The sequence below is a fragment of the Macaca fascicularis genome, chromosome 12 (assembly GCF_037993035.2).
Source record: "Macaca fascicularis isolate 582-1 chromosome 12, T2T-MFA8v1.1".
Taxonomy (NCBI): domain Eukaryota; kingdom Metazoa; phylum Chordata; class Mammalia; order Primates; family Cercopithecidae; genus Macaca; species Macaca fascicularis.
This window is the reverse complement of record NC_088386.1, coordinates 31453350-31597528: the sequence shown is the minus strand read 5'-3', so window position 1 is coordinate 31597528 and position 144179 is coordinate 31453350.

The following is a 144179-nucleotide window of genomic DNA, read 5'->3' as shown; positions in this document are numbered from 1 at the left end:
GAAGCTTCCTGAGAAACTGCTCTGTGATATGTGACTTCCACTCACAGAGTTACATCTGTATTTCGTGGATCTCTTTGCTAGCCTTATTTCTGTGGAATCTGAGAATAGATATTTCGGATCCCTTTGAAGACTATAGGGACAAAGGAAATATCCTCCGATAACAAAGAGAAAGAAGCTGTCCGAGAAACTTCTTTGTGTTCTGTGAAATCATCTCACAGAGTTACAGCTTTCCCCTCAAGAAGCCTTTCGCTAAGACAGTTCTTGTGGAATTGGCAAACTGATATTTGGAAGCCCATATAGGGCTATGGTGAAAAAGAAAATATCCTCAGATGAAATCTGGAAAGAATCTTTCAGAAAAACTGCTCTGTATATGTCACTTCCACTCACAGAGTTACATCTGTATTTCGTGGATCTCTTTGCTAGCCTTATTTCTGTGGAATCTGAGAACAGATATTTCGGATCCTTTTGAAGACTATAGGGCCAAAGGAAATATCCTCCGATAATAAAGAGAAAGAAGCTTTCTGAGAAACCTCTTTGTGTTCTGTGAAATCATCTCACAGAGTTAAATCTTTCCCCTCAAGAAGCCTTTCGCTAAGAGAGTTCTTGTGGAATTGGCAAAGTGATATTTGGAAGCCCATAGAGGGCTATGGTGAAAAAGCAAATATCCTCCGATGAAATCTGGAAAGAAGATTTCGGAGAAACTGCTCTGTGATATGTGACTTCCACTCTCAGAGTTACATCTGTACTTCGTGAATCTCTTTGCTAGCCTTATTTCTGTGGAATCTGAGAACAGATATTTCGGATCCCTTTGAAGACTATAGGGCCAAAGGAAATATCCTCCCATAAAAAAGACAAAGAATCTTTCTGAGAAACTTCATTGTATTCTGTGAAATCATCTCACAGAGTTACAGCTTTCCCCTCAAGAAGCCTTTCGCTAAGACAGTTCTTGTGGAATTGGCAAAGTGATATTTGGAAGCCCATAGAGGGCTACGGTGAAAAAGGAAATATCCTCCGATGAAATCTGGAAAGAAGCTTTCTGAGAAACTGCTCTGTGATATGTGACTTCCACTCACAGAGTTACATCTGTATTTCGTGGATCTCTTTGCTAGCCTTATTTCTGTGGAATCTGAGAACAGATATTTCGGATCCCTTTGAAGACTATAGGGACAAAGGAAATATCCTCCGATAACAAAGAGAAAGAAGCTTTCTGAGAAACTTCTTTGTGTTCTGTGAAATCATCTCACAGAGTTGCAGCTTTCTCCTCAAGAAGCCTTTCGCTAAGACAGTTCTTGTGGAATTGGCAAAGTGATATTTGGAAGCCCATAGAGGGCTAAGGTGAAAAGGAAATATCCTCCGGTGAAATCTGGAAAGAAGCCTTCTGAGAAACTGCTCTGTGATATGAGACTTCCACTCACAGAGTTACATCTGTATTTCGTGGATCTCTTTGCTAGCCTTATTTCTGTGGAATCTGAGAACAGATATTTCGGATCCCTTTGAAGACTATAGGGCCAAACGAAATATCCTCCGATAACAAAGAGAAAGAAGCTTTCTGAGAAACTTCTTTGTGTTCTGTGAAATGATCGCACAGAGTTACAGCTTTCCCCTCAAGAAGCCTTTCGCTAAGACAGTTCTTGTGGAATTGGCAAAGTGATATCTGGAAGCCCGTGGAGGGCTATGGTGAAAAAGCAAATATCCTCCGATGAAATCTGGAAATAAGCTTTCTGAGAAACTGCTCTGTGATATGTGACTTCCACTCACAGAGTTACATCTGTATTTCGTGGATCTCTTTGCTAGCCTTTTTTCTGTGGAATCTGAGAACAGATATTTCGGATCCCTTTGAAGACTATAGGGCCAAAGGAAATATCCTCCGATAACAAAGGGAAAGAAGCTTTCTGAGAAACTTCTTTGTGTTCTGTGAAATCATCTCACAGAGTTACAGCTTTCCCCTCAAGAAACCTTTCGCTAAGACAGTTCTTATGGAATTGGCAAAGTGATATTTGGAAGCCCATAGAGGGCTATGGTGAAAAAGGAAACACCCTCCGATGAAATCTGGAAAGAAGCTTTCTGAGAAACTGCTCTGTGATATGGGACTTCCAGTCACAGAGTTACATCTGTATTTCGTGGATCTCTTTGCTAGCCTTATTTCTGTGGAATCTGAGAACAGATATTTCGGATCCCTTTGAAGACTATAGTGCCAAAGGAAATATCCTCCCATAACAAAGAGAAAGAAGCTTTCTGAGAAACTTCTTTGTGTTCTGTGAAATCATCTCACAGAGTTACAGCTTTCCCCTCAAGAAGCCTTTCGCTAAGACAGTTCTTGTGGATTTGGCAAAGTGATATTTGGAAGCCCATAGAGGGCTATGGTGAAAAAGGAAATACTCTCCGATGAAATCTGGAAAGAAGCTTTCTGAGAAACTGCTCTGTGATATGTGACTTCCACTCACAGATTTACATCTGTATTTCGTGGATCTCTTTGCTAGCCTTATTTCTGTGGAATATGAGAACAGATATTTCGGATCCCTTTGAAGACTATAGGGCCAAAGGAAATATCCTCCGATAACAAAGAGAAAGAAGCTTTCTGAGAAACTTCTTTGTGTTCTGTGAAATCATCTCACAGAGTTACAGCTTTCCCCTCAAGAAGCCTTTCGCTAAGACAGTTCTTGTGGAATTGGCAAACTGATATTTGGAAGCCCTTAGAGGGCTATGGTGAAAAAGGAAATATCCTCCGATGAAATCTGGAAAGAAGATTTCTGAGAAACTGCTCTGTGATATGTGACTTCCACTCACAGAGTTACATCTGTATTTCGTGGATCTCTTTGCTAGCCTTATTTCCTTGGAATCTGAGAACAGATATTTCGGATCCCTTTGAAGACTATAGGACCAAAGGAAATATCCTCCGATAACAAAGGGAAAGAAGCTTTCTGAGAAACTTCTTAGTGTTCTGTGAAATCATCTCACAGAGTTACAGCTTTCCCCTCAAGAAACCTTTCGCTAAGACAGTTCTTATGGAATTGGCAAAGTGATATTTGGAAGCCCATAGAGGACTATGGTGAAAAAGGAAATACCCTCCGATGAAATCTGGAAAGAAGCTTTCTGAGAAACTGCTCTGTGATATGGGACTTCCAGTCACAGAGTTACATCTGTATTTCGTGGATCTCTTTGCTAGCCTTATTTCTGTGGAATCTGAGAACAGATATTTCGGATCCGTTTGAAGACTATAGGGCCAAAGGAAATATCCTCCCATAACAAAGAGAAAGAAGCTTTCTGAGAAACTTCTTTGTGTTCTGTGAAATCATCTCACAGAGTTACAGCTTTCCCCTCAAAAAGCCTTTCGCTAAGACAGTTCTTGTGGAATTTGCAAAGTCATATTTGGAAGCCCACAGAGGGATATGGTGAAAAAGGAAATACTCTCCGATGAAATCTGGAAAGAAGCTTTCTGAGAAACTTCTCTGTGATATGTGACTTCCACTCACAGATTTACATCTGTATTTCGTGGATCTCTTTGCTAGCCTTATTTCTGTGGAATATGAGAACAGATATTTTGGATCCCTTTGAAGACTATAGGGCCAAAGGAAATATCCTCCGATAACAAAGAGAAAGAAGCATTCTGAGAAACTTCTTTGTGTTCTGTGAAATCATCTCACAGAGTTACAGCTTTCCCCTGAAGAAGCCTTTCGCTAAGACAGTTCTTGTGGAATTGGCAAACTGATATTTGGAAGCCCTTAGAGGGCTATGGTGAAAAAGGAAATATCCTCCGATGAAATCTGGAAAGAAGCTTTCTGAGAAACTGCTCTGTGATATGTGACTTCCACTCACAGAGTTACATCTGTATTTCGTGGATCTCTTTGCTAGTCTTATTTCTGTGGAATCTGAGAACAGATATTTCAGATCCATTTGAAGACTATAGGGCCAAAGGAAATATCCTCCGATTATAAAGTGAAAGAAGCTTTCTGATAAACTTCTTTGTGTTCTGTGAAATCATCTCACAGAGTTACAGCTTTCCCCTCAAGAAGCCTTTCGCTAAGACAGTTCTTGTGGAATTGGCAAAGTGATATTTGGAAGCCCATAGAGGGCTATGGTGAAAAAGGAAATATCCTCCGATGAAATCTGGAAAGAAGCTTTCTGAGAAACTGCTCTGTGATATGTGACTTCCACTCACAGAGTTACATCTGTATTTTGTGGATTTCTATGCTAGCCTTATTTCTGTGCAATCTGAGAACAGATATTTCGGATCCCTTTGAAGACTATAGGGCCAAAGGAAATATCCTCCGATAACAAAGAGAAAGAAGCTTTCTGAGAAACTTCTTTGTTTTCTGTGAAATCATCTCACAGAGTTACAGCTTTCCCCTCAAGAAGCCTTTCGCTAAGACAGTTCTTGTGGAATTGGCAAAGTGATATCTGGAAGCCCACAGAGGGCTATGGTGAAAAAGGAAATATCCTCCGATGAAATCTGGAAAGAAGCTTTCTGAGAAACTGCTCTGTGAAATGTGACTTCCACTCACAGAGTTACATCTGTATTTTGTGGATCTCTATGCTAACCTTATTTCTGTGCAATCTGAGAACAGATATTTCGGATCCCTTTGAAGACTATAGGGCCAAAGGAAATATCCTCCGATAACAAAGAGAAAGAAGCTTTCTGAGAAACTTCTTTGTGTTCTGTGAAATCGTCTCACAGAGTTACAGCTTTCCCCTCAAGAAGCCTTTCGCTAAGACGGTTCTTGTGGAATTGGTAAAGTGATATCTGGAAGCCCATAGAGGGCTATGGTGAAAAAGGAAATATCCTCCGATGAAATCTGGAAACAAGCTTTCTGAGAAACTGCTCTGTGATATGTGACTTCCACTCACAGAGTTACATCTGTATTTCGTGGATCTCTTTGCTAGCCTTATTTCTGTGGAATCTGAGAACAGATATTTCGGATCCCTTTGAAGACTATAGGGCCAAACGAAATATCCTCCGATAACAAAGAGAAAGAAGCTTTCTGAGAAACTTCTTTGTGTTCTGTGAAATGATCGCACAGAGTTACAGCTTTGCCCTCAAGAAGCCTTTCACTAAGACACTTCTTGTGGAATTGGCAAAGTGATATTTTGAAGCCCATAGAGGGCTATGGTGAAAAAGGAAATATCCTCCGATGAAATCTGGAAAGAAGCTTTCTGAGAAACTGCTCTGTGATATGTGACTTCCACTCACAGAGTTACATCTGTATTTCGTGGATCTCTTTGCTAGCCTTATTTCTGTGGAATCTGAGAACAGATATTTCGGATCCCTTTGAAGACTATAGGGACAAAGGAAATATCCTCCGATAACAAAGAGGAAGAAGCTTTCTGAGAAACTTCTTTGTGTTCTGTGAAATCATCTCACAGAGTTGCAGCTTTCTCCTCAAGAAGCCTTTCGCTAAGACAGTTCTTGTGGAATTGGCAAAGTGATATTTGGAAGCCCAGAGAGGGCTAAGGTGAAAAGGAAATATCCTCCGGTGAAATCTGGAAAGAAGCTTTCTGAGAAACTGCTCTCTGATATGTGACTTCCACTCACAGAGTTACATCTGTATTTCGTGGATCTCTTTGCTAGCCTTATATCTGTGGAATCTGAGAACAGATGTTTCGGATCCCTTTGAAGACTATTGGGCCAAAGGAAATATCCTCCCATAACAAAGAGAAAGAAGCTTTCTGAGAAACTTCATTGTGTTCTGTGAAATCATCTCACAGAGTTAAAGCTTTCCCCTCAAGAAACCTTTGGCTAAGACAGTTCTTGTGGAATTGGCAAAGTGATATTTGGAAGCCATTAGAGGGCAATGGTGAAAAAGGAAATATCCTCCGATGAAATCTGGAAAGAAGCTTTCTGAGAAACTGCTCTGTGATATGTGACTTCCACTCACAGAGTTACATCTGTATTTCGTGGATCTCTTTGCTAGCCTTATTTCTGTGGTATCTGAGAACAGATATTTCGGATCCCTTTGAAGACTATAGGGCCAAAAGAAATATCCTCCGATAACAAAGAGAAAGAAGCTTTCTGAGAAACTTCTTTGTGTTCTGTGAAATCATCTCACAGAGTTACAGCTTTCCCCTCAAGAAGCCTTTCGCTAAGACAGTTCTTGTGGAATTCCCAAACTCATATTTGGAAACCCTTAGAGGGCTATGGTGAAAAAGAAAATATCCTCAGATGAAATCTGGAAAGAATCTCTCCGAAAAACTGCGCTGTATATGTGACTTCCACTCACAGAGTTACATCTGTATTTCCTGGATCTCTTTGATAGCCTTATTTCTGAGGAATCTGAGAACAGATATTTCGGATCCATTTGAAGACTATAGGGACAAAGGAAATATCCTCCGATAACAAAGAGAAAGAAGCTTTCTGAGAAACTTCTTTGTGTTCTGTGAAATCATCTCACAGAGTTGCAACTTTCTCCTCAAGAAGCCTTTCGCTAAGACAGTTCTTGTGGAATTGGCAAAGTGATATTTGGAAGCCCATAGAGGGCTATGGTTAAAAAGGAAATATCCTCCGATGAAATCTGGAAAGAAGATTTCTGAGAAACTGCTCTGTGAAATGTGACTTCCACTCACAGAGTTACATCTGTATTTCGTGAATCTCTTTGATAGCCTTATTTCTGTGGAATCTGAGAAGAGATATTTCGGATCCCTTTGAAGACTATAGGGCCAAAGGAAATATCCTCCGATAACAAAGAGAAAGAAGCTGTCCGAGAAACTTCTTTGTGTTCTGTGAAATCATCTCACAGAGTTACAGCTTTCCCCTCAAGAAGCCTTTCGCTAAGACAGTTCTTGTGGAATTGGCAAACTGATATTTGGAAGCCCATATAGGGCTATGGTGAAAAAGAAAATATCCTCAGATGAAATCTGGAAAGAATCTTTCAGAAAAACTGCTCTGTATATGTCACTTCCACTCACAGAGTTACATCTGTATTTCGTGGATCTCTTTGCTAGCCTTATTTCTGTGGAATCTGAGAACAGATATTTCGGATCCTTTTGAAGACTATAGGGCCAAAGGAAATATCCTCCGATAATAAAGAGAAAGAAGCTTTCTGAGAAACCTCTTTGTGTTCTGTGAAATCATCTCACAGAGTTAAATCTTTCCCCTCAAGAAGCCTTTCGCTAAGAGAGTTCTTGTGGAATTGGCAGTGATATTTGGAAGCCCATAGAGGGCTATGGTGAAAAAGCAAATATCCTCCGATGAAATCTGGAAAGAAGATTTCGGAGAAACTGCTCTGTGATATGTGACTTCCACTCTCAGAGTTACATCTGTACTTCGTGAATCTCTTTGATAGCCTTATTTCTGTGGAATCTGAGAAGAGATATTTCGGATCCCTTTGAAGACTATAGGGCCAAAGGAAATATCCTCCGATAACAAAGAGAAAGAAGCTTTCTGAGAAACTTCTTTGTGTTCTGTGAAATCATCTCACAGAGTTACAGCTTTCCCCTCAAGAAGCCTTTCGCTAAGACAGTTCTTGTGGAATTGGCAAACTGATATTTGGAAGCCCATATAGGGCTATGGTGAAAAAGAAAATATCCTCAGATGAAATCTGGAAAGAATCTTTCAGAAAAACTGCTCTGTATATGTCACTTCCACTCACAGAGTTACATCTGTATTTCGTGGATCTCTTTGCTAGCCTTATTTCTGTGGAATCTGAGAACAGATATTTCGGATCCTTTTGAAGACTATAGGGCCAAAGGAAATATCCTCCGATAATAAAGAGAAAGAAGCTTTCTGAGAAACCTCTTTGTGTTCTGTGAAATCATCTCACAGAGTTAAATCTTTCCCCTCAAGAAGCCTTTCGCTAAGAGAGTTCTTGTGGAATTGGCAAAGTGATATTTGGAAGCCCATAGAGGGCTATGGTGAAAAAGCAAATATCCTCCGATGAAATCTGGAAAGAAGATTTCGGAGAAACTGCTCTGTGATATGTGACTTCCACTCTCAGAGTTACATCTGTACTTCGTGAATCTCTTTGCTAGCCTTATTTCTGTGGAATCTGAGAACAGATATTTCGGATCCCTTTGAAGACTATAGGGCCAAAGGAAATATCCTCCCATAAAAAAGACAAAGAATCTTTCTGAGAAACTTCATTGTATTCTGTGAAATCATCTCACAGAGTTACAGCTTTCCCCTCAAGAAGCCTTTCGCTAAGACAGTTCTTGTGGAATTGGCAAAGTGATATTTGGAAGCCCATAGAGGGCTACGGTGAAAAAGGAAATATCCTCCGATGAAATCTGGAAAGAAGCTTTCTGAGAAACTGCTCTGTGATATGTGACTTCCACTCACAGAGTTACATCTGTATTTCGTGGATCTCTTTGCTAGCCTTATTTCTGTGGAATCTGAGAACAGATATTTCGGATCCCTTTGAAGACTATAGGGACAAAGGAAATATCCTCCGATAACAAAGAGAAAGAAGCTTTCTGAGAAACTTCTTTGTGTTCTGTGAAATCATCTCACAGAGTTGGAGCTTTCTCCTCAAGAAGCCTTTCGCTAAGACAGTTCTTGTGGAATTGGCAAAGTGATATTTGGAAGCCCATAGAGGGCTAAGGTGAAAAGGAAATATCCTCCGGTGAAATCTGGAAAGAAGCCTTCTGAGAAACTGCTCTGTGATATGAGACTTCCACTCACAGAGTTACATCTGTATTTCGTGGATCTCTTTGCTAGCCTTATTTCTGTGGAATCTGAGAACAGATATTTCGGATCCCTTTGAAGACTATAGGGCCAAACGAAATATCCTCCGATAACAAAGAGAAAGAAGCTTTCTGAGAAACTTCTTTGTGTTCTGTGAAATGATCGCACAGAGTTACAGCTTTCCCCTCAAGAAGCCTTTCGCTAAGACAGTTCTTGTGGAATTGGCAAAGTGATATCTGGAAGCCCGTGGAGGGCTATGGTGAAAAAGCAAATATCCTCCGATGAAATCTGCAAATAAGCTTTCTGAGAAACTGCTCTGTGATATGTGACTTCCACTCACAGAGTTACATCTGTATTTCGTGGATCTCTTTGCTAGCCTTTTTTCTGTGGAATCTGAGAACAGATATTTCGGATCCCTTTGAAGACTATAGGGCCAAAGGAAATATCCTCCGATAACAAAGGGAAAGAAGCTTTCTGAGAAACTTCTTTGTGTTCTGTGAAATCATCTCACAGAGTTACAGCTTTCCCCTCAAGAAACCTTTCGCTAAGACAGTTCTTATGGAATTGGCAAAGTGATATTTGGAAGCCCATAGAGGGCTATGGTGAAAAAGGAAACACCCTCCGATGAAATCTGGAAAGAAGCTTTCTGAGAAACTGCTCTGTGATATGGGACTTCCAGTCACAGAGTTACATCTGTATTTCGTGGATCTCTTTGCTAGCCTTATTTCTGTGGAATCTGAGAACAGATATTTCGGATCCCTTTGAAGACTATAGTGCCAAAGGAAATATCCTCCCATAACAAAGAGAAAGAAGCTTTCTGAGAAACTTCTTTGTGTTCTGTGAAATCATCTCACAGAGTTACAGCTTTCCCCTCAAGAAGCCTTTCGCTAAGACAGTTCTTGTGGATTTGGCAAAGTGATATTTGGAAGCCCATAGAGGGCTATGGTGAAAAAGGAAATACTCTCCGATGAAATCTGGAAAGAAGCTTTCTGAGAAACTGCTCTGTGATATGTGACTTCCACTCACAGATTTACATCTGTATTTCGTGGATCTCTTTGCTAGCCTTATTTCTGTGGAATATGAGAACAGATATTTCGGATCCCTTTGAAGACTATAGGGCCAAAGGAAATATCCTCCGATAACAAAGAGAAAGAAGCTTTCTGAGAAACTTCTTTGTGTTCTGTGAAATCATCTCACAGAGTTACAGCTTTCCCCTCAAGAAGCCTTTCGCTAAGACAGTTCTTGTGGAATTGGCAAACTGATATTTGGAAGCCCTTAGAGGGCTATGGTGAAAAAGGAAATATCCTCCGATGAAATCTGGAAAGAAGATTTCTGAGAAACTGCTCTGTGATATGTGACTTCCACTCACAGAGTTACATCTGTATTTCGTGGATCTCTTTGCTAGCCTTATTTCTGTGGAATCTGAGAACAGATATTTCGGATCCCTTTGAAGACTATAGGACCAAAGGAAATATCCTCCGATAACAAAGGGAAAGAAGCTTTCTGAGAAACTTCTTAGTGTTCTGTGAAATCATCTCACAGAGTTACAGCTTTCCCCTCAAGAAACCTTTCGCTAAGACAGTTCTTATGGAATTGGCAAAGTGATATTTGGAAGCCCATAGAGGACTATGGTGAAAAAGGAAATACCCTCCGATGAAATCTGGAAAGAAGCTTTCTGAGAAACTGCTCTGTGATATGGGACTTCCAGTCACAGAGTTACATCTGTATTTCGTGGATCTCTTTGCTAGCCTTATTTCTGTGGAATCTGAGAACAGATATTTCGGATCCGTTTGAAGACTATAGGGCCAAAGGAAATATCCTCCCATAACAAAGAGAAAGAAGCTTTCTGAGAAACTTCTTTGTGTTCTGTGAAATCATCTCACAGAGTTACAGCTTTCCCCTCAAAAAGCCTTTCGCTAAGACAGTTCTTGTGGAATTTGCAAAGTCATATTTGGAAGCCCACAGAGGGATATGGTGAAAAAGGAAATACTCTCCGATGAAATCTGGAAAGAAGCTTTCTGAGAAACTTCTCTGTGATATGTGACTTCCACTCACAGATTTACATCTGTATTTCGTGGATCTCTTTGCTAGCCTTATTTCTGTGGAATATGAGAACAGATATTTTGGATCCCTTTGAAGACTATAGGGCCAAAGGAAATATCCTCCGATAACAAAGAGAAAGAAGCTTTCTGAGAAACTTCTTTGTGTTCTGTGAAATCATCTCACAGAGTTACAGCTTTCCCCTCAAGAAGCCTTTCGCTAAGACAGTTCTTGTGGAATTGGCAAACTGATATTTGGAAGCCCTTAGAGGGCTATGGTGAAAAAGGAAATATCCTCCGATGAAATCTGGAAAGAAGCTTTCTGAGAAACTGCTCTGTGATATGTGACTTCCACTCACAGAGTTACATCTGTATTTCGTGGATCTCTTTGCTAGTCTTATTTCTGTGGAATCTGAGAACAGATATTTCAGATCCATTTGAAGACTATAGGGCCAAAGGAAATATCCTCCGATTATAAAGTGAAAGAAGCTTTCTGATAAACTTCTTTGTGTTCTGTGAAATCATCTCACAGAGTTACAGCTTTCCCCTCAAGAAGCCTTTCGCTAAGACAGTTCTTGTGGAATTGGCAAAGTGATATTTGGAAGCCCATAGAGGGCTATGGTGAAAAAGGAAATATCCTCCGATGAAATCTGGAAAGAAGCTTTCTGAGAAACTGCTCTGTGATATGTGACTTCCACTCACAGAGTTACATCTGTATTTTGTGGATTTCTATGCTAGCCTTATTTCTGTGCAATCTGAGAACAGATATTTCGGATCCCTTTGAAGACTATAGGGCCAAAGGAAATATCCTCCGATAACAAAGAGAAAGAAGCTTTCTGAGAAACTTCTTTGTTTTCTGTGAAATCATCTCACAGAGTTACAGCTTTCCCCTCAAGAAGCCTTTCGCTAAGACAGTTCTTGTGGAATTGGCAAAGTGATATCTGGAAGCCCATAGAGGGCTATGGTGAAAAAGGAAATATCCTCCGATGAAATCTGGAAAGAAGCTTTCTGAGAAACTGCTCTGTGAAATGTGACTTCCACTCACAGAGTTACATCTGTATTTTGTGGATCTCTATGCTAACCTTATTTCTGTGCAATCTGAGAACAGATATTTCGGATCCCTTTGAAGACTATAGGGCCAAAGGAAATATCCTCTGATAACAAAGAGAAAGAAGCTTTCTGAGAAACTTCTTTGTGTTCTGTGAAATCGTCTCACAGAGTTACAGCTTTCCCCTCAAGAAGCCTTTCGCTAAGACAGTTCTTGTGGAATTGGCAAAGTGATATTTGGAAGCCCATAGAGGGCTACGGTGAAAAAGGAAATATCCTCCGATGAAATCTGGAAAGAAGCTTTCTGAGAAACTGCTCTGTGATATGTGACTTCCACTCACAGAGTTACATCTGTATTTCGTGGATCTCTTTGCTAGCCTTATTTCTGTGGAATCTGAGAACAGATATTTCGGATCCCTTTGAAGACTATAGGGACAAAGGAAATATCCTCCGATAACAAAGAGAAAGAAGCTTTCTGAGAAACTTCTTTGTGTTCTGTGAAATCATCTCACAGAGTTGCAGCTTTCTCCTCAAGAAGCCTTTCGCTAAGACAGTTCTTGTGGAATTGGCAAAGTGATATTTGGAAGCCCATAGAGGGCTAAGGTGAAAAGGAAATATCCTCCGGTGAAATCTGGAAAGAAGCCTTCTGAGAAACTGCTCTGTGATATGAGACTTCCACTCACAGAGTTACATCTGTATTTCGTGGATCTCTTTGCTAGCCTTATTTCTGTGGAATCTGAGAACAGATATTTCGGATCCCTTTGAAGACTATAGGGCCAAACGAAATATCCTCCGATAACAAAGAGAAAGAAGCTTTCTGAGAAACTTCTTTGTGTTCTGTGAAATGATCGCACAGAGTTACAGCTTTCCCCTCAAGAAGCCTTTCGCTAAGACAGTTCTTGTGGAATTGGCAAAGTGATATCTGGAAGCCCGTGGAGGGCTATGGTGAAAAAGCAAATATCCTCCGATGAAATCTGGAAATAAGCTTTCTGAGAAACTGCTCTGTGATATGTGACTTCCACTCACAGAGTTACAACTGTATTTCGTGGATCTCTTTGCTAGCCTTTTTTCTGTGGAATCTGAGAACAGATATTTCGGATCCCTTTGAAGACTATAGGGCCAAAGGAAATATCCTCCGATAACAAAGGGAAAGAAGCTTTCTGAGAAACTTCTTTGTGTTCTGTGAAATCATCTCACAGAGTTACAGCTTTCCCCTCAAGAAACCTTTCGCTAAGACAGTTCTTATGGAATTGGCAAAGTGATATTTGGAAGCCCATAGAGGGCTATGGTGAAAAAGGAAACACCCTCCGATGAAATCTGGAAAGAAGCTTTCTGAGAAACTGCTCTGTGATATGGGACTTCCAGTCACAGAGTTACATCTGTATTTCGTGGATCTCTTTGCTAGCCTTATTTCTGTGGAATCTGAGAACAGATATTTCGGATCCCTTTGAAGACTATAGTGCCAAAGGAAATATCCTCCCATAACAAAGAGAAAGAAGCTTTCTGAGAAACTTCTTTGTGTTCTGTGAAATCATCTCACAGAGTTACAGCTTTCCCCTCAAGAAGCCTTTCGCTAAGACAGTTCTTGTGGATTTGGCAAAGTGATATTTGGAAGCCCATAGAGGGCTATGGTGAAAAAGGAAATACTCTCCGATGAAATCTGGAAAGAAGCTTTCTGAGAAACTACTCTGTGATATGTGACTTCCACTCACAGATTTACATCTGTATTTCGTGGATCTCTTTGCTAGCCTTATTTCTGTGGAATATGAGAACAGATATTTCGGATCCCTTTGAAGACTATAGGGCCAAAGGAAATATCCTCCGATAACAAAGAGAAAGAAGCTTTCTGAGAAACTTCTTTGTGTTCTGTGAAATCATCTCACAGAGTTGCAGCTTTCCCCTCAAGAAGCCTTTCGCTAAGACAGTTCTTGTGGAATTGGCAAACTGATATTTGGAAGCCCTTAGAGGGCTATGGTGAAAAAGGAAATATCCTCCGATGAAATCTGGAAAGAAGATTTCTGAGAAACTGCTCTGTGATATGTGACTTCCACTCACAGAGTTACATCTGTATTTCGTGGATCTCTTTGCTAGCCTTATTTCTGTGGAATCTGAGAACAGATATTTCGGATCCCTTTGAAGACTATAGGACCAAAGGAAATATCCTCCGATAACAAAGGGAAAGAAGCTTTCTGAGAAACTTCTTAGTGTTCTGTGAAATCATCTCACAGAGTTACAGCTTTCCCCTCAAGAAACCTTTCGCTAAGACAGTTCTTATGGAATTGGCAAAGTGATATTTGGAAGCCCATAGAGGACTATGGTGAAAAAGGAAATACCCTCCGATGAAATCTGGAAAGAAGCTTTCTGAGAAACTGCTCTGTGATATGGGACTTCCAGTCACAGAGTTACATCTGTATTTCGTGGATCTCTTTGCTAGCCTTATTTCTGTGGAATCTGAGAACAGATATTTCGGATCCGTTTGAAGACTATAGGGCCAAAGGAAATATCCTCCCATAACAAAGAGAAAGAAGCTTTCTGAGAAACTTCTTTGTGTTCTGTGAAATCATCTCACAGAGTTACAGCTTTCCCCTCAAAAAGCCTTTCGCTAAGACAGTTCTTGTGGAATTTGCAAAGTCATATTTGGAAGCCCACAGAGGGATATGGTGAAAAAGGAAATACTCTCCGATGAAATCTGGAAAGAAGCTTTCTGAGAAACTTCTCTGTGATATGTGACTTCCACTCACAGATTTACATCTGTATTTCGTGGATCTCTTTGCTAGCCTTATTTCTGTGGAATATGAGAACAGATATTTTGGATCCCTTTGAAGACTATAGGGCCAAAGGAAATATCCTCCGATAACAAAGAGAAAGAAGCTTTCTGAGAAACTTCTTTGTGTTCTGTGAAATCATCTCACAGAGTTACAGCTTTCCCCTCAAGAAGCCTTTCGCTAAGACAGTTCTTGTGGAATTGGCAAACTGATATTTGGAAGCCCTTAGAGGGCTATGGTGAAAAAGGAAATATCCTCCGATGAAATCTGGAAAGAAGCTTTCTGAGAAACTGCTCTGTGATATGTGACTTCCACTCACAGAGTTACATCTGTATTTCGTGGATCTCTTTGCTAGCCTTATTTCTGTGGAATCTGAGAACAGATATTTCGGATCCCTTTGAAGACTATAGGGCCAAACGAAATATCCTCCGATAACAAAGAGAAAGAAGCTTTCTGAGAAACTTCTTTGTGTTCTGTGAAATCATCTCACGGAGTTACAGCTTTCCCCTCAAGAAGCCTTTCGCTAAGACAGTTCTTGTGGAATTGGCAAAGTGATATTTGGAAGCCCTTAGAGGGCTATGGTGAAAAAGGAACTATCCTCCGATGAAATCTGGAAAGAAGATTTCTGAGAAACTGCTCTGTGATATGTGACTTCCACTCACAGAGTTACATCTGTATTTCGTGGATCTCTTTGCTAGCCTTATTTCTGTGGAATCTGAGAACAGATATTTCGGATCCCTTTGAAGACATTAGGGCCAAAGGAAATATCCTCCGATAACAAAGAGAAAGAAGCTTTCTGAGAAACTTCTTTGTGTTCTGTGAAATCATCTCACAGAGTTACAGGTTTCCCCTCAAGAAGCCTTTCGCTAAGACAGTTCTTGTGGAATTGGCAAAGTGATATTTGGAAGCCCATAGAGGGCTACGGTGAAAAAGGAAATATCCTCCGATGAAATCTGGAAAGAAGCTTTCTGAGAAACTGCTCTGTGATATGTGACTTCCAGTCACAGAGTTACATCTGTATTTCGTGGATCTCTTTGCTAGTCTTATTTCTGTGGAATCTGAGAACAGATATTTCAGATCCATTTGAAGACTATAGGGCCAAAGGAAATATCCTCCGATTATAAAGTGAAAGAAGCTTTCTGATAAACTTCTTTGTGTTCTGTGAAATCATCTCACAGAGTTACAGCTTTCCCCTCAAGAAGCCTTTCGCTAAGACAGTTCTTGTGGAATTGGCAAAGTGATATTTGGAAGCCCATAGAGGGCTATGGTGAAAAAGGAAATATCCTCCGATGAAATCTGGAAAGAAGCTTTCTGAGAAACTGCTCTGTGATATGTGACTTCCACTCACAGAGTTACATCTGTATTTTGTGGATTTCTATGCTAGCCTTATTTCTGTGCAATCTGAGAACAGATATTTCGGATCCCTTTGAAGACTATAGGGCCAAAGGAAATATCCTCCGATAACAAAGAGAAAGAAGCTTTCTGAGAAACTTCTTTGTTTTCTGTGAAATCATCTCACTGAGTTACAGCTTTCCCCTCAAGAAGCCTTTCGCTAAGACAGTTCTTGTGGAATTGCCAAAGTGATATCTGGAAGCCCATAGAGGGCTATGGTGAAAAAGGAAATATCCTCCGATGAAATCTGGAAACAAGCTTTCTGAGAAACTGCTCTGTGATATGTGACTTCCACTCACAGGGTTACATCTGTATTTCGTGGATCTCTTTGCTAGCCTTATTTCTGTGGAATCTGAGAACAGATATTTCGGATCCCTTTGAAGACTATAGGGACAAAGGAAATATCCTCCGATAACAAAGAGAAAGAAGCTTTCTGAGAAACTTCTTTGTGTTCTGTGAAATCATCTCACAGAGTTGCAGCTTTCTCCTCAAGAAGCCTTTCGCTAAGACAGTTCTTGTGGAATTGGCAAAGTGATATTTATAAGCCCATAGAGGGCTATGGTGAAAAAGGAAATATCCTCCGATGAAATCTGAAAAGAAGATTTATGAGAAACTGCTCTGTGATATGTGACTTCCACTCACAGAGTTACATCTGTATTTCGTGGATCTCTTTGCTAGCCTTTTTTCTGTGGAATCTGAGAACAGATATTTCGGATCCCTTTGAAGACTATAGGGCCAATGGAAATATCCTCCGATAACAAAGGGAAAGAAGCTTTCTGAGAAACTTCTTAGTGTTCTGTGAAATCATCTCACAGAGTTACAGCTTTCCCCTCAAGAAACCTTTCGCTAAGACAGTTCTTATGGAATTGGCAAAGTGATATCTGGAAGCCCATAGAGGGCTATGGTGAAAAAGGAAATACCCTCCGATGAAATCTGGAAAGAAGCTTTCTGAGAAACTGCTCTGTGATATGGGACTTCCAGTCACAGAGTTACATCTGTATTTCGTGGATCTCTTTGCTAGCCTTATTTCTGTGGAATCTGAGAACAGATATTTCGGATCCCTTTGAAGACTATAGGGCCAAAGGAAATATCCTCCCATAACAAAGAGAAAGAAGCTTTCTGAGAAACTTCTTAGTGTTCTGTGAAATCATCTCACAGAGTTACAGCTTTCCCCTCAAAAAGCCTTTCGCTAAGAGAGTTCTTGTGGAATTGGCAAAGTCATATTTGGAAGCCCACAGAGGGCTATGGTGAAAAAGGAAATACTCTCCGATGAAATCTGGAAAGAAGCTTTCTGAGAAACTGTTCTGTGATATGTGACTTCCACTCACAGATTTACATCTGTATTTCGTGAATCTCTTTGCTAGCCTTATTACTGTGGAATCTGAGAACAGATATTTCGGATCCCTTTGAAGATTCTAGGGCCAAAGGAAATATCCTCCGATAATAAAGAGAAAGAAGCTTTCTGAGAAACTTCTTTGTGTTCTGTGAAATCATCTCACAGAGTTACAGCTTTCCCCTCAAGAAGCCTTTCGCTAAGACAGATCTTGTGGAATTGCCAAACTGATATTTGGAAGCCCATAGAGAGCTGTGGTGAAAAAGGAAATATCCTCCGATGAAATCTGGAAAGAAGCTTTCTGAGAAACTGCTCTGTGATATGTGACTTCCACTCACAGCGTTACATCTGTATTTCGTGGATCTCTTTGCTAGCCTTATTTCTGTGGAATCTGAGAACAGACATTTCGGATCCCTTTGAAGACTATAGGGCCAAAGGAAATATCCTCCGATAACAAAGAGAAAGAAGCTTTCTGAGAAACTTCTTTGTGTTCTGTGAAATCATCTCACAGAGTTACAGCTTTCTCCTCAAGAAGCCTTTCGGTAATACAGTTCTTGTGGAACTGGCAAAGTGATATTTGGAAGGCCATAGAGGGCTATGGTGAAAAAGGAAATATCCTCCGATGAAATCTGGAAAGATGCTTTCTGAGAAACTGCTCTGTGATATGTGACTTCCCCTCACAGAGTTACGTCTGTATTTCGTGAATCTCTTTGCTATCCTTATTTCTGTGGAATCTGAGAACAGATATTTCGGATCCCTTTGAAGACAATAGGGCCAAAGGAAATATCCTCCGATAAGAAAGAGAAAGAAGCTTTCTGAGAAACTTCTTTGTGTTCTGTGAAATCATCTCACAGAGTTACAGCTTTCCCCTCAAGAAGCCTTTCGCTAAGACAGTTCTTGTGGAATTGGCAAAGTGATATTTGGAAGCCCATAGAGGGCTATGGTGAAAAAGGAGATACCCTCCGATGAAATCTGGAAAGAAGCTTTCTGAGAAACTGCTCTGTGATATGTGACTTCCACTCACAGAGTTACATCTGTATTTCGTGGATCTCTTTGCTAGCCTTATTTCTGTGGAATCTGAGAACAGATATTTCGGATCCCTTTGAAGACTATAGGGCCAAACGAAATATCCTCCGATAACAAAGAGAAAGAAGCTTTCTGAGAAACTTCTTTGTGTTCTGTGAAATGATCTCACAGAGTTACAGCTTTCCCCTCAAGAAGCCTTTCGCTAAGACACTTCCTGTGGAATTGGAAAAGTGATATTTGGAAGCCCATAGAGGGCTATGGTGAAAAAGGAAATATCCTCCGATGAAATCTGGAAAGAAGCTTTCTGAGAAACTGCTCTGTGATATGTGACTTCCACTCACAGGGTTACATCTGTATTTCGTGGATCTCTTTGCTAGCCTTATTTCTGTGGAATCTGAGAACAGATATTTCGGATCCCTTTGAAGACTATAGGGACAAAGGAAATATCCTCCGATAACAAAGAGAAAGAAGCTTTCTGAGAAACTTCTTTGTGTTCTGAGAAATCATCTCACAGAGTTGCAGCGTTCTCCTCAAGAAGCCTTTCGCTAAGACAGTTCTTGTGGAATTGGCAAAGTGATATTTATAAGCCCATAGAGGGCTATGGTTAAAAAGGAAATATCCTCCGATGAAATCTGAAAAGAAGATTTCTGAGAAACTGCTCTGTGATACGTGACTTCCACTCACCGAGTTACATCTGTATTTCGTGGATCTCTTTGCTAGCCTTTTTTCTGTGGAATCTGAGAACAGATATTTCGGATCCCTTTGAAGACTATAGGGCCAATGGAAATATCCTCCGATAACAAAGGGAAAGAAGCTTTCTGAGAAACTTCTTAGTGTTCTGTGAAATCATCTCACAGAGTTACAGCTTTCCCCTCAAGAAACCTTTCGCTAAGACAGTTCTTATGGAATTGGCAAAGTGATATCTGGAAGCCCATAGAGGGCTATGGTGAAAAAGGAAATACCCTCCGATGAAATCTGGAAAGAAGCTTTCTGAGAAACTGCTCTGTGATATGGGACTTCCAGTCACAGAGTTACATCTGTATTTCGTGGATCTCTTTGCTAGCCTTATTTCTGTGGAATCTGAGAACAGATATTTCGGATCCCTTTGAAGACTATAGGGCCAAAGGAAATATCCTCCCATAACAAAGAGAAAGAAGCTTTCTGAGAAACTTCTTTGTGTTCTGTGAAATCATCTCACAGAGTTACAGCTTTCCCCTCAAAAAGCCTTTCGCTAAGACAGTTCTTGTGGAATTTGCAAAGTCATATTTGGAAGCCCACAGAGGGCTATGGTGAAAAAGGAAATACTCTCCGATGAAATCTGGAAAGAAGCTTTCTGAGAAACTGCTCTGTGATATGTGACTTCCACTCACAGATTTACATCTGTATTTCGTGAATCTCTTTGCTAGCCTTATTACTGTGGAATCTGAGAACAGATATTTCGGATCCCTTTGAAGACTATAGGGCCAAAGGAAATATCCTCCGATAATAAAGAGAAAGAAGCTTTCTGAGAAACTTCTTTGTGTTCTGTGAAATCATCTCACAGAGTTACAGCTTTCCCCTCAAGAAGCCTTTCGCTAAGACAGATCTTGTGGAATTGCCAAACTGATATTTGGAAGCCCATAGAGAGCTGTGGTGAAAAAGGAAATATCCTCCGATGAAATCTGGAAAGATGCTTTCTGAGAAACTGCTCTGTGATATGTGACTTCCCCTCACAGAGTTACGTCTGTATTTCGTGAATCTCTTTGCTATCCTTATTTCTGTGGAATCTGAGAACAGATATTTCGGATCCCTTTGAAGACAATAGGGCCAAAGGAAATATCCTCCGATAACAAAGAGAAAGAAGCTTTCTGAGAAACTTCTTTGTGTTCTGTGAAATCATCTCACAGAGTTACAGCTTTCCCCTCAAGAAGCCTTTCACTAAGACAGTTCTTGTGGAATTGGCAAAGTGATATTTGGAAGCCCATAGAGGGCTATGGTGAAAAAGGAATTACCCTCCGATGAAATCTGGAAAGAAGCTTTCTGAGAAACTGCTCTGTGATATGTGACTTCCACTCACAGAGTTACATCTGTATTTCGTGGATCTCTTTGCTAGCCTTATTTCTGTGGAATCTGAGAACAGATATTTCGGATCCTTTTGAAGACTATAGGGCCAAAGGAAATAATCTCCGATAACAAAGAGAAAGAAGCTTTCTGAGAAACTTCTTTGTGTTCTGTGAAATCATCTCACAGAGTTAAAGCGTTCGCCTCAAGAAGTCTTTCGCTAAGACAGTTTTTGTGGAATTGGCAAAGTGATATCTGGAAGCCCATAGAGGGCTATGGTGAAAAAGGAAATATCCTCCGATGAAATCTGGAAAGAAGCTTTCTGAGAAACTGCTCTGTGATATGTGACTTCCACTCTCAGAGTTACATCTGTATTTCGTGAATCTCTTTGCTAGCCTTATTTCTGTGGAATCTGAGAACAGATATTTCGGATCCCTTTGAAGACTATAGGGCCAAAGGAAATATCCTCCGATAACAAAGAGAAAGAAGCTTTCCGAGAAACTTCTTTGTGTTCTGTGAAATCATCTCACAGAGTTACAGCTTTCACCTCAAGAAGCCTTTCGCTAAGACAGTTCTTGTGGAATTGGCAAACTGATATTTGGAAGCCCATAAAGGGCTATGGTGAAAAAGAAAATATCCTCAGATGAAATCTGGAACGAATCTTACAGAAAAACTGCTCTGTATATGTGACTTCCACTCACAGAGTTACATCTGTATTTCGTGGATCTCTTTGCTAGCCTTATTTCTGTGGAATCTGAGAACAGATATTTCGGATCCCTTTGAAGACTATAGGGCCATAGGAAATATCCTCCGATAATAAAGAGAAAGAAGCTTTCTGAGAAACCTCTTTGTGTTCTGTGAAATCATCTCACAGAGTTAAATCTTTCCCCTCAAGAAGCCTTTCGCTAAGAGAGTTCTTGTGGAATTGGCAAAGTGATATTTGGAAGCCCATAGAGGGCTATGGTGAAAAAGGAAATATCCTCCGATGAAATCTGGAAAGAAGATTTCGGAGAAACTGCTCTGTGATATGTGACTTCCACTCTCAGAGTTACATCTGTACTTCGTGAATCTCTTTGCTAGCCTTATTTCTGTGGAATCTGAGAACAGATATTTCCGATCCCTTTGAAGACTATAGGGCCAAAGGAAATATCCTCCGATAACAAAGAGAAGGAAGCTTTCTGAGAAACTTCTTTGTGTTCTGTGAAATCATCTCACAGAGTTACAGCTTTCCCCTCAAGAACCCTTTCGCTAAGAGAGTTCTTGTGGAATTGGCAAAGTGATATTTGGAAGCCCATAGAGGGCTATGGTGAAAAAGGAAATATCCTCCGATGAAATCTGGAAAGAAGATTTCGGAGAAACTGCTCTGTGATATGTGACTTCCACTCTCAGAGTTACATCTGTACTTCGTGAATCTCTTTGCTAGCCTTATTTCTGTGGAATCTGAGAACAGATATTTCCGATCCCTTTGAAGACTATAGGGCCAAAGGAAATATCCTCCGATAACAAAGAGAAATAAGCTTTCTGAGAAACTTCTTTGTGTTCTGTGAAATCATCTCACAGAGTTACAGCTTTCCCCTCAAGAACCCTTTCGCTAAGACAGTTCTTGTGGAATTGGCAAAGTGATATTTGGAAGCCCATACAGGGCTATGGTGAAAAAGGAAATATCCTCCGATGAAATCAGGAAAGAAGCTTTCTGAGAAACTGCTCTGTGATATGTGACTTCCACTCACAGAGTTACATCTGTATTTCGTGGATCTCTTTGCCAGCCTTATTTCTGTGGAATCTGAGAACAGATATTTCGGATCTCTTTGAAGACTATAGGGCCAAAGGAAATATCCTCCGATAACAAAGGGAAAGAAGGTTTCCGAGAAACTTCTTTGTGTTCTGTGAAATCATCTCACAGAGATACAGCTTTCCCCTCAAGAAGCCTTTCGCTAAGACAGTTCTTGTGGAATTGGCAAACTGATATTTGGAAGCCCATATAGGGCTATGGTGAAAAAGAAAATATCCTCAGATGAAATCTGGAAAGAATCTTACAGAAAAACTGCTCTGTATATGTGACTTCCACTCACAGAGTTACATCTGTATTTCGTGGATCTCTTTGCTAGCCTTATTTCTGTGGAATCTGAGAACAGATATTTCGGATCCTTTTGAAGACTATAGGGCCAAAGGAAATATCCTCCGATAATAAAGAGAAAGAAGCTTTCTGAGAAACCTCTTTGTGTTCTGTGAAATCATCTCACAGAGTTAAATCTTTCCCCTCAAGAAGCCTTTCGCTAAGAGAGTTCTTGTGGAATTGGCAAAGTGATATTTGGAAGCCCATAGAGGGCTATGGTGAAAAAGGAAATATCCTCCGATGAAATCTGGAAAGAAGATTTCGGAGAAACTGCTCTGTGATATGTGACTTCCACTCTCAGAGTTACATCTGTACTTCGTGAATCTCTTTGCTAGCCTTATTTCTGTGGAATCTGAGAACAGATATTTCCGATCCCTTTGAAGACTATAGGGCCAAAGGAAATATCCTTCGATAACAAAGAGAAAGAAGCTTTCTGAGAAACTTCTTTGTGTTCTGTGAAATCATCTCACAGAGTTACAGCTTTCCCCTCAAGAAGCCTTTCGCTAAGACAGTTCTTGTGGAATTGGCAAAGTAATATTTGGAAGCCCATACAGGGCTATGGTGAAAAAGGAAATATCCTCCGATGAAATCAGGAAAGAAGCTTTCTGAGAAACTGCTCTGTGATATGTGACTTCCACTCACAGAGTTACATCTGTATTTCGTGGATCTCTTTGCCAGCCTTATTTCTGTGGAATCTGAGAACAGATATTTCGGATCCCTTTGAAGACTATAGGGCCAAAGGAAATATCCTCCCATAACAAAGACAAAGAATATTTCTGAGAAACTTCATTGTATTCTGTGAAATCATCTCACAGAGTTACAGCTTTCCCCTCAAGAAGCCTTTCGCTAAGACAGTTCTTGTGGAATTGGCAAAGTGATATTTGGAAGCCCATAGAGGGCTACGGTGAAAAAGGAAATATCCTCCGATGAAATCTGGAAAGAAGCTTTCTGAGAAACTGCTCTGTGATATGTGACTTCCAGTCACAGAGTTACATCTGTATTTCGTGGATCTCTTTGCTAGCCTTATTTCTGTGGAATCTGAGAACAGATATTTCAGATCCATTTGAAGACTATAGGGCCAAAGGAAATATCCTCCGATAACAAAGAGAAAGAAGCTTTCTGAGAAACTTCTTTGTGTTCTGTGAAATCATCTCACAGAGTTACAGCTTTCCCCTCAAGAAGCCTTTCGCTAAGACAGTTCTTGTGGAATTGGCAAAGTGATATTTGGAAGCCCATAGAGGGCTATGGTGAAAAAGGAAATATCCTCCGATGAAATCTGGAAAGAAGCTTTCTGAGAAACTGCTCTGTGATATGTGACTTCCACTCACAGAGTTACATCTGTATTTTGTGGATCTCTATGCTAGCCTTATTTCTGTGCAATCTGAGAACAGATATTTCGGATCCCTTTGAAGACTATAGGGCCAAAGGAAATATCCTCCCATAACAAAGAGAAAGAAGCTTTCTGAGAAACTTCTTTGTGTTCTGTGATATCATCTCACAGAGTTACAGCTTTCCCCTCAAGAAGCCTTTCGCTAAGACAGTTCTTGTGGAATTGGCAAAGTGATATCTGGAAGCCCATGGAGGGCTATGGTGAAAAAGCAAATATCCTCCGATGAAATCTGGAAATAAGCTTTCTGAGAAACTGCTCTGTGATATGTGACTTCCACTCACAGAGTTACATCTGTATTTCGTGGATCTCTTTGCTAGCCTTATTTCTGTGGAATCTGAGAACAGATATTTCGGATCCCTTTGAAGACTATAGGGCCAAAGGAAATATCCTCCGATAACAAAGAGAAAGAAGCTTTCTGAGAAACTTCTTTCTGTTCTGTGAAATCATCTCACAGAGTTACAGCTTTCCCCTCAAGAAGCCTTTCGCTAAGACAGTTCTTTTGGAATTGGCAAAGTGATATTTGGAAGCCCATAGAGGGCTATGGTGAAAAAGGAAATATCCTCCGATGAAATCTGGAAAGAAGCTTTCTGAGAAACTGCTCTGTGATATGTGACTTCCACCCACAGAGTTACATCTGTATTTCGTGGATCTCTTTGCCAACCTTATTTCTGTGGAATCTGAGAACAGATATTTCGGATCCCTTTGAAGACTATAGGGCCAAAGGAAATATCCTCCGATAACAAAGAGAAAGAAATTTCTGAGAAACTTCATTTTATTCTGTGAAATCATCTCACAGAGTTACAGCTTTCCCCTCAAGAAGCCTTTCGCTAAGACAGTTCTTGTGGAATTGGCAAAGTGATATTTGGAAGCCCATAGAGGGCTATGGTGAAAAAGGAAATACTCTCCGATGAAATCTGGAAAGAAGCTTTCTGAGAAACTGCTCTGTGATATGTGACTTCCACTCACAGATTTACATCTGTATTTCGTGGATCTCTTTGCTAGCCTTATTTCTGTGGAATATGAGAACAGATATTTTGGATCCCTTTGAAGACTATAGGGCCAAAGGAAATATCCTCCGATAACAAAGAGAAAGAAGCTTTCTGAGAAACTTCTTTGTGTTCTGTGAAATCATCTCACAGAGTTACAGCTTTCCCCTCAAGAAGCCTTTCGCTAAGACAGTTCTTGTGGAATTGGCAAAGTGATATTTGGAAGCCCTTAGAGGGCTATGGTGAAAAAGGAAATATCCTCCGATGAAATCTGGAAAGAAGATTTCTGAGAAACTGCTCTGTGATATGTGACTTCCACTCACAGAGTTACATCTGTATTTCGTGGATCTCTTTGCTAGCCTTATTTCTGTGGAATCTGAGAACAGATATTTCGGATCCCTTTGAAGACTATAGGGCCAAAGGAAATATCCTCCGATAACAAAGAGAAAGAAGCTTTCTGAGAAACTTCTTTGTGTTCTGTGAAATCATCTCACAGAGTTACAGCTTTCCCCTCAAGAAGCCTTTCGCTAAGACAGTTCTTGTGGAATTGGCAAAGTGATATTTGGAAGCCCATAGAGGGCTATGGTGAAAAAGGAAATATCCTCCGATGAAATCTGGAAAAAAGCTTTCTGAGAAACTGCTCTGTGATATGTGACTTCCACTCACAGAGTTACATCTGTATTTCGTGGATCTCTTTGCTAGCCTTATTTCTGTGGAATCTGAGACCAGATATTTCGGATCCCTTTGAAGACTATAGTGCCAAAGGAAATATCCTCCGATAACAAAGAGAAAGAAGCTTTCTGAGAAACTTCATTTTATTCTGTGAAATCATCTCACAGAGTTACAGCTTTCCCCTCAAGAAGCCTTTCGCTAAGACAGTTCTTGTGGAATTGGCAAAGTGATATTTGGAAGCCTATAGAGGGCTAAGGTGAAAAAGGAAATATCCTCCGATGAAATCTGGAAAGAAGATTTCGGAGAAACTGCTCTGTGATATGTGACTTCCACTCACAGAGTTACATCTGTATTTCGTGAATCTCTTTGCTAGCCTTATTACTGTGGAATCTGAGAACAGATATTTCGGATCCCTTTGAAGACTATAGGGCCAAAGGAAATATCCTCCGATAATAAAGAGAAAGAAGCTTTCTGAGAAACTTCTTTGTGTTCTGTGAAATCATCTCACAGAGTTACAGCTTTCCCCTCAAGAAGCCTTTCGCTAAGACAGATCTTGTGGAATTGCCAAACTGATATTTGGAAGCCCATAGAGAGCTGTGGTGAAAAAGGAAATATCCTCCGATGAAATCTGGAAAGAAGCTTTCTGAGAAACTGCTCTGTGATATGTGACTTCCACTCACAGCGTTACATCTGTATTTCGTGGATCTCTTTGCTAGCCTTATTTCTGTGGAATCTGAGAACAGATATTTCGGATCCCTTTGAAGACTATAGGTCCAAAGGAAATATCCTCCGATAACAAAGAAAAAGAAGCTTTCTGAGAAACTTCTTTGTGTTCTGTGAAATCATCTCACAGAGTTACAGCTTTCTCCTCAAGAAGCCTTTCGGTAATACAGTTCTTGTGGAATTGGCAAAGTGATATTTGGAAGGCCATAGAGGGCTATGGTGAAAAAGGAAATATCCTCCGATGAAATCTGGAAAGATGCTTTCTGAGAAACTGCTCTGTGATATGTGTCTTCCACTCACAGAGTTACGTCTGTATTTCGTGAATCTCTTTGCTATCCTTATTTCTGTGGAGTCTGAGAACAGATATTTCGGATGCCTTTGAAGACTATAGGGACAAAGGAAATATCCTCCCATAACAAAGAGAAAGAAGCTTTCTGAGAATCTTCTTTGTGTTCTGTGAAATCATCTCACAGAGTTAAAGCTTTCCCCTCAAGAAGCCTTTCGCTAAGACAGTTCTTGTGGAATTGGCAAAGTGATATTTGGAAGCCCATAGAGGGCTATGGTGAAAAAGGAAATACCCTCCGATGAAATCTGGAAAGAAGCTTTCTGAGAAACTGCTCTGTGATATGTGACTTCCACTCTCAGAGTTACATCTGTATTTCGTGAATCTCTTTGCTAGCCTTATTTCTGTGGAATCTGAGAACAGATATTTCGGATCCCTTTGAAGACTATAGGGCCAAAGGAAATATCCTCCGATAACAAAGAGAAAGAAGCTTTCCGAGAAACTTCTTTGTGTTCTGTGAAATCATCTCACAGAGTTACAGCTTTCCCCTCAAGAAGCCTTTCGCTAAGACAGTTCTTGTGGAATTGGCAAACTGATATTTGGAAGCCCATATAGGGCTATGGTGAAAAAGAAAATATCCTCAGATGAAATCTGGAAAGAATCTTACAGAAAAACTGCTCTGTATATGTGACTTCCACTCACAGAGTTACATCTGTATTTCGTGGATCTCTTTGCTAGCCTTATTTCTGTGGAATCTGAGAACAGATATTTCGGATCCTTTTGAAGACTATAGGGCCAAAGGAAATATCCTCCGATAATAAAGAGAAAGAAGCTTTCTGAGAAACCTCTTTGTGTTCTGTGAAATCATCTCACAGAGTTAAATCTTTCCCCTCAAGTAGCCTTTCGCTAAGAGAGTTCTTGTGGAATTGGCAAAGTGATATTTGGAAGCCCATAGAGGGCTATGTTGAAAAAGGAAATATCCTCCGATGAAATCTGGAAAGAAGATTTCGGAGAAACTGCTCTGTGATATGTGACTTCCACTCTCAGAGTTATATCTGTACTTCGTGAATCTCTTTGCTAGCCTTATTTCTGTGGAATCTGAGAACAGATATTTCCGATCCCTTTGAATACTATAGGGCCAAAGGAAATATCCTCCGATAACAAAGAGAAAGAAGCTTTCTGAGAAACTTCTTTGTGTTCTGTGAAATCATCTCACAGAGTTACAGCTTTCCCCTCAAGAACCCTTTCGCTAAGACAGTTCTCGTGGAATTGGCAAAGTGATATTTGGAAGCCCATACAGGGCTACGGTGAAAAAGGAAATATCCTCCGATGAAATCAGGAAAGAAGCTTTCTGAGAAACTGCTCTGTGATATGTGACTTCCACTCACAGAGTTACATCTGTATTTCGTGGATCTCTTTGCCAGCCTTATTTCTGTGGAATCTGAGAACAGATATTTCGGATCCCTTTGAAGACTATAGGGCCAAAGGAAATATCCTCCGATAATAAAGAGAAAGAAGCTTTCTGAGAAACCTCTTTGTGTTCTGTGAAATCATCTCACAGAGTTACAGCTTTCCCCTCAAGAAGCCTTTCGCTAAGACAGTTCTTGTGGAATTGGCAAAGTGATATCTGGAAGCCCATGGAGGGCTATGGTGAAAAAGCAAATATCCTCCGATGAAATCTGGAAATAAGCTTTCTGAGAAACTGCTCTGTGATATGTGACTTCCACTCACAGAGTTACATCTGTATTTCGTGGATCTCTTTGCTAGCCTTATTTCTGTGGAATCTGAGAAGAGATATTTCGGATCCCTTTGAAGACTATAGGGCCAAAGGAAATATCCTCCGATAACAAAGAGAAAGAAGCTTTCTGAGAAACTTCTTTCTGTTCTGTGAAATCATCTCACAGAGTTACAGCTTTCCCCTCAAGAAGCCTTTCGCTAAGACAGTTCTTTTGGAATTGGCAAAGTGATATTTGGAAGCCCATAGAGGGCTATGGTGAAAAAGGAAATATCCTCCGATGAAATCTGGAAAGAAGCTTTCTGAGAAACTGCTCTGTGATATGTGACTTCCACCCACAGAGTTACATCTGTATTTCGTGGATCTCTTTGCCAACCTTATTTCTGTGGAATCTGAGAACAGATATTTCGGATCCGTTTGAAGACTATAGGGCCAAAGGAAATATCCTCCGATAACAAAGAGAAAGAAATTTCTGAGAAACTTCATTTTATTCTGTGAAATCATCTCACAGAGTTACAGCTTTCCCCTCAAGAAGCCTTTCGCTAAGACAGTTCTTGTGGAATTGGCAAAGTGATATTTGGAAGCCCATAGAGGGCTATGGTGAAAAAGGAAATACTCTCCGATGAAATCTGGAAAGAAGCTTTCTGAGAAACTGCTCTGTGATATGTGACTTCCACTCACAGATTTACATCTGTATTTCGTGGATCTCTTTGCTAGCCTTATTTTTGTGGAATATGAGAACAGATATTTTGGATCCCTTTGAAGACTATAGGGCCAAAGGAAATATCCTCCGATAACAAAGAGAAAGAAGCTTTCTGAGAAACTTCTTTGTGTTCTGTGAAATCATCTCACAGAGTTACAGCTTTCCCCTCAAGAAGCCTTTCGCTAAGACAGTTCTTGTGGAATTGGCAAACTGATATTTGGAAGCCCATAGAGGGCTATGGTGAAAAAGGAAATATCCTCCGATGAAATCTGGAAAGAAGATTTCTGAGAAACTGCTCTGTGATATGTGACTTCCACTCTCAGAGTTACATCTGTACTTCGTGAATCTCTTTGCTAGCCTTATTTCTGTGGAATCTGAGAACAGATATTTCCGATCCCTTTGAAGACTATAGGGCCAAAGGAAATATCCTCCGATAACAAAGAGAAAGAAGCTTTCTGAGAAATTTCTTTGTGTTCTGTGAAATCATCTCACAGAGTTACAGCTTTCCCCTCAAGAAGCCTTTCGCTAAGACAGTTCTTGTGGAATTGGCAAAGTGATATTTGGAAGCCCATACAGGGCTATGGTGAAAAAGGAAATATCCTCCGATGAAATCAGGAAAGAAGCTTTCTGAGAAACTGCTCTGTGATATGTGACTTCCACTCACAGAGTTACATCTGTATTTCGTGGATCTCTTTGCCAGCCTTATTTCTGTGGAATCTGAGAACAGATATTTCGGATCCCTTTGAAGACTATAGGGCCAAAGGAAATATCCTCCGATAACAAAGGGAAAGAAGCTTTCCGAGAAACTTCTTTGTGTTCTGTGAAATCATCTCACAGAGATACAGCTTTCCCCTCAAGAAGCCTTTCGCTAAGACAGTTCTTGTGGAATTGGCAAACTGATATTTGGAAGCCCATATAGGGCTATGGTGAAAAAGGAAATATCCTCAGATGAAATCTGGAAAGAATCTTACAGAAAAACTGCTCTGTATATGTGACTTCCACTCACAGAGTTACAACTGTATTTCGTGGATCTCTTTGCTAGCCTTATTTCTGTGGAATCTGAGAACAGATATTTCGGATCCTTTTGAAGACTATAGGGCCAAAGGAAATATCCTCCGATAATAAAGAGAAAGAAGCTTTCTGAGAAACCTCTTTGTGTTCTGTGAAATCATCTCACAGAGTTAAATCTTTCCCCTCAAGAAGCCTTTCGCTAAGAGAGTTCTTGTGGAATTGGCAAAGTGATATTTGGAAGCCCATAGAGGGCTATGGTGAAAAAGGAAATATCCTCCGATGAAATCTGGAAAGAAGATTTCGGAGAAACTGCTCTGTGATATGTGACTTCCACTCTCAGAGTTACATCTGTACTTCGTGAATCTCTTTGCTAGCCTTATTTCTGTGGAATCTGAGAACAGATATTTCCGATCCCTTTGAAGACTATAGGGCCAAAGGAAATATCCTTCGATAACAAAGAGAAAGAAGCTTTCTGAGAAACTTCTTTGTGTTCTGTGAAATCATCTCACAGAGTTACAGCTTTCCCCTCAAGAAGCCTTTCGCTAAGACAGTTCTTGTGGAATTGGCAAAGTAATATTTGGAAGCCCATACAGGGCTATGGTGAAAAAGGAAATATCCTCCGATGAAATCAGGAAAGAAGCTTTCTGAGAAACTGCTCTGTGATATGTGACTTCCACTCACAGAGTTACATCTGTATTTCGTGGATCTCTTTGCCAGCCTTATTTCTGTGGAATCTGAGAACAGATATTTCGGATCCCTTTGAAGACTATAGGGCCAAAGGAAATATCCTCCCATAACAAAGACAAAGAATCTTTCTGAGAAACTTCATTGTATTCTGTGAAATCATCTCACAGAGTTACAGCTTTCCCCTCAAGAAGCCTTTCGCTAAGACAGTTCTTGTGGAATTGGCAAAGTGATATTTGGAAGCCCATAGAGGGCTACGGTGAAAAAGGAAATATCCTCCGATGATATCTGGAAAGAAGCTTTCTAAGAAACTGCTCTGTGATATGTGACTTCCAGTCACAGAGTTACATCTGTATTTCGTGGATCTCTTTGCTAGCCTTATTTCTGTGGAATCTGAGAACAGGTATTTCAGATCCATTTGAAGACTATAGGGCCAAAGGAAATATCCTCCCATAACAAAGAGAAAGAAGCTTTCTGAGAAACTTCTTTGTGTTCTGTGAAATCATCTCACAGAGTTACAGCTTTCCCCTCAAGAAGCCTTTCGCTAAGACAGTTCTTGTGGAATTGGCAAAGTGATATTTGGAAGCCCATAGAGGGCTATGGTGAAAAAGGAAATATCCTCCGATGAAATCTGGAAAGAAGCTTTCTGAGAAACTGCTCTGTGATATGTGACTTCCACTCACAGAGTTACATCTGTATTTTGTGGATCTCTATGCTAGCCTTATTTCTGTGCAATCTGAGAACAGATATTTCGGATCCCTTTGAAGACTATAGGGCCAAAGGAAATATCCTCCCATAACAAAGAGAAAGAAGCTTTCTGAGAAACTTCTTTGTGTTCTGTGATATCATCTCACAGAGTTACAGCTTTCCCCTCAAGAAGCCTTTCGCTAAGACAGTTCTTGTGGAATTGGCAAACTGATATTTGGAAGCCCTTAGAGGGCTATGGTGAAAAAGGAAATATCCTCCGATGAAATCTGGAAAGAAGATTTCTGAGAAACTGCTCTGTGATATGTGACTTCCACTCACAGAGTTACATCTGTATTTCGTGGATCTCTTTGCTAGCCTTATTTCTGTGGAATCTGAGAACAGATATTTCGGATCCCTTTGAAGACTATAGGGCCAAAGGAAATATCCTCCGATAACAAAGAGAAAGAAGCTTTCTGAGAAACTTTTTTTGTGTTCTGTGAAATCATCTCACAGAGTTACAGCTTTCCCCTCAAGAAGCCTTTCGCTAAGACAGTTCTTGTGGAATTGGCAAAGTGATATTTGGAAGCCCATAGAGGGCTATGGTGAAAAAGGAAATATCCTCCGATGAAATCTGGAAAAAAGCTTTCTGAGAAACTGCTCTGTGATATGTGACTTCCACTCACAGAGTTACATCTGTATTTCGTGGATCTCTTTGCTAGCCTTATTTCTGTGGAATCTGAGACCAGATATTTCGGATCCCTTTGAAGACTATAGTGCCAAAGGAAATATCCTCCGATAACAAAGAGAAAGAAGCTTTCTGAGAAACTTCATTTTATTCTGTGAAATCATCTCACAGAGTTACAGCTTTCCCCTCAAGAAGCCTTTCGCTAAGACAGTTCTTGTGGAATTGGCAAAGTGATATTTGGAAGCCTATAGAGGGCTAAGGTGAAAAAGGAAATATCCTCCGATGAAATCTGGAAAGAAGATTTCGGAGAAACTGCTCTGTGATATGTGACTTCAACTCACAGAGTTACATCTGTATTTCGTGAATCTCTTTGCTAGCCTTATTACTGTGGAATCTGAGAACAGATATTTCCGATCCCTTTGAAGACTATAGGGCCAAAGGAAATATCCTCCGATAATAAAGAGAAAGAAGCTTTCTGAGAAACTTCTTTGTGTTCTGTGAAATCATCTCACAGAGTTACAGCTTTCCCCTCAAGAAGCCTTTCGCTAAGACAGATCTTGTGGAATTGCCAAACTGATATTTGGAAGCCCATAGAGAGCTGTGGTGAAAAAGGAAATATCCTCCGATGAAATCTGGAAAGAAGCTTTCTGACAAACTGCTCTGTGATATGTGACTTCCACTCACAGCGTTACATCTGTATTTCGTGGATCTCTTTGCTAGCCTTATTTCTGTGGAATCTGAGAACAGATATTTCGGATCCCTTTGAAGACTATAGGGCCAAAGGAAATATCCTCCGATAACAAAGAGAAAGAAGCTTTCTGAGAAACTTCTTTGTGTTCTGTGAAATCATCTCACAGAGTTACAGCTTTCTCCTCAAGAAGCCTTTCGGTAATACAGTTCTTGTGGAATTGGCAAAGTGATATTTGGAAGGCCATAGAGGGCTATGGTGAAAAAGGAAATATCCTCCGATGAAATCTGGAAAGATGCTTTCTGAGAAACTGCTCTGTGATATGTGTCTTCCACTCACAGAGTTACGTCTGTATTTCGTGAATCTCTTTGCTATCCTTATTTCTGTGGAGTCTGAGAACAGATATTTCGGATGCCTTTGAAGACTATAGGGACAAAGGAAATATCCTCCGATAAGAAAGAGAAAGAAGCTTTCTGAGAAACTTCTTTGTGTTCTGTGAAATCATCTCACAGAGTTACAGCTTTCCCCTCAAGAAGCCTTTCGCTAAGACAGTTCTTGTGGAATTGGCAAAGTGATATTTGGAAGCCCATAGAGGGCTATGGTGAAAAAGGAAATACCCTCCGATGAAATCTGGAAAGAAGGTTTCTGAGAAACTGCTCTGTGATATGTGACTTCCACTCTCAGAGTTACATCTGTATTTCGTGAATCTCTTTGCTATCCTTATTTCTGTGGAATCTGAGAACAGATATTTCGGATCCCTTTGAAGACTATAGGGCCAAAGGAAATATCCTCCGATAACAAAGAGAAAGAAGCTTTCCGAGAAACTTCTTTGTGTTCTGTGAAATCATCTCACAGAGTTACAGCTTTCCCCTCAAGAAGCCTTTCTCTAAGACAGTTCTTGTGGAATTGGCAAACTGATATTTGGAAGCCCATATAGGGCTATGGTGAAAAAGAAAATATCCTCAGATGAAATCTGGAAAGAATCTTACAGAAAAACTGCTCTGTATATGTGACTTCCACTCACAGAGTTACATCTGTATTTCGTGGATCTCTTTGCTAGCCTTATTTCTGTGGAATCTGAGAACAGATATTTCGGATCCTTTTGAAGACTATAGGGCCAAAGGAAATATCCTCCGATAATAAAGAAAAAGAAGCTTTCTGAGAAACCTCTTTGTGTTCTGTGAAATCATCTCACAGAGTTAAATCTTTCCCCTCAAGAAGCCTTTCGCTAAGAGAGTTCTTGTGGAATTGGCAAAGTGATATTTGGAAGCCCATAGAGGGCTATGGTGAAAAAGGAAATATCCTCCGATGAAATCTGGAAAGAAGATTTCGGAGAAACTGCTCTGTGATATGTGACTTCCACTCTCAGAGTTACATCTGTACTTCGTGAATCTCTTTGCTAGCCTTATTTCTGTGGAATCTGAGAACAGATATTTCCGATCCCTTTGAATACTATAGGCCAAAGGAAATATCCTCCGATAACAAAGAGAAAGAAGCTTTCTGAGAAACTTCTTTGTGTTCTGTGAAATCATCTCACAGAGTTACAGCTTTCCCCTCAAGAACCCTTTCGCTAAGACAGTTCTTGTGGAATTGGCAAAGTGATATTTGGAAGCCCATACAGGGCTACGGTGAAAAAGGAAATATCCTCCGATGAAATCAGGAAAGAAGCTTTCTGAGAAACTGCTCTGTGATATGTGACTTCCACTCTCAGAGTTACATCTGTATTTCGTGAATCTCTTTGCTAGCCTTATTTCTGTGGAATCTGAGAACAGATATTTCGGATCCCTTTGAAGACTATAGGGCCAAAGGAAATATCCTCCGATAACAAAGAGAAAGAAGCTTTCCGAGAAACTTCTTTGTGTTCTGTGAAATCATCTCACAGAGTTACAGCTTTCCCCTCAAGAAGCCTTTCGCTAAGACAGTTCTTGTGGAATTGGCAAACTGATATTTGGAAGCCCATATAGGGCTATGGTGAAAAAGAAAATATCCTCAGATGAAATCTGGAAAGAATCTTACAGAAAAACTGCTCTGTATATGTGACTTCCACTCACAGAGTTACATCTGTATTTCGTGGATCTCTTTGCTAGCCTTATTTCTGTGGAATCTGAGAACAGATATTTCGGATCCTTTTGAAGACTATAGGGCCAAAGGAAATATCCTCCGATAATAAAGAGAAAGAAGCTTTCTGAGAAACCTCTTTGTGTTCTGTGAAATCATCTCACAGAGTTAAATCTTTCCCCTCAAGAAGCCTTTCGCTAAGAGAGTTCTTGTGGAATTGGCAAAGTGATATTTGGAAGCCCATAGAGGGCTATGGTGAAAAAGGAAATATCCTCCGATGAAATCTGGAAAGAAGATTTCGGAGAAACTGCTCTGTGATATGTGACTTCCACTCTCAGAGTTACATCTGTACTTCGTGAATCTCTTTGCTAGCCTTATTTCTGTGGAATCTGAGAACAGATATTTCCGATCCCTTTGAATACTATAGGCCAAAGGAAATATCCTCCGATAACAAAGAGAAAGAAGCTTTCTGAGAAACTTCTTTGTGTTCTGTGAAATCATCTCACAGAGTTACAGCTTTCCCCTCAAGAACCCTTTCGCTAAGACAGTTCTTGTGGAATTGGCAAAGTGATATTTGGAAGCCCATACAGGGCTACGGTGAAAAAGGAAATATCCTCCGATGAAATCAGGAAAGAAGCTTTCTGAGAAACTGCTCTGTGATATGTGACTTCCACTCACAGAATTACATCTGTATTTCGTGGATCTCTTTGCCAGCCTTATTTCTGTGGAATCTGAGAACAGATATTTCGGATCCCTTTGAAGACTATAGGGCCAAAGGAAATATCCTTCGATAACAAAGAGAAAGAAGCTTTCCGAGAAACTTCTTTGTGTTTTGTGAAATCATCTCACAGAGTTACAGCTTTCCCCTCAAGAAGCCTTTCGCTAAGACAGTTCTTGTGGAATTGGCAAACTGATATTTGGAAGCCCTTATAGGGCTATGGTGAAAAAGAAAATATCCTCAGATGAAATCTGGAAAGAATCTTACAGAAAAACTGCTCTGTATATGTGACTTCCACTCACAGAGTTACATCTGTATTTCGTGGATCTCTTTGCTAGCCTTATTTCTGTGGAATCTGAGAACAGATATTTCGGATCCCTTTGAAGACTATAGGGCCAAAGGAAATATCCTCCGATAATAAAGAGAAAGAAGCTTTCTGAGAAACCTCTTTGTGTTCTGTGAAATCATCTCACAGAGTTAAATCTTTCCCCTCAAGAAGCCTTTTGCTAAGAGAGTTCTTGTGGAATTGGCAAAGTGATATTTGGAAGCCCATAGAGGGCTATGGTGAAAAAGGAAATATCCTCCGATGAAATCTGGAAAGAAGATTTCGGAGAAACTGCTCTGTGATATGTGACTTCCACTCTCAGAGTTACATCTGTACTTCGTGAATCTCTTTGCTAGCCTTATTTCTGTGGAATCTGAGAACAGATATTTCCGATCCCTTTGAAGACTATAGGGCCAAAGGAAATATCCTCCGATAACAAAGAGAAAGAAGCTTTCTGAGAAACTTCTTTGTGTTCTGTGAAATCATCTCACAGAGTTACAGCTTTCCCCTCAAGAAGCCTTTCGCTAAGACAGTTCTTGTGGAATTGGCAAAGTGATATTTGGAAGCCCATACAGGGCTATGGTGAAAAAGGAAATATCCTCCGATGAAATCAGGAAAGAAGCTTTCTGAGAAACTGCTCTGTGATATGTGACTTCCACTCACAGAGTTACATCTGTATTTCGTGGATCTCTTTGCCAGCCTTATTTCTGTGGAATCTGAGAACAGATATTTCGGATCCCTTTGAAGACTATAGGGCCAAAGGAAATATCCTCCCATAAAAAAGACAAAGAATCTTTCTGAGAAACTTCATTGTATTCTGTGAAATCATCTCACAGAGTTACAGCTTTCCCCTCAAGAAGACTTTCGCTAAGACAGTTCTTGTGGAATTGGAAAAGTGATATTTGGAAGCCCATAGAGGGCTACGGTGAAAAAGGAAATATCCTCCGATGAAATCTGGAAAGAAGCTTTCTGAGAAACTGCTCTGTGATATGTGACTTCCAGTCACAGAGTTACATCTGTATTTCGTGGATCACTTTGCTAGCCTTATTTCTGTGGAATCTGAGAACAGATATTTCAGATCCATTTGAAGACTATAGGGCCAAAGGAAATATCCTCCGATAACAAAGAGAAAGAAGCTTTCTGAGAAACTTCTTTGTGTTCTGTGAAATCATCTCACAGAGTTGCAGCTTTCTCCTCAAGAAGCCTATCGCTAAGACAGTTCTTGTGGAATTGGCAAAGTGATTTTTGGAAGCCCATAGAGGGCTATGGTTAAAAAGGAAATATCCTCCGATGAAATCTGGAAAGAAGATTTCTGAGAAACTGCTCTGTGATATGTGACTTCCACTCACAGAGTTACATCTGTATTTCGTGAATCTCTTTGATAGCCTTATTTCTGTGGAATCTGAGAACAGATATTTCGGATCCCTTTGAAGACTATAGAGCCAAAGGAAATATCCACCGATAACAAAGAGAAAGAAGCTTTCTGAGAAACTTCTTTGTGTTCTGTGAAATCATCTCACAGAGTTACAGCTTTCCCCTCAAGAAGCCTTTCGCTAAGACAGTTCTTGTGGAATTGGCAAAGTGATATCTGGAAGCCCATGGAGGGCTATGGTGAAAAAGCAAATATCCTCCGATGAAATCTGGAAATAAGCTTTCTGCGAAACTGCTCTGTGATATGTGACTTCCACTCACAGAGTTACATCTGTATTTCGTGGATCTTTTTGCTAGCCTTATTTCTGTGGAATCTGAGAACAGATATTTCGGATCCCTTTGAAGACTATAGGGCCAAAGGAAATATCCTCCGATAACAAAGGGAAAGAAGCTTTCTGAGAAACTTCTTTGTGTTCTGTGAAATCATCTCACAGAGTTACAGCTTTCCCCTCAAGAAACCTTTCGCTAAGACAGTTCTTATGGAATTGGCAAAGTGATATTTGGAAGCCCATAGAGGGCTATGGTGAAAAAGAAAATACCCTCCGATGAAATCAGGAAAGAAGCTTTCTGAGAAACTGCTCTGTGATATGGGACTTCCAGTCACAGAGTTACATCTGTATTTCGTGAATCTCTTTGCTAGCCTTATTTCTGTGGAATCTGAGAACAGATATTTCGGATCCCTTTGAAGACTGTAGGGCCAAAGGAAATATCCTCCCATAACAACGAGAAAGAAGCTTTCTGAGAAACTTCTTTGTGTTCTGTGAAATCATCTCACAGAGTTACAGCTTTCCCCTCAAGAAGCCTTTCGCTAAGACAGATCTTGTGGAATTGCCAAACTGATATTTGGAAGCCCATAGAGAGCTGTGGTGAAAAAGGAAATATCCTCCGATGAAATCTGGAAAGAAGCTTTCTGAGAAACTGCTCTGTGATATGTGACTTCCACTCACAGCGTTACATCTGTATTTCGTGGATCTCTTTGCTAGCCTTATTTCTGTGGAATCTGAGAACAGATATTTCGGATCCCTTTGAAGACTATAGGGCCAAAGGAAATATCCTCCGATAACAAAGAGAAAGAAGCTTTCTGAGAAACTTCTTTGTGTTCTGTGAAATCATCTCACAGAGTTACAGCTTTCTCCTCAAGAAGCCTTTCGGTAATACAGTTCTTGTGGAATTGGCAAAGTGATATTTGGAAGGCCATAGAGGGCTATGGTGAAAAAGGAAATATCCTCCGATGAAATCGGGAAAGATGCTTTCTGAGAAACTGCTCTGTGATATGTGTCTTCCACTCACAGAGTTACGTCTGTATTTCGTGAATCTCTTTGCTATCCTTATTTCTGTGGAGTCTGAGAACAGATATTTCGGATGCCTTTGAAGACTATAGGGACAAAGGAAATATCCTCCGATAAGAAAGAGAAAGAAGCTTTCTGAGAAACTTCTTTGTGTTCTGTGAAATCATCTCACAGAGTTACAGCTTTCCCCTCAAGAAGCCTTTCGCTAAGACAGTTCTTGTGGAATTGGCAAAGTGATATTTGGAAGCCCATAGAGGGCTATGGTGAAAAAGGAAATACCCTCCGATGAAATCTGGAAAGAAGGTTTCTGAGAAACTGCTCTGTGATATGTGACTTCCACTCTCAGAGTTACATCTGTATTTCGTGAATCTCTTTGCTAGCCTTATTTCTGTGGAATCTGAGAACAGATATTTCGGATCCCTTTGAAGACTATAGGGCCAAAGGAAATATCCTCCGATAACAAAGAGAAAGAAGCTTTCCGAGAAACTTCTTTGTGTTCTGTGAAATCATCTCACAGAGTTACAGCTTTCCCCTCAAGAAGCCTTTCGCTAAGACAGTTCTTGTGGAATTGGCAAACTGATATTTGGAAGCCCATATAGGGCTATGGTGAAAAAGAAAATATCCTCAGATGAAATCTGGAAAGAATCTTACAGAAAAACTGCTCTGTATATGTGACTTCCACTCACAGAGTTACATCTGTATTTCGTGGATCTCTTTGCTAGCCTTATTTCTGTGGAATCTGAGAACAGATATTTCGGATCCTTTTGAAGACTATAGGGCCAAAGGAAATATCCTCCGATAATAAAGAGAAAGAAGCTTTCTGAGAAACCTCTTTGTGTTCTGTGAAATCATCTCACAGAGTTAAATCTTTCCCCTCAAGAAGCCTTTCGCTAAGAGAGTTCTTGTGGAATTGGCAAAGTGATATTTGGAAGCCCATAGAGGGCTATGGTGAAAAAGGAAATATCCTCCGATGAAATCTGGAAAGAAGATTTCGGAGAAACTGCTCTGTGATATGTGACTTCCACTCTCAGAGTTACATCTGTACTTCGTGAATCTCTTTGCTAGCCTTATTTCTGTGGAATCTGAGAACAGATATTTCCGATCCCTTTGAATACTATAGGCCAAAGGAAATATCCTCCGATAACAAAGAGAAAGAAGCTTTCTGAGAAACTTCTTTGTGTTCTGTGAAATCATCTCACAGAGTTACAGCTTTCCCCTCAAGAACCCTTTCGCTAAGACAGTTCTTGTGGAATTGGCAAAGTGATATTTGGAAGCCCATACAGGGCTACGGTGAAAAAGGAAATATCCTCCGATGAAATCAGGAAAGAAGCTTTCTGAGAAACTGCTCTGTGATATGTGACTTCCACTCTCAGAGTTACATCTGTATTTCGTGAATCTCTTTGCTAGCCTTATTTCTGTGGAATCTGAGAACAGATATTTCGGATCCCTTTGAAGACTATAGGGCCAAAGGAAATATCCTCCGATAACAAAGAGAAAGAAGCTTTCCGAGAAACTTCTTTGTGTTCTGTGAAATCATCTCACAGAGTTACAGCTTTCCCCTCAAGAAGCCTTTCGCTAAGACAGTTCTTGTGGAATTGGCAAACTGATATTTGGAAGCCCATATAGGGCTATGGTGAAAAAGAAAATATCCTCAGATGAAATCTGGAAAGAATCTTACAGAAAAACTGCTCTGTATATGTGACTTCCACTCACAGAGTTACATCTGTATTTCGTGGATCTCTTTGCTAGCCTTATTTCTGTGGAATCTGAGAACAGATATTTCGGATCCTTTTGAAGACTATAGGGCCAAAGGAAATATCCTCCGATAATAAAGAGAAAGAAGCTTTCTGAGAAACCTCTTTGTGTTCTGTGAAATCATCTCACAGAGTTAAATCTTTCCCCTCAAGAAGCCTTTCGCTAAGAGAGTTCTTGTGGAATTGGCAAAGTGATATTTGGAAGCCCATAGAGGGCTATGGTGAAAAAGGAAATATCCTCCGATGAAATCTGGAAAGAAGATTTCGGAGAAACTGCTCTGTGATATGTGACTTCCACTCTCAGAGTTACATCTGTACTTCGTGAATCTCTTTGCTAGCCTTATTTCTGTGGAATCTGAGAACAGATATTTCCGATCCCTTTGAATACTATAGGCCAAAGGAAATATCCTCCGATAACAAAGAGAAAGAAGCTTTCTGAGAAACTTCTTTGTGTTCTGTGAAATCATCTCACAGAGTTACAGCTTTCCCCTCAAGAACCCTTTCGCTAAGACAGTTCTTGTGGAATTGGCAAAGTGATATTTGGAAGCCCATACAGGGCTACGGTGAAAAAGGAAATATCCTCCGATGAAATCAGGAAAGAAGCTTTCTGAGAAACTGCTCTGTGATATGTGACTTCCACTCACAGAGTTACATCTGTATTTCGTGGATCTCTTTGCCAGCCTTATTTCTGTGGAATCTGAGAACAGATATTTCGGATCCCTTTGAAGACTATAGGGCCAAAGGAAATATCCTTCGATAACAAAGAGAAAGAAGCTTTCCGAGAAACTTCTTTGTGTTTTGTGAAATCATCTCACAGAGTTACAGCTTTCCCCTCAAGAAGCCTTTCGCTAAGACAGTTCTTGTGGAATTGGCAAACTGATATTTGGAAGCCCTTATAGGGCTATGGTGAAAAAGAAAATATCCTCAGATGAAATCTGGAAAGAATCTTACAGAAAAACTGCTCTGTATATGTGACTTCCACTCACAGAGTTACATCTGTATTTCGTGGATCTCTTTGCTAGCCTTATTTCTGTGGAATCTGAGAACAGATATTTCGGATCCCTTTGAAGACTATAGGGCCAAAGGAAATATCCTCCGATAATAAAGAGAAAGAAGCTTTCTGAGAAACCTCTTTGTGTTCTGTGAAATCATCTCACAGAGTTAAATCTTTCCCCTCAAGAAGCCTTTTGCTAAGAGAGTTCTTGTGGAATTGGCAAAGTGATATTTGGAAGCCCATAGAGGGCTATGGTGAAAAAGGAAATATCCTCCGATGAAATCTGGAAAGAAGATTTCGGAGAAACTGCTCTGTGATATGTGACTTCCACTCTCAGAGTTACATCTGTACTTCGTGAATCTCTTTGCTAGCCTTATTTCTGTGGAATCTGAGAACAGATATTTCCGATCCCTTTGAAGACTATAGGGCCAAAGGAAATATCCTCCGATAACAAAGAGAAAGAAGCTTTCTGAGAAACTTCTTTGTGTTCTGTGAAATCATCTCACAGAGTTACAGCTTTCCCCTCAAGAAGCCTTTCGCTAAGACAGTTCTTGTGGAATTGGCAAAGTGATATTTGGAAGCCCATACAGGGCTATGGTGAAAAAGGAAATATCCTCCGATGAAATCAGGAAAGAAGCTTTCTGAGAAACTGCTCTGTGATATGTGACTTCCACTCACAGAGTTACATCTGTATTTCGTGGATCTCTTTGCCAGCCTTATTTCTGTGGAATCTGAGAACAGATATTTCGGATCCCTTTGAAGACTATAGGGCCAAAGGAAATATCCTCCCATAAAAAAGACAAAGAATCTTTCTGAGAAACTTCATTGTATTCTGTGAAATCATCTCACAGAGTTACAGCTTTCCCCTCAAGAAGACTTTCGCTAAGACAGTTCTTGTGGAATTGGAAAAGTGATATTTGGAAGCCCATAGAGGGCTACGGTGAAAAAGGAAATATCCTCCGATGAAATCTGGAAAGAAGCTTTCTGAGAAACTGCTCTGTGATATGTGACTTCCAGTCACAGAGTTACATCTGTATTTCGTGGATCACTTTGCTAGCCTTATTTCTGTGGAATCTGAGAACAGATATTTCAGATCCATTTGAAGACTATAGGGCCAAAGGAAATATCCTCCGATAACAAAGAGAAAGAAGCTTTCTGAGAAACTTCTTTGTGTTCTGTGAAATCATCTCACAGAGTTGCAGCTTTCTCCTCAAGAAGCCTATCGCTAAGACAGTTCTTGTGGAATTGGCAAAGTGATTTTTGGAAGCCCATAGAGGGCTATGGTTAAAAAGGAAATATCCTCCGATGAAATCTGGAAAGAAGATTTCTGAGAAACTGCTCTGTGATATGTGACTTCCACTCACAGAGTTACATCTGTATTTCGTGAATCTCTTTGATAGCCTTATTTCTGTGGAATCTGAGAACAGATATTTCGGATCCCTTTGAAGACTATAGAGCCAAAGGAAATATCCACCGATAACAAAGAGAAAGAAGCTTTCTGAGAAACTTCTTTGTGTTCTGTGAAATCATCTCACAGAGTTACAGCTTTCCCCTCAAGAAGCCTTTCGCTAAGACAGTTCTTGTGGAATTGGCAAAGTGATATCTGGAAGCCCATGGAGGGCTATGGTGAAAAAGCAAATATCCTCCGATGAAATCTGGAAATAAGCTTTCTGCGAAACTGCTCTGTGATATGTGACTTCCACTCACAGAGTTACATCTGTATTTCGTGGATCTTTTTGCTAGCCTTATTTCTGTGGAATCTGAGAACAGATATTTCGGATCCCTTTGAAGACTATAGGGCCAAAGGAAATATCCTCCGATAACAAAGGGAAAGAAGCTTTCTGAGAAACTTCTTTGTGTTCTGTGAAATCATCTCACAGAGTTACAGCTTTCCCCTCAAGAAACCTTTCGCTAAGACAGTTCTTATGGAATTGGCAAAGTGATATTTGGAAGCCCATAGAGGGCTATGGTGAAAAAGAAAATACCCTCCGATGAAATCAGGAAAGAAGCTTTCTGAGAAACTGCTCTGTGATATGGGACTTCCAGTCACAGAGTTACATCTGTATTTCGTGAATCTCTTTGCTAGCCTTATTTCTGTGGAATCTGAGAACAGATATTTCGGATCCCTTTGAAGACTGTAGGGCCAAAGGAAATATCCTCCCATAACAACGATAAAGAAGCTTTCTGAGAAACTTCTTTGTGTTCTGTGAAATCATCTCACAGAGTTACAGCTTTCCCCTCAAGAAGCCTTTCGCTAAGACAGATCTTGTGGAATTGCCAAACTGATATTTGGAAGCCCATAGAGAGCTGTGGTGAAAAAGGAAATATCCTCCGATGAAATCTGGAAAGAAGCTTTCTGAGAAACTGCTCTGTGATATGTGACTTCCACTCACAGCGTTACATCTGTATTTCGTGGATCTCTTTGCTAGCCTTATTTCTGTGGAATCTGAGAACAGATATTTCGGATCCCTTTGAAGACTATAGGGCCAAAGGAAATATCCTCCGATAACAAAGAGAAAGAAGCTTTCTGAGAAACTTCTTTGTGTTCTGTGAAATCATCTCACAGAGTTACAGCTTTCTCCTCAAGAAGCCTTTCGGTAATACAGTTCTTGTGGAATTGGCAAAGTGATATTTGGAAGGCCATAGAGGGCTATGGTGAAAAAGGAAATATCCTCCGATGAAATCGGGAAAGATGCTTTCTGAGAAACTGCTCTGTGATATGTGTCTTCCACTCACAGAGTTACGTCTGTATTTCGTGAATCTCTTTGCTATCCTTATTTCTGTGGAGTCTGAGAACAGATATTTCGGATGCCTTTGAAGACTATAGGGACAAAGGAAATATCCTCCGATAAGAAAGAGAAAGAAGCTTTCTGAGAAACTTCTTTGTGTTCTGTGAAATCATCTCACAGAGTTACAGCTTTCCCCTCAAGAAGCCTTTCGCTAAGACAGTTCTTGTGGAATTGGCAAAGTGATATTTGGAAGCCCATAGAGGGCTATGGTGAAAAAGGAAATACCCTCCGATGAAATCTGGAAAGAAGGTTTCTGAGAAACTGCTCTGTGATATGTGACTTCCACTCTCAGAGTTACATCTGTATTTCGTGAATCTCTTTGCTAGCCTTATTTCTGTGGAATCTGAGAACAGATATTTCGGATCCCTTTGAAGACTATAGGGCCAAAGGAAATATCCTCCGATAACAAAGAGAAAGAAGCTTTCCGAGAAACTTCTTTGTGTTCTGTGAAATCATCTCACAGAGTTACAGCTTTCCCCTCAAGAAGCCTTTCGCTAAGACAGTTCTTGTGGAATTGGCAAACTGATATTTGGAAGCCCATATAGGGCTATGGTGAAAAAGAAAATATCCTCAGATGAAATCTGGAAAGAATCTTACAGAAAAACTGCTCTGTATATGTGACTTCCACTCACAGAGTTACATCTGTATTTCGTGGATCTCTTTGCTAGCCTTATTTCTGTGGAATCTGAGAACAGATATTTCGGATCCTTTTGAAGACTATAGGGCCAAAGGAAATATCCTCCGATAATAAAGAGAAAGAAGCTTTCTGAGAAACCTCTTTGTGTTCTGTGAAATCATCTCACAGAGTTAAATCTTTCCCCTCAAGAAGCCTTTCGCTAAGAGAGTTCTTGTGGAATTGGCAAAGTGATATTTGGAAGCCCATAGAGGGCTATGGTGAAAAAGGAAATATCCTCCGATGAAATCTGGAAAGAAGATTTCGGAGAAACTGCTCTGTGATATGTGACTTCCACTCTCAGAGTTACATCTGTACTTCGTGAATCTCTTTGCTAGCCTTATTTCTGTGGAATCTGAGAACAGATATTTCCGATCCCTTTGAATACTATAGGCCAAAGGAAATATCCTCCGATAACAAAGAGAAAGAAGCTTTCTGAGAAACTTCTTTGTGTTCTGTGAAATCATCTCACAGAGTTACAGCTTTCCCCTCAAGAACCCTTTCGCTAAGACAGTTCTTGTGGAATTGGCAAAGTGATATTTGGAAGCCCATACAGGGCTACGGTGAAAAAGGAAATATCCTCCGATGAAATCAGGAAAGAAGCTTTCTGAGAAACTGCTCTGTGATATGTGACTTCCACTCTCAGAGTTACATCTGTATTTCGTGAATCTCTTTGCTAGCCTTATTTCTGTGGAATCTGAGAACAGATATTTCGGATCCCTTTGAAGACTATAGGGCCAAAGGAAATATCCTCCGATAACAAAGAGAAAGAAGCTTTCCGAGAAACTTCTTTGTGTTCTGTGAAATCATCTCACAGAGTTACAGCTTTCCCCTCAAGAAGCCTTTCGCTAAGACAGTTCTTGTGGAATTGGCAAACTGATATTTGGAAGCCCATATAGGGCTATGGTGAAAAAGAAAATATCCTCAGATGAAATCTGGAAAGAATCTTACAGAAAAACTGCTCTGTATATGTGACTTCCACTCACAGAGTTACATCTGTATTTCGTGGATCTCTTTGCTAGCCTTATTTCTGTGGAATCTGAGAACAGATATTTCGGATCCTTTTGAAGACTATAGGGCCAAAGGAAATATCCTCCGATAATAAAGAGAAAGAAGCTTTCTGAGAAACCTCTTTGTGTTCTGTGAAATCATCTCACAGAGTTAAATCTTTCCCCTCAAGAAGCCTTTCGCTAAGAGAGTTCTTGTGGAATTGGCAAAGTGATATTTGGAAGCCCATAGAGGGCTATGGTGAAAAAGGAAATATCCTCCGATGAAATCTGGAAAGAAGATTTCGGAGAAACTGCTCTGTGATATGTGACTTCCACTCTCAGAGTTACATCTGTACTTCGTGAATCTCTTTGCTAGCCTTATTTCTGTGGAATCTGAGAACAGATATTTCCGATCCCTTTGAATACTATAGGCCAAAGGAAATATCCTCCGATAACAAAGAGAAAGAAGCTTTCTGAGAAACTTCTTTGTGTTCTGTGAAATCATCTCACAGAGTTACAGCTTTCCCCTCAAGAACCCTTTCGCTAAGACAGTTCTTGTGGAATTGGCAAAGTGATATTTGGAAGCCCATACAGGGCTACGGTGAAAAAGGAAATATCCTCCGATGAAATCAGGAAAGAAGCTTTCTGAGAAACTGCTCTGTGATATGTGACTTCCACTCTCAGAGTTACATCTGTATTTCGTGAATCTCTTTGCTAGCCTTATTTCTGTGGAATCTGAGAACAGATATTTCGGATCCCTTTGAAGACTATAGGGCCAAAGGAAATATCCTCCGATAACAAAGAGAAAGAAGCTTTCCGAGAAACTTCTTTGTGTTCTGTGAAATCATCTCACAGAGTTACAGCTTTCCCCTCAAGAAGCCTTTCGCTAAGACAGTTCTTGTGGAATTGGCAAACTGATATTTGGAAGCCCATATAGGGCTATGGTGAAAAAGAAAATATCCTCAGATGAAATCTGGAAAGAATCTTACAGAAAAACTGCTCTGTATATGTGACTTCCACTCACAGAGTTACATCTGTATTTCGTGGATCTCTTTGCTAGCCTTATTTCTGTGGAATCTGAGAACAGATATTTCGGATCCTTTTGAAGACTATAGGGCCAAAGGAAATATCCTCCGATAATAAAGAGAAAGAAGCTTTCTGAGAAACCTCTTTGTGTTCTGTGAAATCATCTCACAGAGTTAAATCTTTTCCCTCAAGAAGCCTTTCGCTAAGAGAGTTCTTGTGGAATTGGCAAAGTGATATTTGGAAGCCCATAGAGGGCTATGGTGAAAAAGGAAATATCCTCCGATGAAATCTGGAAAGAAGATTTCGGAGAAACTGCTCTGTGATATGTGACTTCCACTCTCAGAGTTACATCTGTACTTCGTGAATCTCTTTGCTAGCCTTATTTCTGTGGAATCTGAGAACAGATATTTCCGATCCCTTTGAATACTATAGGCCAAAGGAAATATCCTCCGATAACAAAGAGAAAGAAGCTTTCTGAGAAACTTCTTTGTGTTCTGTGAAATCATCTCACAGAGTTACAGCTTTCCCCTCAAGAACCCTTTCGCTAAGACAGTTCTTGTGGAATTGGCAAAGTGATATTTGGATGCCCATACAGGGCTACGGTGAAAAAGGAAATATCCTCCGATGAAATCAGGAAAGAAGCTTTCTGAGAAACTGCTCTGTGATATGTGACTTCCACTCTCAGAGTTACATCTGTATTTCGTGAATCTCTTTGCTAGCCTTATTTCTGTGGAATCTGAGAACAGATATTTCGGATCCCTTTGAAGACTATAGGGCCAAAGGAAATATCCTCCGATAACAAAGAGAAAGAAGCTTTCTGAGAAACTTCCTTGTGTTCTGTGAAATCATCTCACAGAGTTACAGCTTTCCCCTCAAGAAGCCTTTCGCTAAGACAGTTCTTGTGGAATTGGCAAAGTGATATTTGGAAGCCCATAGAGGGCTATGGTGAAAAGGAAATATCCTCCGGTGAAATCTGGAAAGAAGCTTTCTGAGAAACTGCTCTGTGATATGTGACTTCCACTCACAGAGTTACATCTGTATTTCGTGGATCTCTTTGCTAGCCTTATTTCTGTGGAATCTGAGAACCGATATTTCGGATCCCTTTGAAGACTATAGGGCCAAAGGAAATATCCTCCGATAACAAAGAGAAAGAAGCTTTCTGAGAAACTTCTTTGTGTTCTGTGAAATCATCTCACAGAGTTACAGCTTTCCCCTCAAAAAGCCTTTCGCTAAGACAGTTCTTGTGGAATTGGCAAAGTGATATTTGGAAGCCCATAGAGGGCTATGGTGAAAAAGGAAATATCCTCCGATGAAATCTGGAAAGAAGCTTTCTGAGAAACTGCTCTGTGATATGTGACTTCCACTCACAGAGTTACATCTGTATTTCGTGGATCTCTTTGCCAACCTTATTTCTGTGGAATCTGAGAACAGATATTTCGGATCTCTTTGAAGACTATAGGGCCAAAGGAAATAATCTCCGATAACAAAGAGAAAGAAGCTTTCTGAGAAACTTCTTTGTGTTCTGTGAAATCATCTCACAGAGTTAAAGCGTTCCCCTCAAGAAGTCTTTCGCTAAGACAGTTTTTGTGGAATTGGCAAAGTGATATCTGGAAGCCCATAGAGGGCTATGGTGAAAAAGGAAATATCCTCCGATGAAATCTGGAAAGAAGATTTCTGAGAAACTGCTCTGTGATATGGGACTTCCACTCTCAGAGTTACATCTGCATTTCGTGGATCTCTTTGCTAGCCTTATTTCTGTGGAATCTGAGAACAGATATTTCGGATCCCTTTGAAGACTATAGGGCCAATGGAAATATCCTCCGATAACAAAGAGAAAGAAGCTTTCTGAGAAACTTCTTTGTGTTCTGTGAAATCATCTCACAGAGTTAAATCTTTCCCCTCAAGAAGCCTTTCGCTAAGAGAGTTCTTGTGGAATTGGCAAAGTGATATTTGGAAGCCCATACAGGGCTATGGTGAAAAAGGAAATATCCTCAGATGAAATCTGGAAAGAAGATTTCGGAGAAACTACTCTGTGATATGTGACTTCCACTCTCAGTGTTACATCTGTACTTCGTGAATCTCTTTGCTAGCCTTATTTCTGTGGAATCTGAGAACAGATATTTCCGATCCCTTTGAAGACTATAGGGCCAAAGGAAATATCCTCCCATAACAAAGACAAAGAAGCTTTCTGAGAAACTTCCTTGTGTTCTGTGAAATCATCTCACAGAGTTACAGCTTTCCCCTCAAGAAGCCTTTCGCTAAGACAGTTCTTGTGGAATTGGCAAAGTGATATTTGGAAGCGCAAAGAGGGCTATGGTGAAAAAGGAAATATCCTCCGATGAAATCTGGAAAGAAGATTTCTGAGAAACTGCTCTGTGATATGTGACTTCAACTCACAGAGTTACATCTGTATTTCTTGGGTGTCTTTGCTAGACTTATTTCTGTGGAAACTGAGAACAGATATTTCGGATCCCTTTGAAGACTATAGGGCCAAAGGAAATATCCTCCCATAACAAAGAGAAAGAAGCTTTCTGAGAAACTTCTTTGTGTTCTGTGAAATCATCTCACAGAGTTACAGCTTTCCCATCAAGAAGCCTTTCGCTAAGACAGTTCTTCTGGAATTGGCAAAGTGATATTTGGAAGCCCATAGAGGGCTATGGTGAAAAAGGAAATATCCTCCGATGAAATCTGGAAAGAAGCTTTCTGAGAAACTGCTCTGTGATATGTGACTTCCACTCACAGAGTTACATCTGTATTTCCTGGATTTCTTTGCTGGCCTTATTTCTGTGGAGTATGAGAACAGATATTTCGGATCCCTTTGAATACTATAGGGCCAAAGGAAATATCCTCCGATAACAAAGAGAAAGAAGCTTTCTGAGAAACTTCTTTGTGTTCTGTGAAATCATCTCACAGAGTTACAGCTTTCCCTCAAGAAGCCTTTCGCTAAGACAGTTCTTCTGGAATTGGCAGAGTGACATTTGGAAGCCCATAGAGGGCTATGGTGAAAAAGGAAATATCCTCCGATGAAATCTGGAAAGTAGCTTTCTGAGAAACTGCTCTGTGATATGTCACTTCCACTCACAGAGTTACATCTGTATTTCGTGGATCTCTTTGCTAGCCTTATTTCTGTGGAATCTGAAAACAGATATTTCGGATCCATTTGAAGACTATAGGGCCAAAGGAAATATCCTCCGATAACAAAGAGAAAGAAGCTTTCTGAGAAACTTCTTTGTGTTCTGTGAAATCATCTCACAGAGTTACAGCTTTCCCCTAAAGAACCCTTTCGCTAAGACAGTTCTTGTGGAATTGGCAAAGTGATATTTGGAAGCCCATAGAGGGCTATGGTGAAAAAGGAAATATCCTCCGATGAAATCTGGAAAGAAGACTTCTGAGAAACTGCTCTGTGATATGTGACTTCAACTCACAGAGTTACATCTGTATTTCTTGGGTGTCTTTGCTAGACTTATTTCTGAGGAAACTGAGAACAGATATTTCGGTTCCCTTTGAAGACTATAGGGCCAAAGGAAATATCCTCCCATAACAAAGAGAAAGAAGCTTTCTGAGAAACTTCTTTGTGTTCTGTGAAATCATCTCACAGAGTTACAGCTTTCCCCTCAAGAAGCCTTTCGCTAAGAGAGTTCTTGTGGAATTGGCAAAGTGATATTTGGAAACCCATAGAGGGCTATGGTGAAAAAGGAAATATCCTCCGGTGAAATCTGGAAAGAAGCTTTCTGAGAAACTGCTCTTTGATATGTGACTTCCACTCACAGAGTTACATCTGTATTTCGTGGATCTCTTTGCTAGCCTTATTTCTGTGGAATCTGAGAAGAGATATTTCGGATCCCTTTGAAGACTATAGGGCCAAAGGAAATATCCTCCGATAACAAAGAGAAAGAAGCTTTCTGAGAAACTTCTTTGTATTCTGAGAAATCATCTCACAGAGTTACAGCTTTCCCCTCAAGAAGCCTTTCGCTAAGACAGTTCTTGTGGAATTCGCAAACTGATATTTGGAAAACTATTGAGGGCTATGGTGAAAAAGAAAATATCCTCAAATGAAATCTGGAAAGAATCTTTCAGAAAAACTGCTCTGTATATGTGACTTCCACTCACAGAGTTACATCTGTATTTCGTGGATCTCTTTGCTAGCCTTATTTCTGTGGAATCTGAGAACCGATATTTCGGATCCCTTTGAAGACTATAGGGCCAAAGAAATATCCTCCGATAACAAAGAGAAAGAAGCTTTCTGAGAAACTTCTTTGTGTTCTGTGAAATCATCTCACAGAGTTACAGCTTTCCCCTCAAGAAGCCTTTCGCTAAGACAGTTCTTGTGGAATTGGCAAAGTGATATTTGGAAGCCCATAGAGGGCTATGGTGAAAAAGGAAATATCCTCCGATGAAATCTGGAAAGAAGCTTTCTGAGAAACTGCTCTGTGATATGTGACTTCCACTCACAGAGTTACATCTGTATTTCGTGGATCTCTTTGCCAACCTTATTTCTGTGGAATCTGAGAACAGATATTTCGGATCTCTTTGAAGACTATAGGGCCAAAGGAAATAATCTCCGATAACAAAGAGAAAGAAGTTTTCTGAGAAACTTCTTTGTGTTCTGTGAAATCATCTCACAGAATTAAAGCGTTCAACTCAAGAAGTCTTTCGCTAAGACAGTTTTTGTGGAATTGGCAAAGTGATATCTGGAAGCCCATAGAGGGCTATGGTGAAAAAGGAAATATCCTCCGATGAAATCTGGAAAGAAGATTTCGGAGAAACTGCTCTGTGATATGTGACTTCCACTCTCAGAGTTACATCTGTATTTCGTGAATCTCTTTGCTAGCCTTATTTCTGTGGAATCTGAGAACAGATATTTCGGATCCCTTTGAAGACTATAGGGCCAAAGGAAATATCCTCCGATAACAAAGAGAAAGAAGCTTTCCGAGAAACTTCTTTGTGTTCTGTGAAATCATCTCACAGAGTAACAGCTTTCCCCTCAAGAAGCCTTTCGCTAATACAGTTCTTGTGGAATTGGCAAAGTGATATTTGGAAGCCCATAGAGGGCTATGGTCAAAAAGGAAATATCCTCCGATGAAATCTGGAAAGAAGCTTTCTGAGAAACTGCTCTGTGATATGTGACTTCCACTCACTGAGTTACATCTGTATTTCGTGAATTTGTTTGCTAGCCTTATTTCTGTGGAATCTGAGAACAGATATTTCGGATCCCTTTGAAGACTGTAGGGACAAAGGAAATATCCTCCGATAACAAAGAGAAAGAAACTTTCTGAGAAACTTCTTTGTGTTCTGTGAAATCATCTCACAGAGTTACAGCTTTCCCCTCAAGAAGCCTTTCGCTAAGACAGTTCTTGTGGAACTGGCAAAGTGATATTTGGAAGCCCTTAGAGGGCTATGGTCAAAAAGGAAATATCCTCCGGTGAAATCTGGAAAGAAGCTTTCTGAGAAACTGCTCTGTGATATGTGACTTCCCCTCACAGAGTTACATCTGTATTTCGTGAATTTCTTTGCTAGCCTTATTTCTGTGGAATCTGAGAACAGATATTTCGAATCCCTTTGAAGACTATAGGGCCAAAGGAAATATCCTCCCATAACAAAGAGAAAGAAGCTTTCTGAGAAACTTCTTTGTGATCTGTGAAATCATCTCACAGAGTTACAGCTTTCCCCTCAAGAAGCCTTTCGCTAAGACAGTTCTTGTGGAATTGGCAAAGTGATATTTGGAAGCCCATAGAGGGCTATGGTGAAAAAGGAAATATCCTCCGATGAAATCTGGAAAGAAGCTTTCTGAGAAACTGCTCTGTGATATGTGACTTCCACTCACAGAGTTACATCTGTATTTCGTGGATCTTTTTGCTAGCCTTATTTCTGTGGAATCTGAGAACAGATATTTCGGATCCCTTTGAAGACTATAGAGCCAAAGGAAATATCCTCCGATAACAAAGAGAAAGAAGCTTTCTGAGAAACTTCTTTGTGTTCTGTGAAATCATCTCACAGAGCTACAGCTTTCCCCTCAAGAAGCCTTTCGCTAAGAGAGTTCTTGTGGAATTGGCAAAGTGATATTTGGAAACCCATAGAGGGCTATGGTGAAAAAGGAAATATCCTCCGGTGAAATCTGGAAAGAAGCTTTCTGAGAAACTGCTCTTTGATATGTGACTTCCACTCACAGAGTTACATCTGTATTTCGTGGATCTCTTTGCTAGCCTTATTTCTGTGGAATCTGAGAAGAGATATTTCGGATCCCTTTGAAGACTATAGGGCCAAAGGAAATATCCTCCGATAACAAAGAGAAAGAAGCTTTCTGAGAAACTTCTTTGTATTCTGAGAAATCATCTCACAGAGTTACAGCTTTCCCCTCAAGAAGCCTTTCGCTAAGACAGTTCTTGTGGAATTCGCAAACTGATATTTGGAAAACTATTGAGGGCTATGGTGAAAAAGAAAATATCCTCAAATGAAATCTGGAAAGAATCTTTCAGAAAAACTGCTCTGTATATGTGACTTCCACTCACAGAGTTACATCTGTATTTCGTGGATCTCTTTGCTAGCCTTATTTCTGTGGAATCTGAGAACCGATATTTCGGATCCCTTTGAAGACTATAGGGCCAAAGAAATATCCTCCGATAACAAAGAGAAAGAAGCTTTCTGAGAAACTTCTTTGTGTTCTGTGAAATCATCTCACAGAGTTACAGCTTTCCCCTCAAGAAGCCTTTCGCTAAGACAGTTCTTGTGGAATTGGCAAAGTGATATTTGGAAGCCCATAGAGGGCTATGGTGAAAAAGGAAATATCCTCCGATGAAATCTGGAAAGAAGCTTTCTGAGAAACTGCTCTGTGATATGTGACTTCCACTCACAGAGTTACATCTGTATTTCGTGGATCTCTTTGCCAACCTTATTTCTGTGGAATCTGAGAACAGATATTTCGGATCTCTTTGAAAACTATAGGGCCAAAGGAAATAATCTCCGATAACAAAGAGAAAGAAGTTTTCTGAGAAACTTCTTTGTGTTCTGTGAAATCATCTCACAGAATTAAAGCGTTCAACTCAAGAAGTCTTTCGCTAAGACAGTTTTTGTGGAATTGGCAAAGTGATATCTGGAAGCCCATAGACGGCTATGGTGAAAAAGGAAATATCCTCCGATGAAATCTGGAAAGAAGCTTTCTGAGAAACTGCTCTGTGATATGTGACTTCCACTCACAGAGTTACATCTGTATTTCGTGAATCTCTTTGCTAGCCTTATTTCTGTGGAATCTGAGAACAGATATTTCGGATCCCTTTGAAGACTATAGGGCCAAAGGAAATATCCTCCGATAACAAAGAGAAAGAAGCTTTCCGAGAAACTTCTTTGTGTTCTGTGAAATCATCTCACAGAGTTACAGCTTTCCCCTCAAGAAGCCTTTCGCTAAGACAGTTCTTGTGGAATTGGCAAAGTGATATTTGGAAGCCCTTAGAGGGCAATGGTGAAAAAGGAAATATCCTCCGATGAAATCTGGACGGAAGATTTCTGAGAAATTGCTCTGTGATATGTGACTTCAACTCACAGAGTTACATCTGCATTTCGTGGATCTCTTTGCTAGCCTTATTTCTGTGGAATCTGAGAACAGATATTTCGGATCCCTTTGAAGACTATAGGGCCAAAGGAAATATCCTCCGATAACAAAGAGAAAGAAGCTTTCTGAGAAACTTCTTTGTGTTCTGTGAAATCATCTCACAGAGTTAAATCTTTCCTCTCAAGAAGCCTTTCGCTAAGAGAGTTCTTGTGGAATTGGCAAAGTGATATTTGGAAGCCCTTAGAGGGCTATGGTGAAAAAGGAAATATCCTCCGATGAAATCTGGAAAGAAGATTTCGGAGAAACTGCTCTGTGATATGTGACTTCCACTCTCAGTGTTACATCTGTACTTCGTGAATCTCTTTGCTAGCCTTATTTCTGTGGAATCTGAGAACAGATATTACCGATCCCTTTGAAGACTATAGGGCCAAAGGAAATATCCTCCCATAACAAAGACAAAGAATCTTTCTGAGAAACTTCATTGTATTCTGTGAAATCATCACACAGAGTTACAGCTTTCCCCTCAAGAAGCCTTTCGCTAAGACAGTTCTTGTGGAATTGGCAAACTTATATTTGGAAGCCCTTAGAGGGCTATGGTGAAAAAGGAAATATCCTCCGATGAAATCTGGAAAGAAGCTTTCTGAGAAACTGCTCTGTGATATGTCACTTCCACTCACAGAGTTACATCTGTATTTCGTGGATCTCTTTGCTAGCCTTATTTCTGTGGAATCTGAGAACAGATATTTCGGATCCATTTGAAGACTATAGGGCCAAAGGAAATATCCTCCGATAACAAAGAGAAAGAAGCTTTCTGAGAAACTTCTTTGTGTTCTGTGAAATCATCTCACAGAGTTACAGCTTTCCCCTCAAGAAGCCTTTCGCTAAGACAGTTCTTTTGGAATTGGCAAAGTGATATTAGGAAGCCCATAGAGGGCTATGGTGAAAAAGGAAATATCCTCCGATGAAATCTGGAAAGAAGATTTCTGAGAAACTGCTCTGTGATATGTGACTTCAACTCACAGAGTTACATCTGTATTTCTTGGGTGTCTTTGCTAGACTTATTTCTGTGGAAACTGAGAACAGATATTTCGGATCCCTTTGAAGACTATAGGGCCAAAGGAAATATCCTCCCATAACAAAGAGAAAGAAGCTTTCTGAGAAACTTCTTTGTGTTCTGTGAAATCATCTCACAGAGTTACAGCTTTCCCCTCAAGAACCCTTTCGCTAAGACAGTTCTTGTGGAATTGGCAAAGTGATATTTGGAAGCCCATAGAGGGCTATGGTGAAAAAGGAAATATCTTGCGATGAAATCTGGAAGGAAGCTTTCTGAGAAACTGCTCTGTGATATGTGATTTCCACTCACAGAGTTACATCTGCATTTCGTGGATCTCTTTAGTAGCCTTATTTCTCTGGAATCTGAGAACAGATATTTCGGATCCCTTTGAAGACTATAGGGCCAAAGGAAATATCCTCCGATAACAAAGAGAAAGAAGCTTTCTGAGAAACTTCATTGTGTTCTGTGAAATCATCTCACAGAGTTACAGCTTTCCCCTCAAGAAGCCTTTCGCTAAGACAGTTCTTGTGGAATTGGCAAAGAGATATTTGGAAGCCCGTAGAGGGCTATGGTGAAAAAGGAAATATCCTCCGATGAAATCTGGAAAGAAGCTTTCTGAGAAACTGCTCTGTGATATGTGACTTCCGCTCACAGAGTTACATCTGTATTTCATGGATCTCTTTGCTAGCCTTCTTTCTGTGGAATCTGAGAACAGATATTTCGGTTCCCTTTGAAGTCTGTAGGGACAGAGGAAATATCCTCCCATAACAAAGAGAAAGAAGCTTTCTGAGAAACTTCTTTGTGTTCTGTGAAATCATCTCACAGAGTTACAGCTTTCCCCTCAAGAAGCCTTTCGCTAAGACAGTTCTTGTGGAATTGGCAAAGTGATATTTGGAAGCCCTTAGAGGGCTATGGTCAAAAAGGAAATATCCTCCGATGAAATCTGGAAAGAAGCTTTCTGAGAAACTGCTCTGTGATATGTGACTTCCACTCACAGAGTTACATCTGTATTTCGTGAATTTCTTTGCTAGCCTTATTTCTGTGGAATCTGAGAACAGATATTTCGAATCCCTTTGAAGACTATAGGGCCAAAGGAAATATCCTCCCATAACAAAGAGAAAGAAGCTTTCTGAGAAACTTCTTTGTGTTCTTTGAAATCATCTCACAGAGTTACAGCTTTCCCCTCAAGAAGCCTTTCGCTAAGACAGTTCTTGTGGAATTGGCAAAGTGATATTTGGAAGCCCATAGAGGGCTATGGTGAGAAAGGAAATATCCTCCGATGAAATCTGGAAAGAAGCTTTCTGAGAAACTGCTCTGTGATATGTGACTTCCACTCACAGAGTTACATCTGTATTTCGTGGATCTTTTTGCTAGCCTTATTTCTGTGGAATCTGAGAACAGATATTTCGGATCCCTTTGAAGACTATAGGGCCAAAGGAAATATCCTCCCATAACAAAGAGAAAGAAGCTTTCTGAGAAACTTCTTTGTGTTCTGTGAAATCATCTCACAGAGTTACAGCTTTCCCCTCAAGAAGCCTTTCGCTAAGACAGTTCTTGTGGAATTGGCAAAGTGATATTTGGAAACCCATAGAGGGCTATGGTGAAAAAGGAAATATCCTCCGGTGAAATCTGGAAAGAAGCTTTCTGAGAAACTGCTCTTTGATATGTGACTTCCACTCACAGAGTTACATCTGTATTTCGTGGATCTCTTTGCTAGCCTTATTTCTGTGGAATCTGAGAACATATATTTCGGATCCCTTTGAAGACTATAGGGCCAAAGGAAATATCCTCCCATAACAAAGAGAAAGAAGCTTTCTGAGGAACTTCATTGTGTTCTGTGAAATCATCTCACAGAGTTACAGCTTTCCCCTCAAGAATCCTTTCGCTAAGACAGTTCTTGTGGAATTGGCAAAGTGATATTTGGAAGCCCTTAGAGGGCAATGGTGAAAAAGGAAATATCCTCCGATGAAATCTGGAAAGAAGCTTTCTGAGAAATTGCTCTGTGATATGTGACTTCCACTCACAGAGTTACATCTGCATTTCGTGTATCTCTTTGCTAGCCTTATTTCTGTGGAATCTGAGGACAGATATTTCGGATCCCTTTGAAGACTATAGGGCCAAAGGAAATATCCTCCGATAACAAAGAGAAAGAAGCTTTCTGAGAAACTTCTTTGTTTTCTGTGAAATCATCTCACAGAGTTAAATCTTTCCCCTCAAGAAGCCTTTCGCTAAGAGAGTTCTTGTGGAATTGGCAAAGTGATATTTGGAAGCCCATAGAGGGCTATGGTGAAAAAGGAAATATCCTCCGATGAAATCTGGAAAGAAGATTTCTGAGAAACTGCTCTGTGATATGTGACTTCAACTCACAGAGTTACATCTGTATTTCGTGAATCTCTTTGCTAGCCTTATTACTGTGGAATCTGAGAACAGATATTTCGGATCCCTTTGAAGACTATAGGGCCAAAGGAAATATCCTCCGATAATAAAGAGAAAGAAGCTTTCTGAGAAAGTTCTTTGTGTTCTGTGAAATCATCTCACAGAGTTACAGCTTTCCCCTCAAGAAGCCTTTCGCTAAGACAGTTCTTGTGGAATTGGCAAAGTGATATTTGGAAGCCCATAGAGGGCTATGGTGAAAAAGGAAATATCCTCCGATGAAATCTGGAAAGAAGCTTTCTGAGAAACTGCTCTGTGATATGTGACTTCCACTCACAGAGTTACATCTGTATTTCGTGGATCTCTTTGCCAACCTTATTTCTGTGGAATCTGAGAACAGATATTTCGGATCTCTTTGAAGACTATAGGGCCAAAGGAAATAATCTCCGATAACAAAGAGAAAGAAGCTTTCTGAGAAACTTCTTTGTGTTCTGTGAAATCATCTCACAGAGTTAAAGCGTTCCCCTCAAGAAGTCTTTCGCTAAGACAGTTTTTGTGGAATTGGCAAAGTGATATCTGGAAGCCCATAGAGGGCTATGGTGAAAAAGGAAATATCCTCCGATGAAATCTGGAAAGAAGATTTCTGAGAAACTGCTCTGTGATATGGGACTTCCACTCTCAGAGTTACATCTGCATTTCGTGGATCTCTTTGCTAGCCTTATTTCTGTGGAATCTGAGAACAGATATTTCGGATCCCTTTGAAGACTATAGGGCCAATGGAAATATCCTCCGATAACAAAGAGAAAGAAGCTTTCTGAGAAACTTCTTTGTGTTCTGTGAAATCATCTCACAGAGTTAAATCTTTCCCCTCAAGAAGCCTTTCGCTAAGAGAGTTCTTGTGGAATTGGCAAAGTGATATTTGGAAGCCCATACAGGGCTATGGTGAAAAAGGAAATATCCTCAGATGAAATCTGGAAAGAAGATTTCGGAGAAACTACTCTGTGATATGTGACTTCCACTCTCAGTGTTACATCTGTACTTCGTGAATCTCTTTGCTAGCCTTATTTCTGTGGAATCTGAGAACAGATATTTCCGATCCCTTTGAAGACTATAGGGCCAAAGGAAATATCCTCCCATAACAAAGACAAAGAAGCTTTCTGAGAAACTTCCTTGTGTTCTGTGAAATCATCTCACAGAGTTACAGCTTTCCCCTCAAGAAGCCTTTCGCTAAGACAGTTCTTGTGGAATTGGCAAAGTGATATTTGGAAGCGCAAAGAGGGCTATGGTGAAAAAGGAAATATCCTCCGATGAAATCTGGAAAGAAGATTTCTGAGAAACTGCTCTGTGATATGTGACTTCAACTCACAGAGTTACATCTGTATTTCTTGGGTGTCTTTGCTAGACTTATTTCTGTGGAAACTGAGAACAGATATTTCGGATCCCTTTGAAGACTATAGGGCCAAAGGAAATATCCTCCCATAACAAAGAGAAAGAAGCTTTCTGAGAAACTTCTTTGTGTTCTGTGAAATCATCTCACAGAGTTACAGCTTTCCCATCAAGAAGCCTTTCGCTAAGACAGTTCTTCTGGAATTGGCAAAGTGATATTTGGAAGCCCATAGAGGGCTATGGTGAAAAAGGAAATATCCTCCGATGAAATCTGGAAAGAAGCTTTCTGAGAAACTGCTCTGTGATATGTGACTTCCACTCACAGAGTTACATCTGTATTTCCTGGATTTCTTTGCTGGCCTTATTTCTGTGGAGTATGAGAACAGATATTTCGGATCCCTTTGAATACTATAGGGCCAAAGGAAATATCCTCCGATAACAAAGAGAAAGAAGCTTTCTGAGAAACTTCTTTGTGTTCTGTGAAATCATCTCACAGAGTTACAGCTTTCCCTCAAGAAGCCTTTCGCTAAGACAGTTCTTCTGGAATTGGCAGAGTGACATTTGGAAGCCCATAGAGGGCTATGGTGAAAAAGGAAATATCCTCCGATGAAATCTGGAAAGTAGCTTTCTGAGAAACTGCTCTGTGATATGTCACTTCCACTCACAGAGTTACATCTGTATTTCGTGGATCTCTTTGCTAGCCTTATTTCTGTGGAATCTGAAAACAGATATTTCGGATCCATTTGAAGACTATAGGGCCAAAGGAAATATCCTCCGATAACAAAGAGAAAGAAGCTTTCTGAGAAACTTCTTTGTGTTCTGTGAAATCATCTCACAGAGTTACAGCTTTCCCCTAAAGAACCCTTTCGCTAAGACAGTTCTTGTGGAATTGGCAAAGTGATATTTGGAAGCCCATAGAGGGCTATGGTGAAAAAGGAAATATCCTCCGATGAAATCTGGAAAGAAGACTTCTGAGAAACTGCTCTGTGATATGTGACTTCAACTCACAGAGTTACATCTGTATTTCTTGGGTGTCTTTGCTAGACTTATTTCTGAGGAAACTGAGAACAGATATTTCGGTTCCCTTTGAAGACTATAGGGCCAAAGGAAATATCCTCCCATAACAAAGAGAAAGAAGCTTTCTGAGAAACTTCTTTGTGTTCTGTGAAATCATCTCACAGAGTTACAGCTTTCCCCTCAAGAAGCCTTTCGCTAAGAGAGTTCTTGTGGAATTGGCAAAGTGATATTTGGAAACCCATAGAGGGCTATGGTGAAAAAGGAAATATCCTCCGGTGAAATCTGGAAAGAAGCTTTCTGAGAAACTGCTCTTTGATATGTGACTTCCACTCACAGAGTTACATCTGTATTTCGTGGATCTCTTTGCTAGCCTTATTTCTGTGGAATCTGAGAAGAGATATTTCGGATCCCTTTGAAGACTATAGGGCCAAAGGAAATATCCTCCGATAACAAAGAGAAAGAAGCTTTCTGAGAAACTTCTTTGTATTCTGAGAAATCATCTCACAGAGTTACAGCTTTCCCCTCAAGAAGCCTTTCGCTAAGACAGTTCTTGTGGAATTCGCAAACTGATATTTGGAAAACTATTGAGGGCTATGGTGAAAAAGAAAATATCCTCAAATGAAATCTGGAAAGAATCTTTCAGAAAAACTGCTCTGTATATGTGACTTCCACTCACAGAGTTACATCTGTATTTCGTGGATCTCTTTGCTAGCCTTATTTCTGTGGAATCTGAGAACCGATATTTCGGATCCCTTTGAAGACTATAGGGCCAAAGAAATATCCTCCGATAACAAAGAGAAAGAAGCTTTCTGAGAAACTTCTTTGTGTTCTGTGAAATCATCTCACAGAGTTACAGCTTTCCCCTCAAGAAGCCTTTCGCTAAGACAGTTCTTGTGGAATTGGCAAAGTGATATTTGGAAGCCCATAGAGGGCTATGGTGAAAAAGGAAATATCCTCCGATGAAATCTGGAAAGAAGCTTTCTGAGAAACTGCTCTGTGATATGTGACTTCCACTCACAGAGTTACATCTGTATTTCGTGGATCTCTTTGCCAACCTTATTTCTGTGGAATCTGAGAACAGATATTTCGGATCTCTTTGAAGACTATAGGGCCAAAGGAAATAATCTCCGATAACAAAGAGAAAGAAGTTTTCTGAGAAACTTCTTTGTGTTCTGTGAAATCATCTCACAGAATTAAAGCGTTCAACTCAAGAAGTCTTTCGCTAAGACAGTTTTTGTGGAATTGGCAAAGTGATATCTGGAAGCCCATAGAGGGCTATGGTGAAAAAGGAAATATCCTCCGATGAAATCTGGAAAGAAGCTTTCTGAGAAACTGCTCTGTGATATGTGACTTCCACTCACAGAGTTACATCTGTATTTCGTGAATCTCTTTGCTAGCCTTATTTCTGTGGAATCTGAGAACAGATATTTCGGATCCCTTTGAAGACTATAGGGCCAAAGGAAATATCCTCCGATAACAAAGAGAAAGAAGCTTTCCGAGAAACTTCTTTGTGTTCTGTGAAATCATCTCACAGAGTAACAGCTTTCCCCTCAAGAAGCCTTTCGCTAATACAGTTCTTGTGGAATTGGCAAAGTGATATTTGGAAGCCCATAGAGGGCTATGGTCAAAAAGGAAATATCCTCCGATGAAATCTGGAAAGAAGCTTTCTGAGAAACTGCTCTGTGATATGTGACTTCCACTCACTGAGTTACATCTGTATTTCGTGAATTTGTTTGCTAGCCTTATTTCTGTGGAATCTGAGAACAGATATTTCGGATCCCTTTGAAGACTGTAGGGACAAAGGAAATATCCTCCGATAACAAAGAGAAAGAAACTTTCTGAGAAACTTCTTTGTGTTCTGTGAAATCATCTCACAGAGTTACAGCTTTCCCCTCAAGAAGCCTTTCGCTAAGACAGTTCTTGTGGAACTGGCAAAGTGATATTTGGAAGCCCTTAGAGGGCTATGGTCAAAAAGGAAATATCCTCCGGTGAAATCTGGAAAGAAGCTTTCTGAGAAACTGCTCTGTGATATGTGACTTCCCCTCACAGAGTTACATCTGTATTTCGTGAATTTCTTTGCTAGCCTTATTTCTGTGGAATCTGAGAACAGATATTTCGAATCCCTTTGAAGACTATAGGGCCAAAGGAAATATCCTCCCATAACAAAGAGAAAGAAGCTTTCTGAGAAACTTCTTTGTGATCTGTGAAATCATCTCACAGAGTTACAGCTTTCCCCTCAAGAAGCCTTTCGCTAAGACAGTTCTTGTGGAATTGGCAAAGTGATATTTGGAAGCCCATAGAGGGCTATGGTGAAAAAGGAAATATCCTCCGATGAAATCTGGAAAGAAGCTTTCTGAGAAACTGCTCTGTGATATGTGACTTCCACTCACAGAGTTACATCTGTATTTCGTGGATCTTTTTGCTAGCCTTATTTCTGTGGAATCTGAGAACAGATATTTCGGATCCCTTTGAAGACTATAGAGCCAAAGGAAATATCCTCCGATAACAAAGAGAAAGAAGCTTTCTGAGAAACTTCTTTGTGTTCTGTGAAATCATCTCACAGAGCTACAGCTTTCCCCTCAAGAAGCCTTTCGCTAAGAGAGTTCTTGTGGAATTGGCAAAGTGATATTTGGAAACCCATAGAGGGCTATGGTGAAAAAGGAAATATCCTCCGGTGAAATCTGGAAAGAAGCTTTCTGAGAAACTGCTCTTTGATATGTGACTTCCACTCACAGAGTTACATCTGTATTTCGTGGATCTCTTTGCTAGCCTTATTTCTGTGGAATCTGAGAAGAGATATTTCGGATCCCTTTGAAGACTATAGGGCCAAAGGAAATATCCTCCGATAACAAAGAGAAAGAAGCTTTCTGAGAAACTTCTTTGTATTCTGAGAAATCATCTCACAGAGTTACAGCTTTCCCCTCAAGAAGCCTTTCGCTAAGACAGTTCTTGTGGAATTCGCAAACTGATATTTGGAAAACTATTGAGGGCTATGGTGAAAAAGAAAATATCCTCAAATGAAATCTGGAAAGAATCTTTCAGAAAAACTGCTCTGTATATGTGACTTCCACTCACAGAGTTACATCTGTATTTCGTGGATCTCTTTGCTAGCCTTATTTCTGTGGAATCTGAGAACCGATATTTCGGATCCCTTTGAAGACTATAGGGCCAAAGAAATATCCTCCGATAACAAAGAGAAAGAAGCTTTCTGAGAAACTTCTTTGTGTTCTGTGAAATCATCTCACAGAGTTACAGCTTTCCCCTCAAGAAGCCTTTCGCTAAGACAGTTCTTGTGGAATTGGCAAAGTGATATTTGGAAGCCCATAGAGGGCTATGGTGAAAAAGGAAATATCCTCCGATGAAATCTGGAAAGAAGCTTTCTGAGAAACTGCTCTGTGATATGTGACTTCCACTCACAGAGTTACATCTGTATTTCGTGGATCTCTTTGCCAACCTTATTTCTGTGGAATCTGAGAACAGATATTTCGGATCTCTTTGAAGACTATAGGGCCAAAGGAAATAATCTCCGATAACAAAGAGAAAGAAGTTTTCTGAGAAACTTCTTTGTGTTCTGTGAAATCATCTCACAGAATTAAAGCGTTCAACTCAAGAAGTCTTTCGCTAAGACAGTTTTTGTGGAATTGGCAAAGTGATATCTGGAAGCCCATAGACGGCTATGGTGAAAAAGGAAATATCCTCCGATGAAATCTGGAAAGAAGCTTTCTGAGAAACTGCTCTGTGATATGTGACTTCCACTCACAGAGTTACATCTGTATTTCGTGAATCTCTTTGCTAGCCTTATTTCTGTGGAATCTGAGAACAGATATTTCGGATCCCTTTGAAGACTATAGGGCCAAAGGAAATATCCTCCGATAACAAAGAGAAAGAAGCTTTCCGAGAAACTTCTTTGTGTTCTGTGAAATCATCTCACAGAGTTACAGCTTTCCCCTCAAGAAGCCTTTCGCTAAGACAGTTCTTGTGGAATTGGCAAAGTGATATTTGGAAGCCCTTAGAGGGCAATGGTGAAAAAGGAAATATCCTCCGATGAAATCTGGACGGAAGATTTCTGAGAAATTGCTCTGTGATATGTGACTTCAACTCACAGAGTTACATCTGCATTTCGTGGATCTCTTTGCTAGCCTTATTTCTGTGGAATCTGAGAACAGATATTTCGGATCCCTTTGAAGACTATAGGGCCAAAGGAAATATCCTCCGATAACAAAGAGAAAGAAGCTTTCTGAGAAACTTCTTTGTGTTCTGTGAAATCATCTCACAGAGTTAAATCTTTCCCCTCAAGAAGCCTTTCGCTAAGAGAGTTCTTGTGGAATTGGCAAAGTGATATTTGGAAGCCCTTAGAGGGCTATGGTGAAAAAGGAAATATCCTCCGATGAAATCTGGAAAGAAGATTTCGGAGAAACTGCTCTGTGATATGTGACTTCCACTCTCAGTGTTACATCTGTACTTCGTGAATCTCTTTGCTAGCCTTATTTCTGTGGAATCTGAGAACAGATATTACCGATCCCTTTGAAGACTATAGGGCCAAAGGAAATATCCTCCCATAACAAAGACAAAGAATCTTTCTGAGAAACTTCATTGTATTCTGTGAAATCATCACACAGAGTTACAGCTTTCCCCTCAAGAAGCCTTTCGCTAAGACAGTTCTTGTGGAATTGGCAAACTTATATTTGGAAGCCCTTAGAGGGCTATGGTGAAAAAGGAAATATCCTCCGATGAAATCTGGAAAGAAGCTTTCTGAGAAACTGCTCTGTGATATGTCACTTCCACTCACAGAGTTACATCTGTATTTCGTGGATCTCTTTGCTAGCCTTATTTCTGTGGAATCTGAGAACAGATATTTCGGATCCATTTGAAGACTATAGGGCCAAAGGAAATATCCTCCGATAACAAAGAGAAAGAAGCTTTCTGAGAAACTTCTTTGTGTTCTGTGAAATCATCTCACAGAGTTACAGCTTTCCCCTCAAGAAGCCTTTCGCTAAGACAGTTCTTTTGGAATTGGCAAAGTGATATTAGGAAGCCCATAGAGGGCTATGGTGAAAAAGGAAATATCCTCCGATGAAATCTGGAAAGAAGATTTCTGAGAAACTGCTCTGTGATATGTGACTTCAACTCACAGAGTTACATCTGTATTTCTTGGGTGTCTTTGCTAGACTTATTTCTGTGGAAACTGAGAACAGATATTTCGGATCCCTTTGAAGACTATAGGGCCAAAGGAAATATCCTCCCATAACAAAGAGAAAGAAGCTTTCTGAGAAACTTCTTTGTGTTCTGTGAAATCATCTCACAGAGTTACAGCTTTCCCCTCAAGAACCCTTTCGCTAAGACAGTTCTTGTGGAATTGGCAAAGTGATATTTGGAAGCCCATAGAGGGCTATGGTGAAAAAGGAAATATCTTGCGATGAAATCTGGAAGGAAGCTTTCTGAGAAACTGCTCTGTGATATGTGATTTCCACTCACAGAGTTACATCTGCATTTCGTGGATCTCTTTAGTAGCCTTATTTCTCTGGAATCTGAGAACAGATATTTCGGATCCCTTTGAAGACTATAGGGCCAAAGGAAATATCCTCCGATAACAAAGAGAAAGAAGCTTTCTGAGAAACTTCTTTGTGTTCTGTGAAATCATCTCACAGAGTTACAGCTTTCCCCTCAAGAAGCCTTTCGCTAAGACAGTTCTTGTGGAATTGGCAAAGAGATATTTGGAAGCCCGTAGAGGGCTATGGTGAAAAAGGAAATATCCTCCGATGAAATCTGGAAAGAAGCTTTCTGAGAAACTGCTCTGTGATATGTGACTTCCGCTCACAGAGTTACATCTGTATTTCATGGATCTCTTTGCTAGCCTTCTTTCTGTGGAATCTGAGAACAGATATTTCGGTTCCCTTTGAAGTCTGTAGGGACAGAGGAAATATCCTCCCATAACAAAGAGAAAGAAGCTTTCTGAGAAACTTCTTTGTGTTCTTTGAAATCATCTCACAGAGTTACAGCTTTCCCCTCAAGAAGCCTTTCGCTAAGACAGTTCTTGTGGAATTGGCAAAGTGATATTTGGAAGCCCATAGAGGGCTATGGTGAGAAAGGAAATATCCTCCGATGAAATCTGGAAAGAAGCTTTCTGAGAAACTGCTCTGTGATATGTGACTTCCACTCACAGAGTTACATCTGTATTTCGTGGATCTTTTTGCTAGCCTTATTTCTGTGGAATCTGAGAACAGATATTTCGGATCCCTTTGAAGACTATAGGGCCAAAGGAAATATCCTCCCATAACAAAGAGAAAGAAGCTTTCTGAGAAACTTCTTTGTGTTCTGTGAAATCATCTCACAGAGTTACAGCTTTCCCCTCAAGAAGCCTTTCGCTAAGACAGTTCTTGTGGAATTGGCAAAGTGATATTTGGAAACCCATAGAGGGCTATGGTGAAAAAGGAAATATCCTCCGGTGAAATCTGGAAAGAAGCTTTCTGAGAAACTGCTCTTTGATATGTGACTTCCACTCACAGAGTTACATCTGTATTTCGTGGATCTCTTTGCTAGCCTTATTTCTGTGGAATCTGAGAACATATATTTCGGATCCCTTTGAAGACTATAGGGCCAAAGGAAATATCCTCCCATAACAAAGAGAAAGAAGCTTTCTGAGGAACTTCATTGTGTTCTGTGAAATCATCTCACAGAGTTACAGCTTTCCCCTCAAGAATCCTTTCGCTAAGACAGTTCTTGTGGAATTGGCAAAGTGATATTTGGAAGCCCTTAGAGGGCAATGGTGAAAAAGGAAATATCCTCCGATGAAATCTGGAAAGAAGCTTTCTGAGAAATTGCTCTGTGATATGTGACTTCCACTCACAGAGTTACATCTGCATTTCGTGTATCTCTTTGCTAGCCTTATTTCTGTGGAATCTGAGGACAGATATTTCGGATCCCTTTGAAGACTATAGGGCCAAAGGAAATATCCTCCGATAACAAAGAGAAAGAAGCTTTCTGAGAAACTTCTTTGTGTTCTGTGAAATCATCTCACAGAGTTAAATCTTTCCCCTCAAGAAGCCTTTCGCTAAGAGAGTTCTTGTGGAATTGGCAAAGTGATATTTGGAAGCCCATAGAGGGCTATGGTGAAAAAGGAAATATCCTCCGATGAAATCTGGAAAGATGATTTCTGAGAAACTGCTCTGTGATATGTGACTTCAACTCACAGAGTTACATCTGTATTTCGTGAATCTCTTTGCTAGCCTTATTACTGTGGAATCTGAGAACAGATATTTCGGATCCCTTTGAAGACTATAGGGCCAAAGGAAATATCCTCCGATAATAAAGAGAAAGAAGCTTTCTGAGAAAGTTCTTTGTGTTCTGTGAAATCATCTCACAGAGTTACAGCTTTCCCCTCAAGAAGCCTTTCGCTAAGACAGTTCTTGTGGAATTGGCAAAGTGATATTTGGAAGCCCATAGAGGGTTATGGTGAAAAAAGAAATATCCTCCGATGAAATCTGGAAAGAAGCTTTCTGAGAAAGTGCTATGTGATATGTGACTTCCACTCACAGAGTTACATCTGTATTTCGTGGATCTCTTTGCTAGTCTTATTTCTGTGGAATCTGAGAAGAGATATTTCGGATACCTTGGAAGACTATAGGGCCAAAGGAAATATCCTCCGATAAGAAAGAGAAAGAAGCTTTCTGAGAAACTTCTTTGTGTTCTGTGAAATCATCTCACAGAGTTACAGCTTTCCCCTCAAGAAGCCTTTCGCTAGGACAGTTCTTGTGGAATTGGCAAAGTGATATTTGGAAGCCCATAGAGGGCTAAGGTGAAAAAGGAAATATCCTCCGATGAAATCTGGAAAGAAGCTTTCTGAGAAACTGCTCTGTGATATGTGACTTCCACTCACAGAGTTACATCTGTATTTCGTGAGTCTCTTTGCTAGCCTTATTTCTGTGGAATCTGAGAACAGATATTTCGGATCCCTTTGAAGACTATAGGGCCAAAGGAAATATCCTCCGATAACAAAGAGAAAGAAGCTTTCTGGAAACTTCATGGTGTTCTGTGAAATCATCTCACAGAGTTACAGCTTTCCCCTCAAGAAGCCTTTCGCTAAGACAGTTCTTGTGGAATTGGCAAAGTGATATTTGGAAGCCCTTAGAGGGCTATGGTCAAAAAGGAAATATCCTCCGATGAAATCTGGAAAGAAGCTTTCGGAGAAACTGTTCTGTGATATGTGACTTCCACTCACTGAGTTACATCTGTATTTCGTGAATTTCTTTGCTAGCCTTATTTCTGTGGAATCTGAGAACAGATATTTCGGATCCCTTTGAAGACTATAGGGTCAAAGGAAATATCCTCCCATAACAAAGAGAAAGAAGCTTTCTGAGAAACTTCTTTGTGTTCTGTGAAATCATCTCACAGAGTTACAGCTTTCCCCTCAAGAATCCTTTCGCTAAGACAGTTCTTGTGGAATTGGCAAAGTGATATTTGGAAGCCCATAGAGGGCTATGGTGAAAAACGAAATATCCTCCGATGAAATCTGGAAAGAAGCTTTCTGAGAAACTGCTCTGTGATATGTGACTTCCACTCACAGAGTTACATCTGTATTTCGTGGATCTCTTTGCTGGCCTTATTTCTGTGGAATCTGATTACAGATATTTCGGATCCCTTTGAAGACTGTAGGGACAAAGGAAATATCCTCCCATAACAAAGAGAAACAAGCTTTCTGAGAAACTTCTTTGTTTTCTGTGAAATCATCTCACAGAGTTACAGCTTTCCCCACAAGAAGCCTTTCGCTAAGACAGTTCTTGTGGAATTGGCAAAGTGATATTTGGAAGCCCATAGAGGGCTATGGTGAAAAAGGAAATATCCTCAGATGAAATCTGGAAAGAAGCTTTCTGAGAAACTGCTCTGTGATATGTGACTTCCACTCACAGAGTTACATCTGTATTTCGTGTGTCTCTTTGCTAGCCTTATTTCTGTGGAATCTGAGAACAGATATTTCGGATCCCTTTGAAGACTATAGGGCCAAAGGAAATATCCTCCGATAACAAAGAGAAAGAAGCTTTCTGAGAAACTTCTTTGTGTTCTGTGAAATCATCTCACAGAGTTACAGCTTTCCCCTCAAGAAGCCTTTCGCTAAGACAGTTCTTGTGGAATTGGCAAAGTGATATTTGGAAGCCCATAGAGGGCTATGGTGAAAAAGGAAATATCCTCCGATGAAATCTGGAAAGAAGACTTCTGAGAAACTGCTCTGTGATATGTGACTTCCACTCACAGAGTTACATCTGTATTTCGTGGATTTCTTTGCTAGCCTTATTTCTGTGGAATTTGAGAACAGATATTTTGGATCCCTTTGAAGGCTATAGGGCCAAAGGAAATATCCTCCGATAACAAAGAGAAAGAAGCTTTCTGAGAAACTTCTTTGTGTTCTGAGAAATCATCTCACAGAGTTACAGCTTTCCCCTCAAGAAACCTTTCGCTAAGACAGTTCTTGTGGAATTGGCAAAGTGATATTTGGAAGCCCTTAGAGGGCTATGGTCAAAAAGGAAATATCCTCCGATGAAATCTGGAAAGAAGCTTTCTGAGAAACTGCTCTGTGATATGTGACTTCCACTCACAGAGTTACATCTGTATTTCGTGAATTTCTTTGCTAGCCTTATTTCTGTGGAATCTGAGAACAGATATTTCGGATCCCTTTGAAGACTATAGGGACAAAGGAAATATCCTCCCATAACAAAGAGAAAGAAGCTTTCTGAGAAACTTCTTTGTGTTCTGAGAAATCATCTCACAGAGTTACAGCTTTCCCCTAAAGAAGCCTTTCGCTAAGCCAGTTCTTGTGGAAGAGGCAAAGTGATATTTGGAAGCCCATAGAGGGCTATGGTGAAAAAGGAAATATCCTCCGATGAAATCTGGAAAGAAGCGTTCTGAGAAACTGAACTGTGATATGTGACTTCCACTCACAGAGTTACATCTGTATTTTGTGGATCTTTTTGCTAGCCTTATTTCTGTGGAATCTGAGAACAGATATTTCGGATCCCTTTGAAGACTGTAGGGACAAAGGAAATATACTCCCATAACACAGAGAAAGAAGCTTTCTGAGAAACTTCTTTGTGTTCTGTGAAATCATCTCACAGAGTTACAGCTTTCCTCCAAGAAGCCTTTCGCTACGACAGTTCTTGTGGAATTGGAAAAGTGATATTTGGAAGCCCATAGAGGGCTATGGTGAAAAAGGAAATATCCTCAGAGGAAATCTGGAAAGAAGCTTTCTGAGAAACTGCTCTGTGATATGTGACTTCCACTCACAGAGTTACATCTGTATTTCGTGGATCTCTTTATTATCCTTATTTCTGTGGAATCTGAGAACGGATATTTCGGATCCCTTTGAAGACTATAGGGCCAAAGGAAATATCCTCCGATAACAAAGAGAAAGAAGCTTCCTGAGAAACTTCTTTGTGTTCTGTGAAATCATCTCACAGAGTTACAGCTTTCCCCTGAAGAATCCTTTCGCTAAGACAGTTCTTGTGGAATGGGCAAAGTGATATTTGGAAGCCCATAGAGGGCTATGGTGAAAAAGGAAATATCCTCCGATGAAATCTGGAAAGAAGCTTTCTGAGAAACTGCTCTGTGATATGTGACTTTCACTCACAGAGTTACATATGTATTTCGTGTGTCTCTTTGCTAGCCTTATTTCTGTGGAATCTGAGAACAGATATTTCGGATCCCTTTGAAGACTATAGGGCCAAAGGAAATATCCTTCGATAACAAAGAGAAAGAAGCTTTCTGAGAAACTTCTTTGTGTTCTGTGAAATCATCTCACAGAGTTACAGCTTTCCCCACAAGAAGCCTTTCGCTAAGACAGTTCTTGTGGAATTGGCAAAGTGATATTTGGAAGCCCATAGAGGGCTATGGTGAAAAAGGAAATATCCTCCGATGAAATCTGGAAAGAAGCTTTCTGAGAAACTGCTCTGTGATATGTGACTTCCACTCACAGAGTTACATCTGTATTTCGTGTGTCTCTTTGCTAGCCTTATTTCTGTGGAATCTGAGAACAGATATTTCGGATCCCTTTGAAGACTATAGGGCCAAAGGAAATATCCTCCGATAACAAAGAGAAAGAAGCTTTCTGAGAAACTTCTTTGTGTTCTGTGAAATCATCTCACAGAGTTACAGCTTTCCTCTCAAGAAGCCTTTCGCTACGACAGTTCTTGTGGAATTGGCAAAGTGATATTTGGAAGCCCATAGAGGGCTATGGTGAAAAAGGAAATATCCTCCGATGAAATCTGGAAAGAAGCTTTCTGAGAAACTGCTCTGTGATATGTGACATCCACTCACAGAGTTACATCGGTATTTCGTGGATCTCTTTATTATCCTTATTTCTGTGGAATCTGAGAACGGATATTTCGGATCCCTTTGAAGACTACAGGGCCAAAGGAAATATCCTCCGATAACAAAGAGAAAGAAGCTTCCTGAGAAACTTCTTTGTGTTCTGTGAAATCATCTCACAGAGTTACAGCTTTCCCCTGAAGAATCCTTTCGCTAAGACAGTTCTTGTGGAATGGGCAAAGTGATATTTGGAAGCCCATAGAGGTCTATGGTGAAAAAGGAAATATCCTACGATGAAATCTGGAAAGAAGCTTTCTGAGAAACTGCTCTGTGATAAGTGACTTCCACTCACAGAGTTACATCTGTATTTCGTGGATCTCTTTGCTAGTCTTATTTCTGTGGAATCTGAGAACAGATATTTCGGATCCCTTTGAAGACTATAGGGCCAAAGGAAATATCCTCCGATAACAAAGAGAAAGAAGCTTTCTGAGAAACTTCTTTGTGTTCTGTGAAATCATCTCCCAGAGTTATAGCTTTCCCCTCAAGAAGCCTTTCGCTAAGACAGTTCTTGTGGAATTGGCAAAGTGATATTTGGAAGCCCATAGAGGGCTATGGTGAAAAAGGAAATATCCTCCGATGAAATCTGGAAAGAAGATTTCTGAGAAACTGCTCTGTGATATGTGACTTCCACTCACAGAGTTACATCTGTATTTCGTGTATCTCTTTCCTAGCCTTATTTCTGTGGAATCTGAGAACGGATATTTCGGATCCCTTTGAAAACTATAGGGCCAAAGGAAATATCCTCCCATAACAAAGAGAAAGAAGCTTTCTGAGAAACTTCTTTGTGTTCTGTGAAATCATCTCACAGAGTTACAGCTTTCCCCTCAAGAAGCCTTTCGCTAAGACAGTTCTTGTGGAATTGGCAAAGTGATATTTGCAATCCCATAGAGGGCTAAGGTGAAAAAGGAAATATCCTCCGATGAAATCTGGAAAGAAGCTTTCTGAGAAACTGCTCTGTCATATGTGACTTCCACTCACAGAGTTACATCTGTATTTCGTGGATCTCTTTGCTAGCCTTATTTCTGTGGAATCTGAAAACAGATATTTCGGATCCCTTTGAAAACTGTAGGGCCCAAGGAAATATCCTCTGTTAACAAAGAGAAAGATGCTTTCTGAGAAACTTCTTTGTGTTCTGTGAAATCATCTCACAGAGTTACAGCTTTCCCCTCAAGAAGCCTTTCGCTAAGACAGTTCTTGTGGAATTGGCAAACTGATATTTGGAAGCCCTTAGAGGGCTATGGTGAAAAAGGAAATATCCACCGATGAAATCTGGAAAGAAGCTTTCTGAGAAACTGCTCTGTGATATGTGACTTCCACTCACAGAGTTACATCTGTATTTCGTGGATCTCTTTGCTAGCCTTATTTCTGTGGAATCTGAGAACAGATATTTCGGATCCCTTTGAAGACTATAGGGCCAAAGGAAATATCCTCCGATAACAAAGAGAAAGAAGCTTTCTGAGAAACTTCTTTGTGTTCTGTGAAATCGTCTCCCAGAGTTACAGCTTTCCCCTCAAGAAGCCTTTCGCTAAGACAGTTCTTGTGGAATTGGCAAAGTGATATTTGGAAGCCCATAGAGTGCTATGGTGAAAAAGGAAATATCCACCGATGAAATCTGGAAAGAAGCTTTCTGAGAAACTGCTCTGTGATATGTGACTTCCACTCTCAGAGTTACATCTGTATTTCGTGGATCTCTTTGCTAGCCTTATTTCTGTGGCATCTGAGAACAGATATTTCGGATCCCTTTGAAGACTATAGGGCCAAAGGAAATATCCTCCGATAACAAAGTGAAAGAAGCTTTCTGACAAACTTCATTGTGTTCTGTGAAATCATCTCACAGAGTTACAGCTTTCCCCTCAAGAAGCCTTTCGCTAAGACAGTTCTTGTGGAATTGGCAAAGTGATATTTGGAAGCCCATAGACTGCTATGGTGAGAAAGGAAATATCCTCCGATGAAATCTGGAAAGAAGCTTTCTGAGAAACTGCTCTGTGATATGTGACTTCCACTCACAGAGTTACATCTGTATTTCGTGGATCTCTTTGCTAGCCTTATTTCTGTGGAATCTGAGGACAGATATTTCGGATCCCTTTGAGGACTATAGGACCAAAGGAAATATCCTCCGATAACAAAGAGAAAGAAGCTTTCTGAGAAACTTCTTTGTGTTCTGTGAAATCATCTCCCAGAGTTACAGCTTTCCCCTCAAGAAGCCTTTCTCTAAGACAGTTCTTGTGGAATTGGCAAAGTGATATTTGGCAGCCCACAGAGGGCTATGGTGGAAAATGAAATATCCTCAGATGAAATCTGCAAAGAAGCTTTCTGAGAAACTGCTCTGTGATATGTGACTTCCACTATCAGAGCTACATCTGTATTTCGTGGATCTCTTTGCTAGCCTTATTTCTGTGGAATCTGAGAACAGATATTTCGGATCCCTTTGAAGACTATAGGGCCAAAGGAAATATCCTCCCATAACAAAGAGAAAGAAGCTTTCTGAGAAACTTCATTGTGTTCTGTGAAATCATCTCTCAGAGTTACAGCTTTCCCCTCAAGAAGCCTTTCGCTAAGACAGTTCTTGTGGAATTGGCAAAGTGATATTTGGAAGCCCATAGAGGGCTATGGTGAAAAATTAAATATCCTCCGATGAAATATGGAAAGAAGCTTTCTGAGATACTGCTCTGTGATATGTGACTTCCACTCTCAGAGTTACATCTGTATTTCGTGGATCTCTTTGCTAGCCTTATTTCTGTGGAATCTGAGAACAGATATTTCGGATCCCTTTGAAGACCCTAGGGCCAAAAGAAATATCCTCCCATAACAAAGAGAAGGAAGCTTTCTGAGAAACTTCTTTGTGTTCTGTGAAATCATCTCTCAGAGTTACAGCTTTCCCCTCAAGAAGACTTTCGCTAAGACAGTTCTTGTGGAATTGGCAAAGTGATATTTGGAAGCCCATAGAGGGCTATGGTGAAAAAGGAAATATCCTCCGATGAAATCTGGAAAGAAGCTTTCTGAGAAACTGCTCTGTGATATGTGACTTCCACTCACAGAGTTACATCTGTATTTCGTGGATTTCTTTGCTACCCTTATTTCTGTGGAATTTGAGAACAGATATTTCGGATCCCTTTGAAGGCTATAGGGCCAAAGGAAATATCCTCCGATAACAAAGAGAAAGAAGCTTTCTGAGAAACTTCTTTGTGTTCTGAGAAATCATCTCAAAGAGTTACAGCTTTCCCCTCAAGAAGCCTATCGCTAAGACAGTTCTTGTGGAATTGGCAAAGTGATATTTGGAAGCCCTTAGAGGGCTATGGTCAAAAAGGAAATATCCTTCGATGAAATCTGGAAAAAATCTTTCTGAGAAACTGCTCTGTGATATGTGACTTCCACTCACAGAGTTACATCTGTATTTCGTGAATCTTTTTGCTAGCCTTATTTCTGTGGAATCTGAGAACAGATATTTCGGATCCCTTTGAAGACTGTAGGGACAAAGGAAATATCCTCCGATAACAAAGAGAAAGAAGCTTTCTGAGAAACTTCTTTGTGTTCTGAGAAATCTCACAGAGTTACAGCTTTCCCCTCAAGAAGCCTTTCGCTAAGACAGTTCTTGTGGAATTGGGAAAGTGATATTTGGAAGCCCATAGAGTGCTTTGGTGAAAAAGGAAATATCCTCCGATGAAATCTGGAAAGAAGCTTTCTGAGAAACTGCTCTGTGATATGTGACTTCCACTCTCAGAGTTACATCTGTATTTCGTGTGTCTCTTTATTATCCTTATTTCTGTGGAATCTGAGAACAGATATTTCGGATCCCTTTGAAGACTCTAGGGCCAAAGGAAATATCCTCCCATAACAAAGAGAAAGAAGCTTTCTGAGAAACTTCATTGTGTTCTGTGAAATCATCTCTCAGAGTTACAGCTTTCCCCTCAAGAAGCCTTTCGCTAAGACAGTTCTTGTGGAATTGGCAAAGTGATATTTGGAAGCCCATAGAGGGCTATGGTGAAAAAGGAAATATCCTCTGATGAAATCTGGAAAGAAGCTTTCTGAGAAACTGCTCTGTGATATGTGACTTCCACTCACAGAGTTACATCTGTATTTCGTGGATTTCTTTGCTTGCCTTATTTCTGTGGAATCTGAGAACAGACATTTCGGATCCCTTTGAAGACTATAGGGAGAAAGGAAATATCCTCCCATAAAAAAGAGAAAGAAGCTTTCTGAGAAACTTCTTTGTGTTCTGTGAAATCATCTCACAGAGTTACAGCTTTCTCCTAAAGAAGCCTATCGCTAAGACAGTTCTTGTGGAATTGGCAAAGTGATATTTGGAAGCCCATAGAGGGCTATGGTGAAAAAGGAAATATCCACCGATGAAATCTGGAAAGAAGATTTCTGAGATACTGCTCTGTGATATGAGACTTCCACTCACCGTGTTACATCAGTATTTCGTGGATCTCTTTGATAGCCTTATTTATATGGAATCTGAGAACAGATATTTCGGATCCCTTTGAAGACTATAGGGCCTAAGGAAATATCCTCCCATAACAAAGAGAAAGAAGCTTTCTGAGAAACTTCTTTGTGTTCTGTGAAATCATCTCAGAGAGTTACAGCTTTCCCCTCAAGAGTCCTTTCGCTAAGACAGTTCTTGTGGAATTGGCAAAGTGATATTAGGAAGCCCATAGAGGGCTATGGTGAAAAAGGAAATATCCTCCGGTGAAATCTGGAAAGAAGCTTTCTGAGAAACTGCTCTGTGATATGTGACTTCCACTCACAGAGTTACATCTGTTTTTCGTGGATCTCTTTGCTAGCCTTATTTCTGTGGAATGTGAGAACAGATATTTCGGATCCCTTTGAAGACCCTAGGGCCAAAAGATATATCCTCCCATAACAAAGAGAGAGAAGCTTTCTGAGAAACTTCTTTGTGTTCTGTGAAATCATCTCTCAGAGTTACAGCTTTCCCCTCAAGAAGACTTTCGCTAAGACAGTTCTTGTGGAATTGGCAAAGTGATATTTGGAAGCTCTTAGAGGGCTATGGTGAAAAAGGAAATATCCTCCGATGAAATCTGGAAAGAAGCTTTCTGAGAATCTGCTCTGTCATATGTGACTTCCACTCACAGAGTTACATCTGTATTTCGTGGATCTCTTTGCTAGCCTTATTTCTGTGGAATCTGAGGACAGATATTTCGGATCCCTTTGAGGACTATAGGACCAAAGGAAATATCCTCCGATAACAAAGAGAAAGAAGCTTTCTGAGAAACTTCTTTGTGTTCTGTGAAATCATCTCCCAGAGTTACAGCTTTCCCCTCAAGAAGCCTTTCTCTAAGACAGTTCTTGTGGAATTGGCAAAGTGATATTTGGCAGCCCACAGAGGGCTATGGTGGAAAAGGATATATCCTCAGATGAAATCTGCAAAGAAGCTTTCTGAGAAACTGCTCTGTGATATGTGACTTCCACTATCAGAGCTACATCTGTATTTCGTGGATCTCTTTGCTAGCCTTATTTCTGTGGAATCTGAGAACAGATATTTCGGATCCCTTTGAAGACTATAGGGCCAAAGGAAATATCCTCCCATAACAAAGAGAAAGAAGCTTTCTGAGAAACTTCATTGTGTTCTGTGAAATCATCTCTCAGAGTTACAGCTCTCCCCTCAAGAAGCCTTTCGCTAAGACAGTTCTTGTGGAATTGGCAAAGTGATATTTGGAAGCCCATAGAGGGCTATGGTGAAAAATTAAATATCCTCCGATGAAATCTGGAAAGAAGCTTTCTGAGATACTGCTCTGTGATATGTGACTTCCACTCTCAGAGTTACATCTGTATTTCGTGGATCTCTTTGCTAGCCTTATTTCTGTGGAATCTGAGAACAGATATTTCGGATCCCTTTGAAGACCCTAGGGCCAAAAGAAATATCCTCCCATAACAAAGAGAAAGAAGCTTTCTGAGAAACTTCTTTGTGTTCTGTGAAATCATCTCTCAGAGTTACAGCTTTCCCCTCAAGAAGACTTTCGCTAAGACAGTTCTTGTGGAATTGGCAAAGTGATATTTGGAAGCTCTTAGAGGGCTATGGTGAAAAAGGAAATATCCTCCGATGAAATCTGGAAAGAAGCTTTCTGAGAAACTGCTCTGTCATATGTGACTTCCACTCACAGAGTTACATCTGTATTTCGTGGATCTCTTTGCTAGCCTTATTTCTTTGGAATCTGAGAACAGATATTTCGGATCCCTTTGAAAACTATAGGGCCCAAGGAAATATCCTCTGTTAACAAAGAGAAAGAAGCTTTCTGAGAAACTTCTTTGTGTTCTGTGAAATCATCTCACAGAGTTACAGCTTTCCCTTCAAGAAGCCTTTCGCTAAGACAGTTCTTGTGGAATTGGCAAAGTGATATTTGGAAGCCCATAGAGGGCTATGGTGAAAAAGGAAATATCCTCCGATGAAATCTGGAAAGAAGCTTTCTGAGAAACTGCTCTGTGATATGTGACTTCCACTCACAGAGTTACATCTGTATTTCGTGGATCTCTTTGCTAGCCTTATTTCTGTCGAATCTGAGAACAGATATTTCGGATCCCTTTGAAGACTATAGGGCCAAAGGAAATATCCTCCCATAACAAAGAGAAAGAAGCTTTCTGAGAAACTTCATTGTGTTCTGTGAAATCATCTCACAGAGTTACAGCTTTCCCCTCAAGAAGCCTTTCGCTAAGACAGTTCTTGTGGAATTGGCAAAGTGATATTTGTAAGCCCATAGAGGGCTATGGTGAAAAAGGAAATATCCTCCGATGAAATTGGAAAGAAGCTTTCTGAGAAACTGCTCTGTGATATGTGACTTCCACTCACAGAGTTACATCTGTATTTCGTGGATTTCTTTGCTAGCCTTATTTCTGTGGAATCTGAGAACAGACATTTCGGATCCCTTTGAAGACTATAGGGCCAAAGGAAATATCCTCCCATAACAAAGAGAAAGAAGCTTTCTGAGAAACTTCTTTGTGTTCTGAGAAATCATCTCACAGAGTTACAGCTTTCCCCTCAAGAAGCCTTTCGCTAAGACAGTTCTTGTGGAATTGGCAAACTGATATTTGGAAGCCCTTAGAGGGCTATGGTGAAAAAGGAAATATCCACCGATGAAATCTGGAAAGAAGATTTCTAAGAAACTGCTCTGTGATATGTGACTTCCACTCACAGAGTTACATCTGTATTTCGTGGATCTCTTTGCTAGCCTTATTTCTGTGGAATCTGAGAACAGATATTTCGGATCCCTTTGAAGACTATAGGGCCAAAGGAAATATCCTCCGATAACAAAGAGAAAGAAGCTTTCTGAGAAACTTCTTTGTGTTCTGTGAAATCGTCTCCCAGAGTTACAGCTTTCCCCTCAAGAAGCCTTTCGCTAAGACAGTTCTTGTGGAATTGGCAAAGTGATATTTGGAAGCCCATAGAGTGCTATGGTGAAAAAGGAAATATCCACCGATGAAATCTGGAAAGAAGCTTTCTGAGAAACTGCTCTGTGATATGTGACTTCCACTCTCAGAGTTACATCTGTATTTCGTGGATCTCTTTGCTAGCCTTATTTCTGTGGCATCTGAGAACAGATATTTCGGATCCCTTTGAAGACTATAGGGCCAAAGGAAATATCCTCCGATAACAAAGTGAAAGAAGCTTTCTGACAAACTTCATTGTGTTCTGTGAAATCATCTCACAGAGTTACAGCTTTCCCCTCAAGAAGCCTTTCGCTAAGACAGTTCTTGTGGAATTGGCAAAGTGATATTTGGAAGCTCATAGACTGCTATGGTGAGAAAGGAAATATCCTCCGATGAAATCTGGAAAGAAGCTTTCTGAGAAACTGCTCTGTGATATGTGACTTCCACTCACAGAGTTACATCTGTATTTCGTGGATCTCTTTGCTAGCCTTATTTCTGTGGAATCTGAGGACAGATATTTCGGATCCCTTTGAGGACTATAGGACCAAAGGAAATATCCTCCGATAACAAAGAGAAAGAAGCTTTCTGAGAAACTTCTTTGTGTTCTGTGAAATCATCTCCCAGAGTTACAGCTTTCCCCTCAAGAAGCCTTTCTCTAAGACAGTTCTTGTGGAATTGGCAAAGTGATATTTGGCAGCCCACAGAGGGCTATGGTGGAAAATGAAATATCCTCAGATGAAATCTGCAAAGAAGCTTTCTGAGAAACTGCTCTGTGATATGTGACTTCCACTATCAGAGCTACATCTGTATTTCGTGGATCTCTTTGCTAGCCTTATTTCTGTGGAATCTGAGAACAGATATTTCGGATCCCTTTGAAGACTATAGGGCCAAAGGAAATATCCTCCCATAACAAAGAGAAAGAAGCTTTCTGAGAAACTTCATTGTGTTCTGTGAAATCATCTCTCAGAGTTACAGCTTTCCCCTCAAGAAGCCTTTCGCTAAGACAGTTCTTGTGGAATTGGCAAAGTGATATTTGGAAGCCCATAGAGGGCTATGGTGAAAAATTAAATATCCTCCGATGAAATATGGAAAGAAGCTTTCTGAGATACTGCTCTGTGATATGTGACTTCCACTCTCAGAGTTACATCTGTATTTCGTGGATCTCTTTGCTAGCCTTATTTCTGTGGAATCTGAGAACAGATATTTCGGATCCCTTTGAAGACCCTAGGGCCAAAAGAAATATCCTCCCATAACAAAGAGAAGGAAGCTTTCTGAGAAACTTCTTTGTGTTCTGTGAAATCATCTCTCAGAGTTACAGCTTTCCCCTCAAGAAGACTTTCGCTAAGACAGTTCTTGTGGAATTGGCAAAGTGATATTTGGAAGCTCTTAGAGGGCTATGGTGAAAAAGGAAATATCCTCCGATGAAATCTGGAAAGAAGCTTTCTGAGAAACTGCTCTGTCATATGTGACTTCCACTCACAGAGTTACATCTGTATTTCGTGGATCTCTTTGCTAGCCTTATTTCTTTGGAATCTGAGAACAGATATTTCGGATCCCTTTGAAAACTATAGGGCCCAAGGAAATATCCTCTGTTAAAAAAGAGAAAGAAGCTTTCTGAGAAACTTCTTTGTGTTCTGTGAAATCATCTCACAGAGTTACAGCTTTCCCTTCAAGAAGCCTTTCGCTAAGACAGTTCTTGTGGAATTGGCAAAGTGATATTTGGAAGCACATAGAGGGCTATGGTGAAAAAGGAAATATCCTCCGATGAAATCTGGAAAGAAGCTTTCTGAGAAACTGCTCTGTGATATGTGACTTCCACTCACAGAGTTACATCTGTATTTCGTGGATCTCTTTGCTAGCCTTATTTCTGTCGAATCTGAGAACAGATATTTCGGTCCCTTTGAAGACCCTAGGGCCAAAGGAAATATCCTCCCATAACAAAGAGAAAGAAGCTTTCTGAGAAACTTCATTGTGTTCTGTGAAATCATCTCACAGAGTTACAGCTTTCCCCTCAAGAAGCCTTTCGCTAAGACAGTTCTTGTGGAATTGGCAAAGTGATATTTGTAAGCCCATAGAGGGCTATGGTGAAAAAGGAAATATCCTCCGATGAAATTGGAAAGAAGCTTTCTGAGAAACTGCTCTGTGATATGTGACTTCCACTCACAGAGTTACATCTGTATTTCGTGGATCTCTTTGCTGGCCTTATTTCTGTGGAATCTGAGAACAGATATTACCGATCCCTTTGAAGACTGTAGGGACAAAGGAAATATCCTCCCATAACAAAGAGAAAGAAGCTTTCTGAGAAACTTCTTTGTTTTCTGTGAAATCATCTCACAGAGTTACAGCTTTCCCCACAAGAAGCCTTTCGCTAAGACAGTTCTTGTGGAATTGGCAAAGTGATATTTGGAAGCCCATAGAGGGCTATGGTGAAAAAGGAAATATCCTCAGATGAAATCTGGAAAGAAGCTTTCTGAGAAACTGCTCTGTGATATGTGACTTCCACTCACAGAGTTACATCTGTATTTCGTGTGTCTCTTTGCTAGCCTTATTTCTGTGGAATCTGAGAACAGATATTTCGGATCCCTTTGAAGACTATAGGGCCAAAGGAAATATCCTCCGATAACAAAGAGAAAGAAGCTTTCTGAGAAACTTCTTTGTGTTCTGTGAAATCATCTCACAGAGTTACAGCTTTCCCCTCAAGAAGCCTTTCGCTAAGACAGTTCTTGTGGAATTGGCAAAGTGATATTTGTAAGCCCATAGAGGGCTATGGTGAAAAAGGAAATATCCTCCGATGAAATTGGAAAGAAGCTTTCTGAGAAACTGCTCTGTGATATGTGACTTCCACTCACAGAGTTATATCTGTATTTCGTGGATTTCTTTGCTAGCCCTATTTCTGTGGAATCTGAGAACAGACATTTCGGATCCCTTTGAAGACTATAGGGCCAAAGGAAATATCCTCCCATAACAAAGAGAAAGAAGCTTTCTGAGAAACTTCTTTGTGTTCTGAGAAATCATCTCACAGAGTTACAGCTTTCCCCTCAAGAAGCCTTTCGCTAAGACAGTTCTTGTGGAATTGGCAAAGTGATATTTGGAAGCCCATAGAGGGCTATGGTGAAAAAAGAAATATCCTCCGATGAAATCTGGAAAGAAGCTTTCTGAGAAACTGCTCTGTGATATGTGACTTCCACTCACAGAGTTACATCTGTATTTCGTGGATCTCTTTGCTAGTCTTATTTCTGTGGAATCTGAGAAGAGATATTTCGGATACCTTGGAAGACTATAGGGCCAAAGGAAATATCCTCCGATAAGAAAGAGAAAGAAGCTTTCTGAGAAACTTCTTTGTGTTCTGAGAAATCATCTCACAGAGTTACAGCTTTCCCCTCAAGAAGCCTTTCGCTAGGACAGTTCTTGTGGAATTGGCAAAGTGATATTTGGAAGCCCATAGAGGGCTAAGGTGAAAAAGGAAATATCCTCCGATGAAATCTGGAAAGAAGCTTTCTGAGAAACTGCTCTGTGATATGTGACTTCCACTCACAGAGTTACATCTGTATTTCGTGTGTCTCTTTGCTAGCCTTATTTCTGTGGATTCTGAGAAGAGATATTTCGGATCCCTTTGAAGACTATAGGACCAAAGGAAATATCCTCCGATAACAAAGAGAAAGAAGCTTTCTGGAAACTTCATGGTGTTCTGTGAAATCATCTCAAGGAGTTACAGCTTTCCCCTCAAGAAGCCTTTCGCTAAGACAGTTCTTGTGGAATTTGCAAAGTGATATTTGGAAGCCCTTAGAGGGCTATGGTCAAAAAGGAAATATCCTCCGATGAAATCTGGAAAGAAGCTTTCGGAGAAACTGTTCTGTGATATGTGACTTCCACTCACTGAGTTACATCTGTATTTCGTGAATTTCTTTGCTAGCCTTATTTCTGTGAAATCTGAGAACAGATATTTCGGATCCCTTTGAAGACTATAGGGCCAAAGGAAATATCCTCCCATAACAAAGAGAAAGAAGCTTTCTGAGAAACTTCTTTGTGTTCTGTGAAATCATCTCACAGAGTTACAGCTTTCCCCTCAAGAATCCTTTCGCTAAGACAGTTCTTGTGGAATTGGCAAAGTGATATTTGGAAGCCCATAGAGGGCTATGGTGAAAAACGAAATATCCTCCGATGAAATCTGGAAAGAAGCTTTCTGAGAAACTGCTCTGTGATATGTGACTTCCACTCACAGAGTTACATCTGTATTTCGTGGATCTCTTTGCTGGCCTTATTTCTGTGGAATCTGAGAACAGATATTACCGATCCCTTTGAAGACTGTAGGGACAAAGGAAATATCCTCCCATAACAAAGAGAAAGAAGCTTTCTGAGAAACTTCTTTGTTTTCTGTGAAATCATCTCACAGAGTTACAGCTTTCCCCACAAGAAGCCTTTCGCTAAGACAGTTCTTGTGGAATTGGCAAAGTGATATTTGGAAGCCCATAGAGGGCTATGGTGAAAAAGGAAATATCCTCAGATGAAATCTGGAAAGAAGCTTTCTGAGAAACTGCTCTGTGATATGTGACTTCCACTCACAGAGTTACATCTGTATTTCGTGTGTCTCTTTGCTAGCCTTATTTCTGTGGAATCTGAGAACAGATATTTCGGATCCCTTTGAAGACTATAGGGCCAAAGGAAATATCCTCCGATAACAAAGAGAAAGAAGCTTTCTGAGAAACTTCTTTGTGTTCTGTGAAATCATCTCACAGAGTTACAGCTTTCCCCTCAAGAAGCCTTTCGCTAAGACAGTTCTTGTGGAAATTAGCAAAGTGATATTTGGAAGCCCATAGAGGGCTATGGTGAAAAAGGAAATATCCTCCGATGAAATCTGGAAAGAAGCCTTCTGAGAAACTGCTCTGTGATATGTGACTTCCACTCACAGAGTTACATCTGTATTTCGTGGATTTCTTTGCTAGCCTTATTTCTGTGGAATTTGAGAACAGATATTTCGGATCCTTTTGAAGGCTATAGGGCCAAAGGAAATATCCTCCGATAACAAAGAGAAAGAAGCTTTCTGAGAAACTTCTTTGTGTTCTGAGAAATCATCTCACAGAGTTACAGCTTTCCCCTCAAGAAGCCTTTCGCTAAGACAGTTCTTGTGGAATTGGCAAAGTGATATTTGGAAGCCCTTAGAGGGCTATGGTCAAAAAGGAAATATCCTCCGATGAAATCTGGAAAGAAGCTTTCTGAGAAACTGCTCTGTGATATGTGACTTCCACTCACAGAGTTACATCTGTATTTCGTGAATTTCTTTGCTAGCCTTATTTCTGTGGAATCTGAGAACAGATATTTCGGATCCCTTTGAAGACTATAGGGCTAAAGGAAATATCCTCCCATAACAAAGAGAAAGAAGCTTTCTGAGAAACTTCTTTGTGTTCTGAGAAATCATCTCACAGAGTTACAGCTTTCCCCTCAAGAAGCCTTTCGCTAAGACAGTTCTTGTGGAATTGGCAAAGTGATATTTGTAAGCCCATAGAGGGCTATGGTGAAAAAGGAAATATCCTCCGATGAAATTGGAAAGAAGCTTTCTGAGAAACTGCTCTGTGATATGTGACTTCCACTCACAGAGTTACATCTGTATTTCGTGGATCTCTTTGCTGGCCTTATTTCTGTGGAATCTGAGAACAGATATTACCGATCCCTTTGAAGACTGTAGGGACAAAGGAAATATCCTCCCATAACAAAGAGAAAGAAGCTTTCTGAGAAACTTCTTTGTTTTCTGTGAAATCATCTCACAGAGTTACAGCTTTCCCCACAAGAAGCCTTTCGCTAAGACAGTTCTTGTGGAATTGGCAAAGTGATATTTGGAAGCCCATAGAGGGCTATGGTGAAAAAGGAAATATCCTCAGATGAAATCTGGAAAGAAGCTTTCTGAGAAACTGCTCTGTGATATGTGACTTCCACTCACAGAGTTACATCTGTATTTCGTGTGTCTCTTTGCTAGCCTTATTTCTGTGGAATCTGAGAACAGATATTTCGGATCCCTTTGAAGACTATAGGGCCAAAGGAAATATCCTCCGATAACAAAGAGAAAGAAGCTTTCTGAGAAACTTCTTTGTGTTCTGTGAAATCATCTCACAGAGTTACAGCTTTCCCCTCAAGAAGCCTTTCGCTAAGACAGTTCTTGTGGAATTGGCAAAGTGATATTTGTAAGCCCATAGAGGGCTATGGTGAAAAAGGAAATATCCTCCGATGAAATTGGAAAGAAGCTTTCTGAGAAACTGCTCTGTGATATGTGACTTCCACTCACAGAGTTATATCTGTATTTCGTGGATTTCTTTGCTAGCCCTATTTCTGTGGAATCTGAGAACAGACATTTCGGATCCCTTTGAAGACTATAGGGCCAAAGGAAATATCCTCCCATAACAAAGAGAAAGAAGCTTTCTGAGAAACTTCTTTGTGTTCTGAGAAATCATCTCACAGAGTTACAGCTTTCCCCTCAAGAAGCCTTTCGCTAAGACAGTTCTTGTGGAATTGGCAAAGTGATATTTGGAAGCCCATAGAGGGCTATGGTGAAAAAAGAAATATCCTCCGATGAAATCTGGAAAGAAGCTTTCTGAGAAACTGCTCTGTGATATGTGACTTCCACTCACAGAGTTACATCTGTATTTCGTGGATCTCTTTGCTAGTCTTATTTCTGTGGAATCTGAGAAGAGATATTTCGGATACCTTGGAAGACTATAGGGCCAAAGGAAATATCCTCCGATAAGAAAGAGAAAGAAGCTTTCTGAGAAACTTCTTTGTGTTCTGAGAAATCATCTCACAGAGTTACAGCTTTCCCCTCAAGAAGCCTTTCGCTAGGACAGTTCTTGTGGAATTGGCAAAGTGATATTTGGAAGCCCATAGAGGGCTAAGGTGAAAAAGGAAATATCCTCCGATGAAATCTGGAAAGAAGCTTTCTGAGAAACTGCTCTGTGATATGTGACTTCCACTCACAGAGTTACATCTGTATTTCGTGTGTCTCTTTGCTAGCCTTATTTCTGTGGATTCTGAGAAGAGATATTTCGGATCCCTTTGAAGACTATAGGACCAAAGGAAATATCCTCCGATAACAAAGAGAAAGAAGCTTTCTGGAAACTTCATGGTGTTCTGTGAAATCATCTCAAGGAGTTACAGCTTTCCCCTCAAGAAGCCTTTCGCTAAGACAGTTCTTGTGGAATTTGCAAAGTGATATTTGGAAGCCCTTAGAGGGCTATGGTCAAAAAGGAAATATCCTCCGATGAAATCTGGAAAGAAGCTTTCGGAGAAACTGTTCTGTGATATGTGACTTCCACTCACTGAGTTACATCTGTATTTCGTGAATTTCTTTGCTAGCCTTATTTCTGTGAAATCTGAGAACAGATATTTCGGATCCCTTTGAAGACTATAGGGCCAAAGGAAATATCCTCCCATAACAAAGAGAAAGAAGCTTTCTGAGAAACTTCTTTGTGTTCTGTGAAATCATCTCACAGAGTTACAGCTTTCCCCTCAAGAATCCTTTCGCTAAGACAGTTCTTGTGGAATTGGCAAAGTGATATTTGGAAGCCCATAGAGGGCTATGGTGAAAAACGAAATATCCTCCGATGAAATCTGGAAAGAAGCTTTCTGAGAAACTGCTCTGTGATATGTGACTTCCACTCACAGAGTTACATCTGTATTTCGTGGATCTCTTTGCTGGCCTTATTTCTGTGGAATCTGAGAACAGATATTACCGATCCCTTTGAAGACTGTAGGGACAAAGGAAATATCCTCCCATAACAAAGAGAAAGAAGCTTTCTGAGAAACTTCTTTGTTTTCTGTGAAATCATCTCACAGAGTTACAGCTTTCCCCACAAGAAGCCTTTCGCTAAGACAGTTCTTGTGGAATTGGCAAAGTGATATTTGGAAGCCCATAGAGGGCTATGGTGAAAAAGGTAATATCCTCAGATGAAATCTGGAAAGAAGCTTTCTGAGAAACTGCTCTGTGATATGTGACTTCCACTCACAGAGTTACATCTGTATTTCGTGTGTCTCTTTGCTAGCCTTATTTCTGTGGAATCTGAGAACAGATATTTCGGATCCCTTTGAAGACTATAGGGCCAAAGGAAATATCCTCCGATAACAAAGAGAAAGAAGCTTTCTGAGAAACTTCTTTGTGTTCTGTGAAATCATCTCACAGAGTTACAGCTTTCCCCTCAAGAAGCCTTTCGCTAAGACAGTTCTTGTGGAAATTGGCAAAGTGATATTTGGAAGCCCATAGAGGGCTATGGTGAAAAAGGAAATATCCTCCGATGAAATCTGGAAAGAAGCCTTCTGAGAAACTGCTCTGTGATATGTGACTTCCACTCACAGAGTTACATCTGTATTTCGTGGATTTCTTTGCTAGCCTTATTTCTGTGGAATTTGAGAACAGATATTTCGGATCCTTTTGAAGGCTATAGGGCCAAAGGAAATATCCTCCGATAACAAAGAGAAAGAAGCTTTCTGAGAAACTTCTTTGTGTTCTGAGAAATCATCTCACAGAGTTACAGCTTTCCCCTCAAGAAGCCTTTCGCTAAGACAGTTCTTGTGGAATTGGCAAAGTGATATTTGGAAGCCCTTAGAGGGCTATGGTCAAAAAGGAAATATCCTCCGATGAAATCTGGAAAGAAGCTTTCTGAGAAACTGCTCTGTGATATGTGACTTCCACTCACAGAGTTACATCTGTATTTCGTGAATTTCTTTGCTAGCCTTATTTCTGTGGAATCTGAGAACAGATATTTCGGATCCCTTTGAAGACTATAGGGCTAAAGGAAATATCCTCCCATAACAAAGAGAAAGAAGCTTTCTGAGAAACTTCTTTGTGTTCTGAGAAATCATCTCACAGAGTTACAGCTTTCCCCTCAAGAAGCCTTTCGCTAAGCCAGTTCTTGTGGAATAGGCAAAGTGATATTTGGAAGCCCTTAGAGGGCTATGGTGAAAAAGGAAATATCCTCCGATGAAATCTGGAAAGAAGCTTTCTGAGAAACTGAACTGTGATATGTGACTTCCACTCACAGAGTTACATCTGTATTTTGTGGATCTTTTTGCTAGCCTTATTTCTTTGGAATCTGAGAACAGATATTTCGGATCCCTTTGAAGACTGTAGGGCCAAAGGAAATATACTCCCATAACAAAGAGAAAGAAGCTTTCTGAGAAACTTCTTTGTGTTCTGTGAAATCATCTCACAGAGTTAAAGCTTTCCCCTCAGGAAGCCTTTCGCTAAGACAGTTGTGGAATTGGCAAAGTGATATTTGGAAGCCCCTAAAGGGCTATGGTGAAAAAGGAAATATCCTCCGATGAAATCTGGAAAGAAGCTTTCTGAGAAACTGCTCTGTGATATGTGACTTCCACTCACAGAGTTACATCTGTATTTCGTGTATCTCTTTGCTTGCCTTTATATGTGGAATCTGAGAAAAGATATTTCGGATCCCTTTGAAGACTATATGGCCAAAGGAAATATCCTCTCATAACAAAGAGAAAGAATCTTTCTGAGAAACTTCTTTGTGTTCTGTGAAATCATCTCACAGAGTTACAGCTTTCCCCTCAGGAAGCCTTTCGCAAAGACAGTTCTTGTGGAATTGGCAAAGTGATATTTGTAAGCCCATAGAGGGCTATGTTGAAAAAGGAAATATCCTCCGATGAAATCTGGAAAGAAAGTTTCTGAGAAACTACTCTGTGATATGTGACTTCCACTCACAGAGTTACATCTGTATTTCGTGGATCTCTTTGCTAGCCTTATTTCTGTGGAATCTGAGAACAGATATTTCGGATCCCTTTGAAGACTATAGGGCCAAAGGAAATATCCTCCGATAACAAAGAGAAAGAATCTTTCTGAGAAACTTCATTGTGTTCTGTGAAATCATCTCACAGAGTTACAGCTTTCCCCTCAAGAAGCCTTTCGCTAAGACAGTTCTTGTGGAATTGGCAAAGTGATATTTGGAAGCCCATAGAGGGCTAGGGTGAAAAACGAAATATCCTCCGATGAAATCTGGTAAGAAGCTTTCTGAGAAACTGCTCTGTGATATTTGACTTCCACTCACAGAGTTACATCTGTATTTCGTGGATCTCTTTGCTAGCCTTTTTTCTGTGGAATCTGAGAACACATATTTCGGATCCCTTTGAAGACTATAGGGCCAAAGGAAATATCTTCCGATAACAAAGAGAAAGAAGCTTTCTGACAAACTTCTTTATGTTCTGTGATATCATCTCACAGAGTTAAAGCTTTCCCCTCAAGAAGCCTTTCGCAAAGACAGTTCTTGTGGAATTGGCAAAGTGATATTTGGAAGCCCCTAGAGGGCTATGGTGAAAAAGGAAATATCCTCCGATGAAATCTGGAAAGAAGATTTCCGAGAAACTGCTCTGTGATATGTGACTTCCACTCACAGAGTTACATCTGTATTTCGTGGATCTCTTTGCTAGCCTTATTTCTGTGGAATCTGAGAACAGATATTTCGGATCCCTTTGAAGACTATAGGGCCAAAGGAAATATCCTCCGATAACAAAGAGAAAGAAGCTTTCTGAGAAACTTCTTTGTGTTCTGTGAAATCATCTCACAGTGTTACAGCTTTCCCCTCAAGAAGCCTTTCGCTAAGACAGTTCTTGTGGAATTGGCAAAGTGATATTTGGAAGCCCATAGAGGACTATGGTGAAAAAGGAAATATCCTCCGATGAAATCTGGAAAGAAGCTTTCTGAGAAACTGCTCTGTGATATGTGACTTCCACTCACAGAGTTACATCTGTATTTCGTGAATTTCTTTGCTAGCCTTTTTTCTGTGGAATCTGAGAACACATATTTCGGATCCCTTTGAAGACTATAGGGCCAAAGGAAATATCCTCCCATAACAAAGAGAAAGAAGCTTTCTGAGAAACTTCTTTGTGTTCTGTTAAAACATCTCACAGAGTTACAGCTTTCCCCTCAAGAATCCTTTCGCTAAGACAGTTCTTGTGGAATTGGCAAAGTGATATTTGGAAGCCCATAGACGGCTATGGTGAAAAATGAAATATCCTCAGATGAAATCTGGAAAGAAGCTTTCTGAGAAACTGCTCTGTGATATGTGACTTCCACTCACAGAGTTACATCTGTATTTCGTGGATCTCTTTGCTGGCCTTATTTCTGTGGAATCTGAGAACAGATATTTCGGATCCCTTTGAAGACTGTAGGGACAAAGGAAATAGCCTCCCATAACAAAGAGAAAGAAGCTTTCTGAGAAACTTCTTTGTGTTCTGTGAAATCATCTCACAGAGCTACAGCTTTCCCCACAAGAAGCCTTTCGCTAAGACAGTTCTTGTGGAATCGGCAAAGTGATATTTGGAAGCCCATACAGGGTTATGGTGAAAAAGGTAATATCCTCAGATGAAATCTGGAAAGAAGCTTTCTGAGAAACTGCTCTGTGATATGTGACTTCCACTCACAGAGTTACATCTGTATTTCGTGTGTCTCTTTGCTAGCCTTATTTCTGTGGAATCTGAGAACAGATATTTCGGATCCCTTTGAAGACTATAGGACCAAAGGAAATATCCTCCGATAACAAAGAGAAAGAAGCTTTCTGAGAAACTTCTTTGTGTTCTGTGAAATCATCTCACAGAGTTACAGCTTTCCCCTCAAGAAGCCTTTCGCTAAGACAGTTCTTGTGGAATTGGCAAAGTGATATTTGGAAGACCATAGAGGGCTATGGTGAAAAAGGAAATATCCTCCGATGAAATTTGGAAAGAAGCTTTCTGAGAAACTGCTGTGTGATATGTGACTTCCACTCACAGAGTTACATCTGTAATTTGTGGATCTCTATGCTAGCCTTATTTCTGTGCAATCTGAGAACAGATATTTCGGATCCCTTTGAAGACTATAGGGCCAAAGGAAATATCCTCCGATAACAAAGAGAAAGAAGCTTTCTGAGAAACTTCTTTGTGTTCTGTGAAATCATCTCACAGAGTTACAGCTTTCTCCTCAAGAAGCCTTTCGTTAAGACAGTTCTTGTGGAATTGGCAAAGTGATATCTGGAAGCCCATAGAGGGCTATGGTGAAAAAGGAAATATCCTCCGATGAAATCTGGAAACAAGCTTTCTGAGAAACTGCTCTATGATATGTGACTTCCACTCACAGAGTTACATCTGTATTTCGTGGATCTCTTTGCTAGCCTTATTTCTGTGGAATCTGAGAACAGATATTTCGGATCCCTTTGAAGACTATAGGGCCAAAGGAAATATCCTCCGATAACAAAGAGAAAGAATCTTTCTGAGAAACTTCATTGTGTTCTGTGAAATCATCTCACAGAGTTACAGCTTTCCCCTCAAGAAGCCTTTCGCTAAGACAGTTCTTGTGGAATTGGCAAAGTGATATTTGGAAGCCCATAGAGGGCTAGGGTGAAAAACGAAATATCCTCCGATGAAATCTGGAAAGAAGCTTTCTGAGAAACTGCTCTGTGATATTTGACTTCCACTCACAGAGTTACATCTGTATTTCGTGGATCTCTTTGCTAGCCTTTTTTCTGTGGAATCTGAGAACACATATTTCGGATCCCTTTGAAGACTATAGGGCCAAAGGAAATATCTTCCGATAACAAAGAGAAAGAAGCTTTCTGACAAACTTCTTTATGTTCTGTGATATCATCTCACAGAGTTAAAGCTTTCACCTCAAGAAGCCTTTCGCAAAGACAGTTCGTGTGGAATTGGCAAAGTGATATTTGGAAGCCCCTAGAGGGCTATGGTGAAAAAGGAAATATCCTCCGATGAAATCTGGAAAGAAGATTTCCGAGAAACTGCTCTGTGATATGTCACTTCCACTCACAGAGTTACATCTGTATTTCGTGGATCTCTTTGACTGCCTTATTTCTGTATAATCTGAGAACAGATATTTCGGATCCCTTTGAAGACTATAGGGCCAAAGGAAATATCCTCCGATAACAAAGAGAAAGAAGCTTTCTGAGAAACTTCATTGTGTTCTGTGAAATCATCTCACAGAGTTACAGCTTTCCCCTTAAGAAGACTTTCGCTAAGACAGTTCTCGTTTAATTGGCAAAGTGATATTTGCAAGCCCATAGAGGGCTATGGTGAAAAAGGAAATATCCTCAGATGACATCTGGAAAGAAGTTTTCTGAGAAACTGCTCTGTGATATGTGACTTCCACTCACAGAGTTACATCTGTATTTCGTGGATCTCTTTGCTAGCCTTATTTCTGTGGAATCTGAGAACAGATATTTCGCATCCCTTTGAAGGCTATAGGGTCAAAGGAAATATCCCCCCATAAAAAAGAGAAAGAAGCTTTCTGAGAAACTTCCTTGTGTTCTGTGAAATCATCTCACAGAGTTACAGCTTTCCCCTCAAGAAGCCTTTCTCTAAGACAGTACTTGTGGAATTGGTAAATTGATATTTGGAAGCCCATAGAGGGCTATGGTGAAAAAGGAAATATCCACTGATGAAATCTGGAAACAAGCTTTCTGAGAAACTGCTCTGTGATATGTGACTTCCACTCACAGAGTTACATCTGTATTTCGTGGATCTCTTTGCCTGCCTTATTTCTGTATAATCTGAGAACAGATATTTCGGATCCCTTTGAAGACTATAGGGCCAAAGGAAATATCCTCCCATAACAAAGAGAAAGAAACTTTCTGAGAAACTTCTTTGTGTTCTGTGAAATCATCTCACAGAGTTACAGCTTGCCCCTCAAGAAGCCTTTCGCTAAGACAGTTCTTGTGGAATTGGCAAAGTGATATTTGGAAGCCCATAGAGGGCTATGGTGAAAAAGGAAATATCCTCCGATGAAATCTGGAAAGAAGCTTTCTGAGAAACTGCTCTGTGATATGTGACTTCCACTCACACAGTTACATCTGTATTTCGTGGATCTCTTTGCTAGCCTTATTTCTGTGGAATCTGAGAACAGATATTTCGGATCCCTTTGAAGACTATAGGGCCAAAGGAAACGTCCTCCGATAACAAAGGGAAAGAAACTTTCTGAGAAACCTCTTTGTGTTCTGTGAAATCATCTCACAGAGTTACAGCATTCCCCTCAAGAAGTCTTTCGCTAAGACAGTTCTTGTGGCATTGGCAAAGTGATATTTGGAAGCCCTTAGAGGGCTATGGTGAAAAAGGAAATATCCTCAGATGAAATCTGGAAAGAAGCTTTCTGAGAAACTGCTCTGTGATATGTGACTTCCACTCACAGAGTTACATCTGTATTTCGTGGATCTCTTTGCTAGACTTATTTCTGTGGAATCTGAGAACGGATATTTCGGATCCCTTTGAAGATTATTGGGCCAAAGGAAATATCCTCCGATAACAAAGAGAAAGAAGCTTTCTGAGAAACTTCATTGTGTTCTGTGAAATCATCTCACAGAGTTACAGCTTTCCCCTCAAGAAGCCTTTCGCTAAGACAGTTCTTGTCGAATTGGCAAAGTGATATTTGGAAGCCCATAGAGGGATATGGTGAAAAAGGAAATATCCTCCGATGAAATCTGGAAAGAAGCTTTTTGAGAAACTGCTCTGTGATATGTGACTTCCACTCACAGAGTTACATCTGTTTTTCGTGGATCTCTTCGCTAGCCTTATTTCTGTGGAATCTGAGAACAGATATTTCGGATCCCTTTGAAGACTATAGGGCCAAAGGAAATATCCTCCGATAACAAAGAGAAAGAAGCTTTCTGAGAAACTTCTTTGTGTTCTGTGAAATCATCTCACAGAGTTACAGCTTTCCCCTCAAGAAGCCTTTCGCTAGGACAGTTCTTGTGGAATTGGCAAAGTGATATTTGGAAGCCCATAGAGGGCTATGGTGAAAAAGGAAATATCCTCCGATGAAATCTGGAAAGAAGCTTTCTGAGAAACTGCTCTGTGATATGTGACTTCCACTCACAGAGTTACATCTGTATTTCGTGGATCTCTTTGCTAGCCTTATTTCTGTGGAATCTGAGAACAGATATTTCGGATCCCTTTGAAGACTATAGGGCCAAAGGAAATATCCTCCGATAACAAAGAGAAAGAAGCTGTCTGAGAAACTTCATTGTGTTCTGTGAAATCATCTCACAGAGTTACAACTTTCCCCTTAAGAAGCCTTTCGCTAAGACAGTTCTTGTGGAATTGGCAAAGAGATATTTGGAAGCCCGTAGAGGGCTATGGTGAAAAAGGAAATATCCTCCGATGAAATCTGGAAAGAAGCTTCCTGAGAAACTGCTCTGTGATATGTGACTTCCGCTCACAGAGTTACATCTGTATTTCATGGATCTCTTTGCTAGCCTTATTTCTGTGGAATCTGAGAACAGATATTTCGGTTCCCTTTGAAGACTGTAGGGACAGAGGAAATATCCTCCCATAACAAAGAGAAAGAAGCTTTCTGAGAAACTTCTTTGTGTTCTGTGAAATCATCTCACAGAGTTACAGCTTTCCCCTCAAGAAGCCTTTCGCTAAGACAGTTCTTGTGGAATTGGCAAAGTGATATTTGGAAGCCCATAGAGGGCTATGGTGAGAAAGGAAATATCCTCCGATGAAATCTGGAAAGAAGCTTTCTGAGAAACTGCTCTGTGATATGTGACTTCCACTCACAGAGTTACATCTGTATTTCGTGGATCTTTTTGCTAGCCTTATTTCTGTGGAATCTGAGAACAGATATTTCGGATCCCTTTGAAGACTATAGGGCCAAAGGAAATATCCTCCCATAACAAAGAGAAAGAAGCTTTCTGAGAAACTTCTTTGTGTTCTGTGAAATCATCTCACAGAGTTACAGCTTTCCCCTCAAGAAGCCTTTCGCTAAGACAGTTCTTGTGGAATTGGCAAAGTGATATTTGGAAACCCATAGAGGGCTATGGTGAAAAAGGAAATATCCTCCGGTGAAATCTGGAAAGAAGCTTTCTGAGAAACTGCTCTTAGATATGTGACTTCCACTCACAGAGTTACATCTGTATTTCGTGGATCTCTTTGCTAGCCTTATATCTGTGGAATCTGAGAACATATATTTCGGATCCCTTTGAAGTCTATAGGGCCAAAGGAAATATCCTCCGATAACAAAGAGAAAGAAGCTTTCTGAGGAACTTCATTGTGTTCTGTGAAATCATCTCACAGAGTTACAGCTTTCCCCTCAAGAATCCTTTCGCTAACACAGTTCTTGTGGAATTGGCAAAGTGATATTTGGAAGCCCTTAGAGGGCTATGGTCAAAAAGGTAATATCCTGCGATGAAATCTGGAAAGAAGCTTTCGGAGAAACTGTTCTGTGATATGTGACTTCCACTCACTGAGTTACATCTGTATTTCGTGAATTTCTTTGCTAGCCTTATTTCTGTGGAATCTGAGAACAGATATTTCGGATCCCTTTGAAGACTATAGGGCCAAAGGAAATATCCTCCGATAACAAAGTGAAAGAAGTTTTCTGAGAAACTTCTTTGTGTTCTGTGAAATCATCTCACAGAGTTACAGCTTTCCCCTCAAGAAGCGTTTCGCTAAGACAGTTCTTGTGGAATTGGCAAAGTGATATTTGGAAGCCGAGAGAGGGCTATGGTGAAAAAGGAAATATCCTCCGATGAAATCTGGAAAGAAGCTTTCTGAGAAACTGCTCTGTGATATGTGACTTCCACTCACAGAGTTACATCTGTGTTTCGTGGATTTCCTTGCTAGCCTTATTTCTGTGGAATCTGAGAACAGATATTTCGGATCCCTTTGAAGACTATAGGCACAAAGGAAATATCCTCCCATAAAAAAGAGAAAGAAGCTTTCTGAGAAACTTCTTTGTGTTCTGTGAAATCATCTCACAGAGTTACAGCTTTCCCCTCAAGAGGCGTTTCGCTAAAACAGTTCTTGTGGAATTGGCAAAGTGATATTTGGGAGCCCATTGAGGGCTATGGTGAAAAAAGAAATATCCACCGATGAAATCTGGAAAGAAGATTTCTGAGAAACTGCTCTGTGATTTGTGACTTCCATTCAGAGAGTTACATCTGTATTTCGTGGATCTCTTTGCTAGCCTTATTTCTGTGGAATCTGAGAACAGATATTTCGGATCCCTTTGAAGACTATAGGGCCAAAGTAAATATCCTCCCATAACAAAGAGAAAGAAGCTTTCTGAGAAACTTCTTTGTGTTCTGTGAAATCATCTCCGAGAGTTACAGCTTTCCCCTGAAGAATCCTTTCGCTAAGACAGTTCTTGTGGAATTGGCAAAGTGATATTTGGAAGCCCTTAGAGGGCTATGCTGAAAAAGGAAATATCCTCCGATGAAATCTGGAAAGAAGCTTTCTGAGAAACTGCTCTGTGATATGTGACTTCCACTCACAGAGTTACATCTGTATTTCGTGGATCTCTTTGCTAGCCTTATTTCTGTGGAATCTGAGAACAGATATTTCGGATCCCTTTGAAAACTATAGGGCCCAAGGAAATATCCTCTGTTAACAAAGAGAAAGAAGCTTTCTGAGAAACTTCTTTGTGTTCTGTGAAATCATCTCACAGAGTTACAGCTTTCCCCTCAAGAAGCCTTTCGCTAAGACAGTTCTTGTGGAATTGGCAAAGTGGTATTTGGAAGCCCATAGAGGGCTATGGTGAAAAAGGAAATATCCTCAGATGAAATCTGGTAAGAAGCTTTCTGAGAAACTGCTCTGTGATATGTGACTTCCACTCACTGAGTTACATCTGTATTTCGTGGATCTCTTTGCTAGCCTTATTTCTGTGGAATCTGAGAACAGATATTTCGGATCCCTTTGAAGACTATAGGGCCAAAGGAAATATCCTCCGATAACAAAGAGAAAGAAGCTTTCTGAGAAACTTCATTGTGTTCTGTGAAATCATCTCACAGAGTTACAGCTTTCCCCTCAAGAAGCCTTTCGCTAAGACAGTTCTTGTGGAATTGGCAAAGTGATATTTGGAAGCCCACAGAGGGCTATGGTGAAAAAGGAAATATCCACCGATGAAATCTGGAAAGAAGATTTCTGAGATACTGCTCTGTGATATGAGACTTCCACTCACAGTGTTACATCAGTATTTCGTGGATCTCTTTTCTAGCCTTATTTCTGTGGAATCTGAGAACAGATATTTCGGATCCCTTTGAAGACTATAGGGCCAAAGGAAATATCCTCCCATAACAAAGAGAAAGAAGCTTTCTGAGAAACTTCTTTGTGTTCTGTGAAATCATCTCACAGAGTTACAGCTTTCCCCTCAAGAAGCCTTTCGCTAAGACAGTTCTTGTGGAATTGGCAAAGTGATATTTGGAAGCCCATAGTGGGCTATGGTGAAAGAGCAAATATCCTTCGATGAAATCTGGAAAGAAGCTTTCTGAGAAACTGCTCTGTGTTATGTGACTTCCAAACACAGAGTTACATCTGTATTTCGTGGATCTCTTTGCTAGCCTTATTTCTGTGGAATCTGAGAACAGATATTTCGGATCCCTTTGAAGACTATAGGGCCAAAGGAAATATCCTCCGATAACAAAGAGAAAGAAGCTTTCTGAAAAACTTCTTTGTGTTCTGTGAAATCGTCTCCCAGAGTTACAGCTTTCCCCTCAAGCAGCCTTTCGCTATGACAGTTCTTGTGGAATTGGCAAAGTGATATTTGGAAGCCCACAGAGTGCTATGGTGAAAATGGAAATATCCTCCGATGAAATCTGGAAAGAAGCTTTCTGAGAAACTGCTCTGTGATATGTGACTTCCACTCTGAGAGTTACATCTGTATTTCGTGGATCTCTTTGCTAGCCTTATTTCTGTGGAATCTGAGAACAGATGTTTCGGATCCCTTTGAAGACTATAGGGCCAAAGGAAATATCCTCCGATAACAAAGTGAAAGAAGTTTTCTGAGAATCTTCTTTGTGTTCTGTGAAATCATCTCACAGAGTTACAGCTTTCCCCTCAAGAAGCGTTTCGCTAAGACAGTTCTTGTGGAATTGGCAAAGTGATATTTGGAAGCCCTAGAGGGCTATGGTGAAAAAAGAAATATCCACCGATGAAATCTGGAAAGAAGATTTCTGAGAAACTGCTCTGTGATATGTGACTTCCATTCAGAGAGTTACATCTGTATTTCGGGAATCTCTTTGCTAGCCTTATTTCTGTGGAATCTGAGAACAGATATTTCGGATCCCTTTGAAGACTATAGGGCCAAAGGAAATATCCTCCGATAACAAAGAGAAAGAAGCTTTCTGAGAAACTTCTTTGTGTTCTGTGAAATCATCTCCGAGAGTTACAGCTTTCCCCTGAAGAATCCTTTCGCTAAGACACTTCTTGTGGAATTGGCAAAGTGATATTTGGAAGCCCATAGAGGACTATGGTAAAAAAGGAAATATCCTCCGATGAAATCTGGAAAGAAGCTTTCTGAGAAACTGCTCTGTGATATGTGACTTCCACTCACAGAGTTACATCTGTATTTCGTGGATCTCTTTGCTAACCTTATTTCTGTGGAATCTGAGAACAGATATTTCGAATCCTTTTGAAGAATATAGGGCCAAAGGAAATATCCTCCCATAACAAAGAGAAAGAAGCTTTCTGAGAAACTTCTTTGTGTTCTGTGAAATCATCTCACAGAGTTACAGCTTTGCCCTCAAGAAGCCTTTCGCTAAGACAGTTCTTGTGGAATTGGCAAAGTGATATTTGGAAGCCCATAGTGGGCTATGGTGAAAGAGCAAATATCCTGCGATGAAATCTGGAAAGAAGCTTTCTGAGAAACTGCTCTGTGTTATGTGACTTCCACACACAGAGTTACATCTGTATTTCGTGGATCTCTTTGCTAGCCTTATTTCTGTGGAATCTGAGAACAGATATTTCAGATCCCTTTGAAGACTATAGGGCCAAAGGAAATATCCATCGATAACAAAGAGAAAGAAGCTTTCTGAGAAACTTCGTGTTCTGTGAAATCATCTCACAGAGTTACAGCTTTCCCCTCAAAAAGCCTTTCGCTAAGACAGTTCTTGTGGAATTGGCAAAGTGATATCTGGAAGCCCATAGAGGGCTATGGTGAAAAAGGAAATATCCTCCGATGAAATCTGGAAAGAAGCTTTCTGAGAAACTGCTCTGTGATATGTGACTTCCACTCACAGAGTTACATCTGTATTTCGTGGATTTCTTTGCTAGCTATATTTCTGTGGAATCTGAGAACAGATATTTCGGATCCCTTTGAAGACTATAGGGCCAAAGGAAATAATCTCCGATAACAAAGAGAAAGAAGCTTTCTGAGAAACTTCTTTGTTTTCTCTGAAATCATCTCACAGAGTTACAGCATTTCCCTCAGGAAGCCTTTGGCTAAGACAGTTCTTGTGGAATTGGCAAAGTGATATTTGGAAGCCCATAGAGGGCTATGGTGAAAAAGGAAATATCCTCCGATGAAATCTGGAAAGAAGCTTCCTGAGAAACTGCTCTGTGATATGTGACTTCCACTCACAGAGTTACATCTGTATTTCGTGGATCTCTTTGCTAGCCTTATTTCTGTCGAATCTGAGAACAGATATTTCGGATCCCTTTGAAGACTATAGGGCCAAAGGAAATATCCTCCCATAACAAAGAGAAAGACGCTTTCTGAGAAACTTCATTGTGTTCTGTGAAATCATCTCACAGAGTTACAGCTTTCCCCTCAAGAAGCCTTTCGCTAAGACAGTTCTTGTGGAATTGGCAAAGTGATATTTGTAAGCCCATAGAGGGCTATGGTGAAAAAGGAAATATCCTCCGATGAAATTGGAAAGAAGCTTTCTGAGAAACTGCTCTGTGATATGTGACTTCCACTCACAGAGTTACATCTGTATTTCGTGGATTTCTTTGCTAGCTTTATTTCTGTGGAATCTGAGAACAGATATTTCGGATCTCTTTGAAGACTATAGGGCCAAAGGAAATATCCTCCCATAACAAAGAGAAAGAAGCTTTCTGAGAAACTTCTTTGTGTTCTGTGAAATCATCTCACAGAGTTACAGCTTTCTCCTCAAGAAGCCTTTTGCTAAGACAGTTCTTGTGGAATTGGCAAAGTGATATTTGGAAGCCGGTAGAGGGCTATGGTGAAAAAGGAAATATCCTCCGATGAAATCTGGAAAGAAGCTTTCTGAGAAACTGCTCTGTGATACGCGACTTCCACTCTCAGAGTTACATCTGTATTTCGTGGATCTCTTTGCTAGCCTTATTTCTGTGGAATCTGAGAACAGATATTTCGGATCCCTTTGAAGACTATAGGGCCAAAGGAAATATCCTCCGATAACAAAGAGAAAGAAGCTTTCTGAGAAACTTCTTTGTGTTCTGTGAAATCGTCTCCCAGAGTTACAGCTTTCCCCTCAAGAAGCCTTTCGCTAAGACAGTTCTTGTGGAATTGGCAAAGTGATATTTGGAAGCCCACAGAGTGCTATGGTGAAAAAGGAAATATCCTCCGATGAAATCTGGAAAGAAGCTCTCTGAGAAACTGCTCTGTGATATGTGACTTCCACTCTCAGAGTTACATCTGTATTTCGTGGATCTCTTTGCTAGCCTTATTTCTGTGGAATCTGAGAACAGATATTTCGGATCCCTTTGAAGACTATAGGCACAAAGGAAATATCCGCCCATAAAAAAGAGAAAGAAGCTTTCTGAGAAACTTCTTTGTGTTCTGTGAAATCGTCTCCCAGAGTTACAGCTTTCCCCTCAAGAAGCGTTTCGCTAAGACAGTTCTTGTGGAATTGTCAAAGTGATATTTGGAAGCCCACAGAGTGCTATGGTGAAAAAGGAAATATCCTCCGATGAAATCTGGAAAGAAGCTTTCTGAGAAACTGCTCTGTGATATGTGACTTCCACTCTCAGAGTTACATCTGTATTTCGTGGATCTCTTTGCTAGCCTTATTTCTATGGAATCTGAGAACAGATATTTCGGATCCCTTTGAAGACTATAGGGCCAAAGGAAATATCCTCCGATAACAAAGAGAAAGAAGCTTTCTGAGAAACTTCATTGTGTTCTGTGAAATCATCTCACAGAGTTACAGCTTTCCCCTCAAGAAGCCTTTCGCTAAGACAGTTCTTGTGGAATTGGCAAAGTGATATTTGGAAGCCCACAGAGGGCTATGGTGAAAAAGGAAATATCCACCGATGAAATCTGGAAAGAAGATTTCTGAGATACTGCTCTGTGATATGAGACTTCCACTCACAGTGTTACATCAGTATTTCGTGGATCTCTTTTCTAGCCTTATTTCTGTGGAATCTGAGAACAGATATTTCGGATCCCTTTGAAGACTATAGGGCCAAAGGAAATATCCTCCGATAACAAAGAGAAAGAAGCTTTCTGAGAAACTTCTTTGTGTTCTGTGAAATCATCTCACAGAGTTACAGCTTTCCCCTCAAGAAGCCTTTCGCTAAGACAGTTCTTGTGGAATTGGCAAAGTGATATTTGGAAGCCCATAGTGGGCTATGGTGAAAGAGCAAATATCCTTCGATGAAATCTGGAAAGAAGCTTTCTGAGAAACTGCTCTGTGTTATGTGACTTCCACACACAGAGTTACATCTGTATTTCGTGGATCTCTTTGCTAGCCTTATTTCTGTGGAATCTGAGAACAGATATTTCGGATCCCTTTGAAGACTATAGGGCCAAAGGAAATATCCTCCGATAACAAAGAGAAAGAAGCTTTCTGAAAAACTTCTTTGTGTTCTGTGAAATCGTCTCCCAGAGTTACAGCTTTCCCCTCAAGCAGCCTTTCGCTATGACAGTTCTTGTGGAATTGGCAAAGTGATATTTGGAAGCCCACAGAGTGCTATGGTGAAAATGGAAATATCCTCCGATGAAATCTGGAAAGAAGCTTTCTGAGAAACTGCTCTGTGATATGTGACTTCCACTCTGAGAGTTACATCTGTATTTCGTGGATCTCTTTGCTAGCCTTATTTCTGTGGAATCTGAGAACAGATGTTTCGGATCCCTTTGAAGACTATAGGGCCAAAGGAAATATCCTCCGATAACAAAGTGAAAGAAGTTTTCTGAGAATCTTCTTTGTGTTCTGTGAAATCATCTCACAGAGTTACAGCTTTCCCCTCAAGAAGCGTTTCGCTAAGACAGTTCTTGTGGAATTGGCAAAGTGATATTTGGAAGCCCTAGAGGGCTATGGTGAAAAAAGAAATATCCACCGATGAAATCTGGAAAGAAGATTTCTGAGAAACTGCTCTGTGATATGTGACTTCCATTCAGAGAGTTACATCTGTATTTCGGGAATCTCTTTGCTAGCCTTATTTCTGTGGAATCTGAGAACAGATATTTCGGATCCCTTTGAAGACTATAGGGCCAAAGGAAATATCCTCCGATAACAAAGAGAAAGAAGCTTTCTGAGAAACTTCTTTGTGTTCTGTGAAATCATCTCCGAGAGTTACAGCTTTCCCCTGAAGAATCCTTTCGCTAAGACAGTTCTTGTGGAATTGGCAAAGTGATATTTGGAAGCCCATAGAGGACTATGGTAAAAAAGGAAATATCCTCCGATGAAATCTGGAAAGAAGCTTTCTGAGAAACTGCTCTGTGATATGTGACTTCCACTCACAGAGTTACATCTGTATTTCGTGGATCTCTTTGCTAACCTTATTTCTGTGGAATCTGAGAACAGATATTTCGAATCCTTTTGAAGAATATAGGGCCAAAGGAAATATCCTCCCATAACAAAGAGAAAGAAGCTTTCTGAGAAACTTCTTTGTGTTCTGTGAAATCATCTCACAGAGTTACAGCTTTGCCCTAAAGAAGCCTTTCGCTAAGACAGTTCTTGTGGAATTGGCAAAGTGATATTTGGAAGCCCATAGTGGGCTATGGTGAAAGAGCAAATATCCTGCGATGAAATCTGGAAAGAAGCTTTCTGAGAAACTGCTCTGTGTTATGTGACTTCCACACACAGAGTTACATCTGTATTTCGTGGATCTCTTTGCTAGCCTTATTTCTGTGGAATCTGAGAACAGATATTTCAGATCCCTTTGAAGACTATAGGGCCAAAGGAAATATCCATCGATAACAAAGAGAAAGAAGCTTTCTGAGAAACTTCGTGTTCTGTGAAATCATCTCACAGAGTTACAGCTTTCCCCTCAAAAAGCCTTTCGCTAAGACAGTTCTTGTGGAATTGGCAAAGTGATATCTGGAAGCCCATAGAGGGCTATGGTGAAAAAGGAAATATCCTCCGATGAAATCTGGAAAGAAGCTTTCTGAGAAACTGCTCTGTGATATGTGACTTCCACTCACAGAGTTACATCTGTATTTCGTGGATTTCTTTGCTAGCTATATTTCTGTGGAATCTGAGAACAGATATTTCGGATCCCTTTGAAGACTATAGGGACAAAGGAAATAATCTCCGATAACAAAGAGAAAGAAGCTTTCTGAGAAACTTCTTTGTTTTCTCTGAAATCATCTCACAGAGTTACAGCATTTCCCTCAGGAAGCCTTTGGCTAAGACAGTTCTTGTGGAATTGGCAAAGTGATATTTGGAAGCCGGTAGAGGGCTATGGTGAAAAAGGAAATATCCTCCGATGAAATCTGGAAAGAAGCTTTCTGAGAAACTGCTCTGTGATACGCGACTTCCACTCTCAGAGTTACATCTGTATTTCGTGGATCTCTTTGCTAGCCTTATTTCTGTGGAATCTGAGAACAGATATTTCGGATCCCTTTGAAGACTATAGGGCCAAAGGAAATATCCTCCGATAACAAAGAGAAAGAAGCTTTCTGAGAAACTTCTTTGTGTTCTGTGAAATCGTCTCCCAGAGTTACAGCTTTCCCCTCAAGAAGCCTTTCGCTAAGACAGTTCTTGTGGAATTGGCAAAGTGATATTTGGAAGCCCACAGAGTGCTATGGTGAAAAAGGAAATATCCTCCAATGAAATCTGGAAAGAAGCTCTCTGAGAAACTGCTCTGTGATATGTGACTTCCACTCTCAGAGTTACATCTGTATTTCGTGGATCTCTTTGCTAGCCTTATTTCTGTGGAATCTGAGAACAGATATTTCGGATCCCTTTGAAGACTATAGGCACAAAGGAAATATCCTCCCATAAAAAAGAGAAAGAAGCTTTCTGAGAAACTTCTTTGTGTTCTGTGAAATCGTCTCCCAGAGTTACAGCTTTCCCCTCAAGAAGCGTTTCGCTAAGACAGTTCTTGTGGAATTGGCAAAGTGATATTTGGAAGCCCACAGAGTGCTATGGTGAAAAAGGAAATATCCTCCGATGAAATCTGGAAAGAAGCTTTCTGAGAAACTGCTCTGTGATATGTGACTTCCACTCTCAGAGTTACATCTGTATTTCGTGGATCTCTTTGCTAGCCTTATTTCTGTGGAATCTGAGAACAGATATTTCGGATCCCTTTGAAGAGTATAGGGCCAAAGGAAATATCCTCCGATAACAAAGTGAAAGAAGTTTTCTGAGAAACTTCTTTGTGTTCTGTGAAATCATCTCACAGAGTTACAGCTTTCCCCTCAAGAAGCGTTTCGCTAAGACAGTTCTTGTGGAATTGGCAAAGTGATATTTGGAAGCCGATAGAGGGCTATGGTGAAAAAGGAAATATCCTCCGATGAAATCTGGAAAGAAGCTTTCTGAGAAACTGCTCTGTGATATGTGACTTCCACTCACAGAGTTACATCTGTGTTTCGTGGATTTCCTTGCTAGCCTTATTTCTGTGGAATCTGAGAACAGATATTTCGGATCCCTTTGAAGACTATAGGCACAAAGGAAATATCCTCCCATAAAAAAGAGAAAGAAGCTTTCTGAGAAACTTCTTTGTGTTCTGTGAAATCATCTCACAGAGTTACAGCTTTCCCCTCAAGAGGCGTTTCGCTAAGACAGTTCTTGTGGAATTGGCAAAGTGATATTTGGGAGCCCATTGAGGGCTATGTTGAAAAAAGAAATATCCACCGATGAAATCTGGAAAGAAGATTTCTGAGAAACTGCTCTGTGATTTGTGACTTCCATTCAGAGAGTTACATCTGTATTTCGTGGATCTCTTTGCTAGCCTTATTTCTGTGGAATCTGAGAACAGATATTTCGGATCCCTTTGAAGACTATAGGACCAAAGGAAATATCCTCCCATAACAAAGAGAAAGAAGCTTTCTGAGAAACTTCTTTGTGTTCTGTGAAATCATCTCCGAGAGTTACAGCTTTCCCCTGAAGAATCCTTTCGCTAAGACAGTTCTTGTGGAATTGGCAAAGTGATATTTGGAAGCCCTTAGAGGGCTATGCTGAAAAAGGAAATATCCTCCGATGAAATCTGGAAAGAAGCTTTCTGAGAAACTGCTCTGTGATATGTGACTTCCACTCACAGAGTTACATCTGTATTTCGTGGATCTCTTTGCTAGCCTTATTTCTGTGGAATCTGAGAACAGATATTTCGGATCCCTTTGAAAACTATAGGGCCCAAGGAAATATCCTCTGTTAACAAAGAGAAAGAAGCTTTCTGAGAAACTTCTTTGTGTTCTGTGAAATCATCTCACAGAGTTACAGCTTTCCCCTCAAGAAGCCTTTCGCTAAGACAGTTCTTGTGGAATTGGCAAAGTGGTATTTGGAAGCCCATAGAGGGCTATGGTGAAAAAGGAAATATCCTCAGATGAAATCTGGTAAGAAGCTTTCTGAGAAACTGCTCTGTGATATGTGACTTCCACTCACTGAGTTACATCTGTATTTCGTGGATCTCTTTGCTAGCCTTATTTCTGTGGAATCTGAGAACAGATATTTCGGATCCCTTTGAAGACTATAGGGCCAAAGGAAATATCCTCCCATAACAAAGAGAAAGAAGCTTTCTGAGAAACTTCATTGTGTTCTGTGAAATCATCTCACAGAGTTACAGCTTTCCCCTCAAGAAGCCTTTCGCTAAGACAGTTCTTGTGGAATTGGCAAAGTGATATTTGGAAGCCCATAGAGGGCTATGGTGAAAAAGGAAATATCCTCCGATGAAATCTGGAAAGAAGCTTTCTGAGAAACTGCTCTGTGATATGTGACTTCCACTCACAGAGTTACATCTGTATTTCGTGGATTTCTTTGCTAGCCTTATTTCTGTGGAATCTGAGAACAGACATTTCGGATCCCTTTGAAGACTATAGGGCCAAAGGAAATATCCTCCGATAACAAAGAGAAAGAAGCTTTCTGAGAAACTTCTTTGTGTTCTGTGAAATCATCTCACAGAGTTACAGCTTTCTCCTCAAGAAGACTTTCGCTAAGACAGTTCTTGTGGAATTGGCAAAGTGATATTTGGAAGCCCACAGAGGGCTATGGTGAAAAAGGAAATATCCACCGATGAAATCTGGAAAGAAGATTTCTGAGATACTGCTCTGTGATATGAGACTTCCACTCACAGTGTTACATCAGTATTTCGTGGATCTCTTTTCTAGCCTTATTTCTGTGGAATCTGAGAACAGATATTTCGGATCCCTTTGAAGACTATAGGGCCAAAGGAAATATCCTCCCATAACAAAGAGAAAGAAGCTTTCTGAGAAACTTCTTTGTGTTCTGTGAAATCATCTCACAGAGTTACAGCTTTCCCCTCAAGAAGTCTTTCGCTAAGACAGTTCTTGTGGAATTGGCAAAGTGATATTTGGAAGCCCATAGTGGGCTATGGTGAAAGAGCAAATATCCTTCGATGAAATCTGGAAAGAAGCTTTCTGAGAAACTGCTCTGTGTTATGTGACTTCCACACACAGAGTTACATCTGTATTTCGTGGATCTCTTTGCTAGCCTTATTTCTGTGGAATCTGAGAACAGATATTTCGGATCCCTTTGAAGACTATAGGGCCAAAGGAAATATCCTCCGATAACAAAGAGAAAGAAGCTTTCTGAAAAACTTCTTTGTGTTCTGTGAAATCGTCTCCCAGAGTTACAGCTTTCCCCTCAAGCAGCCTTTCGCTAAGACAGTTCTTGTGGAATTGGCAAAGTGATATTTGGAAGCCCACAGAGTGCTATGGTGAAAAAGGAAATATCCTCCGATGAAATCTGGAAAGAAGCTTTCTGAGAAACTGCTCTGTGATATGTGACTTCCACTCTCAGAGTTACATCTGTATTTCGTGGATCTCTTTGCTAGCCTTATTTCTGTGGAATCTGAGAACAGATGTTTCGGATCCCTTTGAAGACTATAGGGCCAAAGGAAATATCCTCCGATAACAAAGTGAAAGAAGTTTTCTGAGAATCTTCTTTGTGTTCTGTGAAATCATCTCACAGAGTTACAGCTCTCCCCTCAAGAAGCGTTTCGCTAAGACAGTTCTTGTGGAATTGGCAAAGTGATATTTGGAAGCCCTAGAGGGCTATGGTGAAAAAAGAAATATCCACCGATGAAATCTGGAAAGAAGATTTCTGAGAAACTGCTCTGTGATATGTGACTTCCATTCAGAGAGTTACATCTGTATTTCGGGAATCTCTTTGCTAGCCTTATTTCTGTGGAATCTGAGAACAGATATTTCGGATCCCTTTGAAGACTATAGGGCCAAAGGAAATATCCTCCGATAACAAAGAGAAAGAAGCTTTCTGAGAAACTTCTTTGTGTTCTGTGAAATCATCTCCGAGAGTTACAGCTTTCCCCTGAAGAATCCTTTCGCTAAGACAGTTCTTGTGGAATTGGCAAAGTGATATTTGGAAGCCCATAGAGGACTATGGTAAAAAAGGAAATTTCCTCCGATGAAATCTGGAAAGAAGCTTTCTGAGAAACTGCTCTGTGATATGTGACTTCCACTCACAGAGTTACATCTGTATTTCGTGGATCTCTTTGCTAACCTTATTTCTGTGGAATCTGAGAACAGATATTTCGAATCCTTTTGAAGAATATAGGGCCAAAGGAAATATCCTCCCATAACAAAGAGAAAGAAGCTTTCTGAGAAACTTCTTTGTGTTCTGTGAAATCATCTCACAGAGTTACAGCTTTGCCCTCAAGAAGCCTTTCGCTAAGACAGTTCTTGTGGAATTGGCAAAGTGATATTTGGAAGCCCATAGTGGGCTATGGTGAAAGAGCAAATATCCTTCGATGAAATCTGGAAAGAAGCTTTCTGAGAAACTGCTCTGTGTTATGTGACTTCCACACACAGAGTTACATCTGTATTTCGTGGATCTCTTTGCTAGCCTTATTTCTGTGGAATCTGAGAACAGATATTTCGGATCCCTTTGAAGACTATAGGGCCAAAGGAAATATCCACCGATAACAAAGAGAAAGAAGCTTTCTGAGAAACTTCGTGTTCTGTGAAATCATCTCACAGAGTTACAGCTTTCCCCTCAAAAAGCCTTTCGCTAAGACAGTTCTTGTGGAATTGGCAAAGTGATATCTGGAAGCCCATAGAGGGCTATGGTGAAAAAGGAAATATCCTCCGATGAAATCTGGAAAAAAGCTTTCTGAGAAACTGCTCTGTGATATGTGACTTCCACTCACAGAGTTACATCTGTATTTCGTGGATCTCTTTGCTAGCCTTATTTCTGTGGAATCTGAGAACAGATATTTCGATCCCTTTGAAGACTATAGGGCCAAAGGAAATATCCTCCGATAACAAAGAGAAAGAAGCTTTCTGAGAAACTGCTTTGTGTTCTGTGAAATCATCTCACAGAGTTACAGCTTTCCCCTCAAGAAGCCTTTCGCTAAGACAGTTCTTCTGAAATTGGCAAAGTGATATTTGGAAGCCCATAGAGGGATATGGTGAAAAAGGAAATATCCTCCGATGGAAACTGGAAAGAAGCTTTCTGAGAAACTGCTCTGTGATGTGTGACTTCCACTCACAGAGTTACATCTGTATTTCGTTTATCTCTTTGCTAGCCTTATTTCTGTGGAATCTGAGAACAGATATTTCGGATCCCTTTGAAGACTATAGGGCCAAAGGAAATATCCTCCGATAACAAAGAGAAAGAAGCTTTCTGATAAACTTCATTGTGTTCTGTGAAATCATCTCACAGAGTTACAGCTTTCCCCTCAAGAAGCATTTCGCTAAGACAGTTCTTCTGGAATTGGCAAAGTGATATTTGGAAGCCCTAGAGGGCTATGGTGAAAAAGGAAATATCCTCTGATGAAATCTGGAAAGAAGCTTTCTGAGAAACTGCTCTGTGTTATGTGACTTCCACTCACAGAGTTACATCTGTATTTCGTGGATCTCTTTGCTATCCTTATTTCTGTGGAATCTGAGAAGAGATATTTCGTATCCCTTTGAAGACTATAGGGCCAAAGGAAATATCCTCCGATAACAAAGAGAAAGAAGCTTTCTGAGAAACTTCTTTGTGTTCTGTGAAATCATCTCACAGAGTTACAGCTTTCCCCTCAAGAAGCCTTTCGCTAAGACAGTTCTTGTGGAATTGGCAAAGTGATATTTGGAAGCCCATAGAGGGCTACGGTGAAAAAGGAAATATCCTCCGATGAAATCTGGAAAGAAGCTTTCTGAGAAACTGCTCTGTGATATGTGACTTCCACTCACAGAGTTACATCTGTATTTCCTGGATCTCATTGCTAGCCTTATTTCTGTGGAATCTGAGAACAGATATTTCGGATCCCTTTGAAGACTCTAGGGCCAAAGTAAATATCCTCCCATAACAAAGAGAAAGAAGCTTTCTGGGAAACTTCTTTGTGTTCTGTGAAATCATCTCCGAGAGTTACAGCTTTCCCCTCAAGAAGCCTTTCGCTAAGACAGTTCTTGTGGAATTGGCAAAGTAATATTTGGAAGCCCTTAGAGGGCTATGGTGAAAAAGGAAATATCCTCCGATGAAATCTGGAAAGAAGCTTTCTGAGAAACTGCTCTGTGATATGTGACTTCCACTCACAGAGTTACATCTGTATTTCGTGGATCTCTTTGCTAGCCTTATTTCTGTGGAATCTAAGAACAGATATTTCGGATCCCTTTGAAAACTATAGGGCCCAAGGAAATATCCTCTGTTAACAAAGAGAAAGAAGCTTTCTGAGAAACTTCTTTGTGTTCTGTGCAATCATCTCACAGAGTTACAGCTTTCCCCTCAAGAAGCCTTTCGCTAAGACAGTTCTTGTGGCATTCGCAAAGTGATATTTGGAAGCCCATAATGGGCTATGGTGAAAAAGGAAATATCCTCAGATGAAATCTGGAAAGAAGCTTTCTGAGAAACTGCTCTGTGATATGTGACTTCCACTCACAGAGTTACATCTGTATTTCGTGGATCTCTTTGCTAGCCTTATTTCTGTGGAATCTGAGAACAGATATTTCGGATCCCCTTGAAGACTATAGGGCCAAAGGAAATATCCTCCGATAACAAAGAGAAAGAAGCTTTCTGAGAAACTTCAAGGTGTTCTGTGAAATCATCTCACAGAGGAACAGCTTTCCCCTCAAGAAGCCTTTCGCCAAGACAGTTCTTGTGGAATTGGCAAAGTGATATTTGGAAGCCCATAGAGGGCTATGCTGAAAAAGGAAATATCCTCCGATGAAATCTGGAAAGAAGCTTTCTGAGAAACTGCTCTGTGATATGTGACTTCCACTCACAGAGTTACATCTATATTTCGTGGATCTCTTTGCTAGCCTTATTTCTGTGGAATCTGAGAACAGATATTTCGGATCCCTTTGAAGACTATAGGGCCAATGGAAATAATCTCCGATAACAAAGAGAAAGAAGTTTTCTGAGAAACTTCTTTGTGTTCTGTGAAATCATCTCACAGAGTTACAGCTTTCCCCGCAGGAGGCCTTTGGCTAAGACAGTTCTTGTGGAATTGGCAAAGTGATATTTGGAAGCCGATAGAGGGCTATGGTGAAAAATTAAATATCCTCAGATGAAATCTGGAAAGAAGCTTTCTGAGAAACTGCTCTGTGATATGTGACTTCCACTCTCAGAGTTACATCTGTATTTCGTGGATCTCTTTGCTAGCCTTATTTCTGTGGAATCTGAGAACAGATATTTCGGATCCCTTTGAAGACTATAGGGCCAAAGGAAATATCCTCCGATAACAAAGAGAAAGAAGCTTTCTGAGAAACTTCTTTGTGTTCTGTGAAATCGTCTCCCAGAGTTACAGCTTTCCCCTCAAGAAGCCTTTCGCTAAGACAGTTCTTGTGGAATTGGCAAAGTGATATTTGGAAGACACAGAGTGCTATGGTGAAAAAGGAAATATCCTCCGATGAAATCTGGAAAGAAGCTTTCTGAGAAACTGCTCTGTGATATGTGACTTCCACTCTCAGTGTTACATCTGTATTTCGTGGATCTCTTTGCTAGCCTTATTTCTGTGGAATCTGAGAACAGATATTTCGGATCCCTTTGAAGACTATAGGGCCAAAGGAAATATCCTCCGATAACAAAGTGAAAGAAGTTTTCTGAGAAACTTCTTTGTGTTCTGTGAAATCATCTCACAGAGTTACAGCTTTCCCCTCAAGAAGCGTTTCGCTAAGACAGTTCTTGTGGAATTGGCAAAGTGATATTTGGAAGCCGATAGAGGGCTATGGTGAAAAAGGAAATATCCTCCGATGAAATCTGGAAAGAAGCTTTCTGAGAAACTGCTCTGTGATATGTGACTTCCACTCACAGAGTTACATCTGTATTTCGTGGATTTCCTTGCTAGCCTTATTTCTGTGGAATCTGAGAACAGATATTTCGGATCCCTTTGAAGACTATAGGCACAAAGGAAATATCCTCCCATAAAAAAGAGAAAGAAGCTTTCTGAGAAACTTCTTTGTGTTCTGTGAAATCATCTCACAGAGTTACAGCTTTCCCCTCAAGAAGCCTTTCGCTAAGACAGTTCTTGTGGAATTGGCAAAGTGATATTTGGGAGCCCATTGAGGGCTATGGTGAAAAAAGAAATATCCACCGATGAAATCTGGAAAGAAGATTTCTGAGAAACTGCTCTGTGATATGTGACTTCCATTCATAGAGTTACATCTGTATTTCGGGAATCCCTTTGCTAGCCTTATTTCTGTGGAATCTGAGAACAGATATTTCGGATCCCTTTGAAGACTATAGGGCCAAAGGAAATATCCTCCGATAACAAAGAGAAAGAAGCTTTCTGAGAAACTTCTTTGTGTTCTGTGAAATCATCTCCGAGAGTTACAGCTTTCCCCTGAAGAATCCTTTCGCTAAGACAGTTCTTGTGGAATTGGCAAAGTGATATTTGGAAGCCCATAGAAAGCTATGGTCAAAAAGGAAATATCCTCCGATGAAATCTGGAAAGAAGCTTTCTGAGAAACTGCTCTGTGATATGTGACTTCCACTCACAGAGTTACATCTGTATTTCGTGGATCTCTTTGCTAGCCTTATTTCTGTGGAATCTGAGAACAGATATTTCGGATCCCTTTGAAGACTCCAGGGCCAAAGGAAATATCCTCCCATAACAAAGAGAAAGAAGCTTTCTGAGAAACTTCTTTGTGTTCTGTGAAATCATCTCCGAGAGTTACAGCTTTCCCCTCAAGAAGCCTTTCGCTAAGACAGTTCTTGTGGAATTGGCAAAGTGATATTTGGAAGCCCATAGAGGGCTATGGTGAAAAAGGAAATATCCTCCGATGAAATCTGGAAAGAAACTTTCTGAGAAACTGCTCTGTGATATGTGACTTCCACTCACAGAGTTACATCTGTATTTCGTGGATCTCTTTGCTAGCCTTATTTCTGTGGAATCTGAGAACTGATATTTCGGATCCCTTTGAAAACTATAGGGCCCAAGGAAATATCCTCTGTTAACAAAGAGAAAGAAGCTTTCTGAGAAACTTCTTTGTGTTCTGTGAAATCATCTCACAGAGTTACAGCTTTCCCCTCAAGAAGCCTTTCGCTAGGACAGTTCTTGTGGAATTGGCAAAGTGATATTTGGAAGCCCATAGAGGGCTATGGTGAAAAAGGAAATATCCTCAGATGAAATCTGGAAAGAAGCTTTCTGAGAAACTGCTCTGTGATATGTGACTTCCACTCACAGAGTTACATCTGTATTTCGTGGATCTCTTTGCTAGCCTTATTTCTGTGGAATCTGAGAACAGATATTTCGGATCTCTTTGAAGACTCCAGGGCCAAAGGAAATATCCTCCCATAACAAAGAGAAAGAAGCTTTCTGAGAAACTTCTTTGTGTTCTGTGAAATCATCTCCGAGAGTTACAGCTTTCCCCTCAAGAAGCCTTTCGCTAAGACAGTTCTTGTGGAATTGGCAAAGTGATATTTGGAAGCCCATAGAGGGCTATGGTGAAAAAGGAAATATCCTCCGATGAAATCTGGAAAGAAACTTTCTGAGAAACTGCTCTGTGATATGTGACTTCCACTCACAGAGTTACATCTGTATTTCGTGGATCTCTTTGCTAGCCTTATTTCTGTGGAATCTGAGAACAGATATTTCGGATCCCTTTGAAAACTATAGGGCCCAAGGAAATATCCTCTGTTAACAAAGAGAAAGAAGCTTTCTGAGAAACTTCTTTGTGTTCTGTGAAATCATCTCACAGAGTTACAGCTTTCCCCTCAAAAGCCTTTCGCTAGGACAGTTCTTGTGGAATTGGCAAAGTGATATTTGGAAGCCCATAGAGGGCAATGGTGAAAAAGGAAATATCCTCAGATGAAATCTGGAAAGAAGCTTTCTGAGAAACTGCTCTGTGATATGTGACTTCCACTCACAGAGTTACATCTGTATTTCGTGGATCTCTTTGCTAGCCTTATTTCTGTGGAATCTGAGAACAGATATTTCGGATCCCTTTGAAGACTATAGGGCCAAAGGAAATATCCTCCGATAACAAAGAGAAAGAAGCTTTCTGAGAAACTTCATTGTGTTCTGTGAAATCATCTCACAGAGTTACAGCTTTCCCCTCAAGAAGCCTTTCGCTAAGACAGTTCTTGTGGAATTGGCAAAGTGATATTTGGAAGCCCATAGAGGGCTATGGTGAAAAAGGAAATATCCTCCGATGAAATCTGGAAAGAAGCTTTCTGAGAAACTGCTCTGTGATATGTGACTTCCACTCACAGAGTTACATCTGTATTTCGTGGATTTCTTTGCTAGCCTTATTTCTGTGGAATCTGAGAACAGACATTTCGGATCCCTTTGAAGACTATAGGGCCAAAGGAAATATCCTCCCATAACAAAGAGAAAGAAGCTTTCTGAGAAACTTCTTTGTGTTCTGTGAAATCATCTCACAGAGTTACAGCTTTCTCCTCAAGAAGCCTTTCGCTAAGACAGTTCTTGTGGAATTGGCAAAGTGATATTTGGAAGCCCACAGAGGGCTATGGTGAAAAAGGAAATATCCACCGATGAAATCTGGAAAGAAGATTTCTGAGATACTGCTCTGTGATATGAGACTTCCACACAGAGTGTTACATCAGTATTTCGTGGATCTCTTTTCTAGCCTTATTTCTGTGGAATCTGAGAACAGATATTTCGGATCCCTTTGAAGACTATAGGGCCAAAGGAAATATCCTCCCATAACAAAGAGAAAGAAGCTTTCTGAGAAACTTCTTTGTGTTCTGTGAAATCATCTCACAGAGTTACAGCTTTCCCCTCAAGAAGCCTTTCGCTAGGACAGTTCTTGTGGAATTGGCAAAGTGATATTTGGAAGCCCATAGAGGGCTATGGTGAAAAAGGAAATATCCTCAGATGAAATCTGGAAAGAAGCTTTCTGAGAAACTGCTCTGTGATATGTGACTTCCACTCACAGAGTTACATCTGTATTTCGTGGATCTCTTTGCTAGCCTTATTTCTGTGGAATCTGAGAACAGATATTTCGGATCTCTTTGAAGACTCCAGGGCCAAAGGAAATATCCTCCCATACAAAAGAGAAAGAAGCTTTCTGAGAAACTTCTTTGTGTTCTGTGAAATCATCTCCGAGAGTTACAGCTTTCCCCTCAAGAAGCCTTTCGCTAAGACAGTTCTTGTGGAATTGGCAAAGTGATATTTGGAAGCCCATAGAGGGCTATGGTGAAAAAGGAAATATCCTCCGATGAAATCTGGAAAGAAATTTTCTGAGAAACTGCTCTGTGATATGTGACTTCCACTCACAGAGTTACATCTGTATTTCGTGGATCTCTTTGCTAGCCTTATTTCTGTGGAATCTGAGAACAGATATTTCGGATCCCTTTGAAAACTATAGGGCCCAAGGAAATATCCTCTGTTAACAAAGAGAAAGAAGCTTTCTGAGAAACTTCTTTGTGTTCTGTGAAATCATCTCACAGAGTTACAGCTTTCCCCTCAAGAAGCCTTTCGCTAGGACAGTTCTTGTGGAATTGGCAAAGTGATATTTGGAAGCCCATAGAGGGCAATGGTGAAAAAGGAAATATCCTCAGATGAAATCTGGAAAGAAGCTTTCTGAGAAACTGCTCTGTGATATGTGACTTCCACTCACAGAGTTACATCTGTATTTCGTGGATCTCTTTGCTAGCCTTATTTCTGTGGAATCTGAGAACAGATATTTCGGATCCCTTTGAAGACTATAGGGCCAAAGGAAATATCCTCCGATAACAAAGAGAAAGAAGCTTTCTGAGAAACTTCATTGTGTTCTGTGAAATCATCTCACAGAGTTACAGCTTTCCCCTCAAGAAGCCTTTCGCTAAGACAGTTCTTGTGGAATTGGCAAAGTGATATTTGGAAGCCCATAGAGGGCTATGGTGAAAAAGGAAATATCCTCCGATGAAATCTGGAAAGAAGCTTTCTGAGAAACTGCTCTGTGATATGTGACTTCCACTCACAGAGTTACATCTGTATTTCGTGGATTTCTTTGCTAGCCTTATTTCTGTGGAATCTGAGAACAGACATTTCGGATCCCTTTGAAGACTATAGGGCCAAAGGAAATATCCTCCGATAACAAAGAGAAAGAAGCTTTCTGAGAAACTTCTTTGTGTTCTGTGAAATCATCTCACAGAGTTACAGCTTTCTCCTCAAGAAGCCTTTCGCTAAGACAGTTCTTGTGGAATTGGCAAAGTGATATTTGGAAGCCCACAGAGGGCTATGGTGAAAAAGGAAATATCCACCGATGAAATCTGGAAAGAAGATTTCTGAGATACTGCTCTGTGATATGAGACTTCCACACACAGTGTTACATCAGTATTTCGTGGATCTCTTTTCTAGCCTTATTTCTGTGGAATCTGAGAACAGATATTTCGGATCCCTTTGAGGACTATAGGGCCAAAGGAAATATCCTCCCATAACAAAGAGAAAGAAGCTTTCTGAGAAACTTCTTTGTGTTCTGTGAAATCATCTCACAGAGTTACAGCTCTCCCCTCAAGAAGCCTTTCGCTAAGACAGTTCTTGTGGAATTGGCAAAGTGATTTTTGGAAGCCCATAGTGGGCTATGGTGAAAGAGCAAATATCCATCGATGAAATCTGGAAAGAAGCTTTCTGAGAAACTGCTCTGTGTTATGTGACTTCCACACACAGAGTTACATCTGTATTTCGTGGATCTCTTTGCTAGCCTTATTTCTGTGGAATCTGAGAACAGATATTTCGGATCCCTTTGAAGACTATAGGGCCAAAGGAAATATCCTCCGATAACAAAGAGAAAGAAGCTTTCTGAGAAACTTCTTTGTGTTCTGTGAAATCGTCTCCCAGAGTTACAGCTTTCCCCTCAAGCAGCCTTTCGCTAAGACAGTTCTTGTGGAATTGGCAAAGTGATATTTGGAAGCCCACAGAGTGCTATGGTGAAAAAGGAAATATCCTCCGATGAAATCTGGAAAGAAGCTTTCTGAGAAACTGCTCTGTGATATGTGACTTCCACTCTCAGAGTTACATCTGTATTTCGTGGATCTCTTTGCTAGCCTTATTTCTGTGGATTCTGAGAACAGATATTTCGATCCCTTTGAAGACTATAGGGACAAAGGAAATATCCTCCGATAACAAAGAGAAAGAAGCTTTCTGAGAAACTTCTTTGTGTTCTGTGAAATCATCACCCTGAGTTATAGCTTTCCCCTCAAGAAGCCTTTCGCTAAGACAGTTCTTGTGGAATTGGCAAAGAGATATTTGGAAGCCCATAGAGGGCTATGGTGAAAAAGGAAATATCCTCCGATGAAATCTGGAAAGAAGCTTTCTGAGAAACTGCTCTGTGATATGTGACTTCAACTCACAGAGTTACATCTCTATTTCGTCTATCTCTTTCCTAGCCTTATTTCTGTGGAATCTGAGAACAGATATTTCGGATCCCTTTGAAGACTATAGGGCCAAAGGAAATATCCTCCCATAACAAAGAGAAAGAAGCTTTCTGAGAAACTTCTTTGTGTTCTGTGAAATCATCTCACAGAGTTACAGCTTTCCTCTCAAGAAGCCTTTCGCTACGACAGTTCTTGTGGAATTGGCAAAGTGATATTTGGAAGCCCATAGAGGGCTATGGTGAAAAAGGAAATATCCTCAGATGAAATCTGGAAAGAATCTTTCTGAGAAACTGCTCTGTGATATGTGACTTCCACTCACAGAGTTACATCTGTATTTCGTGAATTTCTTTGCTAGCCTTATTTCTGTGGAATCTGAGAACAGATATTTCGGATCCCTTTGAAAACTATAGGGCCAAAGGAAATATCCTCCCATAACAAAGAGAAAGAAGCTTTCTAAGAAACTTCTTTGTGTTCTGTTAAATCATCTCACAGAGTTACAGCTTTCCCCTCACGAATCCTTTCGCTAAGACAGTTCTTGTGGAACTGGCAAAGTGATATTTGGAAGCCCATAGAGGGCTATGGTGAAAAACGAAATATCCTCCGATGAAATCTGGAAAGAAGCTTTCTGAGAAACTGCTCTGTGATATGTGACTTCCACTCACAGAGTTACATCTGTATTTCGTGGATCTCTTTGCTGGCCTTATTTCTGTGGAATCTGAGATCAGATATTTCGGATCCCTTTGAAGACTGTAGGGACAAAGGAAATATCCTCCCATAACAAAGAGAAAGAAGCTTTCTGAGAAACTTCTTTGTGTTCTGTGAAATCATCTCACAGAGTTACAGCTTTCCCCACAAGAAGCCTTTCGCTAAGACAGTTCTTGTGGAATTGGCAAAGTGATATTTGGAAGCCCATAGAGGGCTATGGTGAAAAAGGAAATATCCTCCGATGAAATCTGGAAAGAAGCTTTCTGAGAAACTGCTCTGTGATATGTGACTTCCACTCTCAGAGTTACATCTGTATTTCGTGGATCTCTTTGCTAGCCTTATTTCTGTGGAATCTGAGAACTGATATTTCGGATCCCTTTGAAGACTATAGGGCCAAAGGAAATATCCTCCGATAACAAAGTGAAAGAAGCTTTCTGAGAAACTTCTTTGTGTTCTGTGAAATCATCTCACAGAGTTACAGCTTTCCCCTCAAGAAGCGTTTCGCTAAGACAGTTCTTGTGGAATTGGCAGAGTGATATTTGGAAGCCGATAGAGGGCTATGGTGAAAAAGGAAATATCCTCCGATGAAATCTGGAAAGAAGCTTTCTGAGAAACTGCTCTGTGATATGTGACTTCCACTCACAGAGTTACATCTCTATTTCGTGGATTTCCTTGCTAGCCTTATTTCTTGGAATCTGAGAACAGATATTTCGGATCCCTTTGAAGACCAGAGGGCCAAAGGAAATATCCTCCGATAACAAAGAGAAAGAAGCTTTCTGAGAAACTTCTTTGTGTTCTGTGAAATCATCTCACAGAGTTACAGCTTTCCCCTCAAGAAGCCTTTCGCTAAGACAGTTCTTGTGGAATTGGCAAAGTGATATTTGGAAGCCCATAGAGGGCTATGGTGAAAAAGGAAATATCCTCCGATGAAATCTGGAAAGAATCTTTCTGAGAAACTGCTCTGTGATATGTGACTTCCACTCACAGAGTTACAACTGTATTTCGTGGATCTCTTTGCTAGCCTTATTTCTGTGGAATCTGAGAACAGATATTTCGGATCCCTTTGAAGACTATAGGGCCAAAGGAAATATCCTCCGATAACAAAGAGAAAGAAGCTTTCTGTGAAAGTTCTTTGTGTTCTGTGAAATCATCTCACAGAGTTACAGCTTTCCCCTCAAGAAGCCTTTGGCTAAGACAGTTCTTGTGGAATTTTCAAAGTGATATTTGGAAGCCCATGGAGGGCTATGGGGAAAAAGGAAATATCCTCCGATGAAATCTGGAAAGAAGCTTTCTGAGAAACTGCTCTGTGATATGTGACTTCCACTCTCAGAGTTACATCTGTATTTCGTGGATCTCTTTGCTAGCCTTATTTCTGTGGAATATGAGAACAGATATTTTGGATCCCTTTGAAGACTATAGGGCCAAAGGAAATATCCTCCCATAACAAAGAGAAAGAAGCTTTCTGAGAAACTTCTTTGTGTTCTGTGAAATCATCTCACAGAGTTACAGCTTTCCCCTCAAGAAGCCTTTCGCTAAGACAGTTCTTGTGAAATTGACAAACTGATATTTAAAAGCCCTTAGAGGGCTATGGTGAAAAAGGAAATATCCTCCGATGAAATCTGGAAACAAGATTTCTGAGAAACTGCTCTGTGATATGTGACTTCCACTCACAGAGTTACATCTGTATTTCGTGGATCCCTTTGCTAGCCTTATTTCTGTGGAATCTGAGAACAGATATTTCGGATCCCTTTGAAGACTATAGGGCCAAAGGAAATATCCTCCGATAACAAAGAGAAAGAAGCTTTCTGAGAAACTTCTTTGTGTTCTGTGAAATCATCTCACAGAGTTACAGCTTTCCCCTCAAGAAGCCTTTCGCTAAGACAGTTTTGTGGAATGGGCAAAGTGATATTTGGAAGCCCATAGAGGGCTATGGTGAAAAAGGAAATATCCTCCGGTGAAATCTGGAAAGAAGCTTTCTGAGAAACTGCTCTGTGATATGTGACTTCCACTCACAGAGTTACATCTGTATTTCGTGGATCTCTTTGCTAGCCTTATTTCTTGCAATCTGAGAACAGATATTTCGGATCCCTTTGAAGACTATAGGGCCAAAGGAAATATTCTCCCACAACAAAGACAAAGAAGCTTTCTGAGAAACTTCTTTGTGTTCTGTGAAATCATCTCACAGAGTTACAGCTTTCCCCTAAAGAAGCCTTTCGCTAAGACAGTTCTTGTGGAATTGGCAAAGTGATATTTGGAAGCCCATAGAGGGCTGTGGTGAAAAAGGAAATATCCTCCGATGAAATCTGGAAAGAAGATTTCGGAGAAACTGCTCTGTGATATGTGACTTCCACTCTCAGAGTTACATCTGTATTTCGTGAATCTTTTGCTAGCCTTATTTCTGTGGAATCTGAGAACAGATATTTCGGATCCCTTTGAAGACTATAGGGCCAAAGGAAATATCCTCCGATAACAAAGAGAAAGAAGCTTTCTGAGAAACTTCTTTGTGTTCTGCGAAATCATCTCACAGAGTTACAGCTTTCCCCTCAAGAAGCCTTTCGCTAAACAGTTCTTGTGGAATTCGCAAACTGATATTTGGAAACCCTTTGAGGGCTATGGTGAAAAAGAAAATATCCTCAGATGAAATCTGGAAAGAATCTTTCAGAAAAACTGCTCTGTATATGTGACTTCCACTCACAGAGTTACATCTGTATTTCGTGGATCTCTTTGCTAGCCTTATTTCTTTGGAATCTGAGAACCGATATTTCGGATCCCTTTGAAGACTATAGGGCCAAAGGAAATATCCTCCGATAACAAAGAGAAAGAAGCTTTCTGAGAAACTTCTTTGTGTTCTGTGAAATCATCTGACAGAGTTACAGCTTTCCCCTCAAGAAGCCTTTCGCTAAGACAGTTCTTGTGGAATTGGCAAAGTGATATTTGGAAGCCCATAGAGGGCTATGGTGAAAAAGGAAATATCCTCCGATGAAATATGGAAAGAAGCTCTCTGAGAAACTGCTCTGTGATATGTGACTTCCACTCACAGAGTTACATCTGTATTTCGTGGATCTCTTTGCCAACCTTATTTCTGTGGAATCTGAGAACAGATATTTCGGATCTCTTTGAAGACTATAGGGCCAAAGGAAATAATCTCCGATAACAAAGAGAAAGATGCTTTCTGAGAAACTTCTTTGTGTTCTGTGAAATCATCTCACAGAGTTAAAGCGTTCCCCTCAAGAAGTCTTTCGCTAAGACAGTTTTTGTGTAATTGGCAAAGTGCTATCTGGAAGCCCATAGAGGGCTATGGTGAAAAAGGAAATATCCACCGATGAAATCTGGAAAGAAGCTTTCTGAGAAACTGCTCTGTGATATGTGACTTCCACTCTCAGAGTTACATCTGGATTTCGTGAATCTCTTTGCTAGCCTTATTTCTGTGGAATCTGAGAACAGATATTTCGGATCCCTTTGAAGACTATACGGCCAAAGGAAATATCCTCCGATAACAAAGAGAAAGAAGCTTTCCGAGAAACTTCTTTGTGTTCTGTGAAATCATCTCACAGAGTTACAGCTTTCCCCTCAAGAAGCCTTTCGCTAAGACAGTTCTTGTGGAATTGGCAAAGTGATATTTGGAAGCCCTTAGAGGGCAACGGTGAAAAAGGAAATATCCTCCGATGAAATCTGGAAAGAAGCTTTCTGAGAAATTGCTCTGTGATATGTGACTTCCACTCACAGAGTTACATCTGCATTTCATGGATCTCTTTGCTAGCCTTATTTCTGTGGAATCTGAGAACAGATATTTCGGATCCCTTCGAAGACTATAGGGCCAAAGGAAATATCCTCCGATAACAAAGAGAAAGAAGCTTTCTGAGAAACTTCTTTGTGTTCTGTGAAATCATCTCACAGAGTTAAATCTTTCCCCTCAAGAAGCCTTTCGCTAAGAGAGTTCTTGTGGAATTGGCAAAGTGATATTTGGAAGCCCATAGAGGGCTATGGTGAAAAAGGAAATATCCTCCGATGAAATCTGGAAAGAAGATTTCGGAGAAACTGCTCTGTGATATGTGACTTCCACTCTCAGTGTTACATCTGTACTTCGTGAATCTCTTTGCTAGCCTTATTTCTGTGGAATCTGAGAACAGATATTTCCGATCCCTTTGAAGACTATAGGGCCAAAGGAAATATCCTCCGATAACAAAGACAAAGAATCTTTCTGAGAAACTTCATTGTATTCTGTGAAATCATCTCACAGAGTTACAGCTTTCCCCTCAATAAGCCTTTCGCTAAGACAGTTCTTGTGGAATTGGCAAAGTGATATTTGGAAGCCCTTAGAGGGCTATGGTGAAAAAGGAAATATCCTCCGATGAAATCTGGAAAGAAGCTTTCTGAGAAACTGCTCTTTGATATGTCACTTCCACTCACAGAGTTACATCTGTATTTCGTGGATCTCTTTGCTAGCCTTATTTCTGTGGAATCTGAGAACAGATATTTCGGATCCATTTGAAGACTATAGGGCCAAAGGAAATATCCTCCGATAACAAAGAGAAAGAAGCTTTCTGAGAAACTTCTTTGTGTTCTGTGAAATCATCTCACAGAGTTACAGCTTTCCCCTCAAGAAGCCTTTCGCTAAGACAGTTGTTGTGGAATTGGCAAAGTGATATTTGGAAGCCCATAGAGGGCTATGGTGAAAAAGGAAATATCCTCCGATGAAATCTGGAAAGAAGATTTCTGAGAAACTGCTCTGTGATATGTGACTTCCACTCACAGAGTTACATCTGTATTTCGTGTATCTCTTTCCTAGCCTTATTGCTCTGGAATCTGAGAACAGATATTTCGGATCCCTTTGAAGACTGTAGGGACAAAGGAAATATCCTCCGATAACAAAGAGAAAGAAGCTTTCTGAGAAACTTCTTTGTGTTCTGTGAAATCATCTCACAGAGTTACAGCTTTCCTCTCAAGAAGCCTTTCGCTACGACAGTTCTTGTGGAATTGGCAAAGTGATATTTGGAAGCCCATAGAGGGCTATGGTGAAAAAGGAAATATCCTCAGATGAAATCTGGAAAGAATCTTTCTGAGAAACTGCTCTGTGATATGTGACTTCCACTCACAGAGTTACATCTGTATTTCGTGAATTTCTTTGCTAGCCTTATTTCTGTGGAATCTGAGAACAGATATTTCGGATCCCTTTGAAAACTATAGGGCCAAAGGAAATATCCTCCCATAACAAAGAGAAAGAAGCTTTCTAAGAAACTTCTTTGTGTTCTGTTAAATCATCTCACAGAGTTACAGCTTTCCCCTCAAGAATCCTTTCGCTAAGACAGTTCTTGTGGAATTGGCAAAGTGATATTTGGAAGCCCTTAGAGGGCTATGGTGAAAAACGAAATATCCTCCGATGAAATCTGGAAAGAAGCTTTCTGAGAAACTGCTCTGTGATATGTGACTTCCACTCACAGAGTTACATCTGTATTTCGTGGATCTCTTTGCTGGCCTTATTTCTGTGGAATCTGAGAACAGATATTTCGGATCCCTTTGAAGACTGTAGGGACAAAGGAAATATCCTCCCATAACAAAGAGAAAGAAGCTTTCTGAGAAACTTCTTTGTGTTCTGTGAAATCATCTCACAGAGTTACAGCTTTCCCCACAAGAAGCCTTTCGCTAAGACAGTTCTTGTGGAATTGGCAAAGTGATATTTGGAAGCCCATAGAGGGCTATGGTGAAAAAGGAAATATCCTCCGATGAAATCTGGAAAGAAGCTTTCTGAGAAACTGCTCTGTGATATGGGACTTCCACTCACGGAGTTACATCTGTATTTCGTGGATCTCTTTATTATCCTTATTTCTGTGGAATCTGAGAACGGATATTTCGGATCCCTTTGAAGACTATAGGGCAAAGGAAATATCCTCTGATAACAAAGAGAAAGAAGCTTTCTGAGAAACTTCTTTGTGTTCTGTGAAATCATCTCACAGAGTTACAGCATTCCCCTCAAGAATCCTTTCGCTAAGACAGTTCTTGTGGAATGGGCAAAGTGATATTTGGAAGCCCATAGAGGGCTATGGTGAAAAAGGAAATATCCTCCGATGAAATCTGGAAAGAAGCTTTCTGAGAAACTGCTCTGTGATATGTGACTTCCACTCACAGAGTTACATCTGTATTTCGTGGAACTCTTTGCTAGCCTTATTTCTGTGGAATCTGAGAACAGATATTTCGGATCCCTTTGAAGACTATAGGGCCAAAGGAAATATCCTCCCATAACAAAGAGAAAGAAGCTTTCTGAGAAACTTCTTTGTGTTCTGTGAAATCATCACCCAGAGTTATAGCTTTCCCCTCAAGAAGCCTTTCGCTAAGACAGTTCTTGTGGAATTGGCAAAGTGATATTTGGAAGCCCATAGAGGACTATGGTGAAAAAGGAAATATCCTCCGATGAAATCTGGAAAGAAGCTTTCTGAGAAACTGCTCTGTGATATGTGACTTCAACTCACAGAGTTACATCTCTATTTCGTCTATCTCTTTCCTAGCCTTATTTCTGTGGAATCTGAGAACAGATATTTCGGATCCCTTTGAAGACTATAGGGCCAAAGGAAATATCCTCCCATAACAAAGAGAGAGAAGCTTTCTGAGAAACTTCTTTGGGTTCTGTGAAATCATCTCACAGAGTTACAGCTTTCCCCTCAAGAAGCCTTTCGCTAAGACAGTTCTTGTGGAATTGGCAAAGTGATATTTGGAAGACCATAGAGGGCTATGGTGAAAAAGGAAATATCCTCCGATGAAAACTGGAAAGAAGCTTTCTGAGAAGCTGCTCTGTGATATGTGACTTCCACTCACAGAGTTACATCTGTATTTCGTGGATCTCTTTGCTAGCCTTATTTCTGTGGAATCTGAGAACAGATATTTCGGATCCCTTTGAAGACTGTAGGGCCAGATGAAATATCCTCCGATAACAAAGAGAAAGAAACTTTCTGAGAAACTTCTTTGTGTTCTGTGAAATGATCTCACAGAGTTACAGCTTTCCCCTCAAGAAGCCTTTCGCTAAGACAGTTCTTTTGGAATTGGCAAAGTGATATTTGGAAGCCCATAGAGGGCTATGGTGAAAAAGGAAATATCCTCCGATGAAATCTGGAAAGAAGATTTCTGAGAAACTGCTCTGTGATATGTGACTTCCACTCACAGAGTTACATCTGTATTTCGTGTATCTCTTTCCTAGCCTTATTTCTGTGGAATCTGAGAACGGATATTTCGGATCCCTTTGAAAACTATAGGGCCAATGGAAATATCCTCCCATAACAAAGAGAAAGAAGCTTTCTGAGAAACTTCTTTGTGTTCTGTGAAATCATCTCACAGAGTTACAGCTTTCCCCTCAAGAAGCCTTTCGCTAAGACAGTTCTTGTGGAATTGGCAAAGTGATATTTGGAAGCCCATAGAGGGCTATGGTGAAAAAGGAAATATCCTCCGATGAAATCTGGAAAGAAGCTTTCTGAGAAACTGCTCTGTGATATGTGACTTCCACTCACAGAGTTACATCTGTATTTCGTGGATGTCTTTGCTAGCCTTATTTCTGTGGAATCTGAGAACAGATATTTCGGATCCCTTTGATGACTATAGGGCCAAAGGAAATATCCTCCGACAACAAAGAGAAAGAAGCTTTCTGAGAAACTTCATTGTGTTCTGTGAAATCATCTCACAGAGTTACAGCTTTCACCTCAAGAATCCTTTCGCTAAGACAGTTCTTGTGGAATTGGCAAAGTGATATTTGGAAGCCCATCGAGGGCTATGGTGAAAAAGGAAATATCCTCCGATGAAATCTGGAAAGAAGATTTCGGAGAAAGTGCTCTGTGATATGTGACTTCCACTCTCAGTGTTACATCTGTACTTCGTGAATCTCTTTGCTAGCCTTATTTCTGTGGAATCTGAGAACAGATATTTCCGATCCCTTTGAAGACTATAGGGCCAAAGGAAATATCCTCCGATAACAAAGACAAAGAATCTTTCTGAGAAACTTCATTGTATTCTGTGAAATCATCTCACAGAGTTACAGCTTTCCCCTCAATAAGCCTTTCGCTAAGACAGTTCTTGTGGAATTGGCAAAGTGATATTTGGAAGCCCATAGAGGGCTATGGTGAAAAAGGAAATATCCTCCGATGAAATCTGGAAAGAAGCTTTCTGAGAAACTGCTCTTTGATATGTCACTTCCACTCACAGAGTTACATCTGTATTTCATGGATCTCTTTGCTAGCCTTATTTCTGTGGAATCTGAGAACAGATATTTCGGATCCATTTGAAGACTATAGGGCCAAAGGAAATATCCTCCGATAACAAAGAGAAAGAAGCTTTCTGAGAAACTTCTTTGTGTTCTGTGAAATCATCTCACAGAGTTACAGCTTTCCCCTCAAGAAGCCTTTCGCTAAGACAGTTGTTGTGGAATTGGCAAAGTGATATTTGGAAGCCCATAGAGGGCTATGGTGAAAAAGGAAATATCCTCCGATGAAATCTGGAAAGAAGATTTCTGAGAAACTGCTCTGTGATATGTGACTTCCACTCACAGAGTTACATCTGTATTTCGTGTATCACTTTCCTAGCCTTATTGCTCTGGAATCTGAGAACAGATATTTCGGATCCCTTTGAAGACTGTAGGGACAAAGGAAATATCCTCCGATAACAAAGAGAAAGAAGCTTTCTGAGAAACTTCTTTGTGTTCTGTGAAATCATCACCCTGAGTTATAGCTTTCCCCTCAAGAAGCCTTTCGCTAAGACAGTTCTTGTGGAATTGGCAAAGAGATATTTGGAAGCCCATAGAGGGCTATGGTGAAAAAGGAAATATCCTCCGATGAAATCTGGAAAGAAGCTTTCTGAGAAACTGCTCTGTGATATGTGACTTCAACTCACAGAGTTACATCTCTATTTCGTCTATCTCTTTCCTAGCCTTATTTCTGTGGAATCTGAGAACAGATATTTCGGATCCCTTTGAAGACTATAGGGCCAAAGGAAATATCCTCCCATAACAAAGAGAAAGAAGCTTTCTGAGAAACTTCTTTGTGTTCTGTGAAATCATCTCACAGAGTTACAGCTTTCCTCTCAAGAAGCCTTTCGCTACGACAGTTCTTGTGGAATTGGCAAAGTGATATTTGGAAGCCCATAGAGGGCTATGGTGAAAAAGGAAATATCCTCAGATGAAATCTGGAAAGAATATTTCTGAGAAACTGCTCTGTGATATGTGACTTCCACTCACCGAGTTACATCTGTATTTCGTGAATTTCTTTGCTAGCCTTATTTCTGTGGAATCTGAGAACAGATATTTCGGATCCCTTTGAAAACTATAGGGCCAAAGGAAATATCCTCCCATAACAAAGAGAAAGAAGCTTTCTAAGAAACTTCTTTGTGTTCTGTTAAATCATCTCACAGAGTTACAGCTTTCCCCTCAAGAATCCTTTCGCTAAGACAGTTCTTGTGGAATTGGCAAAGTGATATTTGGAAGCCCATAGAGGGCTATGGTGAAAAACGAAATATCCTCCGATGAAATCTGGAAAGAAGCTTTCTGAGAAACTGCTCTGTGATATGTGACTTCCACTCACAGAGTTACATCTGTATTTCGTGGATCTCTTTGCTGGCCTTATTTCTGTGGAATCTGAGAACAGATATTTCGGATCCCTTTGAAGACTGTAGGGACAAAGGAAATATCCTCCCATAACAAAGAGAAAGAAGCTTTCTGAGAAACTTCTTTGTGTTCTGTGAAATCATCTCACAGAGTTACAGCTTTCCCCACAAGAAGCCTTTCGCTAAGACAGTTCTTGTGGAATTGGCAAAGTGATATTTGGAAGCCCATAGAGGGCTATGGTGAAAAAGGAAATATCCTCCGATGAAATCTGGAAAGAAGCTTTCTGAGAAACTGCTCTGTGATATGGGACTTCCACTCACAGAGTTACATCTGTATTTCGTGGATCTCTTTATTATCCTTATTTCTGTGGAATCTGAGAACGGATATTTCGGATCCCTTTGAAGACTATAGGGCAAAGGAAATATCCTCTGATAACAAAGAGAAAGAAGCTTTCTGAGAAACTTCTTTGTGTTCTGTGAAATCATCTCACAGAGTTACAGCATTCCCCTCAAGAATCCTTTCGCTAAGACAGTTCTTGTGGAATGGGCAAAGTGATATTTGGAAGCCCATAGAGGGCTATGGTGAAAAAGGAAATATCCTCCGATGAAATCTGGAAAGAAGCTTTCTGAGAAACTGCTCTGTGATATGTGACTTCCACTCACAGAGTTACATCTGTATTTCGTGGAACTCTTTGCTAGCCTTATTTCTGTGGAATCTGAGAACAGATATTTCGGATCCCTTTGAAGACTATAGGGCCAAAGGAAATATCCTCCCATAACAAAGAGAAAGAAGCTTTCTGAGAAACTTCTTTGTGTTCTGTGAAATCATCACCCAGAGTTATAGCTTTCCCCTCAAGAAGCCTTTCGCTAAGACAGTTCTTGTGGAATTGGCAAAGTGATATTTGGAAGCCCATAGAGGACTATGGTGAAAAAGGAAATATCCTCCGATGAAATCTGGAAAGAAGCTTTCTGAGAAACTGCTCTGTGATATGTGACTTCAACTCACAGAGTTACATCTCTATTTCGTCTATCTCTTTCCTAGCCTTATTTCTGTGGAATCTGAGAACAGATATTTCGGATCCCTTTGAAGACTATAGGGCCAAAGGAAATATCCTCCCATAACAAAGAGAGAGAAGCTTTCTGAGAAACTTCTTTGGGTTCTGTGAAATCATCTCACAGAGTTACAGCTTTCCCCTCAAGAAGCCTTTCGCTAAGACAGTTCTTGTGGAATTGGCAAAGTGATATTTGGAAGACCATAGAGGGCTATGGTGAAAAAGGAAATATCCTCCGATGAAAACTGGAAAGAAGCTTTCTGAGAAGCTGCTCTGTGATATGTGACTTCCACTCACAGAGTTACATCTGTATTTCGTGGATCTCTTTGCTAGCCTTATTTCTGTGGAATCTGAGAACAGATATTTCGGATCCCTTTGAAGACTGTAGGGCCAGATGAAATATCCTCCGATAACAAAGAGAAAGAAGCTTTCTGAGAAACTTCTTTGTGTTCTGTGAAATGATCTCACAGAGTTACAGCTTTCCCCTCAAGAAGCCTTTCGCTAAGACAGTTCTTGTGGAATTGGCAAAGTGATATTTGGAAGCCCATAGAGGGCTATGGTGAAAAAGGAAATATCCTCCGATGAAATCTGGAAAGAAGCTTTCTGAGAAACTGCTCTGTGATATGTGACTTCCACTCACAGAGTTACATCTGTATTTCGTGGATGTCTTTGCTAGCCTTATTTCTGTGGAATCTGAGAACAGATATTTCGGATCCCTTTGATGACTATAGGGCCAAAGGAAATATCCTCCGACAACAAAGAGAAAGAAGCTTTCTGAGAAACTTCATTGTGTTCTGTGAAATCATCTCACAGAGTTACAGCTTTCACCTCAAGAATCCTTTCGCTAAGACAGTTCTTGTGGAATTGGCAAAGTGATATTTGGAAGCCCATCGAGGGCTATGGTGAAAAAGGAAATATCCTCCGATGAAATCTGGAAAGAAGATTTCGGAGAAACTGCTCTGTGATATGTGACTTCCACTCTCAGTGTTACATCTGTACTTCGTGAATCTCTTTGCTAGCCTTATTTCTGTGGAATCTGAGAACAGATATTTCCGATCCCTTTGAAGACTATAGGGCCAAAGGAAATATCCTCCGATAACAAAGACAAAGAATCTTTCTGAGAAACTTCATTGTATTCTGTGAAATCATCTCACAGAGTTACAGCTTTCCCCTCAATAAGCCTTTCGCTAAGACAGTTCTTGTGGAATTGGCAAAGTGATATTTGGAAGCCCATAGAGGGCTATGGTGAAAAAGGAAATATCCTCCGATGAAATCTGGAAAGAAGCTTTCTGAGAAACTGCTCTTTGATATGTCACTTCCACTCACAGAGTTACATCTGTATTTCATGGATCTCTTTGCTAGCCTTATTTCTGTGGAATCTGAGAACAGATATTTCGGATCCATTTGAAGACTATAGGGCCAAAGGAAATATCCTCCGATAACAAAGAGAAAGAAGCTTTCTGAGAAACTTCTTTGTGTTCTGTGAAATCATCTCACAGAGTTACAGCTTTCCCCTCAAGAAGCCTTTCGCTAAGACAGTTGTTGTGGAATTGGCAAAGTGATATTTGGAAGCCCATAGAGGGCTATGGTGAAAAAGGAAATATCCTCCGATGAAATCTGGAAAGAAGATTTCTGAGAAACTGCTCTGTGATATGTGACTTCCACTCACAGAGTTACATCTGTATTTCGTGTATCACTTTCCTAGCCTTATTGCTCTGGAATCTGAGAACAGATATTTCGGATCCCTTTGAAGACTGTAGGGACAAAGGAAATATCCTCCGATAACAAAGAGAAAGAAGCTTTCTGAGAAACTTCTTTGTGTTCTGTGAAATCATCACCCTGAGTTATAGCTTTCCCCTCAAGAAGCCTTTCGCTAAGACAGTTCTTGTGGAATTGGCATAGAGATATTTGGAAGCCCATAGAGGGCTATGGTGAAAAAGGAAATATCCTCCGATGAAATCTGGAAAGAAGCTTTCTGAGAAACTGCTCTGTGATATGTGACTTCAACTCACAGAGTTACATCTCTATTTCGTCTATCTCTTTCCTAGCCTTATTTCTGTGGAATCTGAGAACAGATATTTCGGATCCCTTTGAAGACTATAGGGCCAAAGGAAATATCCTCCCATAACAAAGAGAAAGAAGCTTTCTGAGAAACTTCTTTGTGTTCTGTGAAATCATCTCACAGAGTTACAGCTTTCCTCTCAAGAAGCCTTTCGCTACGACAGTTCTTGTGGAATTGGCAAAGTGATATTTGGAAGCCCATAGAGGGCTATGGTGAAAAAGGAAATATCCTCAGATGAAATCTGGAAAGAATCTTTCTGAGAAACTGCTCTGTGATATGTGACTTCCACTCACAGAGTTACATCTGTATTTCGTGAATTTCTTTGCTAGCCTTATTTCTGTGGAATCTGAGAACAGATATTTCGGATCCCTTTGAAAACTACAGGGCCAAAGGAAATATCCTCCCATAACAAAGAGAAAGAAGCTTTCTAAGAAACTTCTTTGTGTTCTGTTAAATCATCTCACAGAGTTACAGCTTTCCCCTCACGAATCCTTTCGCTAAGACAGTTCTTGTGGAACTGGCAAAGTGATATTTGGAAGCCCATAGAGGGCTATGGTGAAAAACGAAATATCCTCCGATGAAATCTGGAAAGAAGCTTTCTGAGAAACTGCTCTGTGATATGTGACTTCCACTCACAGAGTTACATCTGTATTTCGTGGATCTCTTTGCTGGCCTTATTTCTGTGGAATCTGAGATCAGATATTTCGGATCCCTTTGAAGACTGTAGGGACAAAGGAAATATCCTCCCATAACAAAGAGAAAGAAGCTTTCTGAGAAACTTCTTTGTGTTCTGTGAAATCATCTCACAGAGTTACAGCTTTCCCCACAAGAAGCCTTTCGCTAAGACAGTTCTTGTGGAATTGGCAAAGTGATATTTGGAAGCCCATAGAGGGCTATGGTGAAAAAGGAAATATCCTCCGATGAAATCTGGAAAGAAGCTTTCTGAGAAACTGCTCTGTGATATGTGACTTCCACTCACAGAGTTACATCTGTATTTCGTGGATGTCTTTGCTAGCCTTATTTCTGTGGAATCTGAGAACAGATATTTCGGATCCCTTTGATGACTATAGGGCCAAAGGAAATATCCTCCGACAACAAAGAGAAAGAAGCTTTCTGAGAAACTTCATTGTGTTCTGTGAAATCATCTCACAGAGTTACAGCTTTCACCTCAAGAATCCTTTCGCTAAGACAGTTCTTGTGGAATTGGCAAAGTGATATTTGGAAGCCCATCGAGGGCTATGGTGAAAAAGGAAATATCCTCAGATGAAATCTGGAAAGAAGATTTCGGAGAAACTGCTCTGTGATATGTGACTTCCACTCTCAGTGTTACAACTGTACTTCGTGAATCTCTTTGCTAGCCTTATTTCTGTGGAATCTGAGAACAGATATTTCCGATCCCTTTGAAGACTATAGGGCCAAAGGAAATATCCTCCGATAACAAAGACAAAGAATCTTTCTGAGAAACTTCATTGTATTCTGTGAAATCATCTCACAGAGTTACAGCTTTCCCCTCAATAAGCCTTTCGCTAAGACAGTTCTTGTGGAATTGGCAAAGTGATATTTGGAAGCCCATAGAGGGCTATGGTGAAAAAGGAAATATCCTCCGATGAAATCTGGAAAGAAGCTTTCTGAGAAACTGCTCTTTGATATGTCACTTCCACTCACAGAGTTACATCTGTATTTCATGGATCTCTTTGCTAGCCTTATTTCTGTGGAATCTGAGAACAGATATTTCGGATCCATTTGAAGACTATAGGGCCAAAGGAAATATCCTCCGATAACAAAGAGAAAGAAGCTTTCTGAGAAACTTCTTTGTGTTCTGTGAAATCATCTCACAGAGTTACAGCTTTCCCCTCAAGAAGCCTTTCGCTAAGACAGTTGTTGTGGAATTGGCAAAGTGATATTTGGAAGCCCATAGAGGGCTATGGTGAAAAAGGAAATATCCTCCGATGAAATCTGGAAAGAAGATTTCTGAGAAACTGCTCTGTGATATGTGACTTCCACTCACAGAGTTACATCTGTATTTCGTGTATCACTTTCCTAGCCTTATTGCTCTGGAATCTGAGAACAGATATTTCGGATCCCTTTGAAGACTGTAGGGACAAAGGAAATATCCTCCGATAACAAAGAGAAAGAAGCTTTCTGAGAAACTTCTTTGTGTTCTGTGAAATCATCACCCTGAGTTATAGCTTTCCCCTCAAGAAGCCTTTCGCTAAGACAGTTCTTGTGGAATTGGCAAAGAGATATTTGGAAGCCCATAGAGGGCTATGGTGAAAAAGGAAATATCCTCCGATGAAATCTGGAAAGAAGCTTTCTGAGAAACTGCTCTGTGATATGTGACTTCAACTCACAGAGTTACATCTCTATTTCGTCTATCTCTTTCCTAGCCTTATTTCTGTGGAATCTGAGAACAGATATTTCGGATCCCTTTGAAGACTATAGGGCCAAAGGAAATATCCTCCCATAACAAAGAGAAAGAAGCTTTCTGAGAAACTTCTTTGTGTTCTGTGAAATCATCTCACAGAGTTACAGCTTTCCTCTCAAGAAGCCTTTCGCTACGACAGTTCTTGTGGAATTGGCAAAGTGATATTTGGAAGCCCATAGAGGGCTATGGTGAAAAAGGAAATATCCTCAGATGAAATCTGGAAAGAATCTTTCTGAGAAACTGCTCTGTGATATGTGACTTCCACTCACAGAGTTACATCTGTATTTCGTGAATTTCTTTGCTAGCCTTATTTCTGTGGAATCTGAGAACAGATATTTCGGATCCCTTTGAAAACTATAGGGCCAAAGGAAATATCCTCCCATAACAAAGAGAAAGAAGCTTTCTAAGAAACTTCTTTGTGTTCTGTTAAATCATCTCACAGAGTTACAGCTTTCCCCTCACGAATCCTTTCGCTAAGACAGTTCTTGTGGAATTGGCAAAGTGATATTTGGAAGCCCATAGAGGGCTATGGTGAAAAACGAAATATCCTCCGATGAAATCTGGAAAGAAGCTTTCTGAGAAACTGCTCTGTGATATGTGACTTCCACTCACAGAGTTACATCTGTATTTCGTGGATCTCTTTGCTGGCCTTATTTCTGTGGAATCTGAGATCAGATATTTCGGATCCCTTTGAAGACTGTAGGGACAAAGGAAATATCCTCCCATAACAAAGAGAAAGAAGCTTTCTGAGAAACTTCTTTGTGTTCTGTGAAATCATCTCACAGAGTTACAGCTTTCCCCACAAGAAGCCTTTCGCTAAGACAGTTCTTGTGGAATTGGCAAAGTGATATTTGGAAGCCCATAGAGGGCTATGGTGAAAAAGGAAATATCCTCCGATGAAATCTGGAAAGAAGCTTTCTGAGAAACTGCTCTGTGATATGGGACTTCCACTCACAGAGTTACATCTGTATTTCGTGGATCTCTTTATTATCCTTATTTCTGTGGAATCTGAGAACGGATATTTCGGATCCATTTGAAGACTATAGGGCAAAGGAAATATCCTCTGATAACAAAGAGAAAGAAGCTTTCTGAGAAACTTCTTTGTGTTCTGTGAAATCATCTCACAGAGTTACAGCATTCCCCTCAAGAATCCTTTCGCTAAGACAGTTCTTGTGGAATGGGCAAAGTGATATTTGGAAGCCCATAGAGGGCTATGGTGAAAAAGGAAATATCCTCCGATGAAATCTGGAAAGAAGCTTTCTGAGAAACTGCTCTGTGATATGTGACTTCCACTCACAGAGTTACATCTGTATTTCGTGGAACTCTTTGCTAGCCTTATTTCTGTGGAATCTGAGAACAGATATTTCGGATCCCTTTGAAGACTATAGGGCCAAAGGAAATATCCTCCCATAACAAAGAGAAAGAAGCTTTCTGAGAAACTTCTTTGTGTTCTGTGAAATCATCACCCAGAGTTATAGCTTTCCCCTCAAGAAGCCTTTCGCTAAGACAGTTCTTGTGGAATTGGCAAAGTGATATTTGGAAGCCCATAGAGGACTATGGTGAAAAAGGAAATATCCTCCGATGAAATCTGGAAAGAAGCTTTCTGAGAAAATGCTCTGTGATATGTGACTTCAACTCACAGAGTTACATCTCTATTTCGTCTATCTCTTTCCTAGCCTTATTTCTGTGGAATCTGAGAACAGATATTTCGGATCCCTTTGAAGACTATAGGGCCAAAGGAAATATCCTCCCATAACAAAGAGAGAGAAGCTTTCTGAGAAACTTCTTTGGGTTCTGTGAAATCATCTCACAGAGTTACAGCTTTCCCCTCAAGAAGCCTTTCGCTAAGACAGTTCTTGTGGAATTGGCAAAGTGATATTTGGAAGACCATAGAGGGCTATGGTGAAAAAGGAAATATCCTCCGATGAAAACTGGAAAGAAGCTTTCTGAGAAGCTGCTCTGTGATATGTGACTTCCACTCACAGAGTTACATCTGTATTTCGTGGATCTCTTTGCTAGCCTTATTTCTGTGGAATCTGAGAACAGATATTTCGGATCCCTTTGAAGACTGTAGGGCCAGATGAAATATCCTCCGATAACAAAGAGAAAGAAGCTTTCTGAGAAACTTCTTTGTGTTCTGTGAAATGATCTCACAGAGTTACAGCTTTCCCCTCAAGAAGCCTTTCGCTAAGACAGTTCTTTTGGAATTGGCAAAGTGATATTTGGAAGCCCATAGAGGGCAATGGTGAAAAAGGAAATATCCTCCGATGAAATCTGGAAAGAAGATTTCTGAGAAACTGCTCTGTGATATGTGACTTCCACTCACAGAGTTACATCTGTATTTCGTGTATCTCTTTCCTAGCCTTATTTCTGTGGAATCTGAGAACGGATATTTCGGATCCCTTTGAAAACTATAGGGCCAATGGAAATATCCTCCCATAACAAAGAGAAAGAAGCTTTCTGAGAAACTTCTTTGTGTTCTGTGAAATCATCTCACAGAGTTACAGCTTTCCCCTCAAGAAGCCTTTCGCTAAGACAGTTCTTGTGGAATTGGCAAAGTGATATTTGGAAGCCCATAGAGGGCTATGGTGAAAAAGGAAATATCCTCCGATGAAATCTGGAAAGAAGCTTTCTGAGAAACTGCTCTGTGATATGTGACTTCCACTCACAGAGTTACATCTGTATTTCGTGGATGTCTTTGCTAGCCTTATTTCTGTGGAATCTGAGAACAGATATTTCGGATCCCTTTGATGACTATAGGGCCAAAGGAAATATCCTCCGACAACAAAGAGAAAGAAGCTTTCTGAGAAACTTCATTGTGTTCTGTGAAATCATCTCACAGAGTTACAGCTTTCACCTCAAGAATCCTTTCGCTAAGACAGTTCTTGTGGAATTGGCAAAGTGATATTTGGAAGCCCATCGAGGGCTATGGTGAAAAAGGAAATATCCTCCGATGAAATCTGGAAAGAAGATTTCGGAGAAACTGCTCTGTGATATGTGACATCCACTCTCAGTGTTACATCTGTACTTCGTGAATCTCTTTGCTAGCCTTATTTCTGTGGAATCTGAGAACAGATATTTCCGATCCCTTTGAAGACTATAGGGCCAAAGGAAATATCCTCCGATAACAAAGACAAAGAATCTTTCTGAGAAACTTCATTGTATTCTGTGAAATCATCTCACAGAGTTACAGCTTTCCCCTCAATAAGCCTTTCGCTAAGACAGTTCTTGTGGAATTGGCAAAGTGATATTTGGAAGCCCATAGAGGGCTATGGTGAAAAACGAAATATCCTCCGATGAAATCTGGAAAGAAGCTTTCTGAGAAACTGCTCTGTGATATGTGACTTCCACTCACAGAGTTACATCTGTATTTCGTGGATCTCTTTGCTGGCCTTATTTCTGTGGAATCTGAGAACAGATATTTCGGATCCCTTTGAAGACTGTAGGGACAAAGGAAATATCCTCCCATAACAAAGAGAAAGAAGCTTTCTGAGAAACTTCTTTGTGTTCTGTGAAATCATCTCACAGAGTTACAGCTTTCCCCACAAGAAGCCTTTCGCTAAGACAGTTCTTGTGGAATTGGCAAAGTGATATTTGGAAGCCCATAGAGGGCTATGGTGAAAAAGGAAATATCCTCCGATGAAATCTGGAAAGAAGCTTTCTGAGAAACTGCTCTGTGATATGGGACTTCCACTCACAGAGTTACATCTGTATTTCGTGGATCTCTTTATTATCCTTATTTCTGTGGAATCTGAGAACGGATATTTCGGATCCCTTTGAAGACTATAGGGCAAAGGTAATATCCTCTGATAACAAAGAGAAAGAAGCTTTCTGAGAAACTTCTTTGTGTTCTGTGAAATCATCTCACAGAGTTACAGCATTCCCCTCAAGAATCCTTTCGCTAAGACAGTTCTTGTGGAATGGGCAAAGTGATATTTGGAAGCCCATAGAGGGCTATGGTGAAAAAGGAAATATCCTCCGATGAAATCTGGAAAGAAGCTTTCTGAGAAACTGCTCTGTGATATGTGACTTCCACTCACAGAGTTACATCTGTATTTCGTGGAACTCTTTGCTAGCCTTATTTCTGTGGAATCTGAGAACAGATATTTCGGATCCCTTTGAAGACTATAGGGCCAAAGGAAATATCCTCCCATAGCAAAGAGAAAGAAGCTTTCTGAGAAACTTCTTTGTGTTCTGTGAAATCATCACCCAGAGTTATAGCTTTCCCCTCAAGAAGCCTTTCGCTAAGACAGTTCTTGTGGAATTGGCAAAGTGATATTTGGAAGCCCTTTGAGGGCTATGATGAAAAAAGAAATATCCACCGATGAAATCTGGAAAGAAGATTTCTGAGAAACTGCTCTGTGATATGTGACTTCCACTCACAGAGCTACATCTGTATTTCGGGAATCTCTTTGCTAGCCTTATTTCTGTGGAATCTGAGAACAGATATTTCGGATCCCTTTGAAGAATATAGGGCCAAAGGAAATATCCTCCCATAACAAAGAGAAAGAAGCTTTCTGAGAAACTTCATTGTGTTCTGTGAAATCATCTCACAGAGTTACAGCTTTCCCCTCAAGAAGCCTTTCGCTAAGACAGTTCTTGTGGAATTGGCAGGTGATATTTGTAAGCCCATAGAGGGCTATGGTGAAAAAGGAAATATCCTCCTATGAAATTGGAAAGAAGCTTTCTGAGAAACTGCTCTGTGATATGTGACTTCCAGTCACAGAGTTACATCTGTATTTCGTGGATTTCTTTGCTAGCCTTATTTCTGTGCAATCTGAGAACAGACATTTCGGATCCCTTTGAAGACTATAGGGCCAAAGGAAATATCCTCCGATAAAAAGAGAAAGAAGCTTTCTGAGAAACTTCTTTGTGTTCTGTGAAATCATCTCACAGAGTTACAGCTTTCTCCTCAAGAAGCCTTTCGCTAAGACAGTTCTTGTGGAATTGGCAAAGTGATATTTGGAAGGCCATAGAGGGCTATGGTGAAAAAGGAAATATCCACCGATGAAATCTGGAAAGAAGATTTCTGAGATACTACTCTGTGATATGAGACTTCCACTCACCCTGTTACATCAGTATTTCGTGGATCTCTTTGCTAGCCTTATTTATATGGAATCTGAGAACAGATTTTTCGGATCCCTTTGAAGACAAGAGGGCCTAAGGAAATATCCTCCCATAACAAAGAGAAAGAAGCTTTCTGAGAAACTTCTTTGTGTTCTGTGAAATCATCTCACAGAGTTACAGCTTTCCCCTCTAGAAGTCTTTCGCTAAGACAGTTCTTGTGGAATTGGCAAAGTGATATTTGGAAGCCCATTGTGGGCTATGGTGAAAGAGGAAATATCCTCCGATGAAATCTGGAAAGAAGCTTTCTGAGAAACTTCTCTGTGTTATGTGACTTCCACACACAGAGTTACATCTGTATTTCGTGGATCTCTTTGCTAGCCTTATTTCTGTGGAATCTGAGAACAGATATTCCGGATCCCTTTGAAGACTATAGGGCCAAAGGAAATATCCTACGATAACAAAGAGAAAGAAGCTTTCTGAGAAACTTCGTGTGCTGTGAAATCATCTCACAGAGTTACAGCTTTCCCCTCAAGAAGCCTTTCGCTAAGACAGTTCTTGTGGAATTGGCAAAGTGATATCTGGAAGCCCATAGAGGGCTATGGTGAAAAAGGAAATATCCTCCGATGAAATCTGGAAAGAAGCTTTCTGAGAAACTGCTCTGTTATATGTGACTTCCACTCACAGAGTTACATCTGTATTTCGTGGATCTCTTAGCTAGCCTTATTTCTGTGGAATCTGAGAACAGATATTTCGGATCCCTTTGAAGACTATAGGGCCAAACGACATATCCTCCGATAACAAAGAGAAAGAAGCTTTCTGAGAAACTTCTTTGTTTTCTGTGAAATCATCTAACAGAGTTACAGCTTTCCCCTCAAGAAGCCTTTCGCTAAGACAGTTCTTCTGGAATTGGCAAAGTGATATTTGGAAGCCCATAGACGGCTATGCTGAAAAAGGAAATAACCTCCGATGAAAACTGGAAAGAAGCTTTCTGAGAAACTGCTCTGTGATATGTGACTTCCACTCACAGAGTTACATCTGTATTTCGTGTATCTCTTTGCTAGCCTTATTTCTGTGGAATCTGAGAACAGATATTTCGGATCCCTTTGAAGACTATAGGGCCAAAGGAAATATCCTCCGATAACAAAGAGAAAGAAGCTTTCTGAGAAACTTCATTGTGTTCTGTGAAATCATCTCACAGAGTTACAGCTTTCCCTTCAGGAAGCCTTTCGCTAAGACAGTTCTTGTGGAATTGGCAAAGTGATATTTGGAAGCCCTTAGAGGGCTATGGTATAAAAGGAAATATCCTACGATGAAATCTGGAAAGAAGCTTTCTGAGAAACTGCTCTGTGATATGTGACTTCCACTCACAGAGTTACATCTGTATTTCGTGGATTTCTTTGCTAGCCATATTTCTGTGGAATCTGAGAACAAATATTTCGGATCCCTTTGAAGACTATAGGGCCAAAGGAAATAATCTCCCATAACAAAGAGAAAGAAGCTTTCTGAGAAACTTCTTTGTGTTCTGTGAAATCATCTCACAGAGTTACAGCTTTTCCCTCAGGAAGCCTTTGGCTAAGACAGTTCTTGTGGAATTGGCAAAGTGATATTTGGAAGCCGATAGAGGGCTATGGTGAAAAAGGAAATATCCTCCGATGAAATCTGCAAAGAAGCTTTCTGAGAAACTGCTCTGTGATACGCGACTTCCACTCTCAGAGTTACATCTGTATTTCGGGGATCTCTTTGCTAGCCTTAATTCTGTGGAATCTGAGAACAGATATTTCGGATCCCTTTGCAAACTATCGGGCCAAAGGAAATATCCTCTGTTAACAAAGAGAAAGAAGCTTTCTGAGAAACTTCTTTGTGTTCTGTGAAATCATCTCACAGAGTTACAGCTTTCCCCTCAAGAAGCCTTTCACTAAGACAGTTCTTGTGTAATTGGCAGACTGATATTTGGAAGCCCATAGAGGGCTAATAGAAAAAGGAAATATCCTCCGATGAAATCTGAAAAGAAGCTTTCTGAGAAACTGCTCTGTGATATGTGACTTCCACTCACAGAGTTACATCTGTATTTCGTGGATCTCTTTGCTAGCCTTATTTCTGTGGAATCTGAGAACAGATATTTCGGATCCCTTTGAAAACTATAGGGCCCAAGGAAATATCCTCCAATAACAAAGAGAAAGAAGCTTTCTGAGAAACTTCTTTGTGTTCTGTGAAATCATCTCACAGAGTTACAGCTTTCCCCTCAAGAAGCCTTTCGCTAAGACAGTTCTTGTGGAATTGGGAAAGTGATATTTGGAAGCCCATAGAGGGCTATGGTGAAAAAGGAAATAACCTCTGATGAAATCTGGAAAGAAGCTTTCAGAGAAACTGCTCTGTGATATGTGACTTCCACTCACAGAGTTACATCTGTATTTCGTGGATCTCTTTGCTAGCCTTATTTCTGTGGAATCTGAGAACAGATATTTCGGATCCCTTTGAAGACTATAGGGCCAAAGGAAGTATCCTCCGATAACAAAGAGAAAGGAGATTTCTGAGAAACTTCTTTGTGTTCTGTGAAATCATCTCACAGAGTTACAGCTTTCCCCTCAAGAAGCCTTTGGCTAAGACAGTTCTTGTGGAATTGGCAAAGTGATATTTGGAAGCCCATAGAGGGCTATGGTGAAAAAGGAAATATCCTCCGATGAAATCTGGAAAGAAGCTTTCGGAGAAACTGCTGTGTGATATGTGACTTCCACTCACAGAGTTACATCTGTATTTCGTGCATTTCTTTGCTAGCCTTATTTCTGTGCAATCTGAGAACAGACATTTCGGATCCCTTTGAAGACTATAGGGACAAAGGAAATATCCTCCAATAAAAAAGAGAAAGAAGCTTTCTGAGAAACTTCTTTGTGTTCTGTGAAATCATCTCACAGAGTTACAGCTTTCTCCTCAAGAAGCCTTTCGCTAAGACAGTTCTTGTGGAATTGGCAAAGTGATATTTGGAAGCCCATAGAGGGCTATGGTGAAAAAGGAAATATCCACCCATGAAATCTGGAAAGAAGATTTCTGAGATACTGCTCTGTGATATGAGACTTCCACTCACAGTGTTACATCAGTATTTCGTGGATCTCTTTGATAGCCTTATTTATGTGGAATCTGAGAACAGATATTTCGGATCCCTTTGAAGACTATAGGGCCAAAGGAAATATCCTCCCATAACAAAGAGAAAGAAGCTTTCTGAGAAACTTCTTTGTGTTCTGTGAAATCATCTCACAGAGTTACAGCTTTCCCCTCAAGAAGCCTTTCGCTAAGACAGTTCTTGTGGAATTGGCAAAGTGATATTTGGAAGCCCATAGTGGGCTATGGTGAAAGAGCAAATATCCTCCGATGAAATCTGGAAAGAAGCTTTCTGAGAAACTGCTCTGTGTTATGTGACTTCCACTCACAGAGTTACATCTGTATTTCGTGGATCTCTTTGCTACCCTTATTTCTGTGGAATCTGAGAACAGATATTTCGGATCCCTTTGAAGACTATAGGGCCAAAGGAAATATCCTCCGATAACAAAGAGAAAGAAGCTTTCTGAGAAACTTCGTGTTCTGTGAAATCATCTCCCAGAGTTACAGCTTTCCCCTCAAGAAGCCTTTCGCTAAGACAGTTCTTGTGGAATTGGCAAAGTGATATTTGGAAGCCCATAGAGGGCTTTGCTGAAAAAGGAAATATCCTCCAATGAAATCTGGAAAGAAGCTTTCGGAGAAACTGCTCTGTGATATGTGACTTCCACTCACAGAGTTACATCTGTATTTCGTGGATCTCTTTGCTAGCCTTATTTTGTGGAATCTGAGAACAGATATTTCGGATCCCTTTGAAGACTATAGGGCCAAAGGAAATATCCTCCGATAACAAAGAGAAAGAAGCTTTCTGAGAAACTTCTTTGTGTTCTGTGAAATCATCTCACAGAGTTACAGCTTTCCCCTCAAGAAGCCTTTGGCTAAGACAGTTCTTGTGGAATTGGCAAAGTGATATTTGGAAGCCCATAGAGGGCTATGGTGAAAAAGGAAATATCCTCCGATGAAATCTGGAAAGAAGCTTTCTGAGAAACTGCTCTGTGATATGTGACTTCCACTCACAGAGGTACATCTGTATTTCGTGGATCTCTTTGCTATCCTTATTTCTGTGGAATCTGAGAACAGATATTTCGGATCCCTTTGAAGACTATAGGGCCAAAGGAAATATCCTCCGATAACAAAGAGAAAGAAGCTTTCTGAGAAACTTCTTTGTGTTCTGTGAAATCATCTCACAGAGTTACAGCTTTCCCCTCAGGAATCCTTTCGCTAAGACAGTTCTTGTGGAATTGGCAAGGTGATATTTGGAAGCCCATAGAGGGCTATGGTGAAAAAGGAAATATCCTCCGATGAAATCTGGAAAGAACCTTTCTGAGAAACTGCTCTGTGATATGTGACTTCCACTCACAGAGTTACATCTGTATTTCGTGGATCTCTTTGCTAGCCTTATTTCTGTGGAATCTGAGAACAGATATTTCGGATCCCTTTGAAGACTATAGGGCCAAAGGAAATATCCTCCCATAACAAAGAGAAAGAAGCTTTCTGAGAAACTTCTTTGTGTTCTGTGAAATCATCTGACAGAGTTACAGCTTTCCCCTCAAGAAACCTTTGGCTAAGACAGTTCTTGTGGAATTGGCAAAGTGATATTTGGAAGCCCATAGAGGGCTATGGTGAAAAAGGAAATATCCTCCGATGAAATCTGGAAAGAAGCTTTCTGAGAAACTGCTCTGTGATATGTGACTTCCACTCACAAAGTTACATCTGTATTTGGTGGATCTCTTTGCTATCCTTATTTCTGTGGAATCTGAGAACAGATATTTCGGATCCCTTTGAAGACTATAGGGCCAAAGGAAATATCCTCCGATAACAAAGAGAAAGAAGCTTTCTGAGAAACTTTTTTGTGTTCTGTGAAATCATCTCACAGAGTTACAGCTTTCCCCTCAAGAAGCCTTTCGCTAAGACAGTTCTTGTGGAATTGGCAAAGTGATATTTGGAAGCCCATAGAGGGCTATGGTGAAAAAGGAAATATCCTCCGATGAAATCTGGAAAGAACTTTCTGAGAAACTGCTCTGTGATATATGAGTTCCACTCACAGAATTACATCTGTATTTCGTGTATTTCTTTGCTAGCCTTATTTCTGTGGAATCTGAGAACAGATATTTCGGATCCCTTTGAAGACTGTAGGGACAAAGGAAATATCCTCCCATAAAAAAGAGAAAGAAGCTTTCTGAGAAACTTCTTTGTGTTCTGTAAAATCATCTCACAGAGTTACAGCTTTCTCCTCAAGAAGCCTTTCGCTAAGACAGTTCTTGTTGAATTGGCAAAGTGATATTTGGAAGCCCAAAGAGGGCTATGGTGAAAAAGGAAATATCCACCGATGAAATCTGGAAAGAAGATTTCTGAGATACTGCTCTGTGATATGAGACTTCCACTCACAGTGTTAAATCAGTATTTCGTGGATCTCTCTGCTAGCCTTATTTATGGGGAATCTGAGAACAGATATTTCGGATCCCTTTGAAGACTATAGGGCCAAAGGAAATATCCTCCGATAACAAAGAGAAAGAAGCTTTCTGAGAATCTTCTTTGTTTTCTGTGAAATCATCTTACAGAGTTACAGCTTTCCCCTCAAGAAGCCTTTCGCTAAAACAGTTCTTCTGGAATTGGCAAAGTGATATTTGGAAGCCCATAAAGGGCTATGGTGAAAAACGAAATATCCTCCGATGAAAACTGGAAAGAAGCTTTCTGAGAAACTGCTCTGTGATATGTGACTTCCACTCACAGAGTTACGTCTGTATTTCGTGGATCTCTTTGCTAGCCTTATTTCTGTGGAATCTGAGAACAGATATTTCGGATCCCTTTGAAGACTACAGGGCCAAAGTAATATACTCCGATAACAAAGAGAAAGAGGCTTTCTGATAAACTTCATTGTGTTCTGTGAAATCATCTCACAGAGTTACAGCTTTCCCCTCAAGAAGCCTTTCGCTAAGACAGTTCTTCTGGAATTGGCAATGTGATATTTGGAAGCCGTAGAGGGCTATGGTGAAAAAGGAAATATCCTCCGATGAAATCTGGAAAGAAGCTTTCTGAAAAACTGCTCTGTGTTATGTGACTTCCACTCACAGAGTTACATCTGTATTTCGTGGATCTCTTTGCTAGCCTTATTTCTGTGGAATCTGAGAACAGATATTTCGGATCCCTTTGAAGACTATAGGGCCAAAGGAAATATCCTCCGATAACAAAGAGAAAGAAGCTTTCTGAGAAACTTCTTTGTGTTCTGTGAAATCATCTCACAGAGTTACAGCTTTCCGCTGAAGAATTCTTTCGCTAAGACAGTTCTTGTGGAATTGGCAAAGTGATATTTGGAAGTCCGTAGAGGGCTATGGTAAAAAAGGAAATATCCACCGATGAAATCTGGAAAGAAGATTTCTGAGAAACTTCTCTGTGATATGAGACTTCCACTCACAGAGTTACATCAGTATTTCGTGGATCTCTTTCCTAGCCTTATTTATGTGGAATCTGAGAACAGATATTTCGGATCCCTTTGAAGACTATAGGGCCAAAGGAAATATCCTCCCATAACAAAGACAAAGAAACTTTCTGATAAACTTCTTTGTGTTCTGTGAAATCATCTCACAG